The sequence below is a fragment of the Alosa alosa genome, chromosome 1, assembly GCF_017589495.1.
Source record: "Alosa alosa isolate M-15738 ecotype Scorff River chromosome 1, AALO_Geno_1.1, whole genome shotgun sequence".
NCBI lineage: Eukaryota > Metazoa > Chordata > Actinopteri > Clupeiformes > Clupeidae > Alosa > Alosa alosa.
In genome coordinates this window covers 15,454,132-15,577,830 of record NC_063189.1, presented here as the reverse complement: position 1 = coordinate 15,577,830, position 123,699 = coordinate 15,454,132, and the positions used below count along the sequence as shown (strand labels likewise).

Here is a 123,699-nt window from a genome sequence, read left to right as displayed (position 1 = left end):
ATCATAACATAACATCACATTTGAGTTATTGTGTGAGAAAATGGAGTACGGTGAATGTCCAAATTACAGTAACAATGCTTGGTACTGGTTGGAACTATTTATAGGGCAGAACAAATACCAAATCAACGACAAAATAAACCACCAGAAATACAATTTGATTCCCATTTGATTTGATTTGATTGGGCATATTACAGTTTTTCTCAGTCACTTTGGTGCTTTTCTCACATCACTATTAACATTTGTACAGCAATTAGTGCATTTCTCAAAACAATTAGTGCAAACTGCAAAACCTAGTGGATAACCTGCAAAAGCTTCATTCATTTTGACTGATATGACAAATGATGTTATAAAACAGCAGAGAATTGTATGAAAGCAACTGATGTCCAAAAGCATTTGTAATTTGTTCGGTGGAAGGATACATTGCTACTATGATGTGCACAAATGACTAAATGTTGTGGAGGTTGAACTAATAGTTATGAGAAATTTCATTCTGATCTGAGAAAAGCACCAAAGTGACTGAGAAAAACTGTGATTCTACATTGCTACACAATTTTATGTTATATGTTATATAACTGATACTGAACTGATGACATATACATGTAAGCATATCAGTCTTTTCATACTTGGGGTCCAGCTTTGCCAAAGTTGTACAACTATTACCACAACAGCAGTCTCCTGAACACCCTTAAGGCTGAAATTATCAAACGTGATGCTCTGACGTACTTACCTCCTTACAGAGTGTTAAACTCCAGGAACAATCTTACAGCTTTGCTTAAGACCAGTAGGGAGAGTGTGATTACAAGACACCATAGACAAAGCAACAGATAACGTTTTCTGGCAGTTTATGCTATTTTGATTGAAAACCATCACCATACACACACAAAACAACCCACTGATCACGGGGCATGATGCTTCTATGCTGGTGTAGACAATGACAATTTAGGGCTATTGAACAACCCACTTCAACACACTTTCTCTCTCTCGCTCTCTCTCTCTCTCTCTATCTCTTCCAGTAATGCTGGTACTCAGACAGGAGAATCTTTCCTCCACTCTTGGATACAGAGTTCCCCTATTCTAAGGGTGATATTTTGGAACTGTTCCTTTGAACCCCTCATGCCCTGACTAGGCCCCAAAAGTATCAACACTATGTGCCCCCCCCCCGTCCCGTCCCGCATGTACTGTACTGCCAGACTCATACTCAGCCAACACCTCTTAAGTAGCATAAAAGAGGATGAATCACAAAAGAACCGCAGACCCGTAAAAAAAGAGAAAGACAGAGAGACAGCGAGGTAAAAATGGAAAAGCAAAAGAGAGAGAGAGAGAGAGAGAGGGAGAGAGGAGAACAAAACTATGACCTCTAACAATCCTGCCCTCTAATTGAGGTGTCTGTCAAAAAGCAATGTATGACATCGTCCCAAATGGATGACTTAATTTTTTTTTTTTTTTCCTGCATGTCGTTCCTCTTTAGTGACGCAGCTTGAATGCCGGCAGAGTCACAGCACACTTCAAGTGAAGAAAGGCTCACTTTGTGGTTTGCCACGAGCTGAGGTGTCACACGAGAAGGCTGCTAAGAGGGGAAAAAAGCAAAGGAAGAGAGAGAGAGACAAAAGAAAAGAGGGGAATGAGGGAAGTGAAACGCTTTGAGGTCAGGTTGTTTGTAGCAGTGTGTAAGAGTGAGACAGCCCAGATCACTGCGTGTTTATGTGTGTGTGTGTGTGTGTGTGTGTGTGTGTTTGTCATTATCAAAGGCAGCGCACACCAGCACTAACATGACCCTCCAGATAGGATGTTGCTGTAATACTCACATGATAATGATATACTGTAGGACAAAACGTTCCTTCTCAGAACTATCAGCCACTCACATGGTAAAGAACACACACGCAAAGACACACCATCACAATATTATACTTAAAATACAAACTGCAACTACAAACTCCTCATCTAAAGCTCTTAATTTAGCTCTTGACATTTATAACCGATGTCTCTTAATGCAAGATTTGCATTTTTATTAGCAGTAATTAGAATCTTAAGTAACTTTATATCTTATTGAATCCTGTCAGATCAATCTCATCTCACTGGAATTGAATGGAACCCACTGTACGAACTTGACTTTTCATTATTACGGTGATAAACTGCTCCTGTGGAAATAAAGAAAGACAAAAGGCAATGTTCGTTTGAAGAGTTTAATTCCCTTTATGACTTGCCATGTTGCTTGGGGGCCGTTTGGGCTTCCATAGGGTGACATGACAGATAACAACATGGAGAACCACAACAGTCTGAAGACAAGCTATGGAATGAACAGTAATTTGACTCAAACCCAGGAAATAAACATCTGAAACTGATAGGAAAATACTTTCTTCAGTCATTGATTTAAAAGGAGACATCACTGTCTATAGTGGTAAAAAATAAATCTCTCATTGCTTCCTTTTATATCTTATATACCTGTAAAAATATATTTTCAAAATAAATAAATATATAAAATAAATATATGTCCTGGAATGCATAAATTAAAAAAGAAGAAAAATCAGGTGGGAAATTGGAAGCTAACTACGTTTCTTTATTGTCCATGCCAGTGTCAGATACAGAGAGAAGTCACTTAAGCACAATGTAGGATTTCCTTCACAAGTCTTCAATGAGTCTTTAGTAATCGTCCCCCCTTAATGGCTATCAAACCAGAGAATTCCAGTGTACAGGAGGGAAGGGCAGCCACTGACATCCTATTGTCCTCTTGGTGTGGACAAACAAGCTGAGGGAAATGTCATGGTCTGCATCAGTTTGATGCCATCTTCAATGAGGGGGTTAGCAGCGGCAGGAGCAGCAGCTCCAGAGGACAAATCCAATCCGAATACACCTGTAGTTCTGGGGCTCTGCCATACAGTGAGGAAACACCAGCAAAACCAAAATGGCTGCCCAACCTCCTCGCAGACATGCCTGCAAGTGTAAAACACTGATAATGGGCAAACAGGACTCCATTAATCTCCAGTGCTGGTTTCATCCTCCGTCCTAGTGTCAGGGGTACCTCGTGGTGGGAATGCTGAGGTGAGACAGGGGTGTTTTGGGGATATGGTTCTCATACCATACCTCCCTCCTCCATCCCCCGTCCTCTCTCTGCAACCCTGCCCGAGGGGGGTGGGGGGGTGGCCCACAGCGGGCCTCCGCAGCCTCCGCGGAACCAAAGGAGCCTTGGGCATGCAGGCACACTTCAGTGGCCAGGTTGGTCTTGGCAGTCGAGGAGGGGGGGTGTTGAAGACAACCCCCCTTCACCCACCACCTCAGCTCTGGCCTAACACCTCTTTGTAGAGTTCCGGAACCCTGTCAGGGTCCACTGGCCGTGGCAGGAAGTGGGTGAACCGCTGGTGGCGCCGCGATCGAGCGCCGTCCCGTGATGTCCCGTCTTTGTTTAGTGCCACAAAATAGTGCGAGCCTTTATCCCCATGTCGATATAAGTTGGACGAGTATGTGTTGTACCAGTTCTCCTCAAACTGCTCTCTGAAGATGCATTCTGCAGTCAGCTTCTCCTAAAAGAGAGATGGAAACAGAGAGACAGAATTAGCCATGTGTGAAGCAAAGATGACTCCAAGCATGTCGATACACAGCATATTGGTTACTCATAAGGACGCCACCTGCTGGCGTGCCCATATATTTCAAGTGTCCTCTTATCCCCAGGGAGAGATGCGGTCACTTATAAAAGCTGACATGTTTTGTACATCACAGAATGTTATAATTGTGCTGTTAAATTAAAATAGTAATTGAACACAAATTATGATTTAAAGCAGATATAACCAAGAGATGTGTACTTACAGAGCCATACAGTTCGCCTTTGCTGTTCATTCCCAGGTAGAGTCCACTGTCCACTCCACGGATGCTCACCATTCCCACTGCAAGACTGATGAATTCCAGGATACCTGCAATCCAAGAGAACGAAATTCTTAGAACTATCTTGTCAAACACTTAAATATGGCATTGGATTTTAGAAGAAAAATAAGGATAAGATAAACACGCAGAAGCCTACAATCTCTGATAAGTCTGTAATAAACCGCGTCAAATAACTTTAAACCCTGATTGTCGCATTATGTAACATGTTAATACATGTTAAGTACAAAAACCCATTTTGCATTGATGTCAACAGTTGAGGCATAACCCAGAAAATGCCAAGAGTAGCTAAAGATCTGCGTCAGTGTGGCTATGTTTTAAGAACGAATGGTAAAAAAGCTCTAATCAAGTGCGAAAATGTATTCTCCTTACCGAATCTGCTGTGATCTTTCCGAGTGCCTTGGACTGTGCCGTCCGGCAAGATTTCGAGATGGTATCCGGTCCTGCAGTAGAGCTGTCTCCGACGGAGGATCCCTTTCAGATGCGTTAAATCCGCGGAAGTGCTCCGGGAGAGTCTTTCCGCGGAGACCAGGTGCTCATTCATAAGGGCAGCAGTATCCCCCGCAGGCGTCAGGACAAAATGGGATCCGTGTCCGAAGCTCTCCAGGCCATGCGAGAAACTGCCCACCTCACCCACGGCACCCATCACAAAACCAACGGACCTACGTTTTACCGTTGCAAATCCAGGAGAGTGGGAGTGCGCAGAGGGGAAAAAGTTAATGCAAACCAGTGCGTGCAAACCAGTAGAATCTCCTTTTACTCGGCTTTTCTCCTGCTCTTTGTTTTTTGCGCAGTCCACGATTGCGGGTTTTTCAATGCGTGTTTACATCCGCGTTGATTGCCGTGAAGCACATGCTCTGTCAACCTTGGGATACTCCCAAATGCTCTGCTATTGCTCCGTGCGCTCCGGGTTTCCGCGATTCACTATATGCGGTTCTGGAAGAAGCAGACGCTCCTCTCTCTTCCACACTGCGTGTTGCTCTGAATAGCCGTAGAGAGCAGAGCTCCTGTTTAAATCTATTCCATATGTAAATGCCCTCTTGACATATGCTAATGAAGCGCTTTATAGATTTCTTTTTGAAACATAACTCCTTGATCGTTTGATCGCCGCCTCACCTTTGATGCTTGGATTGATGCATCCCGCAGTCATCCCATAGAAGGATTATGAAGAGGGAAAAAAGTACAGTCAGCGATGGAAGAATATGAAAGAAGTCAAGAAGTATAGATCTTTTTAAACGTGCGACTAACACTAATCGTTGGGGTAATCCCACGTTGTCGCAGAGGGATGCGCAATAGGGGTATCGCGGTTTTTTCAGCCCCCCTTGACTTCAATGATCTGATGCACCAGCGACGGTTGCGCGAACTGGATTCTGTGGCGTGTGTGTCGAAGACGGTGTGGCAGGTGGAAAAGCAATGGAGGGGAGGAAAAAAGGAAAAGATAGAGGGCGGTGCTTTGAGTTTAGAAGTGCGCTTACCGACAGAGAGCATGGAGAGCTCCCCTTTAAAAGAAACACACACTCTCTCCCTCTTGTGTATGTATTGTGTGTGAGTGTGTGTGTGTGTGTGTGTGTGTGTGTGTGTGTGTGTGTGTGACAGAGGGAGAGAAAGAGAGAGAGAGTTGGGCTTCTCTTATTCCAGTAACGGATGAGCAACTCATTAAGGTCTTTTGATTGAGACCAAGTAATACATTTCCCCTTTGCGCAATTTCTTTCCTAAATGCAGATGTTACTTTATACGACCATTCAGCGCTGTTATGTGCGGTTGTTTGAAACAGTCGTAATAAACATCCCCGGGCACATCTGTGCAAATGCTATCACTTTACTGTCAAACTCTTTATTGATCTGTGCGCACCTTTGAAGACGTTTCTCTTAATTGTGGTGGGAGTATCACCACAAGCCGGCGATCAAAGTATTATGGTCTGTGTAACGTTGTTACACTTTCTGTTTGTGTTTCACTTAACTTAATAGGAGCCATTGACAATAAAGGGGATGAATCGCTCTGAAGTCCATGCTCTCCCAAATAACCAGTTAATGCGCTGACACTGATAGCGCTACAATAAAATAGCCTACCCGATATTCCATAATAGGCTCCCTCGTATTTTAACCTCCCTCTGCCTGGATCGATATGTGCAGGACGTCTTAGATTTTTTGCAGGCGTAGGCAGAAGCGTACAGTAGCCTAACATAGCATATCTAATGCAGGCGACGCTGGCGTTGACTGATCAAATACTGGATATAGTGGATATATCCCAATCGAACTGCAGCAAATGACCTAGCGACCACTTCCACACCTTGGTAATTCATCAAGGGTGTTCTCCCGAGACCACGGCCCTCTCCCTCGTTTCCCAATCCTCATTAGTATTTATGATTTTCCAAAAATACCTTAAAACAAAATCAATGCAGCCCCTTGATGGAGATCAATCCAGACGCTCGGTGGATCAATACTGTACAATGGAGACGTCAATTATGTGCCAAATTCTGTGATGACATTGACATTAGATAAATTGTTTGCTGGGTCTGATGTAAAGAAATCAGAGGGCAGAGCCTTTCGGTTCATTTGAATAATTGCCCATTGTTTAGTGAAATGTTTCCTTAACCAATGAATAGATAGAGCTAATACACGATAATCTAATTGATAGCATCAAAGTGAACAGGACCATGAAATAATGGCAGTCCACTATTCAAGTTGAAAATGCTAATAGCGACCATGCTTTGATTCAGGTCACTTTTATCTTTTCAGAGGTAAGCAAAACAAAACAAGTTATTCATACTTACAGGGTAAGTTTAATATTAACTTACAAAAGAAGGTTGTCTTATTATAATCTGTTGTATAAATATTACTTTCGGGTGATGATGAAACAATGATACAACTGTGGTAAAGAAGGGACATTTGGGTATTGGTTGCCTAGGCCACCCGTTTACAATAATCCATAATCCATCCATTGAAACATTTTGAATTAGCCTTTGTCATTCATAAGGATACATCTTTGTTCATAATTCACTAAACCTCAGTAAACATCACCACGTAGCGTGGCGTGGGAGCCCAATCGAGCATCAAACCTGGGTTAGATCGGGTTATTCAGCCTAGTTAAAAACGCGGACTTTGAGTTGTGTTAACGGCTCGGTGAACCGAGAAGAGCGCAACATCTCGCGATGAAAGGGACGCTGATACTCGCTTCAACATTTTCATAGCAACAATAATGGCCGCTTTGCGAAGACTGGCCGTAGTTGTAGGCAGGCTGACAGGCTCGTCTATCCCGCGTAAGGATGTCCTTGGATTCCGGGCAAAAAATGACAAGACAGTACGCGGGTGGCTTGCCGTTGGGGTAGGGATGGCGGCAGGAGGTGCAGTGGCTTATTGCTGTTTTTACGAGCGACATGACAGCAAAAAGAAGAGAGTCGGGCATAGCATCAACGGCCGAGCTATGCTTCCTTCTTTGCCCGCAGTAACCGCTAAGGAAAAGGTAGGCAAACCAACGGCTGGTAAGGCTGGTTAGGCTGCCACGTCGTCAGCATAATGACATGTCTGTGACATGGTAGGCCTATGTAAAAATGAATCTGATCGATAGATTTGTAATTTAATCTCTCCAAGTCGCTGTAATGAAAGTCACTTCTCTAAATGTCAACGACTAATGCGTCAGGTTACGGACGGGTTGGGTTGTAGGGTTTTTAAGTCAGTCTGTCTGCCCGGGCATGTTGTGGGTCATATTCTGAAACCCCTTTTCGTCGGACTAATCTGTGTGAAGTCGTCATACTTGGCTAAACAACTGAAACAATCAGTCTGTCATTTCGAAAAGATTGTTCAGCAGTGATGCGCGCCGGAAGGGCGCTCTCCGCAATGGCACGGTGCTGAAATGACAACACCGCTTTTGATCTAGATAATGTACGTCACCGACAGTAATATCCTGACAGCTTCAGTATATCCCAGCTATTGCAATCTCATCTTGGGCCTACTTAATCGGCTAAGTATGCTGCGCCTAAAATGACAAGTTTCTGGATCAGCTCCAGTTGAGGCTTATCACCAAAGTTACTGACAACAAGGAATTATAAACAAACAAACGTCAAGTAGGGCGCCGGCCACCTCGAAAATAATTCATCCTTTGAGTTCACGCTCTACATATCATTTGTGGAAACACAAAAACATAGGCTTATAACATTATAGGAACAGCATTTTACCATGTCTAGCTGCATCACAGAGGCCGATGGAAAATTCACAACATTCCATTCATAATTCCACCATTAATGTCTCATTACTGAGAGATGCATTTAGATGCTCGTTTTTTTTATTGTCTGTCTGGTGAAAGTCTAGCGTTTTATACCAGAGGAGGGGGCTATTTTAGGTAGCCTGAAATAAACATTGAATACATTTGAATGAAAAGCAATGGCAGGATGTGCTTCCACATGCAAGCTTGGGAGATTGACTGGCAGGAAGACAAGGCTGTGGACTGCTTCAGAGCAATATTGTCCCAGACACATCGCACATACATTCTGAACTGCATGCATAGATAAGAGATACAGTTATTACATAATAATAATGTATTATGAATGGGTGTGGGAATGGAGAGATGGACAATGAGAGAGAACTGTGGATACCATAAATGGAAGAGTGTAGTAGTGTAGTAGTAGTAGAGTGTAGTAGGCTAAAGGAGGGTCAGGCAATTTGTGGAACCAGAAGGACATTGAATAAGCCTTGTAATAAAGAAGTAGAGGGACAAGTAAAGAAGACTGAGACTAAATAATTGAGTCATTATTCAAGACAAGGTGCATGTGTGTGTGTGTGTGTGTGTGTGTGTGTGTGTGTGTGTGTGTGTGTGTGTGTGTGTGTGTGTGTGTGTGTGTGAAAGGGGGTGGGGGTGCTGTGAGAGAGATTGACCGATAGAGGAGTAGAGACAGATACAGATGTGGAGAGGAGCTGGAAATGATGGGTCAGGGAAATGGATGCATGCCTGGATGGATGGTTGAACAGATAGAGAGAGGAAACAACTGACAGGAGGATGAATGGTAAAGTAAATGGATAGATAGTCTAGATAGATGGATAAGAGTGGTGGCAAACAACATACTCACTTACCCTATTGCATGTTTTGCTGCATAAACACAATGTAATAACATGATAGTCTACCTTTGCGTTTTACCATGAAGAGCTTAAGGATATTCTTTTCAAAAGAATGTGACTAGCATTGAGCCCCTCTTTAGGATAATTAACTACTTCTGAAAGTGTACATCAAGGCCCTTGTACTTGGAAAGAAGGAATATTCCAGATGTTTTCAATGCTTCTTACTGTAAACGGCAGCCTACTTTTCACTCTATCATATCCAATACCATTATTTGTTCTATGTATGAACACCTGCTATTTTTCAAGCCAATGATGCCTTTACTACTGATAAAAATGTGTGTAAATATGAATTAATTGCTGCCTGTCTGTCTTTCTTGTCCATGTTATGAGTTTGGCCTGCTGTTGTTTAGCTTTCAGTACCGGCATAGTCAGAATGCTGTGCCACTGGTCATCTGTCATTTGTGAGGTCAGTACCTGATCTGTCCCTCTGCGCAGGGTCGTCCGTTTGACTTTGAGGAGGGGGACGTCTACATGTCATCCCACGAGCACCGTTTCCGCCTCTTCAGCTCGGTGGAGTACGAGGGCCAGCTCTACATGACTCCGCAGAACTTCATCGAGTCGGTCACCATGAGTGAACCCAGAAGTATGTCATGCACAGTATGTAATGTCACGCACTGTCTCACTATATGGCAGCCGTGGCCTACTGGTGAGGGCTTCGGGCTTGTAACCGAAGGGTTGCCGGTTCAATCCCCGATCAGTAGGAACGGCTGAAGTGCCCTTGAGCAAGGCACCTAACCCCTCGTTGCTCCCCGAGCGCCGCTGTAGCAAGGCAGCTCACTGCTCCGGGTTAGTGTGTACTTCACCTCACTGTGTGATCACTGTGTGCTCTGTGCGTTCACTAATTCATAGATGGGATAAATGCAGAGACCAAATTCGTTGTATATGCAAGTATACTTGGCCTAGAAACTTGAGAAAGCATGAGAAAAGTTACGTGATGAATACATAAACATGCTATGGATATGAATCAGGTGAGCATTGAGAGAAGCTGGAGGGCTGAAACGTCTGCTCTTGCTCATGATTCTCTATTTAACATTAAAAATAGCTCCTCTTTGTTAAGACTCTGTCTTGGAGTCTCTCAGAGTGCGAACCTCTCCACTTTTTTCCTATGATTTGGGTGACCAGAAATACATTGCTGATTTTCTGTATAGAATCCTTTGTGTATGTATTGCACATCATCTCCCCTTTCCTAAATCAAATAGCTTTTATTTCATGCTCCTAAGTATTCCCAAAGCAAGGTGAATAGGCCAGTAAAACTAGCATATTCATACTGGATATGGTCCCTTTGGGATATGGTGATCCCCGTCCTCCAACAAATCAGTTACACGCGACATGTTAAAACTTCGCTAAATCATCACTCCTCTACCTCCACTTTGGTTGCATGTGCATGATTTAGCCCAAACGTGGAGGCACCAGGCAAAGAGGCTCCATCAATACTGGACAGTCCTAAGCCCGTCTTGCCTTTTAAGAAACACCACTCTCCTGCTCCAGCCACTCTCGCACCTGTGGAGGTCCGCTCCTCCGACGCGACGGCATGATTAACTCTGACACCTCATTTGGTCGCGTGCCAGGGTGGCGTGGAGCCTGCCGGCGGAGGCGGCATTCCCGCCCGTGCGAAGGGAGAAATTACGACGACAGTGGCAGAGACCTTAATACAGTTTGTCGTGGGGGGTGGAAGGCTGGTGTCTTAATGGAGGAGGCAGATGGAGATTGAAAGTCGTTTGCATTGACGTCTCGACCCCTGTCCCACTCGTCTCTGAGCGCCGGGGGAACGTCGTGACAGGGGAACAGAAAAGGGACCAGGGACGCCAAGATCTTTGTTAAAAGCACACGGTGGTCTCTGTAAAATAGCTGTCATTACAAAACACACAGCTTGCAATTTGATTACAGTCTGTGTTTGGAGAAAAGCTCAGGGATCCAGGAAAACAGAAGGAGACATAATGAAAGAAAGATAGAATGTACTACACGCTATAGTACAGGCTGTAAGGAGTGTGTGCATGCCTCTTTAGGTGACTGGGTGTATGTGTGTGTGTACTGCTCGTACTGTTACTATAAAAGCCTCGTGCTGATCTTATCTAATCGGGCCACACACACTTTGTTTCTCCTCTGCTCCCTCTCTGCAGGCAAGAAGCCCTGGAGGTCCCTCACCAAACCGGTCAGATCATACTCTCAGTCCAGCTCTCCTCTCCTGGTGTCTCTCTGGCTGTGGGCTTCCCCCTCTCACTCTCTCAAGGAGATGTTGTGGTCACTTTACTTGGACAGTCCACCTACAGACTACAGATGTTCAGATTATCAACAAACTACTCTTGTGAACTACAATTTATGGTTCAGTAATTGTTCAACAACAATTGTACATACTGAATCTACATTTGAATCTCAACAGATGATCTGTTAATTGTCTGTAGACGGACTATGCAAGTGAAATGTTACCGTGTTTTTTTTGTGTTTAGGTTTGTAGTTCTTTACTCTACCAGTTTATCTTGCCTCCTTCCTTCAGCCCATGGCATGCTCTGTAGGGGACTGGTGATCACACTGATGTAGGTCTGTCTGATAGGCCATGTTCTTTCCCCGCACTAGGAGCTGGAGAAGATCCTGGCTGACACTCCACCCGTGTGGAAGGGAACATCCAAACTTTTCCGGAACCTTCGAGAGCGAGGTAAAATAGCAGTGTCCACTCTATTCAGCAGAATTGTGTCCCTCAGATTTTTGAGCATGGCTGTTAGGAGTTAAGGCTAAGACATACTGTAGAAGGTCATGGTGTGAGCAATACACCTTTTGGGACAAGGTCACAGGAAATTACACTCTGTGTGCAATGTCCTATGTGCCTTTTTATCACTCATACACACACACACACACGTTTTTGGAATCCTGTGCCTTTGCATGCTGACAAAGGTGGCATGTTTTCTCTGTAGTTGGCAGAATGCAATGAAATGTGTGTAGTGATCAGCTCTAGTGCTGCAGATGCACTCCTTTCTCAGAGCAGAGCAGAGGGTTTGCTGTTCCAAGCTGCAGTGTGAAACTGTACTTGGCTTGTCCTCTCCCTGGCATATGCTTCTCCCTCCCTCGGGTGGCCATCCCTCCCTCCCTCCTTCCCTCCCTCCCACGCGCTCTCTCACTCACTCCCTTTATCTGCTCATTCATCCCTCTCTTTCTCTCTCTCTCTCTCTCTCTTCATCTTTCGCCTCATCACAGTGGTGTACTGATAAGCTGTGGATGCCCCATGTTACATCCCCTTCCTAAAAATAGCCACTGTTTCTCTTTCTCTCTCAGTCTCTCTCTCTCTCTTTTTTTCTGTCACTCCTCGCTCCTTCGCTCTCTCACACACACAGATACACACACACACACACACACACACACACACACACACACACACACATTCTTTCTCTATATATCCCTGTTTTCCCTGAGTTTCTAGAAACACTGAAGGAGACTACAAGAGACCCTGCAATTAAAGCATTTGCTTGCTGAGTACAGAGCAGCGTAGTGAAAGCCTATTAAATCCCCAGGGTGGTAATTATGCACACACACACACACACACACACACACACACACACACACACACACACACACACACACACACATGCACACACACACACACACACACACACACACATGCACACAGAGTATATGCACACAAGTGCACATGAATACTCCATTTCTCCTTCTTTCCAAAAAGCAAGCAAGCACACACACACACACACACACACATATGCTCACACACGCATACGCCTGCACTCCAAACATTCCCTCTACGGTTGTGAGTTATATATAGAGTTGGCCAAATGATGCCGCTGATGATAATGACTTGGTTGGTTGGTTGGCACATGTGTGCTATCTCAATAGTGCAAGGCACACGATAGTGCAAGGCACACGTGTGCTATCTCAATAGTGCAAGGCACACGTGTGCTATCTCAATAGTGCTAGGCACACGTGTGCTATCTCAGTAGTGCAAGGCATATGACGACAGAGCACACGCCACGAGCGCACAGCGTCACTCCTAGTACTGTGATAATGATGATAGCACACGTAAACCAAACAGCTTGGCCTCTTTCCATCTCTCCTTTTCTCTCACTTCACTCTCTTCCTCTCACATTCTTCTTTCTCTCACTCCTTTCCATCTCACTGGCTCCACCCCACTCTAGTTGCGTCTGTTCCTCTCCCTCTCCAGTTAACCCCGACTGCTGTGATGTATCTATAATATACTGATGCTCTCTTCGTCCTTTAACTCTCACAGTCTGTGTGTGTGTGTGTGTGTGTGTGTGTGTGTGTGTGTGTGTGTGTGTGTGTGTGTGTGTGTGTGTGTGTGTGCATGTTTCCTCCCTGATGATCAGTTTCCATGGGAGAGGGAGGCTCCACAGAAACAGGCAAGTGTGTGAGAGAGGATCAGATGCATCAGGGTAAAGGCAGAGCACGGAGACAGAGAGCTACTGTACCAGACACAGTGACAGATGCAACGGTGGAGACAGAGGCACAGAAACACTGTCATTTGGTCTTGCTAATGAAATGCATGGAACTGATTGAATTGAATTGACTCAGGGACTCAGAGAGAGAGACAGTCAGAGAGAGAGAGAGAGAGAGAGAGAGAGGTGCTTCATTTGGGAATGCTGAACAGAAGCTCAGTGTTTTAAAGGAAAGGAAGTCTGATTTAGCTGATGTTGGGAGATGTTTGGAGTCCCTTGAGAAATGCTATATTTGGCCATTTATATCTGTGTTCCTCTAAGGCCGTAAAGCTCTTCATCTAGTTGAAAAGTGAAAACACTGGGAACTGGGATATTCTGGAATATTCTGTGAAATATGTTCCATTTTTCAGATGCAAGTTTTGCATATCTAGTGGCAGATGCTTTAATTAGTGAGAGGCATATATGGCGAGGAGAGAGGGAGAAAGAGCAGAGGGATGAAGAGAGAAGAGATGAAATGAGAGAGAATGAAAGGGTGTCCGTGCGTTAGCGGTGCGGTGGGGGTGTGTGCTGGTAGCTTGTGCCTCTCCAGTGCCCTGTCCCAGTGGGAGCCTGTGAATGATCTTAATGAGGAGGGGAAGAGGGCCAGGTCTCAGCAGAGTGCCCAGCCTCAGAGCACAGCCCCCGCAGGGGAGAGCCTCCGCAACACCCCCTCACACACACACACACACACACACACACACACACACACACACACACACACACACACACACACACACTACTCACACACACACATACACTTACACACACACACTACTCTCTCACACACACACACACACACACACACACACACACACACACACACACACACACACACTCACACACACACATACACTTACACACACACACTACTCTCACACACACACACACACACACACACACACAGCTCTTTTTACATGAGACGTGGTCTTATGTGTGCTGCTCGAAGCCTAGATTGATGATTAAGGAATTTGTCAAAGCAGTATGATGCCCAGTGGGAGCTGGCCGAGCATGTGGTGGGTGTGTGCTGAAGGTGGCAGGTGGCACTGCAGGTGTCCAGCCGACAGAGCTGGAACTCGGTCAATTCAACTCTACATATATGGGCATCAAACTGATAGTCCATTCACTAGCGAATTCAAATGCTGAATTTTGTTCATTCATGTCATTTCTGAGTGGAGTGGAGTGGAGCTTTAGTGAATCTCTACCCAAACTCTCACAGTTATAGGTAATAGGTAATCAAGTGGTACACTTTAGACTTCACCACCCAAAAGGATAAGGGTTGGTAGAAATAGTGTATAATTCACTGTTGTATTTTTACTGTGGTTGGACGTTGAGAAGAAAGGAGTCTATTTAGGGAATGGAGAGGACTGCCAAAAGGGGTGTGGTGACTGACTAGATGGAACATTTGGGTGTAGATGTAGAAATCACTGCAGGTCTCCACAGTGTGCTAAAAGCTAGCAGCCTCCTCCCCTTTGCACTGAACCAAGACGGCCTTTCAGAGGCAGTGAGGTTGAGCAATCATCTGAGTTGATTCTGTCTATTGTGTGTGTGTGTGTGTGTGTGTATGTATGTTTGTGTTTGTGTTTGTATTTGTGTGTGTGTCTGTGTCTCTCTGTGTGTGTGTGTGTGTGTCTGTGTGTATGTGTGTGTGTGTGAGTGTGTGTGTGTGTGTGTCTGTGTGTATGTGTGTGTGTGTGTGAGTGTGTGTGTGTGTGTGTGTGTGTGTGTGTGAGTGTGTGTGTGTGTGTGTGTGAGTGTGTGCGTGTGTATGTGTGTGTGTGTGAGTGTGTGTGTGTGTGTGGTATTCGGGGGGCAGGGGGGCCCGCTGTCTTCCTCTGTTTCTCCCTCTCTCCTCCACCATACCTCCTCTCGTCCTCTCTGCTCTCTTATCATCCTTCTCTCCTCTCCTTGCCCAGACCTTTCTGATGCTCTCCTCCCTCGCTCCTCTCAGTGTAAGAACTAAGGTGCTAATCACCCAAATCCACCATCTTAGCCCTGAATGTTAGCCCAGGGGAGAGATGGAGAGAACAGACAGGGCCAGAAGGGATGGCATTGGAATCAGAGAGGGTAGAGAAGTAAAGGAGTTGTGGAAGAAAAGGGGTTTTGTGTAGAGAAAGGAAGGGAAAACAGGAGTGAGCAGGCATGCTGTCAGGACGGTGTTGAAACACGCTTCTCCTACGTGATGGACGTGGACAGCTTGGCATTGCACTGGATTACGGTTGCTAGCGGAGACCGTCCAGCAGGCATGTGGGCACGTTGAACAGATGTGCTTGGACATAGAAAATGTGCCTCTGTGTGTGTGTGTGTTTGTGTGTGCTTGCATGTGTGAACCAGTTCCATTATGTTTATGTATGTTATTGTGTGTGTGTGTGTGTGTGTGTGTGTGTGTGTGTGTGTGTGTGTGTGTGTGTGAGAGAGCCAGTTCCATTGTGTGTGTGCCTGCCTGTGTGTGTGTGTGTGTGTGTGTGTGTGTGTGTGTGTGTGTGTGTGTGTGTGTGTGTGTGTGAGAGCCAGTTCCATTGTGTGTGTGTCTGTATGTGTGTGTGTGTGTGTGTGTGTGTGTGTGTGTGTGTGTGTGTGTGTGTGTGTGTGTGTGTGTAAGAGCAAGTTCCATTGTGTGTTGTTCATAACTTTAAATCAGAGCGTAGTGCAGACTGACGCTGCAGGAGTTCAATCAGCGGCCCGATTTTGACATCCTGTCCAAAGTTCCCAATCAAAGCTCCCAACACACACACAGACACACGTCTCTGATTGGAAGAACAACAGGAGCCATTCAAAATAAGCATCATCCTGCAAGGATGCCAGCGTCTCTTAGACTCTTGAGATGAGGCGTGGGATCCCTGGTCCTCAACGCTGTGTTGCTGGTGTGGGTGTCAGGTGTGTGTTGTCGGGTGTGTGTTTGGAGTGTGAGGTGTGTTAGGCACACACTGCCCGACACTGTGTCCTCTCTGCATGAGTGGACGGGCGATTGGCAGGAGAAGACAGGAGGGTTAGAGTGGAGTGGGGGGTGTTGGGGGTCTTCTCCTCCCTCCTCCTCCCACCTCCTCGCCCACCCTGGCCCTTCTCCTGCGGAAAGGAAAGGAGAACACTGGATGCACTCAACTGGAACTATCTCTCTCTCTGAGTGTGCGTGTGTGTGTGTGTGTGTGCGTGTGTGTGCATGTGCGTGTGTGTGTGTATGTGGTATTAGGGGGTGGGGGCTGCTGTCTTTGCAAACAGGAACAGTGGTGGGAAACCCTTTTTGAACCCCCCGGCCCATACTGATGTGTGCAGACGCCTGCACTCCCATAGACACACACACACACACACGCACGCATGCACACACCACACACACACACTCTGTTTATTTCTCCTTTTTTTAATCTCCTTTCTTCTCCCGTCCCCTTGCTCTCTCCCTCTCTCTCTCCCTCTCTCCCTCTCTCCCACCACGTCAGACACAAAGTGACACTTGATGCTGCGCTTTATTTCTCAGCTCCGTGCCCCCCCCCCTCTTCTCCCAGCAGCCACCAGTAATGGACACTTCTAGAAGTGTCTTCTTGTTCTTTGTAGGACACCTCGCTTATCTAAACAGAAGCTGTGTGAGCCCTGGCTCCCTCTCTTTGGCTGCGTCCATGTGAGCCAATCGACCCCTGTGCAGAAGTCATGGCCAGCGTCAGTGTCGGATGCTCATGTTGGCGGTTGGGTGGGGGGGTGGGGTGGGGGGGGGGGGTCTGTGGCATCCTTTTTAGATCTTTATCTGTATGAAAGAGGGGAATACTTTCCGACACCCTTACCCCCGCTACTCCCCAATACACACACACACACACACACACACACACACACACACACACACACACACACACACACACACACACACACACACTTCCCCTCTCAGCCTCATTTTGAGAAAAGTGGGGTGAGGGGTTTGGTCACCTTCATTTGTCTTTGGAGGCCCCTGCTTTGAAAATGGGCAAATATTTTTGATCCGGCTGTCAGACAAGCTCCCTGGCTGGCTTTCAGAGGAGGCCGTGGGGTGATGGGGGGATGCCGGGGTTGAGTGAAGGAGGAGTGGAGAGAAGGAGAAGAGAGGAGAGGAGAGGAGGAAGAGTGTGGCACTGGAGCTGTACATTAAGAGAATGGATGGCATCCCTTTGATTTCCTCTCTCTCTTTCTCTCTCTTTCTCTCTCTTTCTCTCCCTCCGCAGGCATCATCGCTTACACTGAGTATCTCTTTCTGCTCTGCATCCTGACAAGTGAGTACCCTCCATCCTTTTCATCTCTTACGCCTTCTCCCTCTCTCCCTTTCTCCCTCTCTCCCCCTTTCTCCCTCTCTCCATCTCGCCCCTTCTCCCTCTCTCCCTTCCTCCCTCTCTCCCCCTTTCTCCCTCTCTCTCTCTGTCCTTTTCTCTTCATCTGGGTCATGTTTTAAACACAAATCACCAAGAAAGCCTGAACTTCACAAGGGTAAAAGTTTACAGTGTGATCCAACTCAGGGGAAAGCCCACCCAGAAACTTGCCCAACAACAACGCCCCCTCGGCTCTCTGAGGTCCCTTGCATCTCTAAATGCCCTCTAATGGGTTGGCAGCTACCCAGAAGACTAAAAGGCCCTGCAGACCCCGAGCCCAGCCGAAGCACACACACACACACACACACACACACACACACACACACACTCCCCTCCTGCCATGCCCCAACCGCCCCTTCACCCCCCACCCCTCCGACCGCATCTGTCTTCACACGCTCTATCTGTTTTTATCTCTCTCATTATCTCATGTCATCCTCTGCTTGTCTCTTTTTTCCTTCCTTTTCTCATACGCTCCCTTTCTTACTTTCTTTCTTTCTTTCTTTTCTTTCTTTCTTTCTTTCTTTCTTTCTGTCTCTCTTTCAATCATTCTTCCACCATGAGGATTTACTGCATCGGAAAGTGAGGGGTCTCACTCAACATGTTCAGGAGTAATATCAGGCACTACCTGTGCGCCATACGGGCGTATCCATGCCAACACACAACACACAGGAGAAATGACATAGGCTTGAAACACCTGACAACCTCAGATGGTGCTGTTTATGGGATGGAACGTGTCAGAATAAGCTCTTTCTATAGTTCTGCTGGCATGGTATGATTGTCAAGACCTGTCCACTAGGAAGAGGGTCCACTGATGTATTGTGTGTGGATGGGGGTCTGTCTACATGGCTGCCAGCTCATATGATGCACCACTCTGCTTCTCCCACAGAGCCCCATGCTGGCTTTAAGATTGCCTTCAACATGTTCGATGCTGATGGGAACCAGATGGTTGACAAGAGGGAGTTCTTGGTGGTGAGCATGGTGGAAACACACATACACACGCACACACACGCACACACACACACACACACACACACACACACTCACGCACCAACACAACCTTAGTACTTCATGGTCATCTCAGGGTCATTTCTATTTTGACCTCACATACAGTAAGCAGCTTGTAGATTGTATTATTCTGAATGCCTGGCCATGTCCTAGCTGTTTGCCCCCTCTCAGCTCCCTGCTCCTGAGGTCAGGTGCAAATCTCACCTGCCTGAATTCCCCACGGGGCAGAGGAGCTGCAGAGGCACCAGCTGCTGTTTTGGAAACCTCATGTTAGTCATGCAGAATATAAAGCCCTCTCCTACTGTAGCAAGGAGCGAGATGGAGACCAGTGCAGATGAAGATTCTGTAGCACAAGACCTCTCTTTGATTTGTACTTGCAAAGGGCCTTTTGAACAATTCAAAGCAACATCTCAGTGCTGACGGTATTGAATGGCGCTCTTTCGGCTGTGTTTCTTTCCTTTGCAGCTGCAGGAGATCTTCCGTAAGAAGAATGAGAAGAGAGGCCGAAAGGGAGATGCAGACAAATCCGCCCAGCTGGTAAGATAGAGAGAGGGGGCAACAAGGTGGGTGGGGTGGGTTTTATCTCATATAATGTATGGCTTAGACATCGAATGTATAGATGTGACTTCTTAATCTGTTTCAGGGGCCCCACACCAGTGTGTGTTTTGTCTTTGTACCTCTTTCCCAGGGAAGGACAAGTACTGTATAGAATGTATAGAGTTGATGGTTTCCTTACTCTTCTAAGAGTCTGCCCTATGAGCTATGAGTGTGTAATGGTGTCTCACAGAGCCCAGTAAGTAACATACTGTGCAAATGGGTGCTGTGTTCCAAACTGATAGAAGGACTGTAGCCTTGAGTGTGAAATATGTCAAATGTGTCAAGTTTGGACGCAGTGGACTCCAAGACATTTTGAATGTGTCTGCTTGCTTGAATGGATGAGTTCGCTGCCTGTGAAATCCTTGATTAACCTGTAGAGTTGTTTTTGGAGTGATTCAGTGCAGTGGTGCACAAGTGTCAGACGAGCGTTAACACAGACATGGGCAGACTCATGAAGATGAGTGGGGGTGCCGTGCCGCTCGCGGGGCCTTTGAAGACTGGAGTGGGGTGCTGCCGGGGCTGAGAGAGCCCCACGGAGGCCAAGCTGGAACAGCTCTGCACCTCGCGGCCGAGGGGATGGGTGACATCTCCCGTAAGCAGCCCGTGCAGACCACTGTAAACAAGAGGATTTGATGAGGAGATAAAGGGGACGGTGGAGTTTTTTTTGGGGAGGTTTTTGAAGTGTGTGTGTGTGTGTGTGTGTGTGTGTGTGTGTGTGTGTGTGTTGTGGGTGGTATTAAGCTCTGAAATCGAGGCACTCTTCTTTTTCTTTATCCATGGGCAAGACCTGAGGAATGTTGTTTGAACCAGTTCAGACCTAAGTAGGTGTTCTTGTTTTCTTTTTTCTCATAGGGTAGAATAACAGGAAATGGACACTTTGTCGCTCAGTGATATGTGTTGTTTGTATTGGCGTCATGGCAACCCTTTTGAATGTAAGCGATCAGTGTGGAATATCTGTTATTTTAGCCGGCAAAGGGCCTGCGAGCAAGGTCTAGGAACAATACCATCGCCACAATACGTGGAAAAGTGGCATGCTTGGACAGAGAGCGGGACATTCCTTTTTATTAATATTCATTAACGATGTCAAGTAGTGCCACTGCCAGCCCTGCTCACCTGTCCAACATAACAGTGTCTCGCCATTGTGCAAAATGTTCTTTTCAGCCTTGTGAGGGTAATAGGGTACTGCGGTGAGAATTGACTGCACTGCTTCAAGAATGCGGCCTCTCTTACGGGGCCAGGAACCAACTGATAGTGAACAGAGATAGGCAGCGGAAGACCCCTAATTGGTTTACATGAACTCCGTTAGTTAATATGCTGAGTTCACTAGAGGGTCTTTTTAGGTCACCGTAGCATGACACCTGACCTGACCAAGAGGGAGGGGGCTAGTGGATGCCCGCTTTGGTCCAGGAATGTTCAGTGAAGTCCACATGAGCTGGACACAACCATTCCATTTTACGAACATTAGTATTGTCACATGTAAACTGCAGTTGTCAGCAGTTGTCATGTCATGTGATCTAAAAGTCATGCTGTATATTTGTCACAAATATGTCAGTCATTGCAGTAGTGTTGGCATGCAAAGATATAAAGTGTTTATGGAGTGGTTTTTAAGTCCCATTACACATTCCATAGTAACAAACACTGACACCTCCATCAGCCTCAGTTGTCATAATGTCATATGATGTTCATGGAATGGTTGTGCCAGTCCTTTAACTGAAGTATTCTTGTAAATGTTGAGCTTCTGCTATATTTCATACTTCTCTGCCTTACTTGTGTGATATTACACCTTCCATTGTGGAATCTTGAAAGTTTGGCCAAGTGAATTGTTATTGTGTGCGTTCGTAAATTGCCACTCCAAGCGCTCCGAGCACTCTTAACCGTTCGTAAATTCGGAATTATCGTGTATTTCATCAGAGCTTCAGACTCTCGGAGCGTCCAGAGTGTGTCAGATTGAATTTACGAACGTACCCATTGTCTGCCTTACTTGTGTGATATTACACCTTCCATTGTGGAATCTTGAAAGTTTGGCCAAGTGAATTGTCATAGTCAGCTTTGGTAACATATTGTAATAGCGTGGAAGTGTTAGCGTATGCCATGTTTTGTAGTTTTTGTGTTTTGTTTTTTTTTCTTTCAAAAGCACTGCCTTCTGTCCTCTTGCATGTTCTAACATGTTTCTGTCCTCTTCTTCCTCCCTCTTGTCTTCCTCCTCTCCGTGCGTGCCCGCATGCCGTGACCCCCCTGCGTGCGCCTCCTCTGCGTGCGCCTCCTCTGTGTGTGTAAGAGTATGCAGCTCTATGGATATCAGGTTGCCCCCGTGAACAGCGTATGTATCCCACCGGCCGCTCCAGCCTGTTTAGAGACCCTCTGCATGGACATGATGTGTCTTCTGTCTGTGTGCCAGAATGATGGAAGAAGGAATGATTGATGGTTTGATTGGTTGGTTGGTTGATTGATTGATTGATTGATTGATTAATTGATTGACTGGCTGACTTACTGATAAATCAAGGATGTTGGAGGTTTAGAGGAGTTTTGCAGGTTTATTTCCCTAAAAGAAACTGAAGTGGGAAACAGGTTCAATGAAACGTGATGGAATCTGATTATTGTAATTGATCTGACTCAATCCGGCCCCTAATGCAATCAATTGATTTTGTAAATGAATTAGTGGGCGAATGTATTCAGTGAGGATGCACTGCGCACTGCCAAATGTGTTTTCTATTGAGCCAGGTAACACCAGTAAAAGCACTGCTGATCAAGCACTGACACACACACACACACACACACACACACACACACACACACACAGATCTTTTACGACACACTTGTGAGCAAATGTGTACACACTTAATATATGTGCAACTTTGAGTGCAATCATTGGTGATATACAAATCTAGTTTTGTGTACGTAAAGGTTCTGTAAACATTTCTGAGTGTATTGGTTCTGTGTTTGATGGAGAAGTACATCATACAGCATGACAAAATCAGGTTGCCAGGACATAACAATGTTATTGTCTGTTTGTGTTGTGACTGGAGGTATAATATATATTTACAGAACTTAAAAGTCACTAAGAAACATTTAAGGGTGTGAGAGTGGTGTGTGTGTGTGTGTGTGTGTGTGTGTGTGTGTGTGTGTGTGTGTGTGTGTGTGTGTGTGCTTGCATGTGTGTGTGTGTGTGTCTTTTTCTTTTTCTTGTTCCCCCACTTATCTGAAGTGAAAAAATGAGTGAAACCATCATGCCACCCCTGTACTAATTTACAAACCACCCTCCCTGGGGGGTTAACCACATCTTTCCCTTTGCCACCTGAGTTCGCTCTCCGTTTGAAGTCACACACACACACACACACACACACACACACACACACACACACACACACACACACACACACTTACTCATACACAATGAGTACAACCTGTGACTTATGCTTTATTAAAATCCCTTTAAGAGCTTTTCTGCTGTGTGTGATGTGTGATATACAGGCGTCGTAAAGACAGAGAGAAAATCCCCACTCCCAGAAGTCCCTGTTCAGCCCCTCGCTGGGCCTTTCTTCCCCTTCCCACAATGCCACTGGGCATCATTACAGTTTTACTGTGATCATCTGTACCTGCTAATCGTCAGGTGCACAAGCCATGCTCCCTTTCTACACACATCTGCCTACTGCATTATTGGCTTTCTTACCAAAAGACTACCATTAGTGTGTGTGTGTGTGTGTGTGTGTGTGTGTGTGTGTGTGTGTGTGTGTGTGTGTGTGTGTGTGTGTGTGTGCAGGTGGTGTTTGTATCCTAGTCCTGAGTAAAAGAGCAAGAAAAATGTAAGAGAAAGAAAACTTACGTCAAGAAAGAAAGGGGGGGGGGGTTGTCTTTTTCCCTCCTCCTTTCCCCCCTCCTCCTTCTTGTCTCTTGTCCTCTGGCGTGAAGGCTGACGCTAACGGCTGTGCTTTTGGTCACGCCTCCTCCACAGGTGCTTAAAAAAGAGGGTCAGGAGTTTGCGCCCAGGAGCTACTGGGACGTGCTGAGACGCAGCGCAAGTCAAGCTCTGTTTTCTGACCTGGCAGAGGTATACCTGTCCTCTGTCCCTATCCCAATCCTCGTCCATGTCCGCAGACACCTACCCCAGCTACCACTTTGTCTTTTAGTTTATCTGTATACTTCCCACTTCCTCCCATTGTTACGACACCCATCTAAGTTTTGAATTCGTTTCATTTTTGTCCATTTGATTACCATCATACACTCCTGATTAACTATGTCCTGCATCACACACATATGGAAAAGGCCTGTAAAAAAACAGGAATCACACTCGTCACGTACAATACTTGCATGATAAATTTGTGTGAAAGTGTTTGCATTTCATTTTAAAATGGCATAATGACCTTAACATGCAAGGAAGTCAAATCTTTTTCTACAGTATGTTAAGAAAGGGGCCATAATTATGTTAACATACTGATATCACATATCTAAAATGAACATATGTGAATTTTACATACTTTTTCCATATGGGCATCCTTAATTATCTGTCACTGCCTCATCTTATTCCTCGTTTTTCTCTTAAGTGTATTTATTTGTGTTCCATCTCTTTTGTTCTTTTCTTCTCTACACCTGTTCTGTTCTTCCCCCCTCACTTCTTCCCTTACCTCATGTCATCATTTTACTCACCTGTTGGCCAGGTGTCGCCTTGACAGTAAGTGTTTTTGTTCCTCTTTTTTCATTGGTAGTTCAGATAAAGTATGATAGTGCAGTTGCACTGACACAAGCAAACAGTTGTTGTGTAGCATTGTACCAGTTTGGTGTGGTGTTGGGCTGTGTTCACCTCGTTTCCACATGCTTCTGTACCGTACTGTACTGTACTGTACTGTAATGTAATGTGTGTCTGTCTCACTGTGTCTGACTCTGGCTAGTCATCAGTGCTTATATGTTCTTGAGGTGTCCATTGCAGTTGCCACCTTGACACCAGCCCACGTTTCTTGGACTAAATCACAATGCTAGCTGACTCATACACACACACACACACACACACACACACACACACACACACACACACACACACACACGCACACACACACACACACACATACACACACACACATACACACACACACACACACACACACACACTTCATTAATATGTTAGACTCTTCTTTTTCTTTGCCCCCTTAGATATATAATTCATATAAAATATGCTAAAATGGACATTTTACACTGACCCTATAGTTACAGTATGCACACACACACACACACACATACTGTACAAACACACACACACACACACACACACACACACACACACACACACACACATGCATACATACAAACACACACACACACACACACACACACACACACACACACACATACCCACAAATGCAAACACACACTCATGTGCTAACCCCCAGACGGCTGATCACACATCCTCTTTTCCTCCCCGTGGTTGTCTTTTATTTGCCTAAACACTCCAACTAAGCATATAATTGGCGCTCTTTAGCCTCAGTAGGAGCTAGCCTAATCCAGACTTACCCCAGACATGTGTTTATACCCCAGCCCTTTCATTCGCCCACCGCAAACAGAAGGGCTAATTCACACTCAACACACAGATCACACAGGGGCTGTTAGCGTAGCCTTAGCGTGTTTGTCCAGGCCCTTGGAAAATGACAGTCCTCCTGCTTCCTTTAGTTTACCCTCTTCCGCTCTGAGTCAGCAGAGCAATGGAGAGAGGCCTTAGTCTGAGAAAGAATAGAGAGAGAGAGAGAGATAGAGGAGAAAGAAAGATGAGAAGTGAGGAGAAGACTGATAGAGAAAGAGAGAAAAGGCAGAAGGAGAGAGGGAAAGAGTCATAGTGAAGGGGAGATAAAGAGAGAGATGGACAGAAAGAGAGACACTTCCTCCTGCCTATAATCACTAATGGGCCTCCTAATCACTGTTTTTTAACTCCACACTTAGATCAAAGAATGTCGGGCAGCTTTAGAACCACGCCCCTTCAACCTTGCATGCCTCCAGGTAACACAACTCATACACAGTTGCTATGGCAACCGTTGTGCTGTCAACAATGAGTGAGCTCATTGCTAGACAGCTGTCAGAGCAGCTTACAGGAATCAGTGCAGAACGAGACGTCAGTCATGCAGGAAACTGAGGCAGACAGTCTTAAGGAGAACTTTTGATATGTGCAGTTATGTCTAAATCCATACGGTGTACATATAGAGAAAAGGTGGGTGACATATGGAATCAAGTCTGTCCTAAATTAGTCCATTTACATTTACCTCAGGTGGTGCTGGTTGTGCTTATTACAGAGTTAACTTTTGATTTTGTTGCTGAATATATAAGATTGATATGGCCACAAACATGGTTGTAAATGGAGTTCTTAATGGGAGCAGGACCCTTGTAAAAAGCCATCCCTCAGCTGGTCAGTAGTTCTCTCAGAGCCAGTTCCGAGCCTTGTGTGCTGTCACATGTATGTGGTCTGCAGTTTGACAGGCAGCCCCCTCTCAGTCAGACCCAGTGGCATTTAAATGAAATGTGACTTATCTCCTTTATGAATGCTCCCTTCCTTCTCTTCCTCTGTGGCTGGTGGGAGAAACGCCTCCCCTCCTGTGGATAGGACTTTAGACTAGAGGTAGAGCTAGTGCGGTGGCAGCATGAACGGACGAGTCTGCCTTGAATGCTCCCAGAGCCTTGTGTCCGTGAGGAATGCTGGAGACTGGGCCATGTGATCCGTATTGTTGTTGTTGACATTGCTGTTGTTGTGGTGTTTATTTTGGTTGTGTGGATCTGTGACTATGTGAGCCGCGCCCGTGGCATGGTAGGCTTCCTGGTGCTGATGGGCTTTAGAGGGTGAGCCTCTAACCATCACCTGTGTGTGTAACACCTTGTCTTTTTTTCCTAGCTCTCACACAGAGCCCTTGCTTGAGAGAAGCCACCAGAACAAAAACCAAAACACCTTTTTCTGAACCACTGAGTCCAATTCTGAAAGCATGTCATCTTACAGAAGCAGTGTTCAGGGCCAGCAAACTGACCTACACCATCTCTTTCAGTCCTTAACCCCTTTCCGAAATTTCCATATTTGTTTTCAAATCTATCTGGTTCTGTCTTCAGCATCTCAAACAGCTTGCTGTCGTTAACCGCTCTCGCAGTAACTGACTTCAGAACTGACCTGGAGTCAGTTCAGGGAGAGGGAGCTGCACCCATGCCCTAAATAACATCTGATTCTGGTACAAGGCCATGAAAGATGAGAGCCTGATCTCGTCCGTAGGTAGCTGTTATCAAGGCTGTTTATTAGCACTCTGTCTCCAGAGAAGGGAGGACGTAAGCAAGCCATAATGGGTGGGACGTAAGCAAGCCATAATCTCAGTGAACAGAGTTGAACTGAAGAGTGAGAAAGAGCGACAGAGCTGTTTCAGAGACAACTGTGATTCCGTCACTTCTGGAAAAAGGTGGAATCTGCTCACATATTAGTGCATTTCTGTCTCAGGCTCCTCATCATTTGATTTACCTGTGTGGGGTTTGCACAGAAATGCATGTCAATGTGGGGATTATGTATGTGTGTGTGTACTGTTTGTGCGTTTGTGTGTGTGTCTCATCTAAGAGCATCTGTGTGCCTCTTTGTGCTTCTGCATCCATTGTAAGTGTCTCTGTGAAGTGTCTTTGTAATTGTCTGGTCCTGTGTGTGTGTGTGTGTGTGTGTGTGTCCTTCTGTGTCCGTGTCCATGTCCATGTCGTAGTCTATCTGTGCCTTTCCAGCTTTGTCGTGTTTGATCAGCATGTCTGTGTGCGTCTGTGTCTGTGTCTGTGCTGCTTCATAGCTGACGTCTGTATGAAATGTACACGTATATACACACAGCGCCTGATCTTTACGCCATGTGGATGGTGGATGGCTCCCTGTTCCTAACCTTTTTGGCCTAACAACAGCGTTCCTTCTGATGGTGTAAAGATCAGCGGATTGGTGCAGGCATTGCTCTCAGGCCCCTTGTGAACACGCTTTGTCCTCGGGTCTGGGCGTCTGGTTTGAAGTGAAGCTGACTGACTGACCGACTGTTCTGTGTAGAAGCTTTGTGCTCTGGCTGCCACCTTCGGCTCGATGGCCCCACCCTCCTCTGTGATAGACACCTGTCCTGTCCAATGCTCCACTCATTTTTCTTTTGTCTCTCCCTGCCCACTTCCTCCTCCCTTTTCTCCCGCCCCCACTTCCTGTGCCTGGCCAATCCCAGCGCGTGGACGAGAGCATGATGATTGACACATCGTTGCTGGTACACTTCTTTGGGAAGAAGGGCAAGGCAGAGCTGACCTTTGATGACTTCTACAGGTATCAATGTGATCACATGCACATATACAAATAAATTATAAGCGTGGCTCATCTACACTCACTGATATACAAAGAACATGCACACACACACACACACACAAACACACACACACACACACACACACACACACACACACACACAGCAAGGTCAAAGGGGATTTTCTTGTAAGGTTTGAGGTTTCACCCAGCTTTACAAAGACACATCAGTAATGTTTCTGGCTCTGTGTGTGTCTCCCACCCAAGGTTCATGGATAACCTGCAGACTGAGGTGCTGGAGATCGAGTTCCTGACCTACTCAAAGGGCATGACCACCATCAGTGAGGAGGACTTTGCCCGCATCCTACTGCGCTACACCACCGTAGACAACATCAGCAGCTACCTGGACAACGTGCGCCAGTGCATCCCTGACGAGAAGGTACAGAGCCACTCACACACACACACACACACACACACACACACACACACACACACACATGTAAACTGTCCACACTCCTTCACAGAAAACACTGATTTCATACCCTGTCCCACAGCGCTGTTCTACTCACACTGTAGAGTACAAACAGACCATAATATCCACATCTTTCCCTCATAGTTCACCAGTCAGGGGCAGATGCCTGAACACAAGTGCACAAAGACAAACAGTCACATGTGGACAAACACTCACATGCACACAGACATTAAAGAGTCATTAAAGAGTGCAGCAGACCTGTATTAGTCATACACTAAATGCAAACGACAGCTTTCTACTAACTGCTTTAGCGTCCGCCATTGCACGCATTAGCCATGGTGACTCATTTCCTGTGCCCACCTATCCTACTAATGCACTCTCAATTATGCCCCCCATGCCCCCACCCACCCACACACACACACACACACACACACACACACACACACACACACACACACACAGAGAGAGAGAGAGAGAGAAAGACACACATACCCTTATAACCTCTTTGACCCATCTTTTTTACCTTCTTTTAATCCTGTCCTCCCCAACCTTCCTTGCCCTCTCCCAACCCTTCTTCTTCTCTCCTTACGAGCACCCCCACTCCCCCCCTACACACACACACCTCCTCCCTTTCTCTCCTCTTCCTGCCCCCACCCCCCTCCACCCCCTGCTGTTTGTGTTCACCTGAGCCCCTCTCCACACCTGAACGCACGGCTGCTCCATCAGGAGATAGTGGATGTGTTGCCTCTGACACTGTGCTCTGTATGGAGCGGGCTAATCTTACGGCCAGGCTCGCACCTCTGGGCAGCCCGCTCCTGCCCAGCCCTCCTGAGTGACCCACATGGAGGGTGGGTGGGGAGGGGCTGAGGGACCTGCTGATGGATTGACAAGTTGTTGTACCAAATAAACTCGACCCCTGAACACACCCCACCCCCTACACACACACACACACACACACACACACACACACAGATACACGCAGATGCCCGTGATTGTCCAGTTTCTTGTGTGAATCAGGAGCTGGGCGCCGGAGCGTGAGGACCAGCAGGGCTCCAGGGGTTGTTTCCGTGGAGAGTACACCTGTCATTCCCCAGAGGGGGTCAAGGCATCGTCTTGCCATAAACACATTATCAGGCTCTGGGGGATGTCCACCATGTATGGTCATTAAGTGCAGAAATTCTCACAAGCCCTTGCTCTGTTAAAGCATCTGTACCTTCAACACAACCTTAGACCCAAATGGTGTTTGTGAAACTGATTTAGCTATTTAGATTTAAGATTTGTGTTTTAAAAAGCCTCATATTCTCTGACTAGTAGTATGTCTCACCTTGTAAAACTGCCATTAGAGATTGAAATGATATGTGTTAAATAGTAACGTCATGGCCTATCACACTTAGCCTTGCATGTAATATGGAGATTCTCATACAGTTGAAGAACTGAAAGAGAAAAGCAGGCCTGATGTGTGTGTCACTGTGGTGTTCGTGAAACTGTCTTTCTGTTCCTATGTGTGTTATTCTATTTCTATTCTATTCTATTTTCATGCTGTGGAAAAAGAGACAAGAGGTTTGTCATCACTGAAAATATCCGTCTGAATCATTTCCCATTTTTTTTACGTTTTTTGTTTACTTATACTTCACTGTCCCTGAACAGGCAGTTCTCAAACAAGCTGTTGCTTTATATATGAAGTCCAGTTGGTTCCATATCAGGACAGTTCCTTCAGCTTCTCATTTTCAAGCCCATGCTTTGTTCAGTTATCTTCACGTCTGATAGCATGTACTGTAGGTCCACTCCGCTGTAGTGCCTCCACGTTGTGCCAACCGAGGGGAACTTTTGTGGTGTGTCAGCTAGTTTGAAGATTCACAGTCACAGACAAGAACAATTCAAGATGAAAGCAGTGGGGAAAGTCCCTAAGCAGAAAGCCTCTTGTGGCCCAGTTCAGCCCTAAAGTGGGGTGGTTCTGAAGACATTTGTTCTGCAGATCAGAGAATGTTCTCCCCCAGGACCCCACAAAAGGACGTCTTACATATCCAACTCTACAAAGTATTGAGACTAATTCTCAAAAGGTTCAGCCGACCTTTAGAAACTTTAGTAGCAGGCCCTCTTGTTACTGGGTTCAGACGTCTCCTTTAGGGAGCAGGTAAGAAAAGTGAGACAAAGGGGACATTCCTCGGAGCACTTTGCGTGGCTCGGAGAGTCGGGCCTTGCCTTGTGCTGGAGTGCTCCAGGGATGGCTGGGGAGGCCCCAGAGGAGATGGGCAGCATGCCTCACTGCACCCCTTTAGGCCCCGGCCCTCTGTCAGGCTCCCCTCTCCTGTTTGCACTGGAGGTATCAGGTTTGTGTGTGTGTGTGTAGGGGGGTGTGTGTGTGTGTGTGTGAGAGAGAGAGAGAGAGTGTGTCAGAGAGAGAGAGAGAGAGAGATCCATATATAATAGAATGGTCTCTATCTTGAACAGGCCGTATTTGTGTGTGGATGTGTGAGTAGAGGACTGTGTGTTTCTTCTACCACCCCACCCCTAAGTGCACATGTGTAAATAGCCATCCATCTTGCTGTGTGTTTGTCTGAAGCATTTTCCCCATCATTACACGTGTTATCTCTCTTGAGCTACAGCAGGTAGAGGACTTAAACGCTTCCTCCGCTCTTAACACCTCTGACCTGGTCAAGCACACAGAGGGGGACGCTGTGCTCGCGCTCCACCGGGCGAATACGCACGCCTGCAAACACACTCCTGGCCTCCACAGTGCACAACACAACACCAAATAATAATAATAATAATAATAATACATTTTATTTGTAATGTAGTACAAGGGATTCATGGCAGGGATGGTCATCTCTTTGGGGAAAGAAATTAATTCATATAAAGTGTTCATATATGAGATTATGAAGTAAACCTATTTTTTATAAGTTTATAGTACAGTTATATTGGCATACTAAAGATAAAGTTTATAATATTGTTATACTTTAGTGGATTTTAATGAAGTTAATTGAGATAGGTAAGACTATTTGCAGATGCAAATTGAATTGGTCCTGTCAGTTTTGAGATGGCTCCTGCCTAGACAGCTCCTGAAGTCTGTGGACTGACTGACTGTGTCCAGTGCACACACAAGGGCCTGTTCCTGAGGTCACTTATCAGTATCAGCCAGTCAGAGGCAGTGTAGCGAACTTTCTACCCTTAAAGGTGTAGGTTTTTGAACGTTCTAAGTTCCGCAACAATTGAAGGTTCTAAAATTCTATGTTGAATTCAATGAACCCAGATATTCTTTAGAATGTTCATTTCTCAACATTCCCGTCACACCGGTGTGACGGTACTCCTTTAAGGGTTAAAACAGTCTCTGTTGCAGGTGGATTTGAATGCACCCATTTATTCAAATTCATGAAAAAAAGTGTTCCTAGAGACTGCACGTAATGAAGAGCCTGACATTAAAAAGCTGGTCAGTTCAAACATTGAAACATTTAAACATTTAGGGAAACAGCCTTCAAAACATGTTTTAAAAAAACATTTAGGGAAACAGCCTTTAAAACATATTTTTTAAATTGTCACATGTAATAACTAAGCAACAAAATGTATTAAAGCCATCTAAGTTGCTTAGATGAATGGCACACTATTTTCCGTCATGGGATAGACCCGTTGAAATAAGAAGTGAAAGACTCTATCTGCAGCTACAGAGAGATTTCTTTTTCTTTTCTTTTTTTGTCCTTTACGATGCATCATCTCACAGGCCTGCCATGGCAGCGCTTTGGGTCACTGATTGGCCGATTGTTGTGGAGGCTTTCATGCCTCCTCGAGTGCAGTACCTTGCTTGTTTTTGAAGATAGATGGAGAGAGTGGAGACACTCCACGAACCCCTACCATCCAGAATAAATAGCTAACTAAATATATAAATGGAGCCCTTTGTTGCTGTAGAGGTGGTTAACACAAGTGCACTGAAGCATTCCTATCCTCACCATCAGAAAGCTGAGAACACATTACCCGGTCTCCCACAAAGGAGCTCTGTCACCGCCGTTGTCCTTGTATGTCATTGCACGGCATATCCAGGGCACATCCCCAGTCCTTTGTAGTTGTCTGTTTTTGTGCTTTTTTGGTTTGTTTGTTTTTTCACGTCTGTTACTTGTGTCATGTTCTCACGTCAAGCAGCTGGGCCTGGACATTAAGGTGAGGCAGAGTGGAGTGGAGTGGAGAGGAGAGGAGGGAGAGGAGAGGAGAGGAGAGGAGTGGAGAGGAGAGGAGAGGAGAGGAGGAGAGGAGAGGAGAGGAGTGGAGTGGAGAGGAGAGGAGAGAGGAGTGGAGAGGAGAGGAGGCCATGTGCCGCTGGGCTGTCGTCTGTTGGGATGGCGGGGGGAACATGCATGACCTGAATGTTCTGGAAAAGGCCGTCAGTCCCAGCCGCTAGATTGGACAGTAGCTTGAGTCACGCCTGTTTTAATCTTATATTTTGGTCTTCCTTTCGGGGGGTTGTAAACATGGGCCGACACACACACGCACACACACACACACACACACACAAAGGCGCACGCACGCTCACACACGCATGTATGCAAAGCGATGCTTGTCTGATGGCATGCCAGGAAGAGTGTGTCATTTTCCTCTGCTCTAGTGAGTACATCAACTCATTTCCCCTCCCTCTGTTTCTTTTTCTCTTTTCCTCTCTTTCTCTCTGTCTCTCTTTCTCTCTTATTTCCCTCTCACTCTTTCTTTCTCAGGGAATCACCTTTGAAGAGTTCAGGTCATTCTTCCAGTTCCTGAACAACCTCGAGGATTTTACTATCGCAATGCAAATGTACAACTTTGCCAGCCGCTCTATTGGCCAAGGTCTGTTCCAACCTAGGCACTAGCCATCTATATTTATTGCTAGACATCAACATGCCATCATAGTACACAGAATCTTAAAAAGACACTGTTAAACATATGCACGTGCACATGTTACAGATTTACTGCAACTGTCTGTCTGTCTGTCTGTCTGTCTGTCCACCCCTTGCGCTACACAGATGAGTTTGCCAGGGCCGCGTATGTGGCGACAGGTCTGAAGCTGACCCGTCACCTGGTGAACACCATCTTTAAGATCTTTGATGTGGACCATGACGACCAACTGAGCTACAAAGAGTTCATCGGCATCATGAAGGACCGCCTGCACCGCGGAGCACGGGTAACGAGGGGGGCAAGTAAATAGTAAATGTTTCGAAAAATGCAGTGCACAGGTCTGTAGGAAAGCACATGGGTATGTGATGGTCTAGCTGAAGTAAAATGTGTGGATGGACTGGATTATCAGGGAACCCTTTTCCGTTCACATACTTGCTCTCCTTCTCCTGGATATCCGGGAGGCATTTGACAGAAGCCTCTGCATCAGACACTAGCCAGAGCGTGACTGCCCTCTAGTGGAGATTGTGAACAGGTCTGCTATACTGTATGCCTGCTGCACTGTCTGTCTGTATATCTGCATAGTACATCTGACATCTTAACAGCGTACCTGCTAAATATCTGCTAAATATTCAACTTGAACTGTCCTTTCTTGCAGATATTCCTTTCTGTCCAACCTTACCTGAGGTCCTGCTTGGCCTCAGTCTTGGCTTCACACTTTTATAACCCACTAACCCCTCTCTCTCTCCTCTCTCTCTCTCTCTCTCTCTCTCTCTCTCTCTCTCTCTTTCTTCCACCCTTCTGTGTCTCTCTGCATGTCTGTCCTCTTCCCCCTGCTCAGGGGTACAAGGCCGTGGAGCACTTCACTTCCTTCAAGTCATGTCTGAAGAAGGAGCTGGCTGGCAGATAAGTAATGTGCTCTGCTCTCCGTTCCTCTAAACCACCCAGCAGTGCTGACACACTAATGGCACTGGACTTCACAGTCTGCAGTGTTATCCTTTGCAAATCAGATGGCCAATACTCAAGAAGTGTTGTCATATTTCCTTTCCCTGTGATGTAGATTCTAAGGGCCTGTTTCCATTACATAGACTAAATGAAAACTTTGATGCTTTTAGTCTGGACTAGTCGTACGGGAAACTGGCCCTAAATCTTTTATTTGATATTCCATACTATTATTTACTATTTATTATTTCCATTACTAAGATTTAATCTGATCACCTCTTTGAGAAATGCACATAGTAAAGTCAGAGGTGAAGGTAGACATACAGGACTTCTGCCTTTTTAACATGGACTGAAGCTCAATTGAGTTCAGTACAGTTCAGCTCAATACTATTCTGTTTAATGCATATTGACTTACAATTGACAACAGAACGACAAGTCTGTGTCAATACCTGTTTACATTTAGCTGCTGCAGCTGTAGGCCTACACCCCCCACACACACACACACACACACACACACACACCCCTGACGTCTCGTGTGCCGTGACTCTGCCTCCTGCCTTGTCCATGCTCACTAGGTGAACAGACACGGCACCGGCTCCTTCTCCACCTGCATTCGCTCGGAGGGTGGGAGGCATGTCCGCCAGCTGTGGAGGAGGTTCAAGGAGAAGGCTTAGACGGGGAAGGAGTGGAGGAGGAGGAGGAGTAGAAGGAGGTCAACAGGAGGAAGACGGAAGAAAAGACCGTAACGTTACACTTTCACTCTGCTGAAGGGCCATTCAGGGGCCTACAAGACTTACACCCAGAGACTGCACTACTGATGGGAACAAGAGCAGTCTATATTATAAGTGGGACAGATGTATAATGTTGACTGAGAAGGTGGTATTTGTAGGGGAGAGCAGGTAGAGTTGGAGCAAGGGGACAGTAGTAAAATGCTCAGACACTCACAGACCAAATGAGTGATAGCAACAGCATACTATGTTCAAAATTTGAACTTGCATCCCTGTCAGTCAATCGTTAAGAGACAGAATATAGAATAGTTATTGACATGTTTTGTGGGGCAAATGTGTAAGTTAAGTTTTGGGCGACTGGCAGTAGGGTGAGAGCTGCGGCCCTAGCTCTGTAAAGACTACAGTCTGGGTTTGAGTAATGCATGGCTGTTGCTGTAAACTTGACTTACCTCTTCAAATTGGTGTGTTAATGCTGTCACGTCAGAGCTGTAGCAGAGGCACTCATTTCATTTAGATTCAAATCACAGAAAAAGGCCCCTGTGCTTGACCTAGTGATGTAAATAAAGAGGCTGGGGGTGCATGTTACATAAATGTTCAAATGAAAGGTGTCACTTCAGATATTTTACAACAAATCATAATACAAAAAGTGCAACAACTCTACCCAGTCTCCCCACCACACTACTGTACCTGTCTTCTAGTGTACCTGTCATCTTCTAACATACCTGTCATCTTCTAACATACCTGTCATCTTTGTTAACACTGGTCTCAGTCTTTGAGTTTCGTGACATTACTTAAGAAAGATTCGAAACTTGTTAAACATTCTATGTTTTGTTTTGTTTTTTACTTGGATGAAAGTACATGTCTTTATATGAAGAACACCACCATGGTGAGATAGAACACCAGTAGGATATAGTCAAGCAGAACATGGGGGTTAAAAGTTCTCTCCACATATCTAGTCATATGTTGTTTAATCTTAGTTTAAAGCATGACATTTTTGATTGATTATAATTTTCCTCTGTTTGATTCCAAAAACCAGAAGGGTTTTATATTTAATACATTCCATTGACTTTGTTGACATTTTGTATCAGCATGTTGTCTTAACAATATATATCAACATATTTTTTTCCTTTATTGAACATTAAGGGAAGATCATTTATTAACTGAATGGTTGTTTATGCAGCCCCAGTTAGCAGGGAAGGCCTGAGAAGGTTGTGCATGGCCATCCAGTTGGGAAATGCAATCTATGGCTACTTTTGTGTGCACTGACATGGCAAGAAAGACAATGAGACTCAAACAGTAAGCAATAAGAAAACAATGCAAATAGAATGTAAAAACTACTCAAATTCCAGTAATCAAGCAATTAAAACTTTCTTAAGTTAGTTTTAAATCACTTTAAAGGTTGCCTAGGGTTCCTAGTGTGTGTGTGTGTGTCTGTGGGCACATGCATACTTACATTGAGACCATCTACTCATTCCATAATTAAATGCATGCATTAGGGTAACTGCTGATAGGATCCGCAAAGTAATCGTCTGTCTTTAAAACATAGCCTTTCATCAAAGCCTGTGTCATATTTATTTTTATGTATATTATGAAGCCATTTGGAGATGATATGTATTGATATGGTTATTATGGAGTGTATATAAGCAGGGTGATGTTGCAAGATTTATGATAAATTTACCATAGCAGTAATCATGTGTCTTTTTGTTATTTACCTCCAACACAGTAACTATGGCCAAAGTCAACATATCTTTGATGGTCCGGTGACAATGGCACCTCATTCCTTATATGTATTTTCCCATATTCATCATAGTGGTATTTCTTAGTCCTGTTGCTTGGGAATCTGGATTCCCTTCCTCCACGAATACTGCAAAACAAGTTCTCATCATCACCTCTCTCCAAACAACTTTTGACTCATTCTGTAAATGCCTGCAGCACATCACTAGCTGGATGGGGGAAAGCCATTTTGCAGTTAAATAAAGATAAATCAGAGATGATCTTATTTGGAAAAAGAGGCATAGATCTAGCCTAGAAATCTAGACGCGCCCCTAGCGGCAGCAAATTGCTAGCATAGATCAGCTGCATATCTGGATATGAGAGCCCTAGAATCCAAAGAACTAGGCTCAGTAAATTCAAAATGCAGCTGCCAGTTTTTTCACAAGGAGTAAGATGTGACCCATTTTTAAAACCTCACACTGGATACATGCTAGAGGATACACTTTAATATGCTAGTACTAGATTAGATTAGATTTAACCTTATTGTCATTGTGCAGAGTACAAGTACAGAGACAATGAAATGCAGTTTGTGTCTAACCAGAAGTGCAAAAAAAGCAGAAAAGTGCAATGTCAACAGTATAGATCGATAGTGGCATGTACATTGTACAAGTGTGCAGTAGGTGAAGAGGGAGTAAAGGTGAGGGCTCAGCACACAGCCCTGTGGCACACCAGTGTTCAGGATGAAGGTTGAGAAGGTGTGGTTATCTAACTTAACAGACTGCGGGCTGTTTGTTAGGAAGTCCAGAATCCAGTTACAGAGGCAGGTATTGATGCTCAGTTCACTGAGTTTGCTGATCAGTTTGGAGGGAATGATGGTTTTGAATGCTGAACTGAATTCGATGAACAGCTTTCTCACATAGGTGTTGCTGTCGTCAAGGTGGGACAGGGCAGAGTGAAATGCCGTTCAGATGGCATCCTCCTAATTAATGAATCACATACTGGTTTAGGCCAGAGTATCTCTCCAATACGTTGCAACCTTATGTAGCCATTGAGCAGAACCCTTCTGCCCATCATTAGATAAGATTCAGCTAGTCCTGCCAAAGGTAATGACTACATATAGGGAAGCAGTCTTCAAGTATGCTGCTTTCAATAGAACATGTTGTGTTCCACTATACTGTTTTTTTTTTTTGTAGCAGCATCATTTTTTCGGTTACTGATTTTTATGGCTAATGCCCTACTCTATTAGTCAACCCTTTATTTTTATTTGGTTTTGAATTTGAATTTTTATAATTTGTAGTCCAAAGCACATTGCATGACTCAATTTAAAATGTGTTATACAAACAAACGTGTCTTGTCTTGACATATTATATAATCTAAAAACATATATAACTTCAGTAGGCATTTGAAGTATCTTCAACACTGCTTTATAATATTTACATCATAAAGTGGAGATTTTTTTGTCTACCAAAATTAGCCACAAGAGGGCAACAGTCGATAACTCAATTCAGTAGAGCTGACTTGGAACATTGAATGGAATGGAATTGAATGTCTTACATTGTCACGTCATGCGTGAATGAAAGAAGCCGCGGACATTCTGTCGGTTGCTTAGGTCAGAAAAGTTCTGATCTGAAGCACTTTTTTCAGTGCAGTGGCCCTGGAAGTCTTTCGCAATGTTGTCATGATCAGAAATCGGAACACAATGCGCAGGTAAGTGGCATAATTTGGGATCAGAATTCTGTAAAAACAGGCTCTCTGCATTTCGTTGGCTGGATCATTAAATGGCAGAGCCACCTGGCTAGTTCTTATTATCTTATTATTTTTTTAATGACATACATAATTGAGTTCGCTCTGATTGGCCAACGTCTTAAAGCAGGGGTGTCAAACATACGGCCCGCACGATGATTTTGAACGGCCCGCACGTCAGTCCCTCAACAACGAGAGAAAACTTCCCTTGTGTGTGTGTAATGTGTATCACACAAAATTGGCCCACCATACCTTCCCAACTATGCACAGTATTCCATTAGCTGCATGCCATCAGGCTATTTACAATTTTCTATCGCGTAAAGTTAGTGAACACGTTATCAAAATTAACGCGCACACATTTTGTTTGAGCAGGAGACAGAATACGCACACACGCAACTAGGCTACTTGTTGTTTTCTTTTACTCGGCTATCTAGATATGGTTATCAGCACACAATGTTGAGCTAATTCACTAACTCATAGGCTACTCATCATGGATATCACAAGTTTAAACAACGAAAACAGCAAAGCTAGAGGAGTTATTACAGATGGGCAAGAATAAGGTAAGCAATTGGTGTGCTTGTCAGAACGTTAGACTGCATTACAGCTGTTTAAAGCCAGACGTCACGGTACGCTAGAACAAAACTAAAGGTAACTTTAGCTATAGGGCTGTATCAATTTGTCCAAATGAATAGGTCATCGTAGACGTTGTTGTATTATTGCATGTGGATATTGTTATGCTATGTAGGCTACTTTTTTTGCAATGCACGGACCTAAAACCGGGAAACGGACAAATATTGTACACGCGTGAATTTGTTTTTGCGGGGGTGGGTGGGTGGGTGTGCGTACCATAGATCTCTCGCTCTCTCTCTCTCTCTCTCCCACACACACACACACACACAGTACCTTTCTTAGCCACAGTTAATTTTAGTGGTGAGCACAAGTGTTATGGACATTGTTATGCACATTATTGACTGCAGTTTATTCTCATCAATATCAGTCCATGAATGAGTTGTTAACTAATAGGCCTAGAAGTTGCATTTGAAAATGTTACTGTTGTAGGCTGTTTGTTTTTTTTATTTCAGCCACACTGTTTTAAAGTGGTTAGGACCATTATTTCACACCAATTGTGAATAAGCCATACTGTAATACCGATTTCATGGTTGCACCATGCACATGTTCACCGATTATGTGGCCCTCAGTAACCTATAAATTCAATGATGTGGCCCTCTGTGAAAATGAGTTTGACACCCCTGTCTTAAAGCGTCTGGTGTATTGCTAGATTGCTAATTCATCTCATTGATGAGAAACCATGCAGTTTTTTTATTTGGCCCATGTACCTTTCATTTCTATTGTCATTGCAGGCAGGGAAGGGGACATGTCCCTTTGAAAAGCACAGTACGTCCCCTAGTCTTATTTTAAAACAAGATTGTTTTCTGTAACATGACCCCTCTAAAACAATTCTCTGCACTCACGCCTCCTAAATTCTCCCCACAATGCCATCTGATTTAATTGAATGCATTACAACATTGCCAAGGTACCCAACATGGTATATTTATGACCACCATAGCGGTAATTTTGTGTCAACCTGCAATGTAATCGCAGGTATCTTTGGCTGACATGTTCAAAACTGCACACAATTTCAAGTGTAGGATCATTATGACATCCTCTGAATGCATCCCTAGTTTTGTGGAATTCCGTTCATGGTGGACCATACAATAAATTAATATATGTGTACATTTAGTGATTGTACACGCACGCACTCACACACACAGACACATACTCATAAACACACATAAGCACAGACACACACACACAGGCACGCACATAAGCACACACACACAACACAAACACACCCACACACATAAACACAACCACGCACAAACACACACACACACATAAAAACACACACACATGCAGGCAAGCAGGCACATGCACACACACACACACACACATAAACAAACACACACACACATCCCATTACCCCCACACACACACTCACAAGCGAACACACACACACACCATTACCCACACACACACACAAAAAGAAGCACACATATACACAAAAGCAAACACACACATGCACACACTCAATTACAAACACAAAAGTTGCAAGAGTAGGGGATGGAGTAGGAGATGGAGACAAATTGACAAGCATTCAAAATTGACAAGCGTTCAATTCAATTCTTGAATTTCCCCTAGGGATCAATAAAGTATCTATCTATCTATCTAAGCGTGATTTATTTTTGTAGAGAGAATGTGCATGATCAGCGGTCATATTTCGTACCGCTTCGCGGTACATCTGGTTTAAACACATACGCTCTCTTCTTTCTCCATGTTCTTCGTCCTTCTCTGTCAGCTCAGAGACGTCTGACCTCCAGTACATCCCCTGTCGGCCATTAGCTCCCCCAGCCTCTCCCATCTTCAGAGAGCCCAAGGCGGTTCTGCTCACCATAGACGAGGTCCAGTCGCCCCTGAGCCCCAAACCCACCGACACGTGTGTGCACCCACACCGCGGCTGCAACCGCTTCGGCGTGCCCAGCCTGAGCGCCTTCTTCTCCAGGCACAACCCCCATAGCCAGAGAGTGCGCCACATAAAGGGTAAATGAACAGCAACGTCTTATAAATGGTTCGTTGACGATGATGATGATTACTCAAGGCAATCTGTTCTTTCCTCAGGCATCCATGGTCAGCCCATCTGTTGGATCAATGACATGATGCTCGGCCGCCAGGCAACCATGTGCCGGGGCCGACCCATGACCCCAGAGAGCTGCCTAATTATGTGCGGAAAGATCCCCACCGCAGCCATCGGCACCAACAGCAATGCCCTTCCCATCAACACTCTCACTGGCTTGCAGTTTTTCCCCATCAAGCTCATGGACACCCCTACACTCAAACTGTGTGAGTTCAAGCTGCTTCCACTTTGTCTTCCACTTCATTTTGCGGAGTGATGAAAGGCACAAGTGTGTGGATTTACTTTAGGATTTTACTCAGTTTTGGTTAAGTGAAATTTATAGCCTTATTCAATGGTCTCGGTGCACCATTACCTCTTCAGTCCTTTAAAAGTAGTGTCCTTTTTGGAGGAGGTGTTTTAACTGCTGCTGGTGTGTAATAGAGCAGGTAACTGCTGGTCTGGTTGGTGCTGGTGTGTAATAGAGCAGGTAACTGCTGGCCTGGTTGATGTTGGTGTGTACTAGAGCAGGTAACTGCTGGCCTGGTGGCCTGGTTGGTGCTGGTGTGTAATAGAGCAGGTAACTGCTGGCCTGGTGGCCTGGTTGGTGCTGGTGTGTAATAGAGCAGGTAACTGCTGGCCTGGTGGTCTGGTTGGTGCTGGTGTGTAATAGAGCAGGTAACCCTAGAGCTCACGGGGGATCTGGCCCTCACACTGGCCTCAGGGCAGCTGCTCTCTGTGACACAGAGTGGCTGACAGACTATGGCCACAGACATGGGGTCACTTACATGCAGCATGAAGAGAAAAAAGTTTGCTGTCATTGCCCTCGGTGAGAGTGTATATCAGAGAATTCCAACCTTGAAAATGATAGGGTGGTAGTGAACCCATGACTGTAAACGTCCAAAAGAAGATGGATCAAGGACTTCCATCTATATTTGAAGGATTGTGGCGACATATTTGGTTTAGGGGTTCTAGTGAAATGTTTCCACCTTATTCACGAAACCCACCTTTTGTCCGGTTTTCATTGTCCGTCCATTCTGTTTACATTATAACTTAGTGCAGTCTCAGCAGGCTAACTAGAATATGCTTCAACTTATATTTCTTTTGAAATGTTGACAATTCTGCACTCAATATGGATATTATATACATTATATGACAGACAGACAAGTTTGCTTTTACATGGCTTAGGACACGTCAAGCACGGTCTACCATCACATTAAAATCAATACAATGCAGCTTTGGCCGGAAATAGAAAACCGTATTTCTGAATACTGAGGATTCATGGCAATGCCCATTGTTGGCTGAATAGCTGAACTTGCTTGTTGGTGAAAAGCAAATCCCAGATGCAGTAGTGTACAGTGATGGTAATTTTGATACCATAGATTTAATAGAGACCCAGTCAGACCAATAGTATGAAAAATCAGGAACAGAGTTTATTTACAATCCGGAGCAGATAGCTACTGACGCAGCCATGCAGAACAGTAAAACACTGCAAAGTCATAATATTCCTGCTTATCTCTAAATACAGTCACACACAGATATACACAGGGACAGTACAGATATCATACAGTCATTATAGAATCATACTTTTAGTATCAAAGTGACCCACTAATGAGAAATGAAGAACATTAAACCACATATTGGAATATTGGGCATAATGCAGAACGTTAAACCACATTATTGTAATATTGGACATAATGTTCTATTCCACTTTCTCTCAACAGTATCCCAGATGCAGTAGTGTACAGTATCCCAGATGCAGTAGTGTACAGTATCCTAGATGCAGTAGTGTACAGTATCCCAGATGCAGTAGTGTACAGTATCCCAGATGCAGTAGTATCCCAGATGCAGTAGTGTACAGTATCCTAGATGCAGTAGTGTACAGTATGTTGTCAGTGCTCTCTGCACCTCTCCTTACTCCACAGTAACCCATGCATGGAGAGATGAACTAAGAGACCTGACAGAGAGGGTGGGCCTTCTCATACCCAGCAAGAACTCTAGAGGTCAGTATTACAATGTCCAGCCCAGAGCCGTATATAGGCTCTCTCTATACGGCTCTGGTCCAGCCTGGAAGATTTAGTCTTTTTCCAGAGAATTTCAACCCTTTGTCACAGTCAAGTTATACAGAAATAGAATCTTCATGTCAGCTTTAAACTCACAACCTAACCACCTAAGCTTCCCGTTATGATTGACATTTACTGTTCTCCAATGATATGATATATTTTAACTCTTTGACCCCATGGCCATAAATGTGTTGATAAAGTAGAGGCCCATCTCTCCTCTCCATACTCTAATAGGTAATGTTGTCCAGTTGATAAGGTCGGTTTCAGCCTTTTCCCCACTAACCCACAGGCACCTCTCCCAGCCGAAGCCCAAACAACAAGGAGGAGGCGGACATCAAACTACAGCTGATGGTAACCGCCAAGGGCAAGTTATAGCTTCACCCATACTGTCTATTAGAAGTAGCAGATCTAGTAGCTGTGAGATTTGTAGTTGTCAGTCGTAGTATTCAGAATCAGAATCAAAAAACCTTGACTGGAAGTATAAGGATTGTCTTTGGTGCAGTCGACAACATAAATCAAATGATTTATTCCGGAGACCCCCGTCCTTAACAAAAGACAAAGAGCTATGATTTACTATGTGATGGGACATGTGAATGCATTCCAACAGTAGCTTGGAGAGGCAAAAGCCAACATAGTGCAGTAACTGACCATGGACACAGCACTCAGATGTGTTTGATGGCTGTAGTGGAGCATGTGGTGTGCCTGACTCCTCCATTCATCTGTGTGTTGTGCTTCACCTCTGGGCTGTGACCAGCTGATCGACACCCTGTGTCAGATCTTGGGGATGAAGTCCATTAGTGAGGTGCAACAGTGGTTACTGACTGCAGGGCAAAGAGGTAAGTCTCTCTCTCTCTCTCTCTCTCTCTCTCTCTCATAGTCACTAAACGTTGCCTTTGATATTATTTATATGGGTTTGCAGCCATACTGTCTTCATGCAATAATGTGTTGGTAAATGAGCATTTACTGTAGTATTTTACCATTTTACAAATAAAACAACTGTCTATTTAGAGAAGGACCTTTTGGTGAACCTGCTATGTAATGCACTGGATGAGCATCAGCCTCAACCCTCATCCAGTGATAGATCAGCCCAGGAAAGCCCTACTGTGAAATCAGTGTCTTCAAACCATAACATGACCACTGGGGAAGAAGAAGACACCAAGACCAGGTACCATCACTTCTGCCACCTAGTGGTTAATGAGCAGAAGATCATTCCTTTGTTTGTCAATATACATTGCAGTACGTATGTTTTTCATATAATTTTTTCCTCAGAGATTCATTGCCTTCAAATGAAGGATTTACAGGTAAGAATGTTCATAATTTAATCATGCACCCCTATGCAGTGCCTATAAAAAGTATTTACCCCACCCCCCCAGATATTTCCGCTTTTACTGCTTTTATAAATGGAATCTTGATCAATTTAAGTTGGCCTTTAATAATTAATTATTAATTAATTAATTTATAATTATATTAATAATACAATAATTTACAAACATTCCCTCTTTAATGTCAAAGTGAAAGCAGATTTCTTCAAAGTAATGTTAATTAATTAAAAATATATAATGCAAAATAAGTGATTGCATAAATATTCAGCAAGTCAGCATTTAGCAGATGCACCTTTGGCCGCAATTAAAACATGGAGACTGCATGGATAAGTCTCAGTTTGGTTTGCACATCTTGATACTGCCATTTTACCCCATTTTTCTTTCCAAAACTGCTCAAGCTCTGTCAGGTTGGAAAGGGATCGGGGTGTGAACAGCCCTTTTGAAGTCCAGCCACAGATTGTCTATAGGATTGAGGTCTGGGCTTTTACTCGGCCTCTCCAGAACATTCACCTTGTTGTCTTTAAACCATTTCTGTGTAGTTTTAGCTGTATGCTTTGGCACATTGTCTTGCTTTGTCTCAAGTTGTAGTTCGATTGCAAACTGAATCAGATTGTCCTCCAAGATTCCATGTTTAGAAGAAAAATAATTCAGTGGAAATGCATGGATTCCAGTTGCTGCTACTGGAAGAAACTGGAATCCATGCATTTCCACTGAATTATTTTTGGAATCTGATCCCTTATCATACCTGTTCATTCTTACTCGTTGCTCGACTTATCGTGACTAAATTCAAGATGGCTGCAAACGCTAAACTTCGTGAAGATACTGTCTGTATAAATCGTCTTGTAAGTAAACTACCAGTGCTTTTTCAAAGTTCTCAATGTCTGGTTTTAAATGTCAGGGCCCTCGGAAGTCTACCAATGAAGTGTGGAGATACATTGAGCCTCGTAAATGGGTGTAAAACAGTGATTTATTTGCATGGCTAGCCCGATGCCGAAGCACCACTATTGAAAAAGCTGTTGGTAGCATCGGCTAACTAGCGCCAGATTTTGGAGTGCAGGGGACAAGCCGAGATGGGCTATGAGACATACGTTCACACTCGGTATCATGTTTCAATACACTTTAGGTCAATATCACACCGGAATTCTCCTTTAAGGGGGGTGAAAGGCCAAATTAAATTGACAAAGATCCCATTTATTAAAGCAATAAAAGGGGAAATATCCAAGGGGATGCAGGCCCTGTACCTAGGTCCTTATATTTTAGATTTTACTTTCATTTATAGCCAATAGCATCATTTCTAATTGTATGCACTGCATGCAAATATTACAGCACACATGATGCCATAATGTGGAGTCTTGTATATTGCTGTGTTTACTCTGTCCCCATGTGTGTATAATCAGTGGTACATTGACAGAGTACATGACCAGTAAGGAGGACACGAAGACCAAGCGAGCTCGTTCAACAGTGACCCGGAGCAGGCAGAGCACTCCCAGGCCCCCAAGTGACCAGAGGAGGCTGTCCAGCCCAGCCGTGTGCCACCTCCTGTCTCCGCCAGTGCTGCGCTACACCAAACGGGCCTTCACCCCTCAGGTCCCTGTGGCCAGCAGCATCTTTCAGGAGGAATGGACCAACTACTGCCAGTAGAGCCATAAAACCTGAGGGACCAGCAGCCGACAGTACTGTCACTGGACTGGGCCTTGTTTCTACCTCCGCTTGTGTGTGTGTGTGTGTGTGTGTGTGTGTGTGTGTGTGTGTGTGTGTGTGTGTGTGTGTGTGGACACTAGTATGCCTAATACTAGAGGAATGACTTTGTCCATCTTGAGAACAGTAAAAATGGCTGAAATGCTAGCACCAAACCAAGCTTTGTCTTTTTTTCCGTTGAATGTTGGAGGTCAGAAAAGACATCTGTATTTAAAGTGGTTTAATGGTTAAGATATTGATGTCTTTTCTTAATGGGGAGGTATCAATCTCCTCTCTGTTGTGAGTGTAGAGTGTGTAGGGCAGTGTTAGCAGCAAGAAGGATTTGAACTACATCTACTGGAGCTACTGAAAATGCATGGGAAACATATACAAATAACCCCAACAGCAGCATAGCTGGCACTGATAAAAGGCCTGCTAGCATGCTATCTTATTTATCAATATAGTAACATGACAAGTAAAAGGTTGGTTTATTTGTAGGCCTATTTCACATCATGAAAAACAAAACTGGAGATGGAAGTGTTAGTTGTGTTTAACATCATAGTACAAAGAGTAGCTAATTATTACATACAGGCATATGAAATTATTCAACCCATTTACCATGACATTGTGGTGATGATGTGTCATTAAATCTAAAATAAATGGCAAAGTTAGAGTTAGACTGACAAACTGAACAATAGCTCAAATATCAACAACTGTCAAATTATTCAAGCGCCACATGCTATGCAGTAAATGAGGCTGAAATTGTGTTAGTCTTTCAGGAAGTTAAGCCTTTGGGAATGTAAATTATAATACAAACATGCTACAAAAATGTGACCGGCTAATAAAAACAATGTTTGGAAAACCATATGGGTTGAATGGGCATCATTCTTTTTTTTATATTATATATGCTTTTTAAGTATACGATAGCAGGAGGAATTGCTTTTTTCCTTGTTTCATGATCAGATGTTTCAAATATGGAGGTGTTAAAGGTGAGGACAACAATGTAGTGAAAGTGATCAAACAAGGTCATTTCAAATGGTGTAGGCCTATGTGCCAGATAATGGTCTCCATTAATCAACACAAACTGATGTGGTCAGGGGCCACGAGTTATAAATCCAGTCAATCAGAAGTTAATGATAAAATAGGCCTAGGCTAGCCTGTTCTGTGCGTAATATGTAATTTAATTGATTGTGATACATTGTCTCTAATTTGTTTTCCGTGACCTATTCTGCTGACTGAAAATAGCAACAGCCTACAACATCAATCTCAGAGTTTCTCCTATTAAAGTGAGCAATGTTTAGAAAACCCCATCCACTCGCCTTCCTTCCACGGTTTATCATGACGTGATGTTTATTACCGACAATTAGGTGAAAGGTCGTAGCGGATATCCCATTGTAATATGTTCTGTAGTAACGACGACGAACTTCATTCATTGAGTATATTGGTAGGCCCCCAGTGATGTAATGTTTCTTTTCTTTTCTTTTTTTTTTTAAAGCGGGACGACTTTCAAAAAGTACAGAAACCTAGTCATAGTCAATGGGCGATGTTAAATCATCATAATAAGTGTCAAGTGGCAAGCACCAAACAAAAGACGAGTCTTTCATCAAGAACGGATTGATTGATTGAGTGTCTGATCAATGGAGACGCGACGCACACGGTGTCGTTGGCTCATATATGTAGGAGGGAGTTCATCTGCTTCACTATGAGGTGAGCATCAAATCTCAGCGCTGGGCCTGTTAATGATTAGTGATAGCCGCGTACTTAGAACTTGAGCGTGGAGTTTGGAGTCTGCCCTCCATCGAGATAGACATAATTGGAGTACTCTTGGATTTCTGTCTTCTCTCCGGCTCCTGTGTGGCCGCTCTGTCCGACTTCTTGGGCTCTCCTTTTGCTTAACCATGCAACAGCACGGCGTGGTCGCTTGTCTACTCCTCTCACTGTTTTCCTTCATTGCCTTAGCAGAGGGTAAGTACTTTATCATCATATTCGGTGTTGTTGAATCAATGATTTCCAGTGCTGATCCAGTATTTTAAACGCTTAAGATTTAAGGGACACCATTAAAGACCACTATAAAGTTTACAGAGGTGTCTTAAGTGAAGGGATTCTATTTCAGTGGAATATTGAAGAGCTATTGAGCCTTCCTGACAATCTTTTTTAAAATCATAGTTGCTTCAGTATGCATGAGAGCAGATAACAAAACACCAAGGACTACTCAGCCTCTGAACTGAAAGCTTAGCCTATGTTTGATCTGTATGACCATAGAGCTTATGGAGGCCTACTATTATGTGTGTCACGGAATGTCTATTTACAAATCCTGTGTCAGAGTAAAAAGTCTACAGAGTAAACCCCTATCACCCCTGCTACTATGAAACTATCTCCCTATCTGTTTCATGCATTTGACAGTCAAATACTTTCCTCAGCTTTGTCCAAATGAATATGTTTTTTGTTTTTTTATCTTACCATTGATGTATGTACTAATTTGACATGTGCTGAGGAGCACTGACCTGTGTGGCACAAATAATGTAAAAGGGAGAGCATAGGGAAATGTCCCCTCTAAAGGCATTACTGATGGCCTCAGTGGCGCAACCCGGGAGTGACACGTCAGTCCTGACATGGTGTAACTGATCACTCTCAATCAGCCCTATCACTCCTTATCTCAGCATGATGATTGTTAATGCAGCATGGAATTAAATGCTATACAAAATTGGCAAGAATCACGTTTGGCCAGTCATGACTGTGTCTAAATCATTGTGAATTGATTGATCCACAATGTGAAATTCATGTATAAATCTCAGTAAGTTATGAATGACCAGTTTGACTTACATTTGTCTCTTAATGTTCAATGCATAACAGGTATTTTTTTGCGTTGGGCCGATGGCTGACTATCAATGATCCCTTTCAAACTGAGCTGTGCCTATAGTCAGTTAAGCAGTTGGGACGATATCTGTTATCTCAGACACATCTCTTGTGAACTAATATGACTTTAATATGTTGCTCAACATGATATCTGTGTCAGCGTAGAACATGATAGCAGTAGACAGAAGTAGAAAAACAGCACACAGGAGCCATGAGAATAGGTGTTTTTATGTAGGTGGAAAACTTGTATTGCAACCATTATAGATAGATAGATAGATAGATAGATAGATAGATAGATAGATAGATAGATAGATAGATAGATACTTTATTGATCCCCAAGGGGAAATGCAAGTGCATTATGCAAAATACGGAAAGCCTTATCAGAGGGCAAATTCAATACCAGGTTTTGTTTTATAGCCAATGAATGAATGCTAAGACGACTAATTGCCCATTACAAACCTTTGATCAGAGCACCATTCAGATGTAACATTCAAATGATCTGAGCAATGACAGTTTTTCTTTTGCTGTTGGATCTTTCATACCAAAAGATTCAGTTACAGTTTTGGAAGAGGAGACTACAGTGTATTTGCACACCTCCACTGTCATCATACATTAGAAATGTCATTGGCTGGCACTACACAACACCCAAATTCCTGAAGACTTGCAGGAATTTCACTTATTTGAACATTAAAATCAGGATGTATCCCTGCTACTTACAGACACACTCTTATGCTCTCCAGACCAGCAAATTCATTGTCCAAAGAAAAGAGCCATGCACTCCCATCACTTCAAAGATGTTAGTGACCACACGGCCATCCCTCGCCTCCTCCCCTGCTGTGTTGCCCCTCTGACCCCCCTCTCTGCCTGGGCGGCTATGTGTTGTTTCAGGTGTGGCCCCGGGCCCTCGGCTGGACAACCGCCGGCTGTATCGCTTCAGCTACAGCACTGACTTCCAGCTGGACCGTGCGCAGGGTTCGCGCCTCGGGGCCACAGGCTTCAAGATCTCCAGCGGAGTGGACATTAACTTGGCGTGGAGGAACCCTGACAATGAGGATGAACAGCTACTCCGTGTCGAGGTAAGAGCCCTGAGCTTTGGGGGGAAAGACACAATATAGTGGGCAGTGTTGGTCATTTACATGAAGTATCCAGTTAATTTGGTGATAATTAGATGGTTTATCCCTGAGAGAAAATGTTGTCTTTATTTGACCTTTTTTCAAAATCTGTGCTTCCAACTGAACCTTTTCTTGGTAGTTAACATACCCTCACATGTGTTCAGAATGTATTTTGAAACGTTTTAAATGCTTTTTCCCCTTTCTAGCTTGTATTTCCTCCTCTATTTCCTGTCTCTGCATTCAAGTCATCACTCTCTAATCCTTTTGTCATTCTGCCCCTGACAGATCTCAAATGTCCAGATTGAGAATGCGCTCCCGCGCTCCGCCAAACATAACATCTTCAAGGGCTCCTCTGCTGCGGACATTCTTGGACAAACCAAACTGGCGGCACTGCAGACCCCATTTATGGTGTACTGGAAGCATGGAAAGGTATGTTTTGGAAAACTACTTGACAAACACATATGAGTCCTCATGGGGCAGGAAACCCTACAGATTATTAAGGATGAGTTCAGAGTTCACAAGATTCTGCATGTCAACATAAATGTTTGCTGCAGTATTCTTGTATTTAGATATTACTGAAGTTGTGGTGGACTTCCAGTAATCAACCCTGTGTGTGTGTGTGGTTTTTTCTCAGGTGAGGAGCCTCTTTTGCATCAAAGGCGAGCCTACCACCATCAAGAATCTGAAAAGGGGCGTGGCCAGCATGCTGATGATGCAGCTCAGGGGTGGCAAGATGTTTGAGGTAAAGTAGATGGAGCTGGAGATGCTCCTGCACACACACACCCATACACACACACACACACATATACACACACACACACCCATATACAAACACTCATCATCCACCCACTTTAAATCACTGAGCTGACTGTCTAAGAAACAGATGATAATTGATACTGAAAATCTGATGGAGGGAGAGTGCCAGGTGTTCAGGTTGAGGCTGTTGTTGACCTCAGGACTCTGTGTGCAGGCCGATGTTTCGGGAAAGTGTGTTGTGGAGTACAAGGCTACCAAGAGCCAGGTGACCCGAACAAAAAACATGGACACCTGTAAAACCAAAGAGACTGGCTTCACCACCCACAGTCAGGTATGTGAGCACACCCTCAGGATAATATCTAACACGCAATTAAATAATTTATTTCCCCATACATATCCTGTTCACTGTCTTCTCATCATGTGTCTAGTTATGTAATTTCAACATCTTCCCTGTCCTTCTCCTCCTTGTTCCATTTGTCTCATCTCTCTTACCGTATTTTGAACCTCTCCTTAGGTTCTTGGTGTGACCACCAAATCAAGCTCAGTCACCTCCATCACACTTGAAAATAACTTCATCAAGTCGGCTGTGGCCGAGGAGATCCACTCCCTGTCTATGAATGCCCACCATGCTGTGTCTGCCCGCGTTACCTCCAGGTAGCTGAAGTAGTTCTTTAATCAGATGTCCTGTACTAATGGCGATTATATGCATTTGTGTTTACAACAAGAATGACAAAGGATTAATGAAGTTAACTATAGTGTTCCAATCATATATAAAATTGCTTCATCAGTACATTTGCATTTGTATTGTCTATGAACTGAGATGACCTTTTCTATTCCCCCGCAACAGACAAACACTAACGCTGGAGACCACTGAGGCTGGACCAGAGGAGGTTGCTGGGAAGGATGCTGTTGGAGTGGTCAAATCACTCAATGACAATCTGATTTCTGTGGGCATCATGGCAGAGAAGATCAAGATCAAGTGTAAAAACTGCCCCAAGGTGAGCAGCTCATTGAACTCTTGAGTTTAAATTGCATAACCTTAACCTTTAACATATCCCTTTGTCTTAAGTTCAAGTTTAGCCCATTGCTTCTGCTTAAACTAGGTTTTTCACCATAGCTCTAACGTTCCCAAGACCATACATTCAATGGCAAATATCTGCCATGTGCATTACAGTTTACAGGGTCATTTCATGCTCATGTTTCTGTTGTAATTCACAGCTGATGGACGTGTGGCAGGACGTGAAGAAGGACCTGGAGCCGGAGAACCTGTCCAAAGCCACGGCCCCTCGCAGCTTCCTCAACCTCATTCAGAGCCTGAGGAAAGCCAGCAGTGTGGACATCTTGCAAGTGCTAGCAAACTGCAGCAAGCCTTCCCTGTGAGTGTGGTCTCTGGCCCCGTGACCTGTAGTGACCCCTTTATCTTCTAGTGATCTTCTGTATATTTCCCCCATCTGTCTGCCTCACTATCAAGCTGTTTATCGTTCATGTTCAGATCTTCATGTTCCATCCCATGATCTGTATCTGTTTATCTATGTGTTGCATACCTCAGAGTCCCGCCTCTGTCTCTGTTCTTGTTCAGAGAGTCATGTCCATTCTCCCTGACCTCTGTCCTGTCTCTCCCCCCTCAGGCCTCAACTGGTGGATGCCGTCACCTCCGCTCAGACCCCTGCCTCCCTGGACGCAATCTTGAAATTCTTGGACTTCTCCAAGAAGGACGGGCTGATTCTTCAGGAACGCTTCCTCTACGCCTGCGGCTTTGCCTCCCACCCCGATGAGAAGATGCTCCAGACTCTACTGGTGAGCAGGCTGCCTCTTCTCCATCTACCCGTCACATACTGTACATAACAAACATATGGAAACTTGACATCCTACTGTAGGATATTCTCTATCCACCAAAAATCATTATTTGTTTAGCTCAATGAGTCATCATTGATCAATTTAATCCCACCTCATCATTTGTTAAGAATATTCCGCTAAGTGTATCGCAACATAGAGGTAGTAATTGATAGTGTATCTTTTCTTGTAGGACATTTCAAAGGGAAAGGTTGCCAACACTGATATCAAGGAGTCTTTGGTAATCATCATGGGGGCCTTGGTGAGAAAGCTTTGCCTGAAAGGAGGATGTGAACTGTCGGTAAGTGTCTTGCATGCTATTATCTATTGATGATGCAAGGGATGACTTCAATATAATTGCAAATAAAGTGGTATCCATCATCCTATCCCTATGATGGGTTTACTTTCATAGGTTGTTCACTTTGCTGTGATTGTTAGTTAGCTAGTTGAATTGATTGATGAACTGATCTGGTGGGTGTTGTTCACTTTGCTGTGATTGTTAGTTAGCTAGTTGAATTGATTGATTAACTAATCTGGTGGGTTTGGCTGTTGTGCTGTGATTGTTAGTTAGCTAGTTGAATTGATTGATGAACTGATCTGGTGGGTTTGGCTGTTGTGCAGACTGTAACGCAGGTGAAGCAGATGCTGCTCGAGGGCCCGGACAGCACGCAGGACGAGGCCCAGGTCCAGATGTACCTGCTGGGCTTGAAGAACTCCCTGCTGCCCGAGGCCATCCCACTGCTGGCCAAGTATGCCGAGTCTGAGGTCGGAGGCTTCAGCACCATCGCCATCACTGCCCTGCAAAGATACGATGTTGCCCTTATCACCAAAGAGGTAATTGAGATGGGTTTTCTCAGGGTGGGCTAATTGTTACTGGCTATTGCACTGGTCTGTTGAATTGTTTGAAGTATTTTTCAAAAAAGAGATTTTTGCAAATGTATTTATTTATAACTATTTTATCTATTGTTTTCTATTTATTGTCATATCTATTTGTGTGGTCATATTAGAAGTACAACGGGTTGATAGATTAGCATTTAACAAACTCACAATGGCATGAATAAAGAGTACAAGATAGTATCTTTCCATTTTTACACTTGAATACGATTTCCATTTTTACACTTTTTGGATTCTCATAAACTGCCCCATATCCAATGCCCCAAGATGGACTAGGCAGTGAATCTCTGTTGGCATCGCGCACCATCATAACAACCCGGTTCTCCTTCCTCTCAGGTCAAGCATGCCCTGAACCGCGTGTACCATCAGACCCGGCGGGTGTACGAGAAGAACGTGAGGGTAGCGGCGGCCGACGGCATCCTCAGCAGTGACCCCTCTTACATGGAGGTGAACAATCTCCTCCTGTCCATTGGCCATCTCCCGCACGAGATGAACAAGTACATGGTCTCCAAGATCGAGGATGTCCTGCGCTTCGAAATGTCTGCCAGGTGAGTACAGTACAGCAGGGTTCCTGAGCACCAGCTAATCAGTGAACACACCATAGTGCACAGCATCACCACAGTGTTCACCAGCTAATCAGTGAACACACCCTAGTGCACAGCATCACCGCAGTGCACCAGCTAATCAGTGAACACACCATAGTGCACAGCATCACCGCAGTGTTCACCAGCTAATCAGTGAACACACCCTAGTGCACAGCATCACCGCAGTGTTCACCAGCTAATCAGTGAACACACGATAGTGCACAGCATCACCGCAGTGTTCACCAGCTAATCAGTGAACACACCCTAGTGCACAGCATCACCGCAGTGTTCACCAGCTAATCAGTGAACACACCCTAGTGCACAGCATCACTGCACAGTGAACACACAATAGTGCACAGCATCACCGCAGCATGGAGCTGAACACTGCTACACTGCTACACAAGTTCACTCTTTAAAGAGAATATACCTAAAATGTGTCTAACTCCAAACTTCAAAGGAGGGCTCAGTGTTTCTTTTCTTTTTTTACTTTGCAGTAAAATAGTTCGTCAAGTGATGAAGGACATGATCTCTCACAACTATGACCGCTTTGCCAAGGTCGGATCATCATCCTCATATTCTGGCTACATGGCGAGTAAGTGTCCTCTTAGACCTAACTTGCTTGTGATGTAAACTTGTGTGTGTGTGTGATGGAGAGAGCGTCTTGAAATATAGGGAGAGTGTGTGAGTGTACAAATCTTCTTTGGCAAGTAACTTTCGGAGCATTTTCCTGATTGTTGACCTCTCCTTCCTGGATATCTACAGAGGCCACTGATGTCACTTCCACCTACAGTCTGGACATCCTGTATTCTGGCTCAGGCATCCTGAGAAGGAGCAACATGAACATATTTGGCCTCAGCAATGTCGCCCTCCTTCATGGACTCCAGGTACTGCATTCTGATAATGATCATATATTCACATTGTTCACACAGTGGCCATTGTAAACCAAAACGAGGCTATAGGGTACACTGATACTAACCATATTGCAGTTTCCGAATTTTATTCATGTGTAATGTTGTAGTGTACTATAGATGTTTTTCTTGTTATTAAACAATCATTTATAATCTCATTTGCAGGTGGCTATCGAGGCTCAGGGCATGGAGTCTTTAATTGCAGCCACCCCTGACGAGGGAGAGGAGGACCTGGAATCATTCGCTGGGATGTCTGCCCTGCTCTTCGATGTCCAGCTCCGTCCTGTGACCTTCTTCAAGGGCTACAGTGACCTCATGTCTAAGATATTCTCTATGTCCGGGGACCCCATGAGTGTAGTAAAGGGCCTGATTCTCCTGACAGACCATTCCCAGGTTAGCACTGACTTCGCCCCGACTGCTCATACCCAAAATTGGAAAATGTCCAGCTAGAATGTAACACCATTTTCAACAAGTTAGGGGTGACTTAAGTTAATGGCATAAGAATGCATTATAGACAATTAATTGGACTCCTACATTTAACAATAGAAATAACTATATTATAATAATAATAATAATTATAATAATAATTAATAATTATAAAAGAAGAACCTGCCTTTTATGTGTTAAACATTCCACCCCTCTTCTGTCTCCTATAATGGATTATCCATTATGATTAGAGATATTCCAATGAACACATTTGTGCTGCCATGTCTGTCCTCAGGTCATCCAGTTGCAGTCTGGACTGAGGGCCAATGCTGAGCTCCAGGGGGGCCTGGCCATCGACATCTCTGGAGGCATGGAGGTCAGCCTGTGGTACCGCGAATCCAAAACCAGTATCAACAACAGGTCAGAACTTTTTCATACAAAGACACTCGGTTTGTTATAACAAATAAATTGGTGTTGGTCAGAATTGGGGTTAGGGGTTGGCATACTTACCAAAATTTCAATCGGTGCATGTGTGGATATCTTCTCAACACACTACCCAATTGAATTTGGAAATGTCAATGAACATGCCTGTTGAATGAATTACAGGAGTGTTTATTGTCACCTCTAAATAGCTAGCTGCCCTCAGACAACTAATTAGCTTGCGCTATAATTTAGCAACGGCACTGGTTGTCCTTTACTCTCTGTTACTCCCTTATTCCATGCGGCCACCCAAACCCCCCAAGGAGTTTCTGGTCACCAGAAGCCAGTAGTGACCAGGCCTTGTAAAGCCTTTCGTAATCCTGCTGGGTCATACATCGGCAGAGATGGCAGGACAGCCTCGTCTTTGTCTCTGGCGGGAATTTCAGCAGGCATCCGAGCGCCAGCGTGTGCCAGCGGGGCCCAACGGGCAGAGGCAGGTGTGGGGATCAGGGGAGGTGGCGTAGCTCTTCCTGGTCCGCGGACACACAGACAGACAGGCTATCTATAGGACTCCCTCTAAAGCCCTGGTGCTGTCTAGTGCCAGGACATGCTTCAGCCCCTGTGGCCACACACACAGAGAAAGTTCGGCCCAAGGGGTTGTAGGCTATCCAAATACAGGACGACCGTGTTGAATTCAAGAGCCCTTAGGCTATACGGTTTCAGCGTGTATTTGGTGTCCTTCAGGCGTGCTTGATATTGTTTCATGGTGACTAGGTATAGAGCCTGTGGCCAGGGAGAAGCCATTAAGGCTCTAATGACGAAGTTGCATGTGGATTTATGAGTAGGACCCAGAGTAGCACATCCAAGCTCTGAGAGATTTACACTGGGTGACTTTTAGCATGTCCAACAACAAAGTGATCTGCTTCCATTTATTTTTACTTTTTTCTTTCATAAACGGTTTCATTAAATGACATAAGTCTCATGTGAAATCTTGATTAGTAATATGCTTTTTTCCAAAATATTCTGAAATTTCATGGCACGCTGGAATGAACCAATTGAATGTTTCTGTTTTCCATAGGGGAGCGCTGGTGGTGGCAGGTGACGTGACTGTGGATGCAGACTTTGTAAGCACGGGGATGGAGGTGAGCTTCGAGACGGAGGCGTCTCTGGACTTCATCACCACAGTGCAGTTCTCCGAGTACCCCTTCCTGGTGTGCATGCAGATGGAGAAGACCACCTTCCCCTTCAGGTAAGAAATACTTTACACAATATACTATACACGATACTTTACAAAATACTTTACACTTTATACTTTACACTCATTTAGACTAAGCTTGTTTTGGTTTGGTTTGGTTTCTTTGTTCACTGGTAGTGAGTTGCTGTTCTAGAGTTTGCTGTTAAAACGTTTTTTTTTTTTTTTTTAGCCAAAATGTCTTTGCTTGTTGCTGTCAGTCAGTGCTCAGTGGGTTGTGTTGTCCCTCTGGTGCAGGGAGGTGCTGGCCAAGTTCGAGAGGCTGCCTCAGGGCAAGCAGTTTGTGTCTCGGCGAGGCCGGAGCCAGCTGGTGCCGGGCTCGGAGTTCCCTCTCCACCAGGCCAACTCTGACATGTGCAAGCGCATCCACGCCGAGGACGACTGGTAGAGGAGCAGGAGCAGGAACAGAGGGCCTGTATACGGGAGCAGGGGCACTGCCAGTGGACTTGCTTAACAGTGTGAATGTGTGGAGATTTGTCAGAATGTACAGATATGCTGGGCTCATTCAAATAATACTGAAAAGGAAAAATATATAATGATTTGTTTACTTTTTGTGGAGGATTCACATGTAATGATTATTTGAATGATCTCAGTGTGTTTACTTAGGCTTATGTCATTTCACCAGCAAGACTAATCCTTTTCCTCCATGCTTCATCTTAGCAGCAAAGTTACAGTATTTATTTTTTAACAGAACGCATTAACAAACATCATCCCTATAGCACCAAAGCCGGAGGACTGAACATAACTCTGAGACCAGCTCCCTCTTACATGCTCATACAGAATGTTTACATGCTTCAGACTATTTAAACCATTTCAGCCGAAAGTCATCACACTCATCTTGAACCACCTCAATTCCAATAGTGTCTGCTGCACGTCTTCTATACACTGAGTGTGAATGTCATGTTTTAAGTTGTATGTGTATGTATACATATCCTTTTGTGTCCTATGTAAGCACTAGTCACGCCATGCTGAAGGGTATCTATATGTACAGTATGTGTAAATATATATGCAAGTGTTGACACTGACCCAGAGTGTACTCAGGTAAACATAAGCCACTGATAGGGGTTTATTGAGAATGCAGATTTCAACAGTGGGCCTTGTTTTGACTTGTTAAAAATTCTTACTAGTCTAGCTAATTTGAGGAGTTGGTGAGGTGCTTCATTTTTTTATGAAACTCTCCAGGGTATGAATGGAACATTTAGCATTATTATGATGTGTCCTTTTTTTATTGTGATTCATGTTTAACATCAAGGAGCAATTCTGGTTGATAACTAGCTGTAATTTTTACCCCCCTCAAAATGGAAACTAATGTATCTGAAATATTTATTGTGAAATGAGTGCTGTACCACTATTGTACAAACCGGTACAATCTCTCTTCACTTCTATATGGGTCAGATCTAGTGCAAACCTGCATCAGAGCTGCAGCCATCTGGACTGTGTCTTGAGCTACTTCTGTTTTGCTTGGATGGAGCCATGTTGAGTTTCCACAGTCTCTCACACATCGGTGTATTGTTGCTGTCATTCGCACCAATTCATCTGATCTCACACAAGTTGCAGTGAAATATTCACAGTGACAATATGTACTGTGGAGCCTGAGGACACAGAGAGAGTAATGTGTGTAATTGTGTTTGTATGTTTGTGGCTTTGAATGTACCACAAACCTGGATGAAGTGCTTTGTTGCCTTAACATGTATTTTTTGACGTTTTGCTGGGTAGTATAAAAAAAAATACAAATACAAAGGCTATGTTGTTATGATTTTGTCAGTGTGTTCCGTGTTTATCAGTGGGAGAACACATTAAATAATTTGAGTGTAAGGTTTGATAAGACAAGACCAGACGAGAGTGATGATTAACAGGCTGAGTGATGAATTTGAATTAGAAATTGTGAATTTCAGAGGTTGTCCAAAGAGTATCGAACCAATCAGTTCTGAAGTCTTTCCATCACATCTATTTGTGGTGAGCAGGCCGGAGGTCTGAGCATGTGATTAATGGGGAGTGATTAAGATGAGTGATAGATCGCAACATGAACCTGCCCACAGGTTGGCTCCTCTTCTGCAGGGTGGGGGAAGTCCAGGGTTGATGCCAGGCCACCAGCTAATTCCCACAGACCATCAGTGACGCACACCCACACGCGTGCATACTAACCATTACAATTATTGGTTCTTACTCACACACACACACACACAGATATAGAGGCATAAACATGCACCACAAACTGGAACAAACACACTCATTAAAAGACACAAACACACACACACACTCTCTCTCTCTCTCTCTCACACACACACACAGGCTGTCCTCACATCTCCAACAGCCACTGAACCCCCACACTGTCTGCAGTGGCCACAAACCACAAGATGACTTGGATCAGTCAGCCCATTCCAGAGCACATTTCAGCAACCCTCTCCCAACCGGCCAGTCTGTGGGGCCCAGAGGGCTGGCGTGAGAGAAGAGGAACTCATACTGACAGGTTGAGTCTGAGACAAGCACTGGGGCTAACTGTCCACACACTTACTTCATTTACTTGGGTTTCATATCTATACCAATGACATAACAATGCTAAGAACTCCTTTCTGCGCACATTACAATAAGCTAATATAAAATGGAACTTAGCATAGTGATGTGACTTAACAACTCTGGTATGTCCCCTACCTAAACAATCTACCAATTAGATACCTTTGAAAAAAAGAGCATGGATCGAATAGGTAGTTATCATACTTCAATGATTTTTCTAACAAATAATATACACAAAGTACAGTAGAGACTCTTAAAATAAACATGTTTGGAGTCGTGGGCCTTTGATGCTGCTTGTCTTCTCTGTTCCGCTTGGGGGCAGATACCCCCCAACCTGACAGGCAAGCCGTCGCCAAGGGTGCTGACCCCGGACACAGCAGAGCAGCTGGAGGCGAGGGGGTGTCTGTCAGTCTGAGCACTACCATGGCGACCGCGTCAACAAATGCACAAACTGTCAGGTGGGACTAATGCCACGAGGCAGCTGATGTTACAGTGGCCCTTGGAAAGCTTACCTTCCACGCTGGCAGACACCCAAGCCTGCACCACAGAGGAGTTGCAGTGTAAATCAACTGCCACCATCAACAACAACTGTTCTGCAGCCTCCGCCAGGTTCAACAGCATGGACCTCCACGCAAAGGCCTCGTTTCCTGCTCCAGTTCTCCCTCCTCTCCACATGCAGTCTCTCCATCTTTATTGACTGCCTGCTTCTCTCTTTCTTTCTTTCAGTCACCCTTTGCACCCTCTCTCTCTCTCTCTGTTAAACATACACACACACAGCATTCTAATCCCTTACAGTTGGTAGAAAATGTATAGTGTCAGTTGTTGGATTGTTATGGCCCTTGTTCATAAGGCTGGCAAAATGAATCCTGTGTAAGGCAGAATATTAATACACTGGTTACATATTTTCTAAACATAAGTGATCATAATCATATGTGATAAGAATCACATTTGATTCAAATAGATTAACACTATTACCTATTACAACACCAGTAGCCATACAGTGAGACTGAGTGAATGACATCAGTACAACATGATTTAAATAAAATGATCAAACATACAACACAACACAAGCATTAAGCACAGGCGGCTTGCAATACAGTTTATTCCCATGACAGTGTCAACATTGCCCTCATTTTTCCTGTCACACATCTCTTAGAAGTTCCGTCTTCACACATAGCCTTCTGATTGGGATCGTCCATCCCAGGCCCCGCTCTCCTGTCCAGCCCTTCCGCCTGGTCTGCTTGGGTCCTCTCCCGGGATCGTCATCACTTCTCAACATTTCTAAACATTCCTCTCTCCATCTGCACGTGGCTAAATCTGTCCCCTTGCGTTCCTGTCCTACTGTAAATGCAAGCTTTCGCTGTGTCGCCTCCCAAGGTTTCCCCCTGGAGCAACACCAAAGGGAGATGGGGCGGGGGCGGTTTTGGATTACATGCTGCTCATAGTGATGTGTACATTCTTATGCATATGTGTCCGTGTGCGTGCGTGCGTGCGTGTGTATGTGTGTGTGTGTGCGCGTGTGTGTGTTTGTTTGGAACAGACCTACATGTATCTCACACCAATTTCCCACACCAATGTCAAAAATCAATTCAGCCCCACCAGTAACTGATCTACCAATCTAATTATAATGGCTTTTCCCTGTTGTCTCAGATTCAAAACCATTTACATAGCATTTTTTTTACCTCCAAAAAAGCAGTCATCATTTATTGCTAATTATGTCCACCTCGTCAGAAGCTGACTGAAAAGACGCAGCCTGCAGAGGTGTTAGTAGTGACTAAAGAGGACAGGGATGCAGAGCCATCTCTAGCATTAGCTCATCTGTCATGGGTGGACATAAACATGTCCCATTTAGGACCAGATTTATGCCTCTTTTATTTTGGTAAGTGCCATGTCAGTGTTTCACACTGGTGATCATTGCCTACCTTGATACATAGCACCACCAGCAAATGTAAATGTGTAAATGTTTTTAAAAAATATTTTACACATCATTTATCGTGATCAAACAGTCTTTGGCAGTCCTGGCATTTAAATATGAATAAAAATAATTTGTGTATTAAATCTTTAGGACGGTTCCATGTGGGCAGTGAGGGAATATGGTTTCTATTTGAAAGGGTTTTTTTTAAAGGTGGTATAAATATATATATATAATAAATGTTAAGAATAAATATTATGTCAGTTGTCAGTCGAAAAAGAATTAAGGAGCATGTTGCTTCATGCTTTACTTGCTGCTGTACCTTATGAGCCTTGAAAATATAACAAAAAACAAAACAAAGCAAAACAAAGAAGAGAGCACTCCCATGTCTACTGATATGTAAATCTTCCAGAAGATAGCTGATACAGTATGTGAAAACTACTCCTTCAGATAGTAGGCAAATAGACTGACCTGCAGCTCTATTTAACCTTTGTCTACAACAGCAGAGACGCAGGACTCTCTCTGGCCCCGGTGGCTAACATAAGGCCCAACACCCTGACAGGTCTACACAGCTGTATAACAGGGAAACTAAAACAGAGACAAAATAAATGACAACAACAACAACAACAAGAAAAAATCCAATCCCTAGAATTCCCACTGTTTGTCAGTGATAGAGTAAGCTTGAGAGAATAACCACAGATATTATGATGAGATTAAGTAAAGACATTTCAGATGCATTTGCATTTCATGCTTTTCAGGCAAGTTGAATTTAGCAAAGAGAGGTCACCAGAAAAAGAAAAAAGAAAAACAAGACAAATTTGATTCCATTCATGTCAGTGGTCAGTGCTTCATCATCAAGCTACTTAATTTCTGAAAACTAAATCGACACAACACAAGGTGACATGAAAAAGAGAAAAGAAAAACAGAGGGAAAAATGTGAATCAAAACATCCACACAGCAAGATACTGTTCACTGTGATGTATTTGTATGGTTAGAAACTTGATGACATGGATAAACATAAAATAATCTACTTGAAATATTAACTTAGTAGCTTAGTAGCTAGTGTTTAGCCTGTAGGAAACGGACGTCCATGGAATACCGAGACAATAAAAAATGAGTTTGGGAGTTTAGGAAATTGAGAACTGAGATTATCAGAGTATAGTAAAACAGAGAGGGACATGACGGGAACAAAATGATACCCTAAACCTAGTGTGCTAGTGTGTGTGTGTGTGTGTGAGTGAGATCTGTTACAACAGTGCGCTAGTAGTGTGTGTGTGTGTGTGTGTGTGTGTGTGTGTGTGTGTGTGTGTGTGATCTGTTACAACAGAGCCAATTTTGATATGTGCTCAGGTTCACAGTGGCAATTTGAAGTGTCGTTTAGGCCTAGGCTGCTATGACCAGAGTTACTGGAGCTACAAACGGAGCACCTTCATCATTTACATTCATTTACATTAATTCATCCCTCCTCATCCTCTGTGTTGATCTGAATTCCATACTGCTCAAATTGTGCAAAGAGTTTTATATAACTTAGCCTTACCACTGACATCATAACAAATAGTTATACCACTGCTATCATCACACAAACCTTAACAATTCAAATGAAACTCAAACATGTTTCAACAGCCCTTCAATAAGTTATTTCCCAGAACCATTTCAAACACACTCTTAGGCTGATGATACATGGGGCAACATTTTGAGCAATGTTGCTGGGCAATGTTCCTCATTATTGTGGTTCTGGCATGCTCTCATTGATATTGGGCAACAGTTTCTTTTCTGGAGAACTTTATCATCAGTAGGCAAGTAGTCATGATTATCCAATCAGAATAAATGGAAGTGTTTATGTGGTTGCCCAGCAACATTGCTCAAGAAGTTGCCCCATGTATCATCCTCTCAAGCTAAATCTTGAATCCCTCCTGATACGCAGCACTGTGGCTGACTATAGCTATACTATAGACTATAGCTATACTATAGCTCTTTCAGACCAAGGACGTCAAATGAGGTCCCGGCAATCACAGTCAACACACGTGTGTGTTTATCAGCAAATAACTACATCTCTCAGAAGGATCCAGAAGAATGTCACGGAAAAGAAACAAAAGACAATCATTTTCACAGGGTAAGGCCAGAGGAAAGCAGCATTGACTGATTGCACACAGTGATAGAGTAGGGTAGAGTAGATCAAAATAACACACAGAGACTCGAGCTCCAGTTTGAGTCTTTGGTCTGGCGGTGCTACTCCTGGTGTGCAATTGCAACTCAAAATGATATGACGGCCACAGGGAGATTAAAAGGCCTACATAGTTGAGAGTGGATTAAGAGTGGATAAATAGTCTGACAGATTGCTGGGATTGCACATTTTAGCTACTTTCCCTAAACCAGTTGACAATTTACAAAATACATTGGTAGTTGGTATTTCACATTATGCTGGACTATTATCATCTGTCATACCTGTCTCCTGTGTTCATTCAAAGCCAATCGCCAACTGCCCCTCTGGTTGACCAGCCAGAAATCTTTTTGTAAGAGCATTGGTTGACAGACTGTTAAGTGACCTTTAAAGCAAGCAAGGTCTGATAGATACTTTTAAATTTTTGATTTCAAGGTTTCCTTTCTGATTGAGAGACATAACTAAGAGTGTCACTGGAATATGTGAACGCATAATAAAACTATTAGCCAGACAGGTGATTTCTGTATAAAGATAATATATTTCAACATTCTGTGCTATCCATATTTCATACAACCAATTCACAAAGTCTCACGTGGCGCACTCCAATTCAACAATCACACATACAGCTAATTCAAAATTCTAAAATGTCTGTGTATATGATTCATGACTTGTCGATCAACAATGGGATGCCAACCTTGTTTACTTTTACAGAAAGAAAAAGCAGTGAAGTTGAGTACATTTCCTTCAGTACCTATAATTCTAGAGCACCAACTTCACTTCTACATCTTCAAACAATGATCATCTACTCTATACACAGAGAAAGTGCACTACCCCGCAGGGCATCATTTTATACAGGGAATCACTGATAGGCTGGTATGACTCCTGAACAATTCAACAAACAAGCAACTAGACAGGAAACATGGTGTAGAATGGGTAAAGTTCTGTCTGGAAATACAAGTAGACAAGACTGTAGACATTTGTTTTCAGACGGTAAAACAGATGAACAAAATGATGTACAGAATCAGTCGATATTCCACAGAGGGAGAGATCCTAGGACAGACAGAAAGAAGAAAGAGAAAGAGAGAGATTAGAAAAGAGGAATGTTGTGTTCAAGCTCTTCATCAGATATTCATGAATGTGTGTATATTTTTTGAATATTATATTACATTAATTTCTATTACATTTCATTCCATATTTTCTGTGAGAAATAAATTCTATGGAACTTATAATTTTCTTAATTGGTGTAACATTTGTGTTGTTGACCTATTCTGTCACCATTGTTAATGAAAATGAAAATTTCTTTTTTAAAAAATGATTTTAATAAATTACAATAAACATTTGAAGAATTACAATAGTGTTGGAAGTCAGGATGAGATGACTTCACCATTCAAGCTGCAAGTCCGAAACAAAACCGTCCATGTGCAATCTCAAACACTAAATTCAATTACAGCGTAACACAAGCCAAATGCACAGCTAGTTTAAGTGCTAGCTGTGCTAAAAGCACCCGCTTGTGCCTCAAAGCTTAAAACTAGGCGAGTTGAGCATCTGCTCTTATGCGGCAGCATGTGCTTCCCTAATGTGGGCCTTCTCAGGCCAGTGGCGGCTATACATAATTCTGATGAGCATGTCCATAAAGTTAAATTTATGGCCAGGCAAATGTGCTCATGGGCATCAAGCTCCTCATGCAGCAGGCAGTCAACCCCACTCTCCCCTCCCAGCCCCACAGCAGGGATGACACGGGTATGTGGCTAGAATATGTCAAAGGTAGAAAAATATGTTTCTACATGTGTGCATGTCTTCACAAAACGTGTCTCAAACATGTCTATGTATTTGTCCCTATATTCATGTTTGTATGTATGAGCATGCATGTTCGTGTGACTCTGTGTGCGTGCGTGCGTGTGTGGGTGAGTACATATTTGCATGCACATGTTCATGAGCACTGTATGTACGTGTGTGTGTGTGTGTTTGTGTGTGTATTTGTGTGTGTGTGTGTGTGTGTGTGTGTGTGTATTTGTGTGTGTGTGTGTGTATTTGTGTGTGTGTGTGTGTGTGTGTGTGTACTTGCGCATGTGTGTAAGAGGGGGCCTATAAAAAGTATGAGCCCCTGTCCCAGCCCCCCGAGCCCCAGGCTTGCAGGCTGATCGCTCCCAGCAGCTGTCATCCCTCCGCATCAGCACAACAAATACTTCACATGGACTGACCTTTCCACTGCCACTCGCCAAGCCTGGCCCCTCCCCTCTCTCTGGCCCCTCCCCTCTCTCTGGCCAACACTTTCTATCGATTCCTCCACTCATACATCTTCCTTTATTTATCCATCACACTTTTACCTTCTTTTATCCCCATTCCTGTTGCTTCTATCTATCTATCTATCTATCTGTCTGTCTGTCTGTCTGTCTGTCTGTCTGTTCAAATGGTCTGGTCATGTCCTCTGATCTGCCCAGCACTGTACCAGCCCACCAAATGTTTTAGGCTCATGTTTGTGTCCATTTCTGTGTGATTATTTTGCAGGAAGTGATGTATGTGTGTGTGTGTGTGTGTGTGTGTGTGTGTGTGTGTGTGTGTGTGTGTGTGTGTGTGTGTGTGTGTGTGTGTGTGTGTGTGTGTGTGTGTGTGTGTGCGTGTGTGGTCAAGGCTAACAACTCTTGACCCAATGACCTTTTTGCATTTACTGAAAAACATAAGCTCAACTGTTTCTCAACACCTGAATTCTAACAGATATTCACCATTACCAACAATGTTTAAAGTTACATTCCAACTACTTCAGAACTCCTGCGCTGACAATACAGACTCATTTCCCTCTTTATTACTGAAAGTACATTTTCTGCCCACTTCATCAACGTCCACATTGCATTGCTTGTCACATTTCTTAGTAGATTGTGGGGTTATTAGTTTTTCTCATTGGTGCATTTCATAGATGATCATTGAAATGTTCAAAACTACTACTTCAACCTCCACATCATCTAGCCACTAACGCGTACCATAAAAGCAAGTTCTTATTACTTCGAACAAACAGCAAATACTTTCGTACATCCATGCAACTGCTTGTGTACAACTGTCTGCTGTTTTTTGCGTTATCAATTGCTAATCAATTGCAATATCATGTCGGTCAAAATGCAAAATGCATTATACAGCTTCTCTGTGGATTAGTTTATTCCAAATAGAAAAACTGCAGCCTTGTGCAATTTCATAAGAAAATGCTTCCAGAATAAACTGGTACATTGTCAACATGCCTAAGCATTTTGATTATCTTGTTCATAACAGTGACACAGAAACTTGTCATTCTGATGGCACTGACATACTGATTGGCATAAATATCTGCTTTTGAGACATAAACTAAGTATTCTGAGCAAGTTGGGTGCACTCTGTGGTACAGTTTGCACAAATTGTTTCAAGAAATGCATTTACTTTTGTGCAAACGTTAATGATGGCTCGAGAAATGCACCATGCCAAGCCATCCTTACACCAGATGACTTTGACAAGATTTGGGAAACATTCTGGAAAGATTGTAGTCTTTTAAGTAAAGCTTGAATGGGGGGGGGCATTAGCTAAAACACTCCAATCTTTCAATCTTTCCCAAATCTTGTCAAAGTCTTCTGATGTATGGGTAGCATAAGAAAAAAGTAATTGCCCTCAATGACAGCACTAATTACAAAGTTTTATGTTTCGCAACACATTTGAGTTTATGCTCCTGGCATTCACAGGAGGAGCAGCAGCCCCCAGACACATATCCGGTAGGTAATGCTTAGACGAGAGAATGGCAGCGTTTGGCCTGGCATAGCAGCCGTGGGCTACCCCCCGTCCGTGGGAGTCAGGTTACGGCGAGGTGTCATGGTCGGTCAATTAACACATGTGACATGGCTTTTACTGCACTACATCGCAAACATGGTAGTCAAACAAGGTGCTGGACAGCAGATCCACAGCAGAAAATGAGTCTTTTAGCACGCCGAGCTGCGCTGATGGCGTGACATTCACATCGACCTCTACACGCTGCCCACGCCAGTATGAGGACTGCTAAGGATAGATGCTCTATGTATAACTTATTCTGAACGGTTTGGCGTCACGGAGGATGTAGAGCTTATCAGTCATGGTGCTGTCAAAGTGGCGTCGGGACGAAACCCCAACTTATCTCAATCAGTATTCTCAGCAGAGGAGCTACTGGCAGAGTCCCACCAAATTACCAAAATATACCCCGTGTGTTTTAGTTGAGGAGGAATAGGCCGTGTGTCTCCTGTCCCCTCTCCCATGCTTCATCGCCCAGTGAATGGTGATGATGGGCTTTCACATCTGCCACTGGGCTACTTCACTGGGCTGTTTTGGTGCATACTGTATTTGCTATTGTAAATCATCTCTGAAAATAATTAATGAGCCATTCTCATTAACTAAAGGTGCAGTCCGAGGTTCTAATCCAGTTCGCTTTTTGTGAAGTTCAACCAATTGCTCCCTGTCTTGCTGTCCATTCAGTGTGTGCCCTCAAAAAAAACAAAAAAACACTAGTGTTCACACCCATTCCTGGCTCTGCAAATAAGGAATTCATTAACAAGTCATTAACAATTTCAGCCAATCAACATGTTGCTTTAGAAGCACGGAAACTAGGGGTATAATCTAGGCTCAATTATCCACTTTTCTCCAGAATAACAGACTGCATCTTTAAATAATTGAACTACAGACAGGTTTGCCTGTGATTACCTTCAACATCACTGCAACTTTCAATGAAAACAATAACAGAGGAAACATCACTCACAAGTTGGATTAGTTATCGATCAGTTATCGATGCTCCACGACAAAGCTCATGGTGGTTCCATCAAAGGAGGGTGGGGCGATGATACGTGGGCCTTGCTGTGTTGTGATGCTGATGACTGGCTTCCCACCAGGGCCAACGGAAATCCCGCCAACCCCGCGGGAGTGATCCGAAGGGTGCGTGCCGGACGGGCTGCCCACGCCCACACCTGCCCGCAGCCCTGAGTCTTTGCCCTGCGCTCTCTCTCCATCCCCCTCGGACTGCGTGGAAGACGAGAGGGAGTGGGTGGTGAAGGCTGTGGGGGAGGCCATCAGACTGGGGTAGATCATGTACGTGGGGGCAAAGGCGGTGCCAGGGCTGAGCGCCAGGGGGGACATGGGCATGGGGACGGGCGTGAGTGGCTGGGGAGGTGGAACGGGCACATCCACGTACTGGCCCGTCTCGGGGTCGTACAGCCTCTTGGTGGCCGGTTGCACTGGCGTGTCCACCAAGTAGTAGTGGCCTGTGGTGGGGTCCAGCAACATCTTCTTCTGGGTCTGCTGCTGCTGCATGGGCTCGGCCACGGAAGGCACCAGTGAGGGAGAGATGCAGAGGACCTGAGGCCCAGTAGTGGTCAAGGGGATGGGGAGGGAATGGTGATAGATGGTAGTGCTAGTGGGGCTGTCTGGAGCCCATGACTCCATGATGATGGGGGAGCGCTGCAGGGCCTGCTGTTGGCTGTGGCTGGATGCTCCAAGGTGACTGGAGGCTGTGGAGGGGCCCGGCTTCCCACTGGCACTGATGGCGGCGGAGGATGCCGGTGTGTCTGTGGTGCAAGCTCTGACTGGGATGGTCAGGTAGTTCTCAGTCTCTGCTGGTGCGGGTTTGATGGGCTGGGCCTGGAGGAAGGTTTCAGAACTTTTGGCCGGCCCCTTTTCCTCTGCTTCTCTTTTCGGGGGAGTGATTTTTAAGGACAGTGGGGTTTTGGGAAATTTAGGAGCTATTGCTTTGCTGGTTGAGACACCCTGCGGAACAGAGAGAGTCTGTCGAACACTAATTTTTGCTGGGCCACTACTGGCTGGTGCTTTTAAGCTACTGGCAAAATTAAACACACATTTGTTATTGAATCGTTGGCCATGGACAGATGATGTTTTACTTGTACTTGTGTCTTCTTGGCTAAATGTGGCTGATTTGAGATTCACCTTATCTTCAGTTGATTGGGCTACACCTGTCTGCAGAGTGCTGGCCAATACTGGAGGATTTATTATGGAACTCACCGGCCTCTCAATTTCAGTGCCTTTGCCGAGATCATCCTCAGATTCCGTTTTAGATGGACCACCCTGTTCTTCGCTGGTAATGAGTGATAGCACGTGGCTGTCTGTGACGGGACGCGGCGCCTGCGTCTTGCGCTTCCATTCATTACGGTCAAAAACATAAAGCTGCTCCATTGTTTTAACAGCAGCTTTTAACTTTTCCAGGGCCGCCTGATTTGTTGCTTTAGATTCGGATTTCTTTTCCATGTTTTCGATTGTTTTATCTTGCCTTTGTTTCGCAGCTTTCGTTTCCATTTTTGATTCGGTTTGGTCACTGTAAGGCGTTTTTACGCACGGAGTTCTACCCATAGACCGATTTGCAAATACGCTTTCGTTTTTAATGCAGTCGGACAGATGTTTAGGTGACAACCTATCAGATTCTGTCGCGCACTCTGTTTGTCCCCGTTTTGATGCCTCGGCCATGCTGCGTGGCTTACTTAAATTATTTGTGTTTACAGAATGGCATTTAATAACAATAGGTGATTGAGAAGGCTTTTTGTCCGGTTCCTTCTTAAATATGCCAACTTTATCTTCTCTCAACAGAGAAGCTGATGTGGCTGCTTTGTTTTCAGTATTTTCTAGTGACACAAACCTATAGGAACTTTTGACCAGTTTACGCACGTCGCGTACTTGGTGAATTGGTGTTTGGAACTTCCCCTTGGTCTCTCTAATGTCCCGAACTGTAAAATGGGGAACTTTCTCTGACTGCGACAGCACCTGACATTTGGATTCAGACGCTGGTTTGGGGGGATATGTGGTGCTGAACCCGATTTTGGGGGTTAGTAGACTGGCTATGTTGAAGGGATTTTTCTTGTTCTCTTTAACGCTACGTAATCGTATTTTGATTTCAGGTGCCTTTTTGGCTTGTGATATTGCAGATGTATCCTTGGCACTAAGAAGGTTGCTAGAGTTATTGTCTCTGCACTCGCACTCGCCCTCTCCCTGCTCCATGACGGCATCGTGTATATTTTTACTTTGCGTCTGTTGTTCCCCCTCCCTGTCTTTGGAGAGAAGCTGTGAGCTTGGTACATACAAGTGCGACATTTTAGTTGATTTGGCGCTTACTGATTGGCTCTCCTTCTGAACCGAAACCTCTGATGTCGGAGAAGACGTTTCTATGATATTTTCCTCTCTGTCATTCCCTGATTCCATATCAACACTTAGTTCACCGTCCTTCCAGGATTTGAAGGCACTGTTCTGACTCTGAGCAAGCTGCACCTTCTTACTTTCACACATATCCTTGTTAGACTTACACGCGCCGTCATCAGGATGACAGTCCGGTGTGGAATCCGCTGTGGAAACCGTTGCGCGTTGTTCATGCTGCTCCCTAGGGTCGATATTTGACGAAGTTTCTACTACGTCGCCCAGTTCATTGAGAGCAATAAGTCCTGAATCTGTTTCAGACGTTTGTCTTTGCAAAACCTCACACTGGAAGGGCTCTTTTGATGTGTCTGGGTCTTTTATCTGGAAGCAAGGTGACTGAACTGGATGTGTGTCACGTATCTCCCCCCTTTCCATTTTGCGCTCTTGTTCAAACTGCATTTTTTTCGAGATTACATTTTTTAGCAGACTTGAGGCAAAAATGGCTTTCTTGTGTGTATCTTCCATAGCGTCCCCGCAGTCGATGTGTGGGCTGGCTGCCTCGCTCCCTGGCCTCGATGGCATGATGCTGGTAACCTCATCCGCGGAACGTGATCCTGCGGTATTTTCTACGCATTTTGCGCGCCTTTTACGCGTTGGTAGTCCCGCTTCAACATTACAGCTAAAGTTTAATGTCTCTGTCAGAGTGATCATTTCGCCCTGACCTTGATTATCGTATTGTCCTCTGATTTCAATTTGCTTTGAAGCAGAAGAGTCATTTTGGATATTCGACCGGGACGGCTTGTTTTTGTTATGGGAACATGTCTTAGCTTGAGGCACTTTTAAATTAGCCACACCATTTATGGTTTTGCACTGTGCATTCTTGTTCAGCTCAAACGTTGAACTTCTGTGGGAAATCAGACGTTTCTCGTGTCCTTGGGCCATGTTACCATAATTCAGATCCATTAAAGTTGACGAAAAAGACGATTCACTAGACGTGCTCAAATTGATGGCATCAAAGTAAGGGCATGCCAAACTTCTAAATGATTTAGCCGTTAAATTGCGAACCTCCTTATCAGCGTCATCTAGCTCACTAACTGAGCTTGAAGCACCACTAGAGTATTCGTTAATATCTTTTCCTTTTAACTGAGGGGCCAAATGCTGGCGGCCGGGTGCCGGGATGAAATAGTGCGCCCGGTCAAACAGGGCCTCCCGGCTCGAGTCCGAACCCCTGAAAAAGTACTGACTCCTCTCGCCTGTGCGTCGGGCATGATAGCTAATGTTTTCATTCTGGAGAAAATTGTTGGACTCGTTTATATTCCTGGAGGACGTTTTGATCGACAGGTGAATTTGCCCCGACGAGCTCTCACCACCATTGGGGTTTTTACACACGCTTTCATCTGAGCTCACACATTTGTCCGAGTCACACTCACACACATCGCTTTCGGTGCTGACAGCTGTTTCGCCAGTACCACATTGGCCCGCATTAACCGAGTGCGCTTTGGTGATTTTTGCTTTACCAATTCTTCTATCCATAACCAATGTCCCCTCCGTCGTCTCGTCGCTCTCAAAAGATGCATAATCCACAAATGAGTATACAAGATTGGTATCCTCATAATCCCAACAAGGCCCACGGCCAATTTCGTAGTCCACATCATGGTCTAACTCAGTCAATTGAATTTCGTGCGTTGTGATATAATGGGATTCATCTGCAAAGGTATTGAGCGTACATTGATCAGATAAGACCACGCTGCTGGAGCCATCTTCCGACTCACTCTGGCTATTCAAGTACATGTCCGTGTAGCGCAGCTCCTCGCTTTCGCAAGAAACATTTTGTGGATTATAATCTTGCAGGATGAGGTCGGTTTGAGGGTCAGTCTCCGTGGTAGGCATGTCAGCGATTGAAATCTCATCGTCGAGAGTCGGTGAAGAGTTCACGCTGTCACGCTGTCCCACCCTGGCGTCCTTCGAGTGATCCTGGTGACAGTCCTTAGAGGGAGTCTCTGTGATATTGCCTTTTTCCTTGCGTTTGCCAGGGCTTCCGTCACCCACGGTTGACGTGTCACTCTGACATTTGAATATTGCCAGCTGATTACCTTCACCCGTAAAAGTGACTTTGACGGTTTTTGTGCCATCCGATGTCATATCCAGAAGATTGTTCAGATCCACATAATTTGATTCCTCGGGTTGACTGTCAATACTTTTCTGCTTATTTTCTTCTGTTTGAGACTTTTTGTAAGATGCCGTCTCCCCGATGTGGCTGATGTTTGTCTGAAGTGTTTCCATTTTCCTTTACGCCAGAGAGCCTTTGTTATTGGTGATGTTGTCTGGCACCAGTGGGCAAAAATCTGCGTGGGTGACAGAGAGGGAGACAGAAAGAGAGAGGGACAGAGAGAGAGAGGGAGATAGAGAGAGGGGAGAACCCACTGGTTTCACTGTGTAAAGCCTGGTCGGTCTGTGTTTTTCACTGGACTGCTCACACCTCACCACTGTTCTTGGCCACAGTTGTCGGCGTTACGCACGAGCCTAATTTCAGATGACACATTGGTTACATTTGTGGTGCAGTTGATCCTTTATGCTTGGCACGGGAACGCAAACATGTACATTCCATATAGACAAATCAATAATGTAAAAAATTAAATTAAATTAAACAATTACAAGCCCTTTTATGTATATAATATGTATATATATATATATATATATATATATATATATATATATATATATATATATATATATATGTGTGTGTGTGTGTGTGTGTGTGTGTGTCTTTGTGTGTGTCTTTGTGTGTGTGTGTGTGTGTGTGTGTGTGTGAAAGCGTTGGACTAATGTACACAGCCATGCAAAAGGATAATGCAAATTATAGAGAATTCACCATAATGCATACCTCTACCAGAACGCACACAAGGTGCAGATACATGAATATTGAGTCTATTGTGTTTTATGTGCTGGATATAAGGTGCAGACATGAATATTGAGTCTATTGTGTTTCATGGGCTACGGTGTAAAATAACATCTCCAACACAGGAGACAATGTCAAACATTGTTCTGCCAAATCATCAGCATTACTGTTCAACACAACTTTCACGTCATGCTGCTTCATCGTGTGTACAGTCCCCACGGACATTTCAGTGACAGCGCCCCTATAAGACACCGGAGCGCCTGTCTGCTAAAATACCATCTGACATCATACAAAGTAATTCTGGCGAATTTGGCGAAGAGATAGCCTATGAAACTCGCGTTATTTTCGTCACGTTACGTGTTTACATTACTGAACAAGTCTTCTTTCCAAAGACCATGACATGTTTCTGTGTAGGAGTCGGCTGGCACAGGACTGCGCACTGGAAACATTTGTTGAAGAGAAAATGTTATCAATGCCTCTCTAGCCCCGGGGAACAGCTGCGGGCTCTTATTAGAGTGTAATGCCCGATGCCTGGGGCACCCTTGTCCAGTTGGCCATTCACAACTGACTGAGAGATCTGGGGCTCACATCTAAAAAACCTACTGAGACATTTCGAACATCTATAAGGTGCAAGGCAATGCAGCGCAACGCGTCTCTTATTTACAGATTCGGTGAGTGCATGTGTTCGACAGGAACCATCGTCTTAGCTGTGGGTTGAATGTCAAACAGTTTATTGCCGAGTGCCACTGAGACCATTTCTGTTAAATGTCTATCCTCATCGTACGTACATGTAAAGTATCTCTGAACCAACATCAGCAACAGACTATACAACTTGGTATAGAGTGCACGTGAGAGGGCTTATGAGAAAAATTGTACGACGCGTGTACCTTTTCCATGTGACCCTCTAAGACTGCTATTCGAAGAAGGCGGGACTTGGCTAAACGTGTAGCTACAGCGAATCGAGAAGGGTTGGGCGGAATTTGTCATATCACAACAGAGCGTGTACACTAGTGTGTGTGAGTATAGGCACACACTTATACCCACCCCTGTCCAGAAAAACCCATATAAAGGATTTAAAGTGAACGTAATAGTGACAAAATGTACGCTGCCAGCAAGCTCAAGACTCATCCAGCAAAGTCAGATATCCCCCATATCATGTGCTCTAGCATTCTCGCTGTCTTTTAGACTTCTATTGATAAACGTGTCCATGTTCAGGTTTAAACTTTATCTCCACAAAGAGGATAAATTTAGGCAGCTATTTAAAATGTGGACGCCCCACACGCAAGCACTGCTGAGATCAGTTACTTACTGTGGGCCCTATCAAACAGCAGGTGGTAAATCATGAACGCCATTAATCAAAGTAAGTGCCTTTGCATGTACCATCCTTCAGTATACCCCTTTTCTTCTTCCATCTCTCTCTAACCTTCTCACCTATCTTACATTAAGTAATGTACACACAATCCTATCTGCACCCAAAATGTTGGTAAGAAAGCCTTGAATTTCCCACTTATGTCAAATGGAAAAATGAACCTGACAATGTCAAAAATTAGTGTCTATGGCAAAACACATAAATAACATATTTCAAATATGCAATCTTACACCCCCCCCCCTCCCCCCCTTCCCCTGGGCAGGCATTTTGATCTGCTGCTGGATCTGAGAGGGACTGTGAATCACTGCAGAAACATCCCAAACACTGTACAAATGCCACCACCATAAACCAGGGATTCGGCCGCAGTCACACAAGCACAACACATGGTGCCACTGAGCAGGCTCTGTGGCCCGTTGACCCCTGGCTCTGAGCTGACCTTTGATGGCTAGTGAACACAGCGGCAGGCGTCACTACCACAGCAGCAGGCTGAGAGAGAGAGAGAGAGAGAGAAAGAGTAGATTTGACAGTAGATTGAGAACAAGAAAAAGACAGAAAGACAGACAAACTTAGACATATAGGCCAACAGCCAGTCGTATTGGGATAAAAAGGAGAGACAGAAATCGCACAAGCAGACAGAGTTGGAAACTGGCAGATGGTTTGTGCATGATCCAAAGAAAAGGAGAGATGAGCCAGGCAATGTGCTGGTAGTTTATCGATGGATAGAGGAGACAGTAATTTAAGCAGACTAGACCATGAAACAGACATTCAGTCACACAGACATGAACACACAATGACAGGGACAGGGCATGTGAGAGGTTGTGGTTATACGAGTAGGAGGAATTTGGTGGCTGGATTCTGTGCTGGAGAGCAGACCCTCTCAGATAACATCTCTAATGTCCAAATCAAGAGGCCAGCTAGTTAATCACATGCCAAAGTGCAAACAAAACCTCTATAATGTTTACAAACAAACTAAGTGTCTGCATGAAGAAATACAACAGAAGGCCTAGGCGACTGCACAGACGTAGCATCTCATCCACAGTAATGGTATTCATTTTGAGATGCATCAGGGCAATATATCATTGCTTGGTATGTCAGAAGGCAAGACGAGTTGTCATAAAATTTGGAACAGCTTGGGTTTCATGATGGGAGGGAGGGGGGGGGAGCAACCTGTGCTAGTGGGTACATTTTGGCACTGGAGGGCCTGGCGTTTTTGGATTCCCCATTTGAGGAAACCATAAAATAAATGTCGATGGATGGATTTGGAGGCAACAAACATTTACAACACACTGATCCTCATATATGGAGGGCGACTCTTACTTATGCATGGTGGTCATGGTAGATCAACTAGCAGCAAGTATGATTGCCACAGCGACACAACAAGCCTTGAAAACAGCACTCAGAGGACAATCAGTGCAAAATACGGACTGTAATGTAGATTGCGCTGTACTGGGTACTGCTTTCAGTCTTTGTGGAGGGTAGAAATGAGAAAAATGTGGACTCATAATGCTATGGCCATGTGGTGTATGAACTTTGATACTGATTGAAAGTAACATGCATCATTCTCCTGCGGCAGTGGTCCTCAAACTACGGCCCGCCAACTCATTTTGGGTGGCCCCCCGAAACATGTCCGTGGTATATAGCATCTGGCCCGCACGGGAGTAGCCTACGACATCGTCAAACTATAACCGGCGTAATTTCCCCATTTGTTCTCTATGGCGAGTCTTAACAGTACACATGTAATACTCGTTTTGTCCACTGGTGGTTGTTTTGGCGCGGTTTCGCGTTTGCCATCGAAAACGGAATGAAATGTAGGCCTACCTGCAAACAATGTAAGAGGCCTATGTTGACTGCATCAGTGCTCAAAGTATTTCTAAAAGTTTATCAATTATTTGTTAATAACTAACTAACTTCTATTCAAGTCATATTTCTGGGACTTTCTGGGATAATTATTTCTATTTTTTATTCACACGTTCAAATCTTCATACAGAGTTCAAAGTTCTCATCAGGTGAGTGAAAGTTAGAATGGTGGTCATTTCAGATGTGTTTGCCAGCACTTCATAAAACTCTCATAGTTTGATAACTTTAAATTATTTGTAGGATATTGCTGGTTCACAACTTGAGCTATGTATGCAAAGAAACAGAGTCTTTTTATTAGTATTATTTCATTTGAGCTACATTTTACACTGATATGGCATGGTGGCAACATAAACACAGCTAGCAATGGTATTAAATTGCAGGGATGATTAAATGTAATGGAATATTCAACTAAGGTAGACTGCTGTTGTTCACAGTATTAAGCTATTTATGGTTGATATACTCCGAGTCTCTGGCCCTCTCTTAGAGCCAGGCATAGTGAGCTGGCCCTCGGAAGAAAAAGTTTGGGGACCACTGTCCTGCGGCTTGCTATTTCATTTTCCACAGTCTTAGCTGTCTCAGTCTTGGTTTGTTTGTACCTAGATAATAATAAAGGTCTCTTATTTACTCATCAAGGAATTATCAGATTATACTTTGTAAATATTATTATACACATTATAGACTGAAGTTCCATTGTCTATACATTAGGATTAAGAAAACATCTTTGTTTGCTATTGATATTAACTGACTTCAACTGATTCAAATCTGAAGCTAGACATTAGGGCAAGTGACAAGCCCAGTTAACATTAGTGTTTCTTAGCATCATAGCCGTAACATTTACATCTGTGATAAAATTGATGTAAGATGTAGCAGTATTAAAATAGTTGCAGTATTACAATTTTTCTCAGTCACTTTGGTGCATTTCTCAAATCATTAACATTTGCAAAACAGTTTTTTTCACTAGTATAAATACTTACTTTTGAGACAAACAAAGCATTTTGAATCTTGCTCAAAATGCTTTGTTTGTCTCAAAAGTAAGTATTTATACCAGTGAAACTGTCAGTGTAATCAAAATGTGTCCTTTTCAAAAAAGTCCTTACGCCATTGTTTTTGTCAAGATAGTCAAACTGTTTTGTCTTGTTGTCAATATGTAAGTTTTTTCTAATGAACAATGTGCAAGGTATCACTATTTTCTATGTTGCATAGCTATTTCAAAACTACAAGGAGTTTCACATTATTGTGTGTGGAGGGGGTTGATTTCAAGACTGTGGATATGTTTAAAAGTTTTTACTGTTGACAGACATTGTGACAGTATAAATAAAACAAAGGCTTTTACAGCATTGTGCAAATGAAAAATGACCAATGTACAGTAAAGCACCCCTTGGTCAGAGCTGTGCACCACTGTACATCTTTCTATACATCCTGATGTTTCTGTCTATCAGGTCACATATATGTATATACTGTATGCTAGACAGACATGACAAGTTCAGCACTTTTGCATGTAATGACTCAAGCGATGAAATAAGGCCAATTTGTTTTATGGGGTAGGACTATTCAGCATGGAACTATAGTGCATTTTGACCAACATGACAATTGGAAATGTAAAAAACAGACTTTTGTACAAAATCAGTTGCATGTACAGTACGTACTAAACCATTGCTGTTTGTTCAAGATGGGGAGAAACTACTTTAATGATTTGCACAAGTGACGATAATATGGAGTTTGAACAAACAGTTTTGAGAATTTCAATTCTGATCTGAGAATTGCGCCAAAGTGACTGAGAAAAACTATAGTATTAGTCCATTATTATTATTTTAATTCTATTTGACCACTTTAAGCTTCAATACTAATTGTTATTGTTATTATAAGTTACTTTGGATATTTCTAAGTAAACATTAACAGACCTATATTGCTAACAGCTATATTGCAACTGAATTTGGTGATGAAATAACTATAAGAGACCACACTAGCAGGTTCCAAGACACTGGTCTCATCCCTGTGGCATAACCCCCATGTTAACTACCCCTCCAGCACAACAACAACAGCACAACAACAACAGCAGCACAACCCTGCAACACCAGTTCATTTGAACATGAGTTCACTCTTGGGGCTATGGAATCATACCATGTTAACTTCCCATCCAGCACAACAACAACAACAGCACAACCACAACAACAACAACAGCAGCACAACCACAACAACAACAACAGCAGCACAACCACAACAACAACAACAGCAGCACAACCCTGCAACACCAGCTCATTTGAACATGAGTTCACTCCTGGGGCTATGGAATCATTACTGGAAGTCAGTTCTGGCAGTTTGATCTTCTTGACTACACATTCTGCCCTACCCGATCAGGGACAATAACTTTGACTGCCATGTTTGATATTATTTATTGTCTTGCCCTTTGGTTGTACTCTGGGTAACAAGTGCCTAAAAAAGCCAAGGATGATGTAGAGCTGTCATCAATAATTTAAGGTATGTCAGACATCTGTGGACAGGCCCTGGCGGCTTTGGCCCATACACCAGCCATGTCCTTATATTTAAATACATTTCAGGTGGTCTGTCTAATTTGCCACGTCTCTCTCCAGCAGGCTCAACAGAGTCTCTGGAGCCGGACAGGGGACGAGTTACAATCCTCAGAGCAACGGTCATCAATGCAGGATGCAGGACATACGGCTACAAATCTCTAGTGTGGAACAGCTCGACCAATCTACACAATTTATTTTCGCCCAAACCATAATCAGACCATGACAACCACACCACAATGTCATTGTAACAGTATACAATTATGCTATTTTTATCACATTACCATAAGCCTTCCCTATGAATTCCTTGTAACCTTCCTACTAGGTCATAGTCCAAAATGCATTACTTTCCTTTTTTCCCTAGATGTTCCTAGACTTTTTTCAACTTTTTTCCTAGACTTTCCAAGATGTCCCTCTGTGGAGATAAACAAGTGCAAAGTAGTGAGAGAACGGAATGCATCTGCTAGCAGTTTGCCCACTGGTCGTAAACTGGAAAATGCACCTGAAACTGAACTCCCCTTAAGAATTTCTCAGTTAACGGTCGATGGATTCTCTACAACGAGTGAGTTACCAAGCTCATGGGGTGGGGTACCACAAGGTTAAAGTAGACGTGAGGTTCCTGTTTAACCCAGGGCAGCCTCCAAAGAGGCAGCCTAGGGCGAGCACACAGGTGGCAGAGCAGATTACAACTTAACACATTTTAACCAGCAGAAATCTACATTAGTACTGACATAATCAACATCAATAGTATTTATATTCATCCTTAATTTATCCTCAATTTATAATCCGGTGTTAATGTATCCGGTATGTATTAAGCCTAGTCCTAGACTAAAAGAACATTTAAATGGAGATCTGCATTGAAAAAATCCGCTCCGACAGTAACTGCTCTCCAACACCATCTAGTGACACAGCATTAGAGGTACAACTGATAATCAGAGATTGAGATTCAGGGCTTGTTCAATTTAGCAGCAAAGGGATTGGCTACTGCAGGTAGGAAGTGCTGCTCACAAAGCACTACTCCACAATGAGATAAAACGATGATCTAGCATGTTGAAAAGGTGTATGAAAAAAACAGTTAAATGTAGAAAACCGTAGACAATTCTGTAACAAAATCAAAACATTTAGGAATATGCATTTTTAATGGTCATTAATCATTAAATTGTTCCATAATAGCTCCTGCTCCATGAAGAGGTCGGTCCGTAGTTTTTTTTACCCACAGACAAATGTGGTCCCGTTAGAGGATTTACCTTACTGAAGCAAGGTAATCAGCCAGGGACCTCAGACAAGATGTTCTGGTGTACTCGTAGGTCGCGTTTCTAAGGGAAATAATCCATAGGATTCTGCCATAGTAAACCTGATGCAGAATACATTTTAGGTGAAAAAATGCCCCGAGGACGCTTTATGGTTAGTTCTGAAGATGACACCTGGATATGCTCCCTGAGACTTATGCCATCCTCACACAAGTGAGCGCCACAGAGCAGGTGACTTAGGTCCAAATGCTGGTCCCAGGTGAAGATGTTCTATGTAGTTATCTTCTTTTAATGTAATCCGACGATGGCAGGTACAGGCTACATCTTTTCATAGGTGAGCTGATGACCACAACTAGTGCAGGTTTTCCTGTAGAGGTCTTCCTCCTCGTCCACCAGCTCTTCAGGGCCGTACTCATGCTGGTGGATGCTGGTGTCCTTCCGGAACATGCTGCTTCTCACCGCCTTCCTCAGCTCTGCCAAAGAGACATTGGGTTTTTGTACTGAGTGGGTTGTGGTAAACATATAGTGTGTGTCAGTCAGTGAACCAGCCAATAGTTCATTTAAAACATTGTGAGTCTGTGTGTATTTGATTAAGACCAACAGTTGACTGCGCACATAAATCATCCTTGACAAGCGCACACACAAATGTTTTGCACTATTGAAGACAAAGCATAGGTCAGTTTATTTACCTTTGACCTTCTTGTTGAAGCGTTTTTGTTTCTGGACCTCTCGGTTCTCCTCACGTGTCTCCTTAGCCTCCTCCAGCGCCTCCTCACTCCCCCACACCTCCATACAGCGCATCTCCACCTGAAACCACAGTCACTCAAGTTCAACATGGACCAGCTCCACAGGGACCACTCTGGTTGTCACCTTTCACCAATATTTGTAACAGAACTTTCTTAATCATTTTGAATGACCTGCAATACAGTTATTATCAACATTTCCATTGCTGTACATGTAATATGCAACCGTATGTTTAACATGTACATTTTACCTAAGTAGACAAAGGAAATCAACTATTTTGTTTTGTTATTGGCCTAGCAGCAGCAGCGATTTTACAGGACTCTGGTAGGTTAAAAACAGCACACTGAACCAACTTCCTCACTCCTAATCCCAGTGTTCATAGTAAATGTGTCTAGCCCGCCCATCTGATTGCTGGAATATTGTCCGGAGTCCAGTGCATGTTTGAAAGGGGCTTAGGTGAGCCCAGTAGTAGGGGTGTGAGGCCACCTGCAGCTTGAGGTACAGCTTCATGTCCCCCCAGTGAGTGTTGTGGGGGTTCTTTCTGAGAATGAAGCGTAGTGGTGGCTCCCTCTTGTCCAGATCACAGTCCTTCAGTAAGTAGTTCTGCTTCGCCTCTGTGCGAGAGATGAGCTTGTGCTTCACCTCATTGTCCCTAAAACACGAAGAAGTACAAACACACAGCAAGGTTTGTTGAAAGATGGGTAACATGCTTGCTTCATATAACTTTAATTTATATTTTCTTTCTTTTTATCCTTGAATGTAATTCTAAGCTTTTTCTTTTTATCTTTTTTTGTCTTATTTTCTTTTTATTTATATATTTATATATTATTTTCTATTGAGGGCCTTCCTGTTTAGAGTCATCAACATGCATACAAATACAGATCCATACAGCTAGGCTTGAATCAGTGCAGAGGGGTAAACCCAAGACCCGTCGTCCAGCATTTAAATACATCCTGTTGCACAACCTGTTTTTTTCTTTTTATCTGCCTTCATGACATTTTTATTTAACATTTTACACATACGCCTACCACTTGTCATTTCTGATGACCAATTATGCATAACTCAAAACACATTCGCTTGACCAGTAGACCATAGCACACAAAGTAGATTAAATGACATCTATGAAAAACACACATCTACTGGAGACCTTCACCTTGTTTTATCCACAGCTGTAAACCGTTGGCCCTAATCATGCATGCGTGCACGTGCACACACACACACACACACACACACAGAAGAAAAATACTACTGCTTGCAGACAGATGCAGGTGCTTCCTTGAACATGTTCTCTTTATTTTGGGGGATGTGCCTAAGTGGCTTTGGAGGTGTGTGGATTTTAACCACACCAAGTTATAGCTAATTATTTAAAATGGTTTGTGTTGAAAGTGTTTGTTTAAAATGGAAAGTGTTTGGTTACCTGCACTTGTCACATACTGCTAAATCAAAACTGTTGCTCAGGTAAGAGTCCATGAATGGCTTGGAACACTCCTCACACACCAGATACTCAGATTCGATTACAGGAGCTGCAACCCATGAAAATACATTCAATTAACATACGATCTGAGAAACAGAATTAACAACATTGTTAATTCAGGAGACAGCTTAATATAACACTTCACCATAATGCTTATAAAGTAACAAAACCACCATTATGTCAAATAGGCCTATTGTATGAAGTAGGCCAACAAAAAAACTCCAATTTTACCATTTTAGTGTAAGCAGCACGCAGAACATAACATGGGGAAGTGCAAAGGGTCAGACAGGTGGGCCTCCTCTCAACACTGAAGTTTCCAGTCCGTACCTGGCTGCTGGGTCAGTTTCTTTGCTATTTGTCCGTCTTCTTCATCATCCTCTTCAATGAAAAAGCCTGCTCCCGAATCAACTGTTTTCGCGACTTTTGCACAAGTCCCACCTGAAAAATGTATGATGGGGATTCTTTAGAGGTGAGTCGCCATCGCAAAAGGTTTCTCCAAGACATCTGTTAAATATGAGGACGCGTACACCTGTGCCAAAATGACTTAGCCTAGCCTAACTTACCCTAGATCAGTGGTTCTTAACTGGTCTGGCTTTGGGACCCACAATTTCCCATGTTAATTTAGTCGCGACCCATTTTTTTTTTTTTTTTAGTGTTCAAGTTCAAGCCAACAAGGTGAGCTACTGTACATGGTAAGACACGCAAAGTGCCTGTAGGCCTACTTGTTTAGAACATGCTGATGTTTGGCATTACATTTGTGAAGTCTTCAGGATATTAAGATAGTACTGTAGATCTGACAAAGTAGCACTTTGGTTGATTACTGCAATGGACTGTTCACAGGCCTTCCTAAAAAGACTATTAAACAGCTTCAGGTGATACAAAATGCAGCAGCTAGGACTCTAACAAAAACTAAAAGAACTGACCACATTACTCCAATTCTTAAGTCCTTGCACTGGCTTCCAGTAAGTCACAGAATTGACTTTAAAGCACTATTGCTTGTTTATAAATCAGTAAATGGAGCAGGACCTAAATACTTGTCAGACATGCTTCAGCAGTACACACCTTCTCGCCCTCTCAGGTCCCAGGTGAAAAACCTGCTAGTAAAACCTACAGTTAGAACTAAACATGGTGAAGCAGCTTTTAGCTGCTATGCGCGGCTCAGCTGTGGAACCAACTTTCGGATGACATTAAAAGGCACCAACTGTAGCCAGTTTTAAATCTAGACTTAAGACCAAACTGTTCTCAGACGCTTTCTGCTAACTGTGCCGAGTTACAAATTCTGAATCTGCCTCGATAATTATTCTACTTTGTCTTTTATTACTTTTTTTACTACTTTTGCCTTTGTTTTTGCTTACTAATTATTCTTTATTTTTAAATGATTTTACCTTGTGTTTTATGTTTTCTTTTTATTATGATCTTTACCTTTTAACTATTCTTTGACTATATTGCCCTTCTATGCTTTTATTTGTTATTATCGTTTGGTTTTGTTTATGTAAAGCACATTGAATGACCTCTGTGTATGAAATGTGCTATATAAATAAACTTGACTTGACTTGACTTGACTTAAAATGGGTGATTATTTATTTATTTTTTTACCCACAGGCTCCACGTACGACCCACCCAGAATGGTTCCGCGACCCACTTTTGGGTCCCGACCCACCAGTTAAGAAACACTGCCCTAGATTACCTACCTTCTCCCAATGCTGAAGACGGTCGGCTCGCCAGTCGTGCTTGTCTCAACATTAGTGCCCGTTGCCTATTGCGTTCTATCTTAGCCAACATAAAAGCTGATAAAGGCTCGGACGTTGTTTTTGGCAGATCATGAGATGCCTTTTCCGCCAGGGCCGTCTCCATGTTTGACACAAAATTAAAACTCTTGTTTTACCAAACACGAATAAAGGCCTATTTCACACGCCGTTTAGACGAGGCTGGGCTGGGACGGGACCGACTAGCAGACCTTTTTGTCAGTCATAAGAATCAGGCCAAAGATTCTATAGTTAACCGTCTCTGATCAGGCTAAACTAAAACCGGCAGGCTAACATTACAACAATGTTAACAATGAACGAGCGCTGGTAAGAACAAACACCGATAGCTTGATAGGGTATATGAAAGCTGTATTGTGAGCTAACATACACGAAGTTTCTTGCATCGTAAACATACTGCAGGGCCAACGGAAACAAAAGGGTTAATTACACAACTGCAATTTCTTCGTTTGAACTAGCCACCAAGTAGTCGGCTCACGCTCGCCCTCTATGGCAGTGGAGTTGTAACGGGATGTTATACGGACAAGTCATGACACCATGGGCAAATTCTTAGTCAATTTGCACGTCGTCTCGCGATGATATTCGAAAGATTTTTTGATGTAGGCTAGTATTCTCTTGTTTGGTGGGTAGCCTATGTCACAGGTGCTATCATATCAGCAAGAACGTGTAGCAAGTGAACACAGTGGGTGCAGATAATTTCCCTGTCTATCCTCCCTTCCATCCTTCCTCCTGTCCTAGGCTAGCTCCTCCTTCTAATTAAAATGAAGCATCATGCTCACTCACACATGATGCTGCGCATCTCTTCAGCTAGAATAAACAAATTGCAGAGAATACGAACTTATACCCATGTCTAAAAATATCATATGAACTGCACTCAGAAAAGGAGGTACGGTTGGGGTCCATTTTTGTTCCTTAGGGCAGTGTTTCTCAAACTTTTTCAGACCAAGGACCACTTCACCAATAAATAGAAACCTCACAGACCACCTACTGTAATAGGTGTAGCTAAAAAAAACAGTAGACCTACTTCAACAGTATATTACACAATAGGCATACTCACTGAACAACCTTGCTTATCGACTTGGCACCTTGCTTATTGTGTTAGAGGATTCATATGATTTAAACTGGCATAGGTTACATAGACAGTGTTGCAGAACTGTTTGGATTTACATACAAGTTGGTTCAATTTTGCAAACAACTTATTGCAAACTACTTATTTTATCACGTCTGCCCACGGACCACTTGGGATAGCTTGCGGACCACCAGTGGTCCCCGGACCACACTTTGAGAAACACTGCCTTAGGGTACACATTTTGGTGATGTTACCACAATTGATAAACTCAACGGGAGAGACTTATTAACGAACCTGGGGGTACAAACAGCGTATGGCATCAATTTAATGCCAGTTGTATTGAGAATCAAAACCCAGAATTTGATAATGAAAACTTAGAATCTGTAACCGAGAGCACTGTCATCTCCCTTTCTCTTGGAGGTCCTTCTCAGTTTCGATTCTCTCAGACTTGCTCTGAGTCCTAAAATATTCTCGCTTTAGTTTTGCCATGGTTTTGACAGTAGGTGGGCCGGATGTATTGCAGGATGCTGGAGGGCGGGATTTAGTCCCTTGGCTACTGACCAAATCCAAAATTTGGTAGGCCTACATGGACTTGGGACGTTCAAGAAATCAGGTGGCCTTTATCCCCTAGGGGCGCTGCAATTATCAAATGCATTTTGCGTTTTTGGACGTTACGTTAATGCACGTAACTTTTGACCAGTATGTCTGATTGTCAAAAGGTACTGTTGGAATCCTTCAACGCACTATGACATCAATTTCCGCCATATTGGATTTTCCACCATATTGGATTTTAGCAAATTTTAACCGATCTTCACAAAACTTGACGTACATGAACCTCCGACCAAGCCTCAAAAAAGTTAGTGAAAGGATTTTTGATTTTCGAGAATGTGTGCCTGTCACAGCCAATCACAATAGGCAGTAAAGCCGCCATAAAGGAAGTGTGGTCATATCTAAACAACAGTCTAGTCCTGTTGGTGAACCGCACCTGAGCAAGCACACCTAACTGAGAAAAGTACACTTAATCCAACTGAGGTGAAGAACTACAGACCTGTCTCCCTTCTTCCTTTCTTGTCAAAGGTTTTGGAGAAAGTGGTCTTCAAGCAAGTATGTGACTTTCTTCATCAGAATAATCTACTAGACCCTAAGCAGTCTGGTTTCAAGAAAGGTCATTCTACTGAAACTGCTCTTCTGTCTGTGACTGAAGCATTGAGAGTAGTCCTCTGCTTAGTCAAGTTAGCTAGATTTATCTGCAGCTTTTGACACTGTTAACCATGACATTCTCCTTTCTATACTATCTGAACTGTGAATTTCTGGAAAAGCTCTTGACTGGTTTGAATCTTACCTTAAAGGGCATTCTTTCAACGTGTCTTGGCAGGGAAAGGTATCTAAGTCTCATGACCTCACCACAGGTGTGCCTCAGGGATCAGTATTAGGACCCTTGCTTTTCTCTATTTACACCACTTCCTTAGGTGAGACCATTCGCTCCCATAAATTTGACTATCACTGTTATGCAGACGACACTCAACTTTACCTGTCTTTCCCACCTGATGACTCTAGCGTTTCCCACCGGATTTCTGCATGCCTTAAGGATATTTCAGCCTGGATGAAAGATCGGCACCTTCAGCTTATTCTCTCAAAAATTGAGTTTTTGGTGTTTCCAGCTAAAACAGCTATTCCCCAACAGATTCACATCCAACTTGACTCAACTTCACTGACCCCAACTAGATCGGCACGTAAACTTGGGCGTTGTAATTGATGACCGACTTAACTTCTCTGAGCATGTAGCTTCTATTGCAAAATCATGTCGGTTTATGCTTTACAACATTAGGAAGATCAGACCTTATCTGACACAAGATTCCACACAACTTCTTGTTCAAACCATGGTCATCTCCAAGCTGGACTATTGTAATTCACTACTAGCTGGCTTACCCGCTTGTGTAATAAGATCATTACAGCTGATTCAGAATGCTGGAGCACGCCTGGTCTTCAATCAGCCAAAGAGGACACATGTAACTCCTCTCCTAGTTACTCTCTATTGGCTCCCTACTTTGGCCTATAGGACACTGACTGGATCTGCTCCTTTATTTGCCAATTTTATTAGGCTATTTATTGAATTGACATTGTTATTTATTATTGCTATTCTCCTTATTATAGTTTGACCAACATTCTAATCTGTTCCCTGTTATATTTTTAAATATTATGTTGTTTTTTGAATTTGTGTGTCGCTTTGGACAAAGGTGTCTGGAAAGTCCCATAACCATAACCATAACCTTGCAGTTCCTCAGAAATACAGTCATTAATATTATTGGGGGCCAAGCAGCGAAGCTGTGAAGGCACCCATTGTGTTTCTATCTTTGGGGGCCAAGTAGTGAAGCTACTAAGGCACCCATTGTGTTTCTATCTTTTCTTGTTATTATTGTGCATCTTCTTCTTTCTTCTGCCATTGATGTCTATGGCAGCCCATAGAACAGTCTGGTAAAACATTCTAAAATTTGCCACTGATTGGGGACAGTCCCATGATTCTTTTCACCAAGTTTCATGTTGGCAGCTTGAGCACTCTAGCGCCAACAACAGGTCAAAGTTGGGCTTGCATTCATGCACGTATGTTTGACCCGCACACTTTGGAATCCTTGGACCATGCCGAGTTCAACACACCCTATGACATCAATTTCCGCCATATTGGATTTTATCGAAGGTGAAACAACATTTTCAGAGGACACTAATTTTGTCCTATCTTCACCAAACTTTACACAATAATCATGTGTAATGACATGATCATTAGACCAAGCCTCACAAAGGTATTGCTTTTTGAAGCTTTCGCCCGCAACAGCCAATCAAAGTTGGCGGCGAAACCACAAAACAGGAATTGACCTTATATCTCAGCCGATCTTTGGTTCCTTGACATAAAAACATGGCATTTTATGTTAATATACAGTATGTTTATATTTTCATGCACTGGTAATTTCCTCGAAATTACATTTTCTAGTTTTTATTATTATTACAGTGCATGAAAATGCACTGTTCTGTTATCTGAAGTCTTCTTCTTCTTCTTCTTCTATTTCTTCTTATTCTTCCCACCAAATTTCTGCGTCTAATTCAGCTTCAACCGTTTAACGTAGAAACTTCGTTCAAACTTTGTTGAAAAGGACACTTGAGGAATGTATTTTTCACTTTTGTAAACTTTATACTTTTTGAGATATTAACAAAAAACTAGAAAATGTAATTTCAAGGAAATTACCAGTGCATGAAAATATAAACATACTGTATATTAACATAAAATGCCAAACAAACTTTTATTTGAAAACAGTTGGCAGGAGTCATAGTTGATAACAACTGACAGTTGAAATGGCTGAACAGTTAAATAGTTAAGTTTAAATAGTTAAATTATTTAATAGTGAATTATTGTAGTGAGGACATTTATTTTGAAACAGTTGTGGGCAGAGGAAATAGTAGTCTTAAGAGAGCCAGATTGTATGCTTAAAGCCTGAGACAGAGTATGTAGTTTAAAAGTTGAATGTAGATATTGTAATGGATGTTGATAGACAGAAAGTTGAATGGATGCTGATAGGCAGATTGTTTAATGGATGTTGATGGATCCATTGAGTGAATGGTTTGAAGAGGATGAATGGATAGAAAGTTGGATGGAATGTGCCTTATTTCCTTGTAGAATGGAGAGACACAGAGAGTTGGCCTAGTTAAGCAGGAAGCAGTTGATACAGGTGCAATCAGTTTAACTGGTCCTTTGATGGGTCCTAGTTGAGCAGCTGGAAGTTGATACAGGTGCAAATGAAGTTAATTAGTCCATTGTGATGTCATAGTGCTAATGTCAAGTCTATGGAGAACAACAAAACGGCGACAAATTGTGAATTTCCAGGCTAACGAGTTTTGACTAAAAACGGTAAAATCGAACTTTCTCAAAACACATCCGAATGATATGATTTGGATGTCAACTCAACGTATGTACTCCCAATCATCCGTAAATTGATCTAAAGTGCATTTTACTCCGGATAATTCCTTTAACCCTGTGTCGCTTTCCTCTGTTTCCCATGAGCTAAGGCCCAAGGTGGAGGTGGAGGTGCAGCGTCCCTTTTGGTGGCGGGATACCCCGTGTCTGTGTGTCGTGCCTTCTTTTCACTTGTTGTGACCATATTTTTCCTGTGTGTGTGTGAGTGATTGCGCACGTGTGAGCGGGTGACCCCTGGAGGCTCGCTAGCCTCCCACTGGTAAGCCTCAGCCCTGCCTATCCTCCTCCCCTTCCAGTGTGTGCGCATCCGTGTTGGTGTAACGTATATGTTTGTCCATCATTGTTAATAAAAGCTTGATTTGCTTTATGGAACCATATCTCCTGCAGTTCAGTTCACAAACCTGTGTGCCTTATTACAGTTTTTCTCAGTCGCTTTGGTGCTTTTCTCACATCACTATTAACATTTGCACAGCAGTTAGTGCATTTCTCAAAACAATTAGTGCAAACTGCAAAACCTAGTGGATAACCTGCAAAAGCACGACACTTGCTCAAAATGGATAGTCCAGTTCTCAAAAGCAAGTATTTATGTCAATGAAACTGCCAGTGTCATCAAAATGAGAAGTCTTGACACCATCAATTATGAACAAGATAGTCAAATGGCTTTGTCATGTTTTCATTACGACAGTTTATGCTCTCAGTGTTTTCCCATGCAGGTCAGAACTCGGTGACACTACCTGAAAATGCTCAAGACAGCACTATACAGTACTTGTACAGCGATTTGAAAACTACAGTAAAGTTACAAATTGCTGTAGTTAGGGGAGTAAGTGAGTACAAGACACTAAATATAAACGTTTCACAGTTTTACTGTATATGCTCTTTGCAATTCTACAGCATTGTGACAGAATTTGATAACTAGTTCACCAATTTCGTATGTAATGACTCAAGCAATGAAATGAAGACTATTAGTTTTATTGGGAACGACTTCAGCATCCATATGTATAGTTCATCCATAAGTATAGTTCATTTTGACTGACATGACAAAGCAATGGATTTAGTTCAAAAGCATTTGCAATTTGTTTAGAGGAAGGAGAAATTGCTACTATGATGTGCACAAATGACTAAATGTTGTGGAGGTTGAACTAATAGTTATGAGAATTTTCATTCTGATCTGAGAAAAGCACCAAAGCGACTGAGAAAAACTGTAAGGTTACTGATGTGTGAGTTATATCTTTGGGTGCAAGTCCCATTGTGGCGTAGTCAGCAAATATATCCAGGCCCAAACCCCCTAACATGGAAGAACAATCCAGTGCAGTCTATACTTCTCCCTGTTGCCTTGGCTCCCTTGCTTCTCCCTTCCTTCCTGTGCTGGATTGGCGGAGCTGCGGTCACCTTAATTACGGGACGGACTCGGGCAACCGTTCATCTAGGCAGGTAACTGCTACCTGGATGTGCTACTTCCTATCTCTCCCGTCTTCTGGGCCGCATGTTTTCAGTTTGGTGGCATGGCTCACAAGTTGGCTGGTGTAGCCACTGTCAAGTGAATGCTCTCGCAAGTAAGGTAAGCTATCATGCGGTCTCCATTTCCTTGTTGGGGGCCAAGCAGCGAAGCTGCAAAGACACACATTGTGTTTCTACTAGGGCTGTCAAAATAACTGATTAATTTTGATTAATTAATTTGAGAAAAAATAACTGATTAAAAAAATAATGCAGATTAATCGATTCCGTATGACCTTTGACCCCGAGCCGTTGTCAGTAACCATTAGACTGTGAAATGAAGGAGAGAGAAGAAAATGTGCTGCCTAGATCATTGATTGGAACATTTACTTTTCAAAAACGTCTTGATGGGTGTTGATAACAATAAAGTGTTGATTAAAAGTAAAGTCATCTGCAATGTCTTCAGCAAATAATTTGTATATCACCGGAGTTCATCAACTCTAAAGTCGCACATCATTGCAAAGAAATAGTGTTGACATTGAGGGGAGTAATACTTTATTTTCATTGTGTCCCCTAGGTTATATCTGTGGCCTGAAATACCTTGTATGTGATAAAAAAATTAAAAAAAACTTCTTCCCGAAGCACTTTTGAATTTATTTCCTCAGCATATTAGGTCATATCATAGATTATTATGGCCATTATTAAAATAATAATAAAAGTTTTTGAACGTTAATGTCACTAATGCTGATTATTCAATGATTCATTTGAATTTAAATATTTAAAATACTTTCACAGCAAAAATCATTTATGTGATTAATTTCCCCTTGGGGATCAATAAAGTATCTATCTATCTATCTATCTATCTATCTAGCCTTGGCCACACAGCTGAGCTATTCACACCCTGTGACATAACAACAAAAAGACGTTACTCACGTGCACAAAAACAAGGCGGACATTCGTTTTTTTCGTCAGCAGAAAGTGAAGAATTCTGAAAGGTTTCGGCACTAATATCTTTTCAGATTAAGTTTTAGATTGAGAAGTTGCGTTTTATTTTCATAATCTTGGTTCAGTGAACACATACAACCGTCAGTTTGTTAGTTAACAGAAATTTTGTGTATATGATGTTCAGGCCTATAAACTAGAAGTTTACCTGCAAACACCATTTGCTTGTAGAGGTAGATAGTGCAGTGGTCATGGACAAGGGTTAGCACGTGGGAGACCGGGGTTCGATTTCCATGGGATGTGTTCTGGCGTGAGTGTGCACCGACGTCTCTGGAGAGAAGGCGCGCAATTTGACAAATCGGTTCTCAAACAGAAGTTTTGATTGCAACAGTTAGCTAGTTCATGCACCAGGGTGTAAATAGTATACAGTACTATAAACACCAGGATACGAATAGCATCCACTTCTAATTGTACATTGATGCAAACAGCATACCTTATTCAGAGTGTATTACACAGCTGAGCTATTCACACCCTGTTACGTAACAACAAAAAAACATGTTGCTTGTTTTTAAAAAATATATATTATTAATAAAATCAATATGCCAAATAGCATATACTGATATTTGTACCAGACGGGGTATTAATAGAACACATTGCTGTGTGCACCAGGGTACGAATGGCATACGTTGATATTTGTACAAGACGGGGTACTAATAGGACACATTGCTGTGTGCACCGGGGTATGAATAGCATACATTGATATTTGTACCAGACAGGGTACTAATAGGACACATTGCTGTGTGCACCGGGGTACGAATAGAATTCACTTCTTATTGCACCAGGGTACGAATAGCAATTGCACCAAAAAAGTATATGTGTATGGGGAAATTGTGTTCTGTCCCTTTAAGTGATCAAGTTGGTTCTTATAATGGGAATGACACGCTTTTTGCTCTTCCCAGTTTATCTTGCAAGAGGTAGGTCACGAGTAGATGCACACTGTAGATTATTTTCATAATAAAATAATAATAATAATATATATATATATATATATATATATATATATATATATATATATATATATTTAAAAACACCTTTCAGGACACCCAAGGTCGCTTCACAGATAAAACAAATAGAAGAAGAAGAAAAAAATATCAAAAAAGGAGAAAAATTATTAAAAAAAATATATAGTCCATTTAGTTAGGTTTTCAGTTCCTTTTTAAACTGGGCAGTGGATTCACACTGCCTGATGTCATTTGGAAGTGAGTTCCATAGCTTTGGTGCTGTGTGGGAGAACGCTCTCTCTCCCATAGTGCTGAGGTTTATCTTGGGCACCTTGAGCAGACCAGCTGATGAGGATCGCAGCGAGCGGGAAGGGGAGCAAGGTTATGCAGGGCCTTAAATGTCAACAGTAGGATCTTAAACTGGACTCTCTGGGTAACTGGTAACCAGTGTAGCTGCAACAGTACAGGTGTTATATGGCTTGTGGACTTTGTGCCTGTTGAGTGCTCTGTGCTCTGTGCTGCAGAGTTCTGAATTATTTGGAGGCGGTGGAGTGATTTATGTGGAATGCCAGAGAAGATGGAGTTGCAGTAATCAATGCAGGATGTAACATAGGCGTTTACAAGTACTTCTGCACTCTGCTGACTGAGGGAGGGGCGCAGTCTTGCGATGTTGCGCAGATGGAAAAAGGCGCTGCGAGACACACTGTTAATATGGGCAGTGAATGAAAGTGTGCTGTCTAGTATAACACCAAGACTCTTCACCTTGGTGGAGTAGGCAATGTTGGAGCCATCTACAGATAGGGAGAGTCTGTTTCCATCTTTGCCAGCGTTGTTTTTGAGCCAACAACAAGTAATTCAGTCTTGTTACTGTTCAGTTTTAGGTAGTTGTTAGTCATCCACAGATTTATATCATGCAGACAGGCAGTCATCGCAGCAGGAGGAGGGGAGGCAGTCGGTTTGGTGGACATATAAAGCTGGGTGTCATCAGCATAGCAGTGAAACTGAACACCATGTTGCCTCAGGATATTCCCCAGTGTGAGGAGGTAGATGATGAAGAGAAGGGGGCCCAGAACAGATCCCTGTGGCACTCCCTTCATGACAGCAGCACTCTCCGACTTGTGGACAAGCTGTGTCCTGCCAGAGAGATGGGAGGTGAACCACTGATGAACACTGCCCTGCACTCCGTTGCTGGTAAGACGCTCTAGAAGCAGCTGATGGGATATGGTGTCAAAAGCTGCACTTAGGTCAAGGAGGATTAGGATGGAAATGAGTCCAGCATCAGCTGTGCGGAGGAGATTATTTGTTACCTTCACCAAGGCAGTCTCTGTGCTGTGCTTCGGTCGAAATCCAGACTGAAATGGCTCAAACAGGTCACTGTCCTTCAAATGATCCTGGAGTTGAGATGCCACCACCCTCTCCATAATTTTTTTCATTAATGGTAAATTGGAGATGGGTCGGTAGTTGTTGAGGTCATCCTGGTTCAGCCCAGGTTTTTTTAGGGTTGGTCTGACAATAGCAGTCTTCAATGAATAATAATGGTTGTCTTGGTTTCAAAAATATTCTTATATCAATGTATATGTACCTAGGGATACAGAGATTTAGGCTAGAGTAGGCTAGGTTAGCTAACTACTATGTAAGATGTACTGTACATTTGCTAACATAAGTGTTTTTATATTTTTAGCTGCGGCATTGCCGATCATTATTCCAAGCAGTTGAATGATTGGATTGTTGTGTCTATTACCAGGTACATATCTTTGTTATTGTTAAAGCCCAGTTTATCTTGCCTGCGCAAGAGCTGCAGCATTGGCGATCATTATTCAAGACAGTTGAATGATTGCATTGTTTTGTCTATTACCAGAATAAAAATATTTGACTGGGAATCCTTGTGTATGGTGCTTAACACCTGTTACATATGTAGGAGTGTTTGTGTATGTGGGAGTGTGTATTTGAGCGTGTGTGTATGTAAGTGTGTGTGTGTTTGTCTGTGTGAAGGTGTGTGTGTGTGCGTGTGTGTTAGGGCTTTGACTTTTGCCCCAAAATCATATTCGAAGTTTGTTTGTTTATTAATATTAAAATTCGAATATATTCGAATATGTATTAATAATATTTTGACCATTAAATGTCTTCAGTAAGACCGATATTGGTATCAAACTTAAGTTCTATTTGTTCTGTCCACCAGAGGGCAGTGTATCAGTCAATGTCAATAGACTACCTGCATGAAAGGCTGAGTATTTATGCGTGTGTTAAAATTGTTATTATTGAGCATAGGCCTGGGCGATAAAACGATAGCGATATGTATCGCAATAGACATGTAATCGATAATAAAAATACGTTCGATAGAACATTCGATAATTAAAAGCAACACACACCTCCCGCTTACGTTGTCCATAAATAAATAGGCTAAATATATCTTGCATTGTAGTATGTGCAACTCTACCAGAGTAGGCAATAGAAGTAGGCCTACCACAACACAGACTCTCAATGAGTCCTTGCTCCGTGCTCTCTCTCTCTCCCTCTCAACAGACGCATCCCTCCTCAGCATGCACATATAATCCAAACATTCACAATCGTGCAAGACGACTGGCTAAATTGCTGTTAAATCCGGTTAGCATCATTAGCACACTGCACACATTTGTTCAAAACTGTTGCATTCAAATTGACTGCTAAATTCTAATAATCTTAAATTCCGATGTAAATGGAAAAGTATTTTCCAAGACTCAAACAGGCTTATCCCAAGGAGAAAAAATATTAATTTAAAACTTAAACACATGTGGGGAAACTGAACAGTCTAACCAGTAGACTATGATAAATTAGCAAATTAAGCTGGGCTACTTTGTTTACAATATTTCCAGGCTTCAACCAGTGCTGCTTTTCATTCAGACTTATGTGCACGTATGTATTTATTTGAGTGTTTTTCATGATTGTGTTGCTGTTTCTTTTCCCTGTTTGCTTTGATTGATAACTGAGGTGATTCAAATCAGAGGAAGGTTAAGTTTAAAATAAAAGTGTCTATTATGTCTATGTGGGAGCTCACTAAGTGCGAACCAGGATGCGTCACCTACAGGAGCCCAGATGACCAATAATAGCCTTGCCAATGAGCTTGTGATTTTACTTAACCCGGCGTGAAAAAAAACCTCGAAATCTGAATTTAAAACAACGTTTACAAGCAAAAACATTTACAAAAAATAATTTCCATAGGCTACAGGTTCGAATATTAAGAGATCCCTAAAATTCGTTCGAATATCTTTAATTTTTAAAATAATCGAATTATATTCGAATAACGAAGTTCTGAGTCAAAGCCCTAGTGTGTGTGTGTGTGTGTGTGTTTGAACATGTGTGATGTCACACAAATGTATGTGTGAGTGAAAGAGACAGCGTTCAGTAGGGGCTGCAAAGCCGGCAAACAGGAAGTCAGATCATATCTTAGCAACACTTTCACTTGGTGAGTGGACTCGTGGATCCATTGTAAGGACACACATAAACTGTGATGCCCTTTGACCTCTTAGGGACACTGCAATTAGCAAACATGTGTTTTGAGTTTTTGGATGTTGTGCACTTAACTTTTGACACATATGCCCAATTTTCAAAAATGAGGTAGCCTACTGTTGGAATCCTTGGATCCTCCACTATCTGCTGCTGTTGGTGCATCTGAGCAAGCACACTTGTGCAGTTCCTCGAAAATGTATCTAGTTATTATTATGCAACTTTCTTCTATAATTACAGGAGATGAGCTCATATCTCAGCAACGCTTTCACGTATCAAAACCAAACTTGGTACATGGACTCAGGACCCCATTCTAAGGACGCACAATAAATTAGGTGTCCTTTGACCACTAGGGGTGCTATAATTAACAACACTTTCATGTATATCGAAATCAAACTTGGTATGTGGACTCATGACCCCATCTTGAGGACACAGAATAAATGTGCATGTCAAAGCCTATCAAAATTGACAGCACAGCTGTCAAAGTGAATGTGACTATATCTCAGCCAAATGTCTGATGTAATAGCATTGAGTTGCCATGGCAACTCTGGCTGCTTGGCCCCCTCATTGCTGCTTGCAGGTATATTTTCTTTAACATTACTTCTCATTCACCAAGTGATGAACAGAGCAGCTTTTAACTGAGGAGCTTCTGAAGTTTGAGAAAACATGTGTGCAGGATGGAATAATCTTTGTGGAAGAGGAAGCACAGCTATTCAGAGATACGCCTTAGATGAAATTTAAATAAATTCGGTTGGTAAATACTGTTCACTGTAAAGTCTATTGTTCTATTGCATATGGCAGCCATCTCAAGTGCATATTCAAAGCAGAGCGTTCATGGAGATGAGGTGAAAAAAGGAGTGAGGAGAAGTTTGGACGAGTCAGACAGTCCATGGAACTTGTCATCGCAGATCTATGACAGGTGAATGGAATGACAGCTTTATACATGTATTTTACACTGTTTGAGGCCATTAATTTTATGTGGTTGGAAAATTGTAATGCTGAGGTTTGTGCTTGCATTGTATTGCTTTTAAAAGCGTTTACCCCCTCTGTCTTTGTTGAGGACACCACTGCTGTTGAAAGATATGAGAATGTCCTGCAGATCAAGCAAGGTCCTAGGTCCAAGTCCAAGGGGATGGAGTGGATGTGTGCGGTGGAAGAGAAGTTGAGGAGGTAACAGCAGCCTCCAATGCATACTTTGTCTTCTGCTTTACTTAGTATCCTCTCATGAACAAATGCTGTCTTTCTGTGTGTGTGTGTGTGTGTGTGTGTGTGTGTGTGTGTGTGTGTGTGTGTGTTAGTCTTTTTTTTTTTTTTTTAGGCTTTTGCCTTTTTTTTTTTTTTTTTTAAAGGAACCATATGTAAGATTGTGGCCAAAACTGGTACTGCAATCACTTTCAAATTACTGTAGAGAGGTGTAGCCCCTCCCCCTCCCCCCTGACTTGAGATTGCCAACCCTACTGACTTTATGATTAGTAGATAAGTGGAGGGTGGCGCATCAGGCCAAAACACAACATGACATGACAAAACACAACATCAACATCAGTTGAGGGCTGCAACTTCACTTTAAAAATGACAATATTCTGGCCGGACTACTGTTGTCAGTGATATAAGTATTTGAAATGAACCATGAGCCATTTTATGATTAATTGAATTTATGTGTTACATACGGTTCTTTTAAGTATATTTTTTTGGCCTTTTTATGCCTTTAATGATAGTGACAGTGGAGAGTGACAGGAAGCGAATGGGAGAGAGAGCAGGGGAGGGAGCCGGAAGGGACCACGGGGCGGGAATCGAACCCGGGTCGCTGGTGTACAGTGCAGGTGCCCCAGCCAGTTGCGCCACAGCTGGGGCTGGCTCTCGCCTTTTTTAATGGCACATCTTATTATGCATGTAATTGTAATGATCGGAATGTGTTTATGATTTTTTTGTGATGTTCTGAACATTGTGACATTGCATTGTACGTGACACAGAGTCTAGCAGTATTAAACTTTACATTCCCGCTAATTTTCCACTATTAAGGCTTGCTAAGTGTTTTCTGAGATAATTCTCCAAAATCGTTCTGTTCAGAAGAGAGTTCTCCCACATCCACATCACCGGATGAGCCCTTGAGTAAGACACCCAACTGCTCCCCGGGCACCGTATTAAGGGGCTGCCCACTGCTCCGGGTGTGTATGTGTGCTCCTAGTGTGCTCACTGTGTGTGTGTGTGCAAAGCTAGCTATACAAATTTGGTGCAGTGCACACACAAGTCATACGTAGCACCGCTACAGTGTTCCTATGGACAGTCATGTGCTGTCATGTTACCATCTTGTAGCTCACACTTCAATCAAATGAAATTTAAAAATGTTTTGGCTGGAATGTACCTCACCTGTATGCATCTACTGCCAATGTGCCACAGTAACAAGACGTAGTGCAAATGGGCACATTCCCTTGTTGGAAGTAACACTGAACCAAGGTCTCAGCTTTATAAAGAAAGACAACCCAATACACTGACAAGGAAGACTAGAGGTGTTGTGCACAAGGCAATTGACTTGTTGTTCTCCTATAGTTCAGAAGTTGTCATCTCCCTTTCGGAGGGTACTACTACTACACATATTTTCCTATGTAACTAAGTGCTTCTAGAAAGTGAAACTTGTATCAGTACTCTAAACAAAGCAATCTTTTGTGATACAGGGTTCACAGCTGTAATTCACACAGACATGTCTGCCAAAATGTTTATCATGTCCCCTGGACTTGCGAACACCACACAACGTCTCTTTAGTATTCAGTTTATTTTCAATAATGGTCAAGTCATATGTACAATCAAAATGGATACAATACATGTTCCCTTATCTATAAAACGCTCAGAATTTGACTGCAATGGTGGTTGTAGCTCAAATGATTACAGAAGGATCTGCAAAAACAAGGGATGTGTTCATGGGTAGCAAGTTCAAATAGTCTGCTTAGAAATTGAACACAAACACGTTGAACAATTTAAACGGAGCATATTTCATACAATCTGCCCTGAATAGGACAATTTATACATATTAAACATATCCCATATAAATTGGTCTTGTCCATCCCTGTGCCTAGTAAAAGCTGTGATGATGTGTTTAGAGAATACTGCTTGAGACCAATAAATACTCTATGCATAGGTGTGCATTCTGAAAGAGCTCCCTACATTTTTATTAACAAATCACAAATCATTGCAGTGTGATATAAGAAACATATGCATTTGATATGTGAACCTAAAACCCCATAATTACACATTTACAATTATAAGTGATATATGAGCGGCCATTGGGAATATGTGTCAGTGCTGATCATTAATTTTTGTCTACAGATATAAAACTTCATCGGGAATGTGAACAGGATAGACTGCCATATATTATTACATCAAAACCCCATATTATGAAATAATGTCCATTTTTTCATCTGTGTGCTTGTTGACATTTTGAGCATGTTGTGTAAATGTGTATGTGTGTTTGTCACAGTCTGTGCCAACAGGTAGCTTTATTTGATATAGAACTACAAACCCAAGTACTACTCTTATGGCTTGTGGCCAATGGTTACTGGATAATAAAAGTTGATGCAAAGAAATTAAATGTAAGCAAGCAAACCAACAAACATACATTCAAGTGATCAACAAGTGACTGATCAACACCATACCATGACATGAAGCAAATTTATCCTGTCATTCTGCAAGCTTTGGAAACTGAGTGTGAAATTTTACATTCATTGTTGCGACAGAAGGCTCCGGCTTGCATATGCCTCTGTGGAGTGCACCATACCAACTTCAAAGTGGATTGTTATAAATATAAATATAATTGACAGTAAATACACATTTATAGATAAATATATTCCTTTCACTGGCATTGTCAGCGCTAATATACAGTTTCCGAGGACATGCCATACGCCTCCTAAGACAAAGACACACTCGTTCCTCCTCCTTTAGATAGCTTGTCCCTGTGTTTTGTGCATTGCCATCCTGTGCTCCTGTAGCATGGTATCCTCATATCGTTATGTCTTCAGACTTTTGGTATCACTAGTTCAGTCACTTCATGTGCTCTTGTCCCAGATCACAGCCTCAGCAGCAGAAGCAGCATTTTGGACTGACAGCTGGTTTGCCATTGCTGCTCTCATAGTGTGTCCTCAGGTGGGAAAACACAGTCAGCAGTCTCTTTTTTTTGCTTTCGTGTAAATCTTTTGAAGACATAATTCCACCAGTATCACTTGATGCAATACTATATTATGGGCATTTATAGGTACCCCATAGCTGTGTAGTTTTATTCTGATGTTATATTTAGGCTTGGTGTCTGCTCTTGGTGTCCAGATGACCTGACCCCATGTTAGGGGGTGTGGAAGAGGAGAGTGGTGTCTTTGAGTTTTAGTACAAAAGAATAGAAGACCTCAGCAGTGGCGTCCACAGTGCAGATGTTGGGTGTCCACACATGCATTTGTGTGAACACTGCGCGAGTATTGTGAAGTCTCATGGTTGGTCAGGCTTGGGGAGGCCAGCGGTCTCATGCTCAGATGGACACGGGACAGCTGATGACTTTGTCCTCCAGCATGACGGACACAATGAGGAAGACGAAGTAGAGCAGGAACATGAGCATACCGAGCAGCTTGCTCATCCTCCACTTGCAGGCGGCGATGGAGATGATGACAAACAGCAGCATGAGGAAGAGCAGGACAATGGCACAGAAAAGCCCAGCACTGCTTACTGACACTGGTGCCATGTTGTTCGCAAACGAATACAGCAACCAGGGAAATGGCAACCTACAGAAAGGAAACGCAGCAGTTAGAATCAATCGGTTGAGGGTTTGGAGGGGGGCACAAAAGTTGAACTACTCACAAATGCAAACAAGAATGAATAGCTCAGAAATTACAAAACTATGCCAACTGTGTCTGGCTTGATGAAACTGCTTGACTTCACGGACATTTACAATGTCTTGTGTTGTCATTTTCTGAACTTGATAGGCCTTTTGAGTGACATATGTTTTGCAATCTTGGACATTTCTTTGCAAACAAAAATTTGTGTATTATTTATGAGCCACCAAATGTATGAAACACACTTGTACATATAAAAAGGTGGTAAGTAGTGATGAATTGATTGATTGATTGTTTCGACCTTTAATACTCATCAATGTCTTGGTTTGTATATACGTTTGCTCATGAGTTACTGGGCTTTCATCAGCATTGTGTGCATCATTCTTACCCAACGGTGATGTCAAATATGTTGGACCCTACAGAGCTTGACACAGCCATGTCTCCAAGACCTTTGCGAGCCACTATGACACTGGTGATTAGGTCAGGGATTGAGGTACCAGCGGCTAATATAGTCAATCCCATTATCTCTTCTGTAATCCAAAAGGTCTCTCCAACCTGCAAAATAAGTTGACAATAGCTGTATAACATGTTCCCTTAAAGTACATTTACATTTAAAGTGTAGAGGATTACCAACTACACTTAATTCATTTGCATGCAAAAACACCTAATTTCTAAAAACACCCCCAAATATACAGGTAATATTACATAACACCAAAACACTTGTGTATTTGTTGTGATGTGCATTGTTGTGGTTTCATTTTCAAAACTGTATTTTAAGTTGAGAACAACAATGAAAGCATTGCACCTAGAACTGTATATCTCTTGCAGTGTTGACTCTTTGTTTGGATTAAGCAACGAGAGGACTTTAAAGTGTTTGTCTGCTTGCTAAGAACAGTTAATTGGCTTTACGATAAGAGGATTTTTTTAGCATGCCAGAACAAGCTGTCTGATATTCCCCAGATACATGACCTCCTGCAATCAATCAAATGTTAGACCATAGGTCAAAGTGAAACAGAGGTGATGTGAATTCCAAACAGTTGCTGCAATTTATGAAGAAAACATATTGTATTAATTATGTATATATATATACATACTGTATCAACACTTAGGTTTGATGGTAACAGGCTATTTGTGAGGCTGAAACAGTGGAGGCACACAATGGCTATTGAATATTTATTATTTGCTAAAATCTGTAAATTCAGTACATTTAACTTAAATGCATCAATAATGATTAGGGTTGGGCACCGAAACACGGTTCTTATATGGTACCGGTGCCGACCTGCCAGTTCCATGGCAAGCGGTTTTAACATACTCTATGGCAAGCCGCCTACACTACATAAACTTGAAAGCAGATCTTACCATTGTACATATATGGCAAGCTGTTTTAACATTTAAATGTATTAAGCGTAGAAGCAATGAGATATTGATAGTAAATTGAATATAACAGTTTAATTTCATGTTCAAATTTGAATCAATAAAAAAAAGCAATTCATGCTTTAGACTATTCTCGTGTAAAAACAAAGTAGCCTACCGGTTCAGGCACCGTTTTGGCACCGGCACCGTTTTTAAAAGTATCGATTTAGCACCAGTATCAGATAAAACCCAAACGATACCCAACCCTAGTAATGATTAAGTCAACTCGATTGATGGGAGCTGTCATGACCTTTATGCAGTACTTTTGCTTGAAGGGAGATTCATAATTGGGCTCCAACAGAGAAACAATATTCTCTTAAATCATAGGGCTTGTGTGGAATGTCCATGTCAAATGCTTACCTGGTGAGCCCACCACACCATCAGATAGGAGAATGCTGCGATCCAACTGATGGACCCAAGGAAGGTGATAGGGAAGAACGGCTTTGCAGACTGAAGGGAAAATGATGAGGACTCCATTAGAACATAATTATCTATATAGTAACATTTTCACTGTGTTAATTCTCACATTTTGCTATAATGGGCTTTAGTAACAGATTTTTGTTAAGAAACATTTGATTGTGATTTATTTTAACATCTAAACCTTAAAAAATAAGAAATGATGAACTGATAGTACCACTTTACCTTTTTATTGAACTAACCTGCAGGTAGTGTAGTGCAGTGTATTTATGTCTTGGCAATGTGAATCCTTTGGAATCTTATTAAACTTATTGGTGACAGTCAATTCACTTTTTAAACTAGCTGCCACAAATGATATGTTGCTACTTCAGTGCTTCATTAATCTGGCTTGATTTTGATCACCAAACCCTAACCCTGTCTCAAAGGAGCAAAATATCTCACATCTTTCCTGACATCCGGCAAGGTGAGCCACAGAGGGAAGACAATAGGAAAGATGAGGAGGTATGTCAGTCTCTTGCGGTTGGTATCTGGCCATGCCAAACTGAGGGGCTTATCCTCATCTTCCTCTTCTTCCTCCTGGATGATACAGAAATACAAACATGACTCTGATGAGGTCAAGATAGAGATAGATAGATAGATAGATACTTTATTGATCCCCAAGGGGAAATTCAAGGTCTCAGTAGCATACAGACATCACACACAACATTCACTAACAGCAGAAAAAGTAATTAAAAGTATATAATGTAAAAAACACAACTAAGCAATAAGGACAGTAGAAGATAAAGAATATACTAAAATACAAATTATACTAAATAACACTAAATCTAAATCAAGTCTAAAAACAGTATCCACATAGTGGGTGATTAATCATGAGGCACTTGCAATGACTGAGGCAGGGACTGAGCCTGTGATTCTCTGTGCATAGTAAGGTAAGGTGCTCTGTGTGAGTGAGTGTCATGGTGATGGTGCAAATGAGTAAGTCCAACAGTGCTACAGTGCAAGAATAAAGTCTAGAGACCAGCATAAAATAAATATGGACATATAAGAGAGTAGCCAAGGTAATATAAAAAAACTATATCTATATATATATATATATATATATATATATATATATATATAAATATCTATAACTATATTAAGTAAAGGTATAAGTGTGGCCACAATCCGGCTGTGGGATGGAGGGAGCCTCAAGCCTATCACTGAGTTTCAGTTCTGAGTTTAAACTGTAAGCTTTGATTATTTCAGATCACTGCTCATATACATTTACTTAAATTAAATTAAAAAAAACGTTATATTGAAAACATATTTCTACACACCAAAACTTGATTATACATCTTGTAACAGCAGTGCTCAATAGTCAAAACTAGGGCAAGGAATTGATTTTTCTTGTAGGAGTCATGTACACATTTGCACAAGGACACACTAATCCCGGCGCAGTGAGCTGCCTGCAACTACAGCGGCGCTCGGGGAGCAGTGAGGGGTTAGGTGCCTTGCTCAAGGTGCCTACTGGTCGGGGTTCGAACCGGCAACCCTCCGGTTACAAGTCCGAAGCGCTAACCAGTAGGCCACGGCTGCACCTAACTTTGCATCTTTTTTCCTGGATGAATGAAAAGTCTACTCCCTACATCAGCCTTTGATGGTGTGAATTGTTCTTGGAAGGACTGACATGGACACGGATATATATACAGGGACCTGTGAGTATAAGCACACTGGACTGACACCCTTACCCCTCCAACAGCGCTGCCATTCATGGGTGGTGTGACCTCCACTGCAACATTCGAGCTGTTAGGGAGATTTTTGTCTGCAGAAGAGGGAAATAAACAGTTGAGGATGCTGGACAGATTCTGTTTTAAAAATTAAAACAATATTAATGTGCAAAAAAAAAAAAAGGATTGCTTTTGTGGTATTGTTATTTCTACAATGCAAGATAGTACCAACCCCCATTGATTTCGTCCTCGCCTTTCCTCTTTGCAATGTTACGCATTTGAACAACTTTCTCTTTGAATCTCCCTGAAAAAGTAGAATAATCAGTGTCTGGGCACAAAAAAAGAGAAATGCGTGAAAACCCATCCAGACACTTAAATAACAGAAAAGATGCTTTGTCATGATGCAATTAGGCTAGCATGTCATGTATGTTGTGCATTCTGATTGTTATGTCACATGGATGGACAATCTTACATGTCTAATAGGTCTACACAAGGTTCAGTTGACAGGCATTAATTGGCTTAGGAATGTTCCCAGCAAGATCTGAGATCCTTAAATAGTGACCAGGCTGCACTTAACACATTCAGAAACATGTACACATACTGACCACTCAGAAACATGCACTCATACTGACCACTTAGAAACATGCACACATACTGACCACTCAGAAACATGCACACATACTGACCACTCATAACACTTTCCGCCCTCATCAACAATCTTTTGTGTATCAGCACACTTTTTGGCTTAGTTCTGTAACTATTTAAGCCACCAGTTGTTTATAGACCACTGTTCTCTAACTATTAAAGTCTTCAAATGTGTATGGTCAATGTGTACAACATAGGTATGATTTGGGACCATGTATCCATGGTCTCCTGTGCACTTGATAATAAAACACACTTGGATATATAACTATAACATAAAAAACAATGTTAGACAGCAACTCTCAAGCAGTGACATCAGTCTTGCCCAACCCTTAACGCTATCCAACCATTTTATAGAAGACCCGTTGTTTGAATACCTGTTTGAGGACATGGAGAGGATACAGTTAATCATTCCTGACCCTTCCCTATGCCTCGCCTCAAACCTGATATCAGGCCAACAGTATAATCAAGCATGCATGTGCAGAAGATCCCCTTGGGTCTTCCCATCCATCCCACTGGGTGGGAATGAGTCACCGTGTACCTTCACTGAGTGGGTCCAGCGTGTGGATCATGAGCTGAAAGATGCTGTGCCTCATCAGGGTGTTGTGTAGTGATGCTGAGCTTCCTCCTCTCTGCAGGCGAGGCTTAGCCTGTGGGCAGTCACCAGTCCACATTAGCACCAATGTCCGGCAATCAATTTAGCTTTCCCATTCATGCTTTTATGTAAGATGCTAACTACATGAGGGTATTGGCATCAAGTCATTAGCATACATTAATTCTGTATAAAATGCATGCTTTCTTGAACTTTACTTTACTTTGAATAGAAGTCAAAGTTATCATCTTTACATGACAAACAGACATTAAAAAGTAAGTAATGGCATCCTCCTTCAGCTGCACAGCTAGGGATACTTGCACAAAAGCAGAAATGATTGTAAATGGCATAAGATATAGCATAACAGAAAATATATAGATCCCACTTTCAGATAAGGTTGCAAATTTTCATGTCAAACAAATAATTGAGAGTTGCGTGAAATGGTTATGGTTATGGTTCCGCTTTTGTCCGACACACAAATACAAAACAATATAATACTTAAATTTAACAGGGAACAAATTAAGATGTTGGTCAGACTATAATAAGGAGAGTAGCAATAGTAAACAACAATATCAATTCAATCAATAGCCTAATGAAATAAACAATGAAAATGAGGGAAAAAGGCAATATTAAACAATAATGTCCATTCAATCGATAATATAAAAACAATAACATGGTAAGACTACATTAAGGAGAATATCAATAATAAACAACAATGTCAAATTAATCAACAGCCTAATGGAAATAAACAATATTATACAAACCATAACGAAATACTTGAAAATAAACAAAATGAACATACCGATAACTTGTGCTCATCAGGCTCGGGTTCTGGAGCCTTTAGAGGAGAGAACAGAAGACTGTGAGCATAATCATTTTGTGTTACTGACTGTGTAGCTATATGCATAACTGCCGACGTGCGCGACAGAGGCAGAAATGAACTAGGCAGGTCCAAATGAAAGCAGCCTGGCATGGAGTTCTACTGTGGTCGGATATAAGTCCATTAATGCATACATTTAAACATGTTACACTAAAGACGGTGTCTGCAGACTAGTCTCACACAGACACTCAAATGACCACATTTCAAATGATCAAATCCTTAAATTTGCTCCTTCGCTGTGCTGGAGGAGATGCTGTATGATACAGGTAGCTGTTTCAGTGCCTGGTTGAAATGAAAGGTTAACTGCAGTTCACTGTTAGAGAAAAGGGGCCTGCAGAGCTTGCTATTGGTGGTATCAAATAAACCATGCCCTGTCCATCAAAAGAATCATTTTTAGTGTCAATATTTAGTATCAATAGTATCAATTTATAGTGTCAACTATAAATCATTTTAATTCTACCAAGGCACTGAAACTTCCCTTAAGAATGGCTCTTGTTATCTGTTCTGTGAGTGTACACAAAATGATTTGACACAGTGATAAACCCGTGATAAAACTTGGTTCAGTAACTGAGTCTGCAGACACTGGCATTTGCTTTGAAGAGGGATTACTGAGCAAGGACGCACCAGCATCTTTTACAGGACATATACAGTACTTGTCATTTTTAAAATCTGCCATAAGAAACAGACAATTGCTGTGTTATTCTTAACTTGAATGTGGATACAGTATGATACCATAGCAAGCAGTATTTTTGTTTGTGAGATGTAACTTGTGGGAAATAAAGCTTTTCCATGTTTACAGAAAAAACAGTTTGGCTTTGGAGCGAGGCAAATGATCTCAGACAGACATATCTCCTGTAGGCTTATTTCATCGAGACGGACCAGCACAAAAGCTCAAATAGTACAATCAAGGAGATTTGAGTTAATTGCCATATATAGTTAAGACTGTAATACCAGTTAATGACAAAATTAGTGATTGTACCTCCATGTTCAAAATTAACTTCATGATGCAAGGAAAATATGTCTATACAGCTAAAATATGTTTCGGAGAGGTTATCAACAAAACTGAGCACAAAGAGGTAATGTTGAATGTAGTTATAATAATAATTTGACCTGTAAAAAATACTAAATGAACAGTCAGATTGAATTGAGAAGTGTGATGTGTTGGATAAGGAGCAACATTCAAACAGACACAAACACAAAAGCAACTTGTCTCTAAATCAAAGGTACTAATGTTTTTCTCTCGAACATAGCAGAAAATAGCAGATATATTGTGGAAAGACTGCCTTTGAACAAACACAAAACACATAGCAGGGAGGTGATGCATCAGTAAAAAGCTACCTTTGACAGGATTAGACATCACAAATGGAAAATATTTTAGTGTGCATGTGTGTTCAAATGTCAGAATATTCTACTGTTCTTAATCTTACTAAATCCATTCCTCATATTAATCTCTATCCATTTGTCTGTTGACAGCTTTGGTGTCCTCCAATAAAAGATTCTCGGCTAGCTAGAATAATATGATATACTTTTGACACTGTCAAAAATGTCAGCTCTCATTGTCAAAAGTTATGCATACATGGAGGTTCAAATTGACACCTTGATATCAAGTGTGCAGGTACTTGCAGCCAAAAATAGGTTGGCATGGGAACCTGAGCACAGGCAGGGTAATTGAGTCTAATCACTGCCATGTCCTGTTGCAGCTTAAGGACGTTGCACGTTTCTCCCTGACCCTAAGCTCTGTACTCCTCCCTCACTGCTGGGAGTTACGACACTCACATTTCAGAACCCTCTCCCTCTTGCCACACCTTCCTGTAAGCTGATTGGTGAGTCTTAGCTTAAACACAGAAAGAGAAAAGCCTGTTCGGTAACACTTTACTTGAAGGTTTCTACATAAGAGTGACATGACACTGTCATGAACACATGACACTGTCATGACACATGAACCCTAATCCTAACTTGTCATGACAAAAACCGAAAAACACTTAATGACAAGAAGCGTTATGTCATAAACGTTTATGACTTGTTTATAATGTTTATGACACGTTCATGACAGTGTCAAGTCACTCTTATGTAGATACCTTCAAGTGAAGTGTAACCGCCTGTTCTAGAGCAGCAATGACAACATGATAAGAGACTAGCCCAACCAAAGAGAGCCCACCATATACTGCAGCTATGGATAATGGATGCTCCATTGTGAGATGAATTGGATAGTCTCCTGGGGAAATTACTATCATATCTCTCAGTAGAGCTTACAATTACTGTGAACTACAACAAAGGATAGCACAATTCTGCTCTTGGACATGATCTAAATATACTGTAAGCCAACTAGTAAGGGGCTGCTATCTTACTCACCATAATAAGATTAATGCCTCAAGGGATAATTATGTAAATACGTCCTGAGCTGGTATCATGAGCTGATTTGTCAGAATATCTTCACCAGGAATCAATTAGAAACTCTAACTATTACAGACTCCAGAGACCCTGCCTAGATGTGTTGCCTGCATGCAAGTATGAGCACAATTTATGTCAGTTATGCAGCAGAGACACACACTGATTTCCTAATGGATAATGGAACTTTTTTCCATTAACCATGACAATAATGGGTGATTCTAGTTTGTCCATGTCTGCATTACCACACCTTCGGCATCTTAACTGAAATGTTATTTAGTAGTCACTGCATTGGAAATAGGCTGTTACCACCTGCAGATTTATTTCAAGGAGTTTATTTTAGCAGGGATTGTTACCTCTGCAGTTCTCTGTCAACTCTTCCATCAGTATTTGTAATGAGATATGGAGCATACATCTCACACTATCAGCCTCTAAGCGCATGGTGCCTGCCATAATGCTACCCATAACCGGCTTTCCAGACCACCCATTCAGCAACATGTACACTAAAACTCTTACTCTATCTAAAACCTCTCACAAGAAAGCAAATATCTGGCTTCATATTTTTTATACTATAATCAAACCTTTGTTGTGCAACTGCCCTCTTAATTCTATGTGCTGTCTTCTGTAAAACTGTTACTGATTCCTTACTCTGACCCATTGTACATCATTCCCTACAGAAGAGACACAATGAATATTCTCACATTGAACCAAAAGTCAGACTTTAAAGCAAATAATTTGCTTTAACAACATTACTTTTAAAAGTACACAGCCACCGGAAAAACTGCTATCTTAAAGGCACAAAGAATGTGGCATCTCTGAATAAGACATCTAGCTTCTTTAAGGAGTGGCCACACTTGGGTAAAAAAGTCCCTGGAGAACTAAAGAGGATTAATGGAAAAGGATAAGCGCATTTAGACACAAGTGACTTTCAACCCAGTGTGTGAACTCCCAGAGCAGCCTAACAAGCCACAATGTGACAACTAAACCTGACGTTTTTCAGCCTTTTTTGATCTGATCACAGAACACAAAGAACACGATGCACACACTGGAGTATAGCTGTTGTAATTGTGAGTAACAATGGCAAACACCTCATAATGAAGCCTAATGAAGTGCCCTTATAGCATTCATCTCATGATCCTCAAGATCTTGCATTCTTCAATTGTTTCCTGAAACTGCCTACAATAATATAATGCCTATAAAAATGTATTCTTCAAAAACTTCACTGTGCATGCTATTTTTCCATTTCAATTTAGATTTCCACTCATGGCCACTTTAGACTACAAGTGAGACTTTTCCAAAACAAATAAAACAATATCCAATGCAATATATATATTATAACCACTTGATTAACCATATGGTAGTGGAATGTATAGGCCACTCTGTTAATTCACAGGGGGTTTGTTGCCGTCACTCTTGGTAAGCAGTTGATAAGGGATTTAAAGTATTTCTGACTTTCTGACTTAGAAACACAAGGGTGGAAGAACAACATTTCCAAGCAAATTGTGAGCTCTCATAATGACACTTCAGTCTCAGTTCTCTTCTCTATTCGTTAGAGGTCTTGAACTAAACAGACCAAGCCTCAGCATGTTGAAATGTTTCAGAGGACTACTCTACGTACTTCATGTGAAGTGGGGGTTGTGATTTTCTGGGGACAGTCAGAGGCACCTGTTTATATATAGGTAAGCTAATTGGATCACAAGCTTGAATTGGGATTACCTCTGAACTAGCCCAGGGAGCAGCCAAACATAGTTCATGGGCTGTTGGACCACATGAAACCTGCCTCTGCCAACAGCAAGAAAGTTTGTTCAAAAGTTTGTTTGCCAAATGTAAAAAAAACTAAATGAGTGCAACTTATTTACTTTTGGCTATCCCCCTCTGAGTAATTGGACAGATCATTGGTTTTCTTTAAAGGCAAGTAGTCTTGCCAATGCAAGAAGAATGACCATCAAGACACAAGTATGTGTCTTGAAATTGGATAAATAGTGTAAATACTGTACAGCAATGCATTTTCATTTGATTGATTATTTTAATTTATACCGATATCCAACGTTTGTACATGGATACTGTACATTTAAAAGTACTGCTTGCTGGAATCATATACTGTATGTTTGTTGTATATGGATGATTTGGAAAATATGGAACAACATCCTTACATGTTCAACAAAAGGATTTTTTTTGGCTGTTTCTCCTGCAAGACTACAGTGGTAGTGGGTACAGTATATGTCCCTGATGCTTGCAAGAAGGGATCTCTACTTTGCTGAAACAAGCTGAAACTATTGCAGTTCACCTGTGCTCCGTATGACGGATTGCATATAGCATCAGAAAGTAATGAATCGGACTCCAACTGCACAAAAGAAACACAACAGGTTTGACATATCTTTCAGAAGATGATATGCATCACTGTATACTCTAGTTATTGCTTTAGTTGCCAATTTGAATGGCTGAGTTCCATTGATTTAGCATTTATGCTTTGCTTCACTTTGATCACCTGTTTTGTCTGTGCAGTTTGTGAGGTGACATTATAAAGACAGTATACGATCAGTAAGCAAGTCATTACACAAGCTTACAGCATGCAGTACAGAACACACATGTGAATGTGAAAGGCGTTTGATCTGCAAGGTCTGAAGGTTCATATTAACCTCAGGTCCATCATGTTGGCAAAATGCTCTGTGACTTTGACAACCCTGACAAGTTAAAAACTCTAATAAAAGAAAAAAAAAATGGTTTGATTCTTATCTGGTTATTTAGATAGAACTCTTGAATGTAACTCATGGTATGCTAGTTACAGGGGATTGTGCCATTGTGTGGCTGGTCCGTGTTTATGCTGTCTGAGAATATTTGCCACGCAAGCTAAGGTTCTTCCAACTGGGGTTGATATCACATCACGCTTGACCTTACTTCCCACAAGCACTAACAACCTTTTTCAGTCCATATCACTCTGTGAGTTTAGGGGAAATGGAAAAAAACGTTGGATTTTGAACGAATGCCGTTCCTTGATTGACTCAGTAAAACAGGAAAGGACACATGCCTGGGTCATGGGGGAACTAGGGTACCAGGAGTATTCCCATCACAAAGGGACACACTGCTGTGTACTCAATCCTCTGGTAAAATACATTGTTTTTGTTTGTTTGTTCTCAAATTACAGTCAAGAAACATACACTATAATACAATGCTGTTTCTAATTTGTAAGGAGGTCAGAATTTGGTCACATGATGGAGCAACTCATTAACCGCACAGGTGATAGCTGAAATGTAAATTACTCAAATATGGCATTTCATCCAATTATACTTTGCATTATTGTTAAGTGGCATATACCAAAAAACATTTGAGGCCTTCTAAGACAGGCATACCAGCTTCCAAAAGAGGCCTTGTGACCTGCTGGGAGTGTTGGAATTGGTGTGGGGGACTGGGATTTGGAGGAGGAGTTAGTGTTCAGCAGGTAAGCTAGTTTCTGGTGGCTCTAGTTAGGCACAGTAAGTAAGTATGGCTAACTGATCTGGCTGGGACCCAAGTCCTTGGGTAGCCTGAAGATCACCTCTGCCTGCGCAAAATGAGAGCTTAGTCAGCACATGTACCATAAAGGAACTACCAATGCCAGCACTGCACAGGTGACACCTTAAGACAAATCTTTATCCATCAGTAGATGAAGATAGAAGGTTTTGGATGGCACATCCCACTATCCCCCAGAACTTCATTTTGAGAACTATGGTTCATCACAGAAAGAACTTCTAGGTATAAGTAAGCCAAGACCACTATTTTTGAGTTCAGTACAGTGTAAAGTGTGAAGCAATGGCTACCAAAAGATGGGTACAATAAAGAGATTGAGTGGAGATGGACAGAAAAAATCATTATTGAATAAATTCAGGTGCTAAGAGTAGGTGTGACCATGTATTTGCCCCAGTTGTGAACTGAACCAGCTGATTCTGCACCCAGAATGTCTCCCTACTGGTTACAGTATCAGTAAGTTCAGATGGTTTACCGGTGACTGATGTGAATCTCATGACTTCTGAACCCAGGTTTCTTCTCCCTTGCTAACCATCATTGACCACACTCACCTTGGGAGCAGAGTCCAGCTCATCCACCTGGTTCTGGCCCAATAAGCTCTTGACCTTAACTTCGACCGAAGCATTGAACTTCATAAAGGTCACATAGGAAATGTAGCACGAAAGGAGGCCGATACTTTCATAATAGGTGATGTAGTTATCCAGGAAGAACACAATGAGCATCAACAGGCCTATGATGTAAAAGGACACATCCCGGAAAAGGGGCCACCATGTGAGGTTGAGGATCTCCCGGGAGAAGATTGCACACATCCCAATGACAAACAGGATGTTAAATACGGCCGAGCCCACAATGGTGCCAATGCCCACGTTGCTGTGAGAGACAAAGACCCCGATGACGGAGGTGAATAGCTCTGGAGCGGACCCACCGGCCGCCATGAAGGTGGCCCCGGCCACATCGTCGGAGATCTCCAGCTTCTCCGTGATGACAGTCAGCGCTGGCACGAAAAACTCGTCGCACACGATAGCTAAGGCGATGAACATGTACAACATCCCAAACATATGCAGCGCCACCCAGCCTTGCCTCCTCTCCTCCAGGGAGAACAAGTCCGTGGGGTAGTCCCCACCTTCCTCTGATGACCGCATGGCAATGGGATGGTCGTCAGGGGAGGCAGTGGCGTTGGCGTGCTTATCGCTGGAGAGCAGGGTTCTGTGTGGCGCCGTCTCCAACAACAGGCTGGCATCAGACGAGGAGGAGGAAGAGGAGGACGAAGAGGAACCAAAAAACCAGCTCTGGTAAGCGGGCACTACCGTCCACTTCAAGGCACTCCAAGAGAAGAGCACACACAGCGCCACCAAAACCAGGACGAATCCCATGATGCGAGACGGCCGGAATTTTCTGCGCATGTGAAGCCGATGACTTCTTGTATTCCGGGGGTCCCAGTGAGCCTCACACTGGCCCATGTCTGTGCGGGGGCGAAGAACCATGATGGAGAAGAGGGGAGAGCTTGTGTGACTCCAACAGTCGTGGCTTCAGGCCTAGGGCCCTGTGCACATGGTGCAGCTGTTTGCTTTTTAAATAAAACTGCAGGCGCCTCGGTACCTGACAGGGTCTGGAGTCCCCAAAGGTTTCCTCATAATAGTTCCTGTCAGAGAAAGACAACAAGAGAAAAGAAAGAGGCATTAACATCATAGACAACATCTGTACAACTACAAAAGGCACCATGTTTGGTTGCTGGATTATTGCCCATCATCAAACACAGAGAGAGAACTTTGTAAAAAAAAACATTACACAACTACATAAATATCCCTATCCCCAGGGACTGCATCTGGCTTGGACAACATTTGTATGTGGTAAAGTATGCAACACTAACTACCAAGGCCACAATCTTTGCATTCTGAAATGTGCAGAAACTAAAATTCCCTTTTTGCACATCATTCAGTTTGTTTGTGTACTTTTGTCATGATGTCATGATCTGATGATGTCATCTTCCCATTCTGATTTTTATCTGCCACCGTCTTTATAACCTGTTATAAAACATCTATAAAGGCTTATAGCATATTATCTGAGATTATTCTTCTCAACGGCCATGATCAGATTGGCCTGCAATACTGGAGAGGCTTAGTCCTTGGTGACTACATGCCTCCGATTGGCTAGCACTAGCCATGTGGCAAGTCACATGGCAATCAGACAAAAAACGCATGACATCAACACACATCACCCCCCACAGTGTTCAGTACACAGTATAGTATTTTCTGATCTACTGATTCCATTGTGGCCTATTGGGAACCACTGATTTCACACCACTGCTACAGAAGACAGGAATTAAGTTGGAACAATATCTTTTCAGACATTAGAGAGATTAGGCATCGTTTTCTCACAGAATTCAATTCTACAGTGGGGTGGCCATTCTATGCTGGCAACATTTTATAGCATGTTTCTTCTGCATGAATAAGTCTGCTTATCATTAGTAACTGGAATTTAAACATACACGGCGCTGGCCATGCATGGCCTTGCAGATAAACCCAATCTAGAGCTTGTAAATCTACAGTAAATCTTGCAAGTCTGTTTATCCATGACTGTTTAATTGTGTGAGTTTTATGGCCAAATATGACTTTTATACAGAATGGTAAAACGATGACACTTAATTAAAAGCTGCAGTATTACAGTAGCTTAATATAGGTTGGATCCTTCATTTAAACCTAGCAGTCAGTGGTGACCTCAAGGTGAAAGGTTAAGTAAACTGGTTAGGACAGAAGCAGGTGGTACTAAAGTAGCCTACACTGCCTAGAAGTATGGGCTACCTGGATGGAATTGGTTACTATGATAATGGATAGTGTGAGTAGTCTAGATGAGTCTCCATAATATTTCCCTTTCATTACATAAGTAACATTTGATAGTGTGCATGCACTGGACATACTTGATACTGTATATATTCAGTGACCTGTAGAAAGTTCTGGTTATGCTGAGTAGGCTACTAAAATACAGTCACCAGGCTGAGGACTCTTGTTTCCAAATTGTTATTTGTGTTTTCTTATTTTAGTGTTTTTTTATTTTGCTCAGGGCAATTGTGAAGCACTAAAAACTTGCTTTGGTAGGCTATTACTCTACCTAAATTGATAACCTATTCTACCACCATGAAGTAAAATAAGATTTTTTTTAAAAAATCCTTTTAAAAACGTCTTCAGTGGAAGGCTAATAAGGCTATGGGGTTTAGGATAAGAAGGTTTAAGGCGCATCCTAACACGAGACTTACTTTCACATTGAGCCTTCGCTGCTCTCCCCCCAACCCCACTTTGCCGCCTCACTAACTGCGTTTATTATTGTTATTATCATTATTATTATTATTACCATCATTAGCCTACCTACAGTTTACGTGCATGCCTACGACAATGGATTAATTTCAGCAAATTAATATATGCTAATAACTTGTTTTGTCATGTATGCCTATTGCAAAGTATGAATGGCATAGATTATGCTTCCCTTCATTCTTCAGCAATATGGCCAATAATATGCGGCCTCCAGGCTAAACCAACATTTATAACAACAGTATGCAACAAATTCAATGCAACACTACAAAACTAAGAAATTATCCAAAAGCAATTAGTAGAAAGATAGACTGAAGTTAACACTGCCTTGTGCACTTTACGCAGTTGTCCAATTCCCACATTCACACCAACGTTGAATTCAAACCAAAACAGGCAGAACATGAATCGCTACTTACGCTACGTCTATGTATCTATAAAGCTACATACAATTATTGTATAAAATGTTTTTGAACCTCGTTTTAAGATGTGAGCCAGGGGGGTTTCCAGTCTCTGGCGTTCAATCAAGTCATCGGTTAAAAAGGCGCATCTAGAAGTCCAAAAAGTCAAAGAAAGTAGGGAAAATCAAATAGAATGTTTACCGATGTGTTCGTCTTGTCGATAAAGGAGAAGTCCGAGGCCAGGGAATTATCAGCGAACGCAAATCTCACCGTCTGCCTATGCGTGCTTAGAGATCAAATGTGAGGTTGCCACACAGTGCTTAGCGAGGTACAGGGAGGAGCTAGTGATGACCGCATTACACCTCTTCCCCCACCCATCTGTCCTATCCCAGAGAGCACGCCTGCTCTTAGGCCATGATATAGATGGGTGTAGGTTTACAGGTCTACACTATAACCTTGACTCACACGACTGCTAGTACTGTAAGGAGCCAGATGAGATATCATTTAGTTTGAGTATTTTTTTTTTTCTCATTGGAAGTGCACTTAGAGCTCTCTGCATTATTTCACTATCAGGAAGAACCACGACTGGGAAAGTCATATAATATAGTCTACAAATCCACACATGCTTATGTTGCCAGCAATGTACAATAGGTGAAAAAAATGATGAATGAAATATGAAGTATAGACCTAGGCCTACTTGTTATCTGACAACTAATCGTGTGATGTAAAGCTATGCCTCTTTCAAAGTACATGGTTTTGACTATGCACACAGTTGAGTTGAGTGAAGTTGCAGAGAGATTGTCTGGGCAGATTCAGATAATTTCCCTGCACAAGCTGTCATTGGGTTAAAACGCTAATCTATGAATCAGTGCTGTGACAGTGACTCCATGGACTTCTCAGACACTTTGTTCCCCTGCAGCGATAAAACTCAACCCCAGGGCCACTGTGCTTGGGCACTTAAAGTAGCACGACCTTCACGCTGCTCTTTGGTAAGGTCATGCCTAAGTTTAGACAGAAGGGCCTAAGCCAAGTCAGAAATTATGTAACCAGTCAGTCAGTCTAGCTTCACCATGCAAGAGAGACTTTCCTCCGCAGATTAATTTGGATTTCACACCTGAATTGAAACACATGAAATTCCATCTCAATGTCTCAGATCCTGGGAACATGAGTCTGCAACCCACAAGGAGAAATTACACAATGCTTGTTAATCCACCGGTATAGATTGATAGATTAATGCCGTTTTGTCAAAGAGAAGATTAGGAGGAGTAAGTGCTAAATCTGCTGCCTGCCTGCCTGTCTGTTAATAGCTGCCAATGCGAGGAGTGTGAGACCGGACTCGGTCTCGGCTGAGGACATTCAAGCTTATCTTGGTCACTGTGGTCAGTTCTCTACCTTTTCGCTGTAAAGGGCTTTTCTGGGATACAGGGCAGGAGACAATAGAGACAGCTGACAAGAGTCTGAGAGACACGGAAGAAAGAGGGCCTAAAACCTCACTTATAAAAACAGACAATTTTACTATACTACTGTCTTTAGTGTAATAACAGAAGTGTATTTTTGTCCTACAAGGACACTGTGGAAACAATGTTCACAGTGAAAGTGGTAAACTTCATGCTGTGAGTTATGAAATCAGATACTTAATTTGTTCATATGTACAATTAGATCTACTTAATTAGATCATATAGAGTATATTATCTCAAATTCATTGCTCACTTTACTTCAAATGTACCACGAAACAGACAATGCAAACACTAAACTGCAAATTCACAGGGCAAATAATTGAAATGAGCAGATTTTCAATTTAAAGCACTTCTGCCCTGACTGTGAGTGGACACCAACACCTACTGTGTTGTTGCACCCAGGCCTTGGAAAGCACCAAGGCTCACAGGCCCATCTGTCATAATACCCCTCAGATCAATGGCAGAGAGAGAGAGAGAGAGAGAGAGAGAGAGAGAGAGAGAGAGAGAGAAGGAGCACAGTCTTTAATCCCCAACACAGTTGTCCAGTGCACCATACGGTGCACGAAGAGGAGTAATAAAATAACAGGTCAAAGGTGCATCTACTGTAAGCCATGCTTTAGGGCAGAGGTTGCCATGATGTTATGGGATACAACATCCATGTGTGAACTGTCTTGCAACAGAACTTGTAGTTCTGGTTACAAATGACAGAAAGGAGGGAGGGGGACTATGAAGGAGTCATAATGGTGTCTGTTATTTAAACTTTCTTTTGCTGATGGTTCTTCACACTCTTCCTTGGCACTGGAGTCATAATGGTGTCTGTTATTTAAACATTCTATTGCAGATGGTTCTTCACACTCTTCCTTGGCACTGGAGTCATAATGGTGTCTGTTATTTAAACATTCTATTGCAGATGGTTCTTCACACTCTTCCTTGGCACTGGAGTCATAATGGTGTCTGTTATTTAAACATTCTATTGCAGATGGTTCTTCACACTCTTCCTTGGCACTGTATGCTTGATGCTCTGAATATATAGTAGCACATCTCTCGTTCTGGGAAAATGACAGTGGGAGAGAGGGATAAGGAGCAAGAGAATGAGAGCGAGAGAGAGCAGTAGTAGTAGTAGTAGTAGTAGCCTACATTTTATGTATTTTTCCCCTTCCTCCTCTATAATGTAATGTATGTTATCTTATTATTTATTTATTTTACTTTGTTTTATTTTATTTATAGGCCTAGACTTATACCTATACTTTTTTTTCTCTCTCTTTTTACATCTTGTTACTTCATTGTTTCTGTAATCTCGGCTTCATTGAAAATGAGGGCTTCCCTCAATGACCCTCCGAGAATAAATAAAGGTTGAATGAATGAATAAATGAGAAAAAAAGGCTGACAGAGAGACAGGGGAAGCAGATAACAGAGGAACCACTTGTGGTGGGATCTCTTTGCAGGGGGCCGAGGATTTGTCACTGACCAATGTGCCTTGCTCAGCAGGAACTTTGATTTCAAGGGGAAAGTGATGGAGATATCAGGTCCAGAAGATGAGGCCTAATCCTATTTTAATCGTGGCAGGATTTCAGAGAGGCGGGCAGAGGCTCTAAATCTCACCGGATTAGCACAGCCAAGGAGGTGGAGGTTGCATAAGTGCACATGAGGTGATGCAGGCAGGCAGACCTGCAGCATGGGCTGCCGAGGTGAAAAACTGTCCACCTCAAACTAGGCACCTATCATTTGAGACCTGGCCAGTATTTGCCTAGAGTGTCCCATAAATCAATAAGCCTCTAACAGAGACAAAAGCATGAGATACAAATCTCTTACGTGCCAGGAGTGGAGTTGCATGGCACAGTGTCTGGGGATGTTAACATTGCTGGCTACACCTGATTCAGAAGTAGGCTAACTGACATCTGGTCATGTGCAAAGCTTCCTGCACATACTAATTTTGTATCACCTCCAAACATAAAGCCTGTCTGAACAGAGGTGTGTCTGGGTTCTTGTTCTTGCTCTATAGGGAGGTAGTAAGACTGGCAGTACACTGCAGAGGGATACCAAAGCTCAAAAAAGTATCTGTACTGTATATAAAATATCAATATAATTATCAAGGCAATTCAAGTCAACTTTATTTATATAGCACATTTAACACAACAGAATTGATCCAAAATGCTTCACATATAAAAACAAAAAAAAAGTATATATATATAGTAATAATAATAATAATAATAATAATAATAATAATAATAATACAATAAGACAATAAGGTGGTAGGTAATAAAGTGGTGGTGGTGGTATTAAAGTTAATTTTGTGCTCCACAGGTAGCCAGTACAGATGAGCCAACACAGGAGTTAGGCCTATGTGCTCACGTTTCTTAAACCCACTTAGTAGTCTAGCAGCTGCATTTTGAACTAACTGAAGTAATAAATTAGCCTGGAGATTCCAGACCCAAATCCAAAAGATTAAGGGTCTGGCCACGAATAATGTACAGTAATGGCCCAACTCGAGGGGCGGCTCCAAGCATGCATTTTTAAATCTCACGGCACGCAATTGGATAACACTATACGACCAATGTTTACTGACTGATTCCATACTTCGAAGCAATTGGATAACACTATGACTGTCATCTGTTTAGCTCGCCTCTGGCCCGCCTATATACACAGATGTGATTGGTTCCCCGCGATGCAAGGGGAAAAAGTAACGTGCATCATTACTCATTGCCAGTCTCTCGCTGAGCAAATTGATATTGTGCTCCCGCGAGTCTCTGGATTCCTAGGGTAGTAATAAGTATGCAGAAGAAAACAAATTGTCTTTAATGTATTATATTCGGTAACACTTTACTTGACAGTATCAACATAAGAGTGAAATGACACTGTCATGAACATATATGACACTGTCATGACACATGAACCCTAACCCTAATCCTAACCCTAACTTGTTATGACAAAAACTGAATGTCACTTAATGACAGAAGCGTTATGTCATAAATGTTTATGACTTGTTCAGAGGTGGGCACAAATACATCAAAAACTATTTTGTTACAAATTACAAATACTGGCTCATGAAAATGAAAAATGAAATGAAAATGAAAAGTACAAATAATTAGTCATTTGAAAATACAAAAATAGGCTACCCACACAATAGCCTAATCATATCCTAACAAGGAATACTAGGCCTATTATTGAAGACGTACCATTTTTTGATTTGCTGGCAGGGGGATATTAATTCTGTAAATTAGGGCACCTATGAAGTAGATCTGGTTAAAAAAAATGTAGTCACCATCCCATATCAATGTAAATGATGATTGAACTGACAACAAGCAGGCTTCGCAACAGTGGAATCAACTGTAACAAAGCAAACTACCCATACGTTTCCGTAACCAATGAAATACTACTAATACAACTAATTGAACAGGTCTGCCTCTTTTTAAACTGAACTGCATTTCCCTTCTGCTATAAATGCATGCCTATTGCCTTCATACATGACTGGCAACATGGGGGATAAATAGAATAACATCCTATAAGGTATATAGAATGAATTAACCTGTTGAGAAAACTCCAGATGTTATCCATTGCATAAATCCTCATGTACAAAATACATCCCATCACTTTTCAAAACTGCCACCATCATACCCGTGCCAAAGAAATCATCACCATCATGCTTCAATGACTACCGTCCTGTAGCACTCACGCCCATAATCATGAAGTGCTTCGAACGGCTAGTCATGTCACACATCAAAGCCACCCTACCCCCCACCCTGGACCCCTTCCAGTTTGCATACCGAGCCAAACGATCCACGGAGGATGCAATCTGCTCTGCCCTCCATCCAGCCCTCACCCACTTAGACAATAAAGACTCATATGTGAGAATGCTGTTCATAGACTTCAGTTCAGCATTCAATACCATAATACCACAACAACTCATCAGCAAACTGGACAAGCTAGGATTCAGTACCTCCCTCTGCAACTGGCTGCTGGACTTCCTGTTGCAGAGACCACAAGCAGTACGTGTCGGGGACAACACTTCAAGCACTCTGACCCTGAGCACGGGGGCCCCTCAAGGGTGTGTGCTCAGCCCCCTGCTCTTCACACTGCTAACACATGACTGTACAACCACTCACAGCTCCAACCATCTGGTGAAGTTTGTGGACGACACAACACTGGTGGGCCTCATCACTAAGGGCGATGAGGCTCACTACAGAGAAGAAGTAGACCTGCTGGCTAAATGGTGCAAAGACAACAACCTCCTGCTAAATGTCAGCAAGACCAAGGAGATTGTTGTCAACTTTCAGAGAGGCCACAAACAACTGCCACCACTGTCCATCGACGGAGATGCTGTGGAGAGAGTGAGCAGCACAAAATTTCTGGGGGTGCACATCAGCGACGACCTCTCCTGGACCACCAACACAGCATCACTGGCGAAGAAAGCCCAGCAGCGCCTCTACTTCTTGCGCAAATTGAAGAAGGCAAGTGCCACGCCTCCTGTCATGACTACATTCTACAGAGGGACCATCGAGAGCATCGTCTCCAGCAGCATCACAGTGTGGGGCGGTTAACACAGCTAAGAGGATCATTGGAGCACCACTCCCCTCCCTGCAGAACATTTACACCACCCGCCTCACCCGCAAAGCACTAATGATTGTCAAGGATACAACCCACCCTGCACACAAACTGTTCAGCCTCCTGCCCTCTGGAAAGCGGTACAGGAGCCTCCGCTCCCGCACCACCAGACTGGCAAGTAGCTTCATCCACCAAGCAATCAGGATGCTGAACACTCTACCCACTCTCCCATCACTGACAGCCCCCCACCCACCAGCCAGCCAGGAACCTAGGGAAACTAGGATCCTGTCTACCCTAACCCCCTCCCCCCCCAACACCGCCCTGTGGAACTGCACTGTGACTGGCAAGAGCCTAACGTGTTGCTGCTTCACATCAAGCCTGATATACTTGAAATTACTGCATACTGCATATCAATGTAAATATACAGGTCACACAAGCACAAGTTTAAACTTCATGTAACTTAGACTATAAGACTATATAAATATACAACACAACTACCTCTATTTTTTTATATATATATGTCCTATATTTCTATTTTGATACATACATGTTCTATATTTCAGTCTTGCACTTTAATTTAATGTTTATTGTCTATGGCTATGTCTATAGTATGTCTATGTCTGTATTTAAAGCATGTCTATGTCTGCATGGGAAAGTAAGAAACGAAATTTCAATTCTTTGTATGACCAGTGCATGTAAAGAAATTGACAATAAAAGCCGACTTGACTTGACTTGACTCATGTCATATCCATTAAGTGGTTTTAATACTGTCCTGTAGTGAAAATGAACATCTTAGGTACTTTAGGTAGCTTTTAGGTACTCAAGGTCATGGGGTCAAAGGTCATGGTCTTATGGGGTCCATGTCCTAATATTCTCCCTCATTATTTTATTTGTATCGTTTTTTTTTAATCTTGTAATCTTACTTTTAATCTTGTAGCACTTTACACAGTTGACCATTGTGTTTACAACCCGTATTGACCATTTTGGCTCCCTCAGTTGACTTCTTTTAGTTTTTTTCCCAACTTCAGACATATCCAGAGGGGATCGTATAAGAGAAAAGTTGGCTCTAACACTTTTAAGTTGGTCACAATATGGCATATTACTGCAAGAAAAAGGAAAAATGGGTTTACATTTTGTCCTTTGAAAAGGGTAATGAAATTGGCATTTTTATGGACAAATCAAATCAACTTTAGAGCTGAATATAAGGGATATCACCGGGTGGGCACCCTCTTCTATTATCATGGATTAGCCCCTAGGCAGCAAGAAACAGCATTCTTTCAGATCCATCTTCATGATGCAATGCTAGGGCACATCATCAGTGATGTTACCTGAGGTCTTTGGGTGTTTAG

The 123,699-nt window shown here is 42.8% G+C and overlaps 7 protein-coding genes across 23 annotated transcripts; 3 read left to right on the top strand and 4 right to left on the bottom strand.

Moving 5' to 3' along the window:
• Positions 1 to 2,169: 2,169 nt before the first annotated feature.
• On the bottom strand, positions 2,170 to 5,234 carry fgf20a (fibroblast growth factor 20a). The gene is made up of 4 exons (XM_048254298.1): positions 4,990 to 5,234; positions 4,246 to 4,854; positions 3,802 to 3,905; positions 2,170 to 3,518 (listed from the first exon to the last, which is right to left on the bottom strand). The coding sequence occupies exons 2-4, from the start codon at positions 4,517 to 4,519 to the stop codon at positions 3,273 to 3,275; spliced, it is 624 nt and encodes a 207-aa protein (XP_048110255.1). The 5' UTR covers positions 4,520 to 4,854; positions 4,990 to 5,234; the 3' UTR covers positions 2,170 to 3,272.
• Positions 5,235 to 7,050: 1,816 nt separating this feature from the next.
• On the top strand, positions 7,051 to 36,283 carry micu3a (mitochondrial calcium uptake family, member 3a). Of its 11 annotated transcripts, none has more exons than XM_048246552.1 (17): positions 7,051 to 7,335; positions 9,420 to 9,567; positions 11,105 to 11,136; positions 11,559 to 11,637; positions 17,602 to 17,649; positions 18,629 to 18,711; positions 19,213 to 19,284; positions 21,623 to 21,664; positions 23,297 to 23,392; positions 27,531 to 27,625; positions 27,869 to 28,040; positions 29,625 to 29,633; positions 32,205 to 32,222; positions 32,771 to 32,879; positions 33,056 to 33,213; positions 33,766 to 33,830; positions 34,439 to 36,283. In XM_048246552.1, the coding sequence occupies exons 1-17, from the start codon at positions 7,072 to 7,074 to the stop codon at positions 34,443 to 34,445; spliced, it is 1,497 nt and encodes a 498-aa protein (XP_048102509.1). In that variant the 5' UTR covers positions 7,051 to 7,071; the 3' UTR covers positions 34,446 to 36,283. The 11 variants fall into 11 exon arrangements, with proteins under 11 accessions (XP_048102509.1, XP_048102519.1, XP_048102488.1 ...); XM_048246562.1 differs by having other exon boundaries at positions 33,766 to 33,834; positions 34,442 to 34,529; XM_048246531.1 differs by lacking the exon at positions 33,766 to 33,830 and having other exon boundaries at positions 21,632 to 21,664; positions 34,442 to 36,283.
• A 1,614-nt stretch (positions 36,284 to 37,897) lies between these two features.
• Positions 37,898 to 45,956, top strand: LOC125300790 (protein TBATA-like). 3 transcript variants are annotated; one of them, XM_048252923.1, is made up of 9 exons: positions 37,898 to 38,014; positions 40,407 to 40,648; positions 40,727 to 40,948; positions 42,644 to 42,721; positions 43,071 to 43,132; positions 43,536 to 43,617; positions 43,790 to 43,946; positions 44,051 to 44,082; positions 45,515 to 45,956. In XM_048252923.1, the coding sequence occupies exons 1-9, from the start codon at positions 37,986 to 37,988 to the stop codon at positions 45,742 to 45,744; spliced, it is 1,134 nt and encodes a 377-aa protein (XP_048108880.1). In that variant the 5' UTR covers positions 37,898 to 37,985; the 3' UTR covers positions 45,745 to 45,956. The 3 variants fall into 3 exon arrangements, with proteins under 3 accessions (XP_048108880.1, XP_048108893.1, XP_048108885.1); XM_048252936.1 differs by having other exon boundaries at positions 45,501 to 45,592; XM_048252928.1 differs by lacking the exon at positions 44,051 to 44,082 and having other exon boundaries at positions 45,501 to 45,956.
• Positions 45,957 to 47,499: 1,543 nt separating this feature from the next.
• On the top strand, positions 47,500 to 58,561 carry LOC125307731 (microsomal triglyceride transfer protein). Its single transcript, XM_048263804.1, has 18 exons — positions 47,500 to 47,745; positions 49,525 to 49,712; positions 50,034 to 50,177; positions 50,383 to 50,490; positions 50,719 to 50,835; positions 51,019 to 51,158; positions 51,352 to 51,502; positions 51,723 to 51,880; positions 52,133 to 52,301; positions 52,531 to 52,638; positions 52,959 to 53,171; positions 53,568 to 53,779; positions 54,310 to 54,407; positions 54,578 to 54,699; positions 54,889 to 55,116; positions 55,445 to 55,569; positions 56,648 to 56,818; positions 57,059 to 58,561. The coding sequence occupies exons 1-18, from the start codon at positions 47,679 to 47,681 to the stop codon at positions 57,207 to 57,209; spliced, it is 2,670 nt and encodes an 889-aa protein (XP_048119761.1). The 5' UTR covers positions 47,500 to 47,678; the 3' UTR covers positions 57,210 to 58,561.
• A 1,859-nt stretch (positions 58,562 to 60,420) lies between these two features.
• Positions 60,421 to 73,013, bottom strand: LOC125295221 (uncharacterized protein C4orf54 homolog). The gene is made up of 2 exons (XM_048244471.1): positions 68,150 to 73,013; positions 60,421 to 64,458 (listed from the first exon to the last, which is right to left on the bottom strand). Exon 1 carries the CDS (start codon positions 72,802 to 72,804, stop codon positions 68,173 to 68,175), a length of 4,632 nt encoding a protein of 1,543 aa, XP_048100428.1. The 5' UTR covers positions 72,805 to 73,013; the 3' UTR covers positions 60,421 to 64,458; positions 68,150 to 68,172.
• A 4,902-nt stretch (positions 73,014 to 77,915) lies between these two features.
• xpa (xeroderma pigmentosum, complementation group A) lies at positions 77,916 to 84,967 on the bottom strand. The gene is made up of 6 exons (XM_048244483.1): positions 84,334 to 84,967; positions 82,970 to 83,080; positions 82,586 to 82,691; positions 81,655 to 81,820; positions 81,114 to 81,231; positions 77,916 to 80,897 (listed from the first exon to the last, which is right to left on the bottom strand). Exons 1-6 carry the CDS (start codon positions 84,494 to 84,496, stop codon positions 80,743 to 80,745), a joined length of 819 nt encoding a protein of 272 aa, XP_048100440.1. The 5' UTR covers positions 84,497 to 84,967; the 3' UTR covers positions 77,916 to 80,742.
• Positions 84,968 to 99,049: 14,082 nt separating this feature from the next.
• On the bottom strand, positions 99,050 to 116,640 carry slc24a2 (solute carrier family 24 member 2). 5 transcript variants are annotated; one of them, XM_048254382.1, is made up of 11 exons: positions 116,553 to 116,640; positions 113,200 to 114,290; positions 111,432 to 111,488; positions 106,679 to 106,714; positions 105,826 to 105,934; positions 104,875 to 104,970; positions 104,664 to 104,737; positions 103,378 to 103,512; positions 102,880 to 102,969; positions 101,495 to 101,661; positions 99,050 to 101,055 (listed from the first exon to the last, which is right to left on the bottom strand). In XM_048254382.1, exons 2-11 carry the CDS (start codon positions 114,130 to 114,132, stop codon positions 100,806 to 100,808), a joined length of 1,947 nt encoding a protein of 648 aa, XP_048110339.1. In that variant the 5' UTR covers positions 114,133 to 114,290; positions 116,553 to 116,640; the 3' UTR covers positions 99,050 to 100,805. The 5 variants fall into 5 exon arrangements, with proteins under 5 accessions (XP_048110339.1, XP_048110332.1, XP_048110348.1 ...); XM_048254375.1 differs by having other exon boundaries at positions 116,427 to 116,625; XM_048254391.1 differs by having other exon boundaries at positions 104,875 to 104,946; positions 116,427 to 116,625.
• Positions 116,641 to 123,699: the final 7,059 nt, after the last annotated feature.

Coding starts and splice junctions, on each gene's coding strand:
- micu3a (XM_048246523.1), top strand. CDS start 7,072: ATGGCCGCTTTGCGAAGACTGGCCGTAGTTGTAGGCAGGCTGACAGGC. Junction 7,336..9,419: donor CAGTAACCGCTAAGGAAAAG/GTAGGCAAACCA, acceptor CCCTCTGCGCAG/GGTCGTCCGTTTGACTTTGA. Junction 17,650..18,628: donor TCTGCTCTGCATCCTGACAA/GTGAGTACCCTC, acceptor CTTCTCCCACAG/AGCCCCATGCTGGCTTTAAG.
- LOC125295221 (XM_048244471.1), bottom strand. CDS start 72,804: ATGGAAACACTTCAGACAAACATCAGCCACATCGGGGAGACGGCATCT.
- fgf20a (XM_048254298.1), bottom strand. CDS start 4,519: ATGGGTGCCGTGGGTGAGGTGGGCAGTTTCTCGCATGGCCTGGAGAGC. Junction 3,906..4,245: donor GAAAGATCACAGCAGATTCG/GTAAGGAGAATA, acceptor CTTGGATTGCAG/GTATCCTGGAATTCATCAGT. Junction 3,519..3,801: donor AAGGCGAACTGTATGGCTCT/GTAAGTACACAT, acceptor TCTCTCTTTTAG/GAGAAGCTGACTGCAGAATG.
- slc24a2 (XM_048254382.1), bottom strand. CDS start 114,132: ATGGTTCTTCGCCCCCGCACAGACATGGGCCAGTGTGAGGCTCACTGG. Junction 111,489..113,199: donor AGCTGGACTCTGCTCCCAAG/GTGAGTGTGGTC, acceptor TCTTTTGTGCAG/TTGGAGTCCGATTCATTACT. Junction 102,970..103,377: donor TGCCGGATGTCAGGAAAGAT/GTGAGATATTTT, acceptor TTTTCCCTTCAG/TCTGCAAAGCCGTTCTTCCC.
- xpa (XM_048244483.1), bottom strand. CDS start 84,496: ATGGAGACGGCCCTGGCGGAAAAGGCATCTCATGATCTGCCAAAAACA. Junction 81,232..81,654: donor AGCTGTACCTCAAGCTGCAG/GTGGCCTCACAC, acceptor CTGTGGTTTCAG/GTGGAGATGCGCTGTATGGA. Junction 80,898..81,113: donor CTTCAACAAGAAGGTCAAAG/GTAAATAAACTG, acceptor TCTCTTTGGCAG/AGCTGAGGAAGGCGGTGAGA.
- LOC125300790 (XM_048252923.1), top strand. CDS start 37,986: ATGATCAGAAATCGGAACACAATGCGCAG. Junction 40,649..40,726: donor GAGAGTGCGCCACATAAAGG/GTAAATGAACAG, acceptor TTCTTTCCTCAG/GCATCCATGGTCAGCCCATC. Junction 43,618..43,789: donor ACTGACTGCAGGGCAAAGAG/GTAAGTCTCTCT, acceptor CTGTCTATTTAG/AGAAGGACCTTTTGGTGAAC.
- LOC125307731 (XM_048263804.1), top strand. CDS start 47,679: ATGCAACAGCACGGCGTGGTCGCTTGTCTACTCCTCTCACTGTTTTCC. Junction 53,172..53,567: donor TTGCCCTTATCACCAAAGAG/GTAATTGAGATG, acceptor CCTTCCTCTCAG/GTCAAGCATGCCCTGAACCG. Junction 55,570..56,647: donor AAAACCAGTATCAACAACAG/GTCAGAACTTTT, acceptor TGTTTTCCATAG/GGGAGCGCTGGTGGTGGCAG.